The sequence below is a fragment of the Mesoplodon bidens genome (genome assembly GCF_964165515.1).
Source record: "Mesoplodon bidens genome assembly, chromosome: X".
NCBI classification, from domain to species: Eukaryota; Metazoa; Chordata; class Mammalia; order Artiodactyla; family Ziphiidae; genus Mesoplodon; species Mesoplodon bidens.
The window spans coordinates 36,077,118-36,221,296 of record NC_138163.1 but is presented as its reverse complement, the minus strand read 5'-3'; positions in this window follow the sequence as shown (position 1 = coordinate 36,221,296).

The window sequence follows — 144,179 nt, the reverse complement described above, 5'->3', positions numbered from 1 at the left end:
GGGTGGAGGGGAAAAAAAAAACCCAATGAACTATAATTCGATGTCTCAAGTTAAAATCAGGAATCCTCTATAAGGCCTCCCTCCCTTATTCCTTATATCCAATTCATCAGCAAGCTTGTGTGCTGTACTTCTAAAATATATCTAGGATCTCTGTACCCTTCTTCACCTCCATTCTTGCTACCCAATCCAAGCTGCCATTCTCTCTAACCCTGGACTTCTGCAATAGCCTTCTAACTGATTTTCTCATTTTCATTTTTCTTTATAATCTTTTCTCTTCACAGTAGCTAGGGTCATATTGTAACAATCTGAATCAGATAATATCACTGCCCTGCTTTAAATACTCTGATAACTTCCAAATATACATAGAATGAAACCCAGATTCCTTACCATAATCTGGCCCCTGGACACCTCTTCACCTTCATCTCTTACTACTTTCCTCTTACTCCAGCCACATTGACCTTCTTTCAATTTCAAGAACATGCCTAGTTAATTTGCACAGTAAGACCTTCGCATCTGAGGTTGCATCTGCCTGGAATGCTCTTACTGTATATATTTATATGGCAGGCTGTCTCATATGTCACTTTCTCACTGAGGCCATTTGTGACCACACAATCTAAATTAGCCATAACTCCAATTCAATTTCTATCATGCCCCTTTATCATTTTTTCTCATAATATTTATCACTATTTGAAATACTGTTTATTCATTTGTTAATTTGTCCATTACCTGTGTCCCTTCACTAAAATATAGGCTCCATGAGAACAGGAACTTTGTCTTGTACAGTGATCTATCCCCAATACCTAGAAAAAGTCCTTAATGAATATTGATTCAATGAATGTTTAATGAACTAGAATGTACTGGACATTTCTTTCATCATTGCCTGTGTTTTCATGGGTTGGGTTCCCTAGGAAGCAACTCTGAGATGGCATGTAGATCATAGGATATTTATTTAGGAGTCCCCTTGGGATCAACATGTATGGAAAGGGAAAGGAAAGAAGCAGGAATGGTTAGATAGAGAATCTGAGCTACAGGCTTAACAGTAGCCTTAGCTAATCCTTAGCTAGGGAAATCTGGAGCTAAAAAATGTCCTTCAGAGTTTTCCTGAGTTGGGCCAGAATGGCCAGGCCTTTATACCCCTCATCAGTCAGTCACTGGATGTGGGCTGCCCCAAGAAGAATCACGAATTTGGGCAAGATGGCTCTCTCTAGTTGAGGTAATCTCTGAAGGGACTAAATAGCTGAAGGATGTCTGCCAAAGTTGCTCCAGCAGCTGGAACAATAGATACTTCATGGGAGGGGGATTTGAGCAGTGTGTCATAGTGTTTGTCCCTTGCTGGCTTAGATCCAATTTTTCAAATGTATTTTGGGTGCAGATTTTCCAGGATTCTATAGACCTCTCTTCCTGGAGAGAACTTAGAAAAAGAAGGTTAGTGAAGAAAATTACAGCTCCCACAACTGCAGATGATCTCAGGGCTGCAACTGATACTCATCATCTCTCTCTTCCATTGTCAATTCTAGATTTCCCTCAACTGCAGTTAGCACCCCTACTTGTCTTGGTTACTTACCTGGTGACCAGACCCTCTCCCCTGAGGGGGGTCTTTGGTGGTGTCTCAATGTGTTCACCATTGTGTACTCTTTCTGAGTATTCTGCTCCTTTTAAAATTGTGTTGAGATTCCTCAGTGGTTATAACGCTCAGGTCATGCTTGCCCTTTAGCAGGCAGAGGAAACCTCAACATGTTTTCTTCACAATATGGCAGCAGCTGCAGCCTTGGAATTGAAAAGCTAAATGTGTCATTTAAACAAATTAATGGTTGATGAATTTTTTATAGAAATGTTTTCAGGTGCTGAAAGAAAACTGCCCATGGCCCCTTTCCCAGCATAATAAGGCAGGAAGAAAATATCCAAATTTTCAACTAGCACTGTCAAAATCTGCAAAGCTTAATTTAAGGCTGTATATAAACTCTGAACTTAAGGAAGGCAGAATGCCTCAAAAAGGCTATCACTACATGTTTCTAAATTCTTAAAATTTTACTACTCCTGGCCTCTAATAACTTTTTGCTGTTTGAAAATTATGCCTCTCTTCCTTATAGAAATTTCCTCCATTTCTGTTTGGAAATTAAAACATGTGGCTTTTCTTTGGTGATTTATAGGGAGCTAGAGAAAGCCCTTTGCTTGTTTCCTGGGTGTCAGCTCAGCCATAGGAACAGCCAGGGTACTTAATCAACAACTTTTTGCTGCTACAACCTGAAAGGAAAAGTGGGCCCACGGATAGGCTCAGGGCCACTTTAAGGCAGATTGTATCATATCATATCACATGTACTTTCTTTGTGCAAATCTCATACATTTCCTAAAGTCTCAATGAGGACTGAGTTGTACTATGTCCCCCATCCCATCTCACCTCCCCTTATTAGACACTAGGGGCCTTGATTTCAAAGTTCCTGACCCATGTCTTTTCTTCTTCCTTTCCTATTCTCATTTATATTCTCTTAGTGAATCACAGTAATAATAATAGCTACAAATACTGAGTGCTTATTGAGGTGCTTTTCAAGGACCTTACATGTATTTACTCACTTAATCTTCACTGCACCTTTATGAGGTACGTAGCATTGGTCTCCTCATTTTTCAGATGAGTCAGCTATGGCACAGAGAGTTTATATAACTTACCTAAGATCACTTATTTGTTCACCAATTATTCCCTGATCACTTTTTAACTTCCAGGAACAATTCTAGGTGCTGGGGATATGACAGTGAGCAAAGCAGATGATAGTTCATACCCTAATTTAGCTTATATTCTGGTGTGTACATCTGGAGATAGACAATAAACAGAAAAATAAAATTTATAGTATGGTGGAGGAAAATAATTGAGGAAGGTATATCAAAGGCTGGGATGGAGGTGCAGTTACAGTATTAAATAGGGCTAGGTTAGGCCTCACTGATAATTATATTGAATATTTGTGCAAAACCTGCAAGAGCTGAGGGAAGGATCTATGTAAATATGTGGAGTCAGAGTTTTCCAGGTAGAGTGAACAAAAAGTATAAAGCTGAGGTGGAATCTTGCTTGGTTTGTTCAAGGAAGAGCAAGGAGGCCACCATACTTAGGGTGGAGTGAGTTAGGTGGAGAATAGTAGGAGATAAGGTCAGAAGGTAACAGTGAGGGAAGGAGAGCTCTTTGCAGGCCTTGTAAAGATTTAGCTTTTACTCTGAGTGAGAAAGTCATCGGAGGATTTTGAGCTGAGGAGGGATATGATCTGACCTACATTTTAATAGAATCCCTAGCTGCTGTGTTGAAAACAGACTGTGTGGGACAGTAACAAAAGCAGAAAGGTGTTAGGAGGCTATTATAAATAATTCATGTAAGAGATGATGGTGGCTTAGACCAGGGTGGTGTTGTAGAGGACTTGAGAAGTAGTTGAATTTTGGAAATGTTATTATGGTAGGCCAGTGGGATTTGCTAACCAAATGGATTGGGCTATGAGAGAAAAATAGGAGTTAAAAATGACAACAAAGTTTTTGGCCTGAGCAACTGGAGGGGAATTGCCAACAGCTGAGATGGAAGATACAGTGGGTGGAGCAGGTTTGAGAGGGAAGAGCTGGAGTTTGGTTTTGGATGTGTTAGGTTTTAGAGGCTTCTCAGACAGCCAAGTGGGAGGTATTATGGAAATGGTTGCATATATACATCTGGAGTTCAGGGGTGGTGCACTGGCTGGAATTATAAATTTGGGAGATATAAATGATTAGATGCAATGAGAGTGAATGAGATCAGAAAGAGTGAGTATAGAAAAAGAGAAGAAATTTCAGAACCAAGCCCTCAGATATTCAAGCATATAAAGATTGGGAAGAGGAAGAGAGCCAAAATGGGAAACTAAGAAGGAGAAGTCAGTGAGGTAGGAGGAAAACCGGGCAAGTGTGTTGACCTGAAATTCATGCAAAGAATACTTCAAGTTGGAGAGAAATAATGGTAAATACTGCTGAAAGTCAAATAAGGTGAGGACTGAAAATTTACCATTGGATTTAGCAGCATGGAGATCATACTTAACCTTGACAAGAGCAGTTTTGTGAAGCAGTGATGGTGAAAGCTTCACTGGAGCGGATTTCAGGGAATCCTCACAGATAAGAAATGGTAAGGATTCATTGGACTTGTAAACTCAGGCAGCCATATTCCAGAGCTCATGCTCGTCATCACTACCAGATGGATTTTTTTCAGTAGATTTTAGTATCGTGTCCTCTGCTCATACAGATTTAAATACGTCCCTTGCCCTCAAATAAGAGGAGAATCATTGCCTTAAAGTTTTACTAATGTCGGAAATTTCAGGCACCATTAAAAGCCAGTGTGGGAATGTTGCCAGGATTTCACAAAATATACCATATAGCCTTTGAAAGACAATGTGGAAATGTTTAGAAAATTGCGTATGGTATCAAAACATAATTTGTCAAAATAGCCTGTTTCAATCTTTGCTCTTTTGGATTGCTTCCTTAGCTGGTTTTGTGTGTGTGTGTGTGTGTGTGTGTGTGTGTGTGTAGCGGTGGGGAGGTGAGAGGAAGCAGGGGTGGGATGGGGAGGGGAGTGAGGGGAAACGATGAGGTGGGGAGAGGAAGTGGGGAAGATGCGGGGAAGGGGAGAGAGAAGACAGGAGAGAATAACTCAATTGTCCATGCTTAGGCAAGGCACATAATCTGGTAATCTTGTTGGGGACAGTTGAGTATTGTCTGTAGGTCACACTGTTACACTGATTGCTTTCTCTCATGCAATTTCATTTTGTATATTGTGTCTTCCAAAGTAGTTTATAAATAGCTCTAAGCTAGGGGCCCAGACTTTTATTTCTTCATATAGTAAGCCCTCAATAAATACCTCTTTGCCAGCTAGAGGACAATTCACCTTTGAACAGAAGTTACTCCCCCTAAACACATTTGGGGTGTACATTCTTTCCTGGTGATAGACTTTTCCGTGATTTGATACTCATAGTTTACTTTTGTTTCAAATTTCAATCATAACAAAATTTTCTGTTTATATAGTTATGGAGCAAATAGAGGTAGAATTTGTTTCACAGTTATATAACTGATTTACTTAATGTTTTAAATCTTTTGGGTGGTTACAAAACTGTGTTTCTGTAGGTTATTGGAATGTTTCACTGCATTGTTCATATGTTGGGTAGGGGTGGAGACATGCTTCTGAACCTCCTGATTCTTCGCTATGGTCTCTGAACAAAATCTCAAGCACTGCATGTTTTTAATGTATCCAAATGCCACAGCCAGTCCTTGATTCCCAGTTTATGTCAGTGCATGAAGGTTATTCAGATACATGTGCTCCAGCAGGTAATGGAATGTCAATCTCAGCAGATGCCAATTAGAAAGTACTGGGCCAGTAGGCCCCTAAGGCATCCAGTCTTGTATAATATAAAATTATAATCAGCTGGATGGATCAGCTGAGTTCAAGAGCCATAAATCTAGCTAGAAATACCTTCTCAGTATCAGATGGCCACTTCAGGAAAGGTGTAATGGAGAAGGTCCTTCTGAGATGACCAGTGAGCGATTCACAATACTTCTGAAGATGTTAGATATGTGATCCATAGTGTCCCCAGGAGACAATAACAACAAAAATATTGTATTTAAAACTAGCTTTCTTTAAAATTATTGCTAGTCAGGACTGGCTTTACACATAACAGGAATTGAGGGAAACCAAGAAAGATAACTTCCTGCTCCTCAAACCTTTCACCTATGGTTCATTTGACGCCTGCATTTCTGTCATCTTAGAGTCATGACTTAGATGGTTGGGGTATTGCTGCTCTGGGGAATTGAGTTGGTTATGTAAATGGTCCTGAGAAGGGCAGTGCTTTGCAACATTACCAGTCATTGCTGCCTCTGCATGAAGGGTTGTTATTTTTTGGTTTTTTTTTTTTGGTTGTTGTTGTTGCTGCTGTTGTTTTTAATCAGAGATGTGTTTTGGCAAACAGTTACAGGATATTTGAGGAAATGTAATACTGGATAGGGACTTCTTCTGGACCAAGCAGAATGCATCTTGGTGTTCATATTCCTTGGCACTGGCAGCAGTGGCAACACCTGCAGAGGATAGTTGAAATAGCACTAGACTGTGAGTTGGAGACCTAGGTTCAAGTCCCATCTCTGCCACTAATTAGATTTGTGTGTACCTTAAGTAAATCCCTTCTTTTCTCTGAGCCTTAGTCTCCTTATTGAAAAAGGAGGGAATTTAGGTGTTCTCTCAAACTTTAAGGTGCATAAGAACTATGCAAAGGAGTATTTTAAAAATTCAGAATTGGGGTCATCCTCCTGTTTTTATCCTTTGATTCAATAAATTTAGATAAGGCCCAGGAATCTTCATATTAAGAAGCACCTCAAAGGGGTCTATATGGTTTAACGTTCACTCTTGAGAAACTGGATAGGTGATTTCTAAGGTCTTTAACAGCTCTAAAAGTTCTTTATTTCTGGTGGCTTTACTTGTGTTTCAGAATGGGAACAACTCATCTTTGTATGTTCATCTTCTTTTCTCTCTTCATCTTTCTTTGTTCATATTCTTTCCTTCTCCTCCTACCTTCTCCCTTTGTCGCCCTGTCTCATCTACAGGGTAACAGTTGGGTTCAGTGGGGATGAGAATGATTCAGTGAACACTAACTCTGAAAGTACAGGTAAGATCCCTGTTGGCATAGTTTGAGAGACAGGGACACTAAGCCACATTCCCTGGTTTTGGGTGGAGAAATGCTGTGTTCACCTCCTAGTGATACATGACACATGGGATGCATGTTTTAATAAGAGATGCATACTACGGGGAATGGGAAGTGTCACAGGGAGCAGAGAGAGGTTAAGGGACTTCTGATGGGTAAATGTGAAATGCCCTCTTTTTTCTACCCTCTCACTTGTGATCTACTGGATACCACTAGCAATTGGAAGAGCTGAAAGAACACAAGTAGCGAGAGATGGTATTCAAATGAAACTTTGAGGTGACCATTCAAACCAGTTGCAGATACAGTTGTTCTCAACCTGGCTGCATATTAGAATCTCCTGGGCAGTAGCTTAAAAGATTAACAATGCCTAGGTCCTGCCATAGAGTAATTAAATCCAAACCTCTGAGGGTGGGTGTGGGTATTGGTTTCTTTTAAAATATACCAGATTTTAGGGCTTCCCTGGTGGCGCAGTGGTTGAGAGTCCGCCTGCCGATGCAGGGGACACGGGTTCGTGCCCCGGTTCGGGAAGATCCCACATGCTGTGGAGCGGCTGGGCCCGTGAGCCATGGCCGCTGAGCCTGTGCGTCTGGAGCCTGTGCTCCACAATGGGAGAGACCACAACGGTGAGAGGCCCACGTACCGCAAATAAAATGAAGTAAAATAAAATAAAATAAAATAAAATAAAATAAAAAATTAAAAAAAAACAGATTTTAAAGTGCAGCTAAGGTTAGGAACCACTGCTATAGGAGGGTTACTTATAGAAGTGAGAGAAATAAGACTTAAATAACTGGTCTTCTAGCACATTGCTAAGCTGCTGGCCAGTACTGTCCTAGTAAGGGTAGGCCTGGAAGTTTGTTTTTGGTGTTCCCTTTCTCCATTTGGCACCTAGCACTTCTCAACTGTGGGTTCTAACTTATCTTAACAAAGCATGTGCTTATGATGTGAACCTCCATCTATACATCTAGACTCTCTTGTCTGTGCCTCCTCTTACCCAGGCTCAGTTCTCTGCTTCCAGCATGGTAGAGAACACTCAGTTTGAGTGTCTGCATGATAAAAATTGCTTTAAAGAATCAAGAGGGCTTTGGCTTTTATTGTAGTTGGAGGCTTTGAGGCCACTCACTGATATTGTCTCAATTTTAGCTTTTTCATATCTTATCAATTCCAGCAATAAAAACCAAATATGTGAAATGAGAACTTTCTCTGATTTAGCTTGAGTCTCAATTTCTTTCAACTCCCAATTCTAGTTACCCACTCAGAAGAACATTTTGGTCTATATTGACTGGTCTCCTTTTATATGTTGTTATAGAATGTGCCCCTTTACACCTTGTCTTTGGAAACAACAGAATCTCTGGCATGCTCAGTTTTTTTGCTTGCTTTCAGCAGTGAAGTGGTCAGAAGATTTTTCTTCCTCTCTGGTAAAGGTTATGTAAACAATTTGCATTATACAATGAGCTTCCCAATTCTTACTTTCATTTGATCCTTACAGCAAGTCCTTGGAGTAGGCTAGGCATGAGTCATTAGCATTCTTTTACAAATGAGGAGATTAAGGTGCAGAGAAGTCACTTGCCCCAGGTTTTTTCAGTCAGACTCAAAACCTATTTTCTGCATAGCACATATCACTAGAATGTATCTTTCATATTGTTGGCTTATTCGTCTGGTCATTATCTCTGTCTTCTCTGCCATTAGAATGTAAGTTCAATATGAACAGGGCTTTTATCTGTCATGTTCTCCTCTATATTCCCCAGAGACTAGATTAGTGCATGGCATATAGTGAATGCTTTTGTTGAGTGTTGAAAGAAACCTCAGTCTTCTTGTCCCAAATCCTGTGGTCTTTTAAATTCTTTATGGCTCCTCTTCTTTTGCCAGTGTTCAAAGAGATAGATGGAAGAATGCACAAATGGTCATGCAGCTAGTAATTAGTGGAGCTGAGACCAGAACCCAGGTTGTTTAATTCTCAGTAGAGTAGATTTGTGTTACTTTATTTTATTTTTGCATACTGGCAGATCTAATGATATGCTATCTTTTTTGAAAGATCCTTGAATGATGATGTGCATACTGTAAGGCCATGGACAGAACCATGTCTACGCATTCACCTTCCCCTGTATCTGAGCTGAAGCTTTGGCAGTCAGTGTTCTGAGGTTACTTAGTGTTTCCACCATGGGGCCCCACCCTAGCCTGCCCCACAGTGTTCAGGGTCTTTCCAAATTCCTTCTCTCCCATGAAATTTTCACTGTCCTTTGACCTATTCTTAGTGCAGATGTCAGTTGCTAGCTGGATGGAGTCACCTTACCTCTTTGGGTCTCAATTTCCTTACCAAATAACAAGGATAATAATATTTCCTCCTTACCTGTGTCATCTGAGTGGTATGAATATATAAAGTAACAATGTGTAGTTTATAAAGCGTTTTACAGATATGAGGTACTACTAGTTTTTTTCTAGGGAACTGCTTAATATGGCAAACAAATCCCTTTAGGGCCCTAAGGCTTTATATAATGGTTTGAGTTACCTTTTCTGGGTTTCCCAGTTAAATTTTAGCAAAGACATTCAGTACCTTCAACCTAACAGAGTAATTCCTGTGGTGGGAATTTGAAGACTCTTGGCAGAACTGTGAGGAACAGATTTTTATTTGGGGATGGGAGAAGGAGAGGTTTTTAGGGCTTCACTATTCATTCTATTTCTTTGTAATACGGCTCACCTTAACTCTTTGTTCATCCTATGTAGCTGCTCCCTGTGCTGAGTCACAAATTGCTCAGGACTGCCAATACCTTGTGATGGCCAGTTTGGCTTGAAGTGATTCGAACTGATCCCAGCTAGTTATAATTCATTTGGTTCACTTCCCGAAGGTTTCTCAGTATAGTTCTCCTGTGCTGAAGCCCAGTAGGCAGCAGATCTCTACTGTGTAGGTACAGTTGAATTGGGACAGTGTTTGATCGCCTGCTGATGTTGTGTGACTGGGGGACCTATGCAAATGAGGTGAAAGGTGAGGGTTAGATTGTGTACAGAAGCCCTCATTTGAAAAAGCTGAGGCCAAACAGGAAGGTGTCTGATTCATATGGAAACTTGCCCCAGTGTGTACTCAATGGGGCCCTTTTGTCAAAGTCTGTCAACAAGTGCCTTTTGCAGAGTTGTGAGAAACAGAGGTTGGTGTCTTTCCAGGCATTTTCTTGTCAGAGCCATCATTCCAGAAAATTATAGAGTGTGGATTGAAACTAAGATTATAGGTTTAAACAGCCCTCGCCTCTCTCTAACTAGGGACAGCCTAAGCAATGCCCAGAAGCTAAATTTGGTCTTAGTCATTATGAAAATTGAAAGTAATGCTTTACAATTAGGAGTTTGAAAACAGCCTTTAATTTAAATTCCATAAAATATTGATGGGGTGGGAGAATGTAATGCTGAGGGCTCAGGGGGCCTGTATTAAAGATAAGTAAAGGCTTTTAAAGCTTTGTCACTAGTTTAAATGTGGTTCAAGGGCCATGGCAATCTCAAGGCTTTGAGATTGGCTGGTTATCTCAGGTCCTGTGAAATGGAGTCTTCAACATCCTTGTAGCAAGTATCAACTAGAATCACTGCCTAGAAAGGCAAAATGGAGGCTAGGATTCTAGATAGGTAAGGTGGACTTTAAATAAATGAAGCTTAGAAATAAAAGTAGGTTTAAGAAATAGGGATATTCTGGAAGGACTGAGGAAATTTAAAAAAACATATAAAACCTGTCTTATCCTAAAATATAAAAAAGGAAGGAGTAGTCAAGACAGAGTGCAGGTGGGACCAAGAAAACAAACAAGGAAAAACATTGGAAGACATCCTGTAACTCCCCACTCAGCAAGAGAATCCCAGCCTCTCAAGACATTGAAAAAATCCTGGACATCACAGTTTCTCCCTAATTTGGAAGAGCCAGAACTAAAAGGGAAGGTAGCAGGACTCTGATGTAGGGACTATCATATTGTGAAGGAGGTTGATCTGAGTCTGGCCATGGTGGAGAAATTTCACTAAATAGAGGAAGTAGAGAAAAAGTTCCTTTGCCAGCATTGCTTGTGGCTCTGGCTTCCTCTTCTTTACCTTTAGGCTCTTAGATTACTGGAAACTAGCTTATGCTGTGTGTGTTTGGAAGTGTGAGTGTTATATTTATGTTTTCTTTTTTTTTTTAAGTTTGCAATGTGTAGGTGTTTCATTTATTTATTTATTTATTTTTTATACAGCAGGTTCTTATTAGTTATCTATTTTATACATATTAGTGTATATATGTCCATCCCAATCTCCCAATTCATCCCCCCCCATATTTATGTTTCCTAAATGGTGTATATGTGTGTGTTTGGGGATGGAGGAAAATGGAAGAAAGACGCATCTAAAGTCCTACCATCCTAAGATAATCGTTTTAGAATGACCATCCTTTTGTGTGGCTCATTATGTGTATACACATAATACGTATGTTACTTTTTGTAAATGGTATAATAGTCTAATGCTTTCTTTATTGTTTAAGGACATTTTTTTTTTTTTTTTTTTTGGTATGCGGGCCTCTCACTGTTGTGGCCTCTCCTGTTGTGGAGCACAGGCTCCGGACGCACAGGCTCCGGACGCACAGGCTCAGCGGCCATGGCTCACGGGCCCAGCCGCTCCGCAGCATGTGGGATCTTCCCGGACCGGGGCACGAACCCGTGTCCCCTGCATTGGCAGGTGGACTCTCAACCACTGCGCCACCAGGGGGGAAGCCCCCTAAGGACATCTTTTGAGGGACTTGTCCTTACCCTCTTCTCTTCCTTCTCGTTACACTCCCCCAAGATGACCAAAGTTAACAGCCTGACATATATCCTTCTATATATTTCTCTAGATTAATTTCATATCATTCAAACACACACACACAGAAGTTTGTTTGGTCATTATTTTATAAAACTGGTTAGTATGTTATACATTTTCTGTATCTTTTATTTATTAATCAGTACCTAATGGATTTGGTGAATTTTACACAATTCTCAATGACAGCACAGTAGCTCATGATATGAATGTACCACAGTCTATTCGATCATTTCCATATTAATTAATTGTATTTCTCGTTTGTTGCCCTAACCATTGGTGCTGCAATAACTATTCTTGTATTAGTATAAACCATATGAAATTGCTATTTTTGTGTACCAAAAATAGCTGACCATCAATAAAAAATACTAGAATATAACAAAATAAATCAGAAGCAATAGGGATCAGGTTTGAGAATGTGGCAAATAAAATCATCAATTAATGCAGAGAAAAAGAACAAGGAGATAAAAATATGAGAAAATCAATAATGAATATAATGGACTAGAGAATGGAGAACTAACATGTGGCTAATCTGTATATCTGAAGATAAAGAATAAATGCGATAGAAGCAATAATAGAAGAAAACATCTCCAAAATAAAGAAATGACTGAATCTGCAGATCAAAAGGGATCACCAGGTACCAGTCAAACTAATAAGATGTGACTGACATCTAAATAATCCTGGTGAATGTCCTGAATTTCAAGATGAAAGAAGAAAATCTACAGGGACCCACTTAAGAAAAAAAACAAAACAAAAAGAAACAACAAACCCCCCAAATAAACAGGTCACCTCTAAATTAAAAAAATAGGATAACCCTAGATTTCAACATGATATTAAATGTCATAAGACAATGGAGTGACATTTACATTTTTTATAGAAAAATATTTTGACCAAGGAGTTCTCTACCCTGACAGTGCAACATATAGATACCTTCAGAAATGCAAGTGCTCAGGAAATACACCCTCTGTAGAATGCTTGGAAAAGGAAGGGGGCAACTCAAAATAGATTCAAAGCAACTGAAAACAGTGAAAAATAAAGACTTTAAGAATGTGGACTATGTTATAAAAAGATTGATGCGTACATTGACTCCATTTAAACATAGAAGTATTCTAAAAAATTTTGTAGATAAGGTTATAACAAACAGAATACAGAAATCATTAATAACCCTTGAAAGAACAGACAACATTTTAAACATTGAAAATACAAAACTAAGTCTAAAATCTCATACTATGCCACCATTACCTGGAAGAAATGGGGATGGGGAAGGAAAGTGCAGAAGGAATTAGTAGATACTGTTTCAAGGAGAACTATAGATTCAAATTATTTTAGTTTTAAGGGTAACCTCTTGCAGAATTAAAAGCAGAAAGTATACTTTCAAATTGCTAAAGCAGAAAACAATTAAAGAAAATCCACATTAAAAAGAGATAGGAAGAAAGCATAATTCAAATACAAGAGCAGAAGTAAGACCAAGCGATGCCAATAAATGTGTGTGAGTAGGACAGAGATTCTCAGATGGACTTAGGAAACAGTATTCAACTATAGTTTCTGTAGTTTGTGAAAGACACATCTAAAAGTTACTATTAAGGGTGAAAGGTATGTATAATATATATATATCAGCAAATCAAAATAGAAAGCATATAATAAAGTGGAACCTAAAGCAACCACATTCATAAGATGAGGCAGTTAATTTATTATTAATTTAGCATTGCTCTAATAAGGTAGTCACTAGCTACAATGTGGCTATTTGAATTTAAATTTAATATAATTAAAATTAAATTGAAAAAGTTCTGTTCCTCAGTAATACTAGACACATTTCAAATGCTCAGTAGCCACATGTGTTTAAGTGCTCAATAGTCAGAACATTGGACAGCACTGACATAGAAGATTTCATCATCTCGGTTCAGTTAGAAATTACTGGTAAGGAGTACACCATATACTAAGACTGTAACATTTATGAACCGTAATACACAAAATATGATCCATTCAAATGTAATAATTTAATACTGCCAGATACAAGGAGAAACTTACAGAATGCCAGTGGTAAAGGGGGACAGAATGTGTATCTTTTTTTCTATGACAGATAAAAATGCAAAATGTATATAATAATATAGAGGGTATGATTATTTTAATTAATAAAGTTGAAGTAATCAATTCATGAAAAAATTCTTTATCATAAAGAACTATATCTTATTTTGTAGTACCATGTGACATTAAAAATGTAATCACATATTGACCACAATGTAAACCTCAATTTCAAAAATCAAAGATAGTACATCATTCAGTAGTATTTGCAATTAATAATAGATGTACAAATGGAAACCTTCCACATAGAAAATTCAAAACACGATTTCAAAAAACTTCTTGGTTTGAGAAGGAAAACAGAAGCCACAGTATCAAAATACTTAGAAAAATAACAATAATGAGAATACTATGTGTCCAAATCTAAGAGGGATTGACAAGCTTTAATCAGAGGGAAATTCATAGCTCTACAAAATTTCTTTTATTAAATGTTAAAGTTCCAAAGTTAGAACATCATAAATATAAGGGAAAACATGAGGAAGGAATTAATGGGGCTATAAGCAGATATTAATGAACTAGAAAAAAAGAAATCCAGTGAAACCACATGTAAATCCGAATACTTTTTCTTTAAAAAAGTAGGGGGGACAAAATCCTAGCCTAATAAACCTAAGAGGGGAAAAATCCTCAAAAATGAAAAATGGAATATAACTGAAAATGTGGAGGAGAGTTCCAGAATTATATGGAAGTCATGTACAACTTCATGTTTTTAATTTGAAGATCTCAGTGATAGATACTTTTTTCAAAACATAAATTACTAAAATTGTGCAATAAGTAGAAAGCCTTACAGACGGGATAAGCAAGAGGTAGTACCTATGGGTATAACTTTCCAGATGAAGTGCGTCCTAATTCTTTATTTTTATTTTAAGCATTAATTTTTAAACACTAATTTTATTTTTATTTAGCTAAAAAACACAACATAAAATTTACCAATCTAATCATTTCTAAGTTTATTTAGTTCAGTACCATAAGTCTATTCACAGGATTGCACAACCAATCTCTAAAGCATTTTCATTTTGCAAAACTGCAACTCTGTACCCATTAAACAATAGTTTCCCTTCCCCCCCCCAACTGCCCCCTGCCCCAGCCCCTGGTAACCATGATTCTACTCTTTTTTTCTATGAATTAGACTCCTTTAGATACTTCATATAAATGGAATCATACTGATTTGTGTCTTTGTGGCTGGCTTGTTTCACTTAGCATGACATTTCAAGGTTCATCCATGCAACAGGATGTTCTTCCTTTTTAAGGTTGAATAATATTCCATTGTATGTACCACATTTAAAAATATCCGTTTATCCATTGATGGACATCTGGGTTGCTTTTTAAACTTTTACACATATTTCATTTACAAAAATAATATTTTATAATGCACAATGTTCTGCATCTTGCTCATTGATATAAAATATTGAGTACATAGGAAAAGAACTTTTCTTCATCGGACAGTGGATACATTATCAATAACTAAAGACGTATAGAATGTATCCATCAAACCTGTCAATTTAGATGTTTAAAAACAATGGAAATCAAGAAGAGTGTATTTTAACTAAGCAGACAGGTCTGGGGACCCAGAATCCTTGATATGGATTTGTTCAGATTGTGATGAGGGTGGAATTTGTTTAGGTAATAATTAGAATTATGATGGAAAGTACTCTTTTTATCCATTGCTTAATAAAGGCCTACTTAAATTAGGGATCATTGTGAAGTGAATTCAAACCACATCTCAGCCTACTTACTTTATGTGTACACTGGGAAGATAACTTTCTTCCCCAAACCTTAATTTTCTCATATTTTAAAAAATGGGGTAAAACCTACCCATTTTTTCAGCTTTGTGAGGGAAAATGTGACAAATTGATTAGAAAATATGTTTGATACACAGTAAATTTCTTTTACAATTCAGGTTATACGCTAGATTTTCTTTACCCAAAGAGGATCTTGTGTTTCTTTGTTCAATAAAAAAAGTTATTGAGCAGTAATTTACATACGGTGAACTGCATATATTTAAAGTGTACAGTGTGTTGAGTTTTGACATATTTATATATCTATGAAATAAGGATATGGAATGTTTCTATTACCTCAGAGTTTCCTTGTACCTCTTTACAGTTCATCTCTCTCTTTACCCTTTCCCTCAGGTAGCCATTGATCTCCTTTTTATCATTATAGGTTAGTTTGCCTTTTTGAACTTCTAAATTAATCTTATGATCTAGTCTCCTTTTTTGTCAGTCTCTTTTTACTCAGTGAAATGATCTTGAGGTTTATCACTGCTGTGTGTATCGGTACTCATTCCAGTGTATTGCTGAATAGTATTCCATTTATCCATTCACCTGTTGATATACTTTTGGGTTGTTTCTAGTTTTTAGGGATAATGAATAAAGGTAGTATGATCATTTATGCACAAGTTTTGGACATAAGATTTTTTTTTGGGGGGTGGGTAAATATCTAGGAGTGGAATTGCTGGTCATACAGCAGTTCTATTTTTAGTTTTTTGCAAAACCTCCATACTGTTTTCCACAGTGGCTACAGCAATTTACATTCCCACCAACAGTGTATGAAGATTCCCTTTTCTCCACATCCTTGCCAAAATTTGTTATTTGTAGACTTTTTGACAATGGCCATTCTGACTGATGTGAGGTGATATCCCACTGTGGTATTAATTTACATTTCTCTGATGATTAGTAGTGTTGAGCATCTTTCCATGGATCAGTTGGCCATCTGCATTTCCTCCTTGGAAAAATGTCTATTCAGTTCTTCTGCTCATTTTTTTAATTGGGTTGTTTGTTTTTTTTTTGATGTTGAGTTGTATGAGCTGTTTATATATTTTGGATATTAACCCCTTATTGATCATATCATTTGCAAATATTTTCTCCCATTCAGTAGGTTGCCTTTTCATTTTGTTGTCCATAAGTATGTGCATTTATTTCTGGGCTCTCTATTCTGTTCCAGTGGTCTATGTGTCTGTTTTTGTGCCAGTACCACACTGTTTTAATTACTGTAGCTTTGTAGTATAGCCTGAAGTCAGGGAGCATGATTCCTCCAGCTCTGTTGTTTCTCAAGTTGTTTTGGCTATGCAGGGTCTTTTGTGTTTCCATACAAATTTCTGAATTATTTGTTCTAGTTCTGTGAAAAGTGTCATGGCTATTTTGATGGGGATTGCATTGAATCTGCACATTGCCTTAGGTAGTATGGTCATTTTAACAATATTGATTCTTCCAATCCAAGAACACCATACATCTTTCCATCTGTTTGTGTTGTCTTCAGTTTCTTTCATCAGTGTCTTATAGTTTTCTGAGTACAAGTCTTTTACCTCCTTAGGTAGGTTTATTGCTAAGTATTTTATTCTTTCTGAGGTAATGGTAAATGGGATTGTTCCTTTAATTTTTCTTTCTGATAGTTTGTTGTTAGTATATGGAAATACAACAGATTTCTGTATATTAATTTTATATTCTGCAGCTTTACTGAATTCATTGGTGAGCTCTAGTAGTTTTCTGGTGGCATCTTTAGGATTTTTTATGTATAGTAAGTATCATGTCATCTGCAAACAGTGACAGTTTTTGTTTGTTTGTTTGTTTGTTTTGTGGTATGCGGGCCTCTCACTGTTGTGGCCTCTTCTGCTGTGGAGCACAAGCTCTGGACGTGCAGGCCCAGCAGCCATGGCTCACGGGCCCAGCCGCTCGGTGGCATGTGGGATCTTCCTGGACCGGGGCACGAACCCATGTCCCCTGCATCGGCAGGCAGACTCTCAACTGCTGCGCCACCTGGGAAACCCAACAGTGACAGTTTTACTTCTTTGTTTCCAATTTGGTTTCCTTTTATCTCTTTTTCTTGTCTGATTAGGATTTCCAATACTGTGTTGAATAAAAGTGGTGAGAGTGGGCATACTTGTCTTGTTCCTGATCTTGGAGAAAATGATTTCAGCTTTTCACCATTGAGTATGTTGTTAGCTGTGGGTTTGTCGTATATGGCCTTTATTATGTTGAATATGTTCCCTCTATGCCCACTTTCTGGAGAGTTTTTATCATAAAAGGATGTTGAATTTTGTCAAAAGACTCTTCTGTATCTGTTGATGATCATATGGGTTTTATTCTTCAATTTGTTAATGTGGTGTATCACATTAGATATTTAATATTTTAATAAACTTTTAAACTATGTTCCAAAGCAGTTGTACTGTATATATTTCCACTAGAAGTATATGAAAGTTTTAGTTGTTCCACAGCTTCTCCAACTCAGTGTTGCCATTCTTTTTATATTTAGACATTACAACGGGTATTTGGTATTATCTCATCATGGTTTTAATTTACATTTCCATAATGATCAATGAGGTTGAGCATTTGTATTTATTGGGCATTTATATATCTTCTTTATAAAGTGTCTTTTCAAATATATTGCCCATTTTTCTATTGTTTGTCATTCTAGCATTGACTTATAAGAGTTCTTCATATATTCTGGGTAAAAGTCATTTGGCTGATATGTAAATTGCAGATATTTTCTACCAATCTATAACTTGCTTTTTAAAACATTTATTTATTTATTTTATCTATTTGTTTTTGGCTGCATTGGGTCTTTGTTGTTGCATGGGCTTTCTCTAGTTGTGGCAAGTGGGGGATGCTCTTCGTTGTGGTGCACGAGCTTCTCGTTGTAGTGGCTTCTCTTGTTGCAGAGCCTCCGCATTGTGGGCTCTAGGCATGCGGGCTTCAGTAGTTGTGGCACACGGGCTCAGTAGTTGTGGCTCACGGACTCTAGAACACAGGCTCAGTAGTTGTGGCACACGGGCTTAGTTGCTCCACGGCATGTGGGATCTTCCTGGACCAGGGCTCGAACCTGTGTCCCCTGCATTAGCAGGTGGATTCTCAACCACTGCACCACCAAGGAAGCCCCTATGGCTTGCTTTTTAAAATACACTTTATTCATGAATTTAGATAATACATATACTCAGTACAAAAACCAAAGAATGCAGTGTATACAGAGTACAAAATAAATTCCCCCCTTCACCTGTCTCCTGGCTCCCAGATTGGTCTATACTTCCAGAGATTGTCAGAGCAAGCATTGCATAAGTGTTTCTGCAGATGGATGTGGGCCATTAAGAGGGAGAGTTGTCATGGTGTCATCTTGGGTCCTGTACAGTGGAGCTGCACAGAGGGATGTGGAAACCTAAGCAGAAATACGCAGGAGGTCTACTGCCAGATGCCCAAGGGTTGAAGATAGAGTCCCAGTTAGCAATCTAAACTCCTGGTCCTAGAGCGATGAGAGCTGCATCTGCTGGGTCATAGGAACAACAGAAGAGATGGCCCGTTGGAGCAATCCAGGAGATATGGTCCACTTTAATTATCTGCCAGGTTCTAGGCCCAGACTCAAAAGAGCACTGTGTTAGTCAAGTAAGAACTATTCTATCCCTCAACTGCCCCCACCTCTTTGACCTGGAGCTTCCACTATAAGGGTGTAGGAGAGAGAACGATCAGGGAGAAAACATACTAGCAGAAGGAGCTGCTACATTGTAACCTCATACCCTGAGCTAGGAGAGATTTAATTTGGGTAAAGTTGGGATTTTTCATTATTACAGGAAATGATTGAACCGAAAAGTCATAGACCTATTGGAGTTTTTATCCATGAACAAGGAAATAGTCCTCTCATTTAATTAAATTTTATAGGGATGTTGGGAGAAAAAATTGCATTTTGATCAGAAAACACATTTTCAGTCAGTGTACTAATTTCATAAGCACAAATGTGTATATATAATCTCTTCACACACATGCACACACACATTTATACCATACCTACCATTCTGCACTTTGCTTTTATCACTTAAAATATTTAGAGATCATTCTATACCCATATGTAGATATGCCCTACTAGTTATTCTTTCATTATGGCTTCATAATATTCCATTTTATGGATGTACCATAACTTATTTAAGCAGTCCTCTATTATGGACCCCTAGGTTAAAACTCATCTACTTCTATATAGCAGAGGAAATTATCAACAAAATGAAAAAGCAACTTATGTAATAGAAGAAAATATTTGAAAACCACATATGATAAGGGGTTAATATCCGAAATAATTAAGGAATTCATACAGCTCAATAGCAAAAAACCAATCCTATTAAAAATGGACAAAGGACTTAATAGATATTTTTCAAAAGAAGCTATTCAGATGGCCAACAGGTACAGGAAAACATGCTCAATGTCATTAATCACCAGGGAAGTGCAAATGAAAACTTCAGTGAGATATCGCCTCACACCTGTTAGAATGGCTATTATGAAAAAGACAAGAGATAAGTGTTGGTGAAGATATAAAGAAAAGGGAACGCTTGTACACTGTTGGTGGGAATGTAATGGTTCAGCTGTTACGGAAAACAGCATGGAGGTTCCTCAAAAAACTGAAAACAGAACTACCATATGATCCAGCAACTCCACTTTTGGTTAAATACCAAATCTGAAGGAAAAGAAATCACTGTCCTGAAGAGATATCTGCATACCTGTGTTCATTGAAGCATTGTTTACAATAGCCAAGACACAAAAACAACCTAAGTGTCCATCAATGGATGAATGGATAGAGAAAACATGAAGCGCGCACACACACACACGCGCGCACACACACACACAGAGGAATATTATTCAGCCATAAAAAGAAGGAAATCTGCCTTTTGTGACAACCTGGATGGACCTTGAGGGCATTATACTAAGTGAAATAAGTCAAAGACAGATACTGTGTGGTCTCACTTATGAAATGTGGAATCTAGAAAAAACAAACTCATAGAAACAGAGAGGTGGGGAGTCGGGGAAGTTGGGTAAAGATGATCAAAAGTTACAAACTTACAGCTCTAAGTAAATCCTTGGGATGTAATGTACATCATGATGACTATAGTTAACAATATTGTATATTTTGAAAGCTGCTAAGATAGTAGATCTTAAAATTTCTCATCGTAAGAAAGCAAATTTATAACTGTGAAGTGATGAATGTTAACTTATTGTGGTAATCATTTTGTAATACATACATAAATCAGATTGTTATGTTGTATACCTAAAACTTATACAATGTTATATGTCAACTATATCTCAATAAAACTGGAAAAAATAGAACTCATCTTTTTTTTAGTTGTATGTAAATTTGTTAACCATAATAGAATTGTAGAAAAGCCTCAGTGGTTAAGTGTACTTCTTCTAAAAGGAGGAAAAAGCAGTATATATTTTGGTATAGCTAGATGTGATATTAGTGGTGCTAATAGGAAAAATTGTAAGAGTTAATAGCTTGAGGTCTATTTCTATTCTAGTTGTAACCAAAAATTGGTTAAAATTTAGTCTCTGTTCTTTTTTTTAGTTGAGATATAATTGACACATGACTAGCCATAGTGTGGACCCTAAACCAGGTACCAGGTATACATTATAAATCTTCATGTTTACTTTAAACATGCTGACAGCCTAGTTCATCTTGACCCACTGCCTTGGGATTGTAGAATAACATCATAATCAGTAACTGTAAACAGTCCTGTAGTTTAGTTCTCAAGGTTTGAATAAAGGTCATTGTCATGGGTACAGACATCCTCTTAATCCTCCATTTTTTGAAACTGGTCTATTGACTCTGCATGAGTAAAGACAAAATAAATCTACATCATTTTACTCCTGCCTCCTTTTTCTGCCATCCTACTCTTTCTTCTCCCAATTGTAGTTAGTTATATTATTTTCTTGCTTATTTGTTTAGCTTTATACTTTTAAATATGCCTATACATTTGATTTGATTTATCAGTCTTAGATGATATCCTTTGGCCACCAACTTTAAAATATGAAGAAATCAATACACCTATATTAAGTCCTACCTTCTGTCTCCCTCCCTATCTTTATTTTTTTAGTTATATAATTTTTTGCATTTTCATTTATAAGATTTCTATCTTACTCTGTAACCGTAATTTCCAGGGTTATTTTAATCTTAGTCCTGTAGTTAAGTGGTTTCCGTGCTCAATGTTACCCCTCTTGCTAGAGAGTCTCCATCCATCTTTTGAATAGGCTGACATTTGTCCTGCAGCAGTTTTTTCAAGGTGCGCTTACTGGAATGATATTCTATAAATTCTTGTATAATCTAACACATTTGTTGCTTTTGTTCATGAAAGACTATATAGCAGAATATGGCTGACATTTTTCTTTTTCTGAAGATTTTGTGGACAGACATTGCTTCACTTTCTTGTAGTGTTGAATGTTGCACTGGAGACATCTGAGGCCAGCCTAATAATATTCCTTATCAGTGTCTTTCTCTTTTTTTTGTCTAGATACCCAAAGCGTTCTTTGTTCTTGAAATGTAGTTATTTTACTAAGATATATTTTAGTGCTGAGTGTTCTGTGTCAATTTTTCTAGGGTCATGGTATATTTTTTCAATCTATATATTTGGGTTTTTTGTTTCTGGGGAGATTTAAATATTTTCTAGTCCATGTTTCATTTTATTTTTTATGCTCCTCAGTTGTATTTGTTTTGGATCTCCTTTGTCTACCTTTTACATATCTGTTGTGTTATTTTGAATCCTGTTAAACTTTTTGTTCATTTCCAATTTTTTAACCTTTTTTTATCCTGTATACCATATATTTCTTACCAGCTTTTCAACAGTATTAATTCTCTTTTGTGTTGTTTGCAGTGGTTTTATTTTCTTCTTCCATTGTCTTTTTTTTTTTTTAGTTTATCAGTAAAAAGTTTTACTCTTTTTTTTTTTTTTTTTTTTTTTGCAGTACGCGGGCCTCTCACTCTTGTGGCCTCTCCCGTTGCGGAGCACAGGCTCCGGACTCGCAGGCTCAGCGGCCACGGCTTATGGGCCTAGCCGCTCCGCGGCATGTGGGATCCTCCCAGACCGGGGCACAAACCCGCATCCCCTGCATCGGCAGGCGGACTCTCAACCTCTGCGCCACCAGGGAAGCCCTAAAGGTTTTATTCTTATATATCATTTCCTCTAGGAAACTTTCTATGACCCCTCAATTGCAGCTCTTATAGCCTTCGGTGCTTTCCTGATTATAGCACATCACACAGACTTGAAAACTCCTGTTTGTTTGTCTGGAAACTAGACTCTAAGCTTTGGGAAGTCAGGGACTGTGTTTATTGTTCTTGTTCAGTGATGCATCCCCAGCATCTGGCTTGTAATAACCCTGCCATTTATGCCCTGAATTGTCTGGAAGGGCTTCGAGATGAAGCTCATCACCAGAAAGAATACAATCTTGTAAGTCTCTAATTATGAACATGCACTGAATTTTTTAGCATGGTGCAAAAAAGAGTTCTGTACTTTTTCCAGTTGTTCAACTTACAGTTCTGAGTTACATGAATGCTCTAGGAGTCCATTCTTACCCTAATGACCCTCCAGCTTCCATTTTCTATCTTTTGCCTTTCCCCACTGTTCTGGCTCTTTATCTAATAATCAAAGCCATGGACTTTCATTTGAGACTTTTTTCAGGGAATATTGAGGATGATTTTGTAGAATAGTTGATTAAAGTCTTTCTTGGGAGCAGGCTTAAATCTTTCAGTTGCTTCTGAGTGGTACGTGTACGTGACAGATATTTTTCTTATTAATATTGGTGGCTCATTATTTTGCTAAAATTGTCACTCATCACTAAAGATGCTAATAAGAAAGAAGGTAGATAGGGATGAGGGGTGAGAAATTCTGCTCTGCTAATTCTAGGAGGTGCTCAGTAAATACTTCTTGAGTGAAAGAATGAGTAGTGTAACTAGGAGTGATGCTTGCTTTCTTTTTTCTGTGTGTTTGCATGTGTGCACACATGTGTACACATTTTCAAGTATTCTTCAATATGTATATAAAAAGTTTGCAATAAGAAACGTTGTTTTAAACTTTAAAACTTAAACTGTAAAGAAAGGCAATTTAAGTGGGGCTTGTTACCATCCCGTTACCACCTTACATGGTATGAATTGAGAGACTCTGAAAGATGCCTCTTACCAAAATGATCTTCCATACTTGCCTCAGGGCCTGCAACTCCACCATCCTTTGGGCTGGGGTGTTAAGACATTTGAATGATTACCAGTTATATCCTGGCTTCGTGTAGCTACCCCTGCCCATTTAAATAGTTTTAACATGTTATGATTCTTTTTCCTTTTTCATACCCTTCTTGTATCGTCACCCGTTTGCCCCTTTCAGTTAGGCTGTTGCTTTCTTAGTCACTTTATTGTTTTTAAGCTATCCAGCAGGAAGTAGAGAAACAAACAACAACAAAATAAAACAAGTGGGCAGGGACTGGAGGGCCTAACATTTGGAGTGTCAAGCTCTGCTTACTAGCCCCAGACACATGAGCTGAAGCCAAGCAAATAACAGTTCTTAGGTTGATGTTCAAGTCCTATAATCCTAATCTGCAGCTCCCTAAATATTACCTTTGGTCTCTCCTATGTTTGTGCTTCTCTGAAAAACTGTGCATCTTGTTGTGGGTAGCTTTGTGGGGGGCGGGGATAGTGATGGAGATGCATTCAGACTTCTTTACCCTCTCCAGCTCTGCCCTGGAGAGTATGGTAGCTGCTGCTACTGCTGCTGCTCATGCAAGTTGTTTCAAAGGGAATGCCTTCTTCCTAGCTTCTCTAAATCCTACTGTTTTTAAGGGTCTAGCTCAAATCCTACCGTCTCCATGATGTCTTCTGTGATTTCCTCAGTGTTCTTTTGGTCTCTGAACCTGACTATCTGGATTCAAATCCAAGCTTCATCATTATGAGAAGTGTGACCTTGGACAAGTTACTTAAGCTCTCTGTGCCTCGGTTTTCTCACCTATAAAGTGAGAATGGTAATAGTGCCTACTTTATCAAGTTGGCTGTTGTGAGGATTAAGTGGGTTAATATAGGTAAAAGACTGTGGACACTACCTGGCAAAAAGAATAGCTCCTGCTCAGCAATTATTAGATATTATTGTTATTATTCTAATGTGGCTTATAACATACAGTTAATTTTTTGGTTAGGATTTTATGGCTCTACTTTATCTTCTTAAGTGATCTTGGGGTAATGTAATATAATGGAAAAAGTGTGAATTCTGGATCCAGACTGCCTGAGTTTGGGTCCTGGCTGAGGTACTTACTAACTCTCTCTCTCTGATCTTGGACAATTTGTTTAACCTTTGTGAGTCTTGGTTTCATCATTGTATAATGAGGATAATTATACCAACCTACTGCAGAGAATCTTTATGGGGATTAAATGAGATAATGCTTATAGAGTACCAGATACAGTAGATGCTTCCTAAATGGAAATGCTATTATTATAAATTTTAGTATCCATAGTGCCTAGGCCCAGATTAGGCACTCATTATATGTTTTCTAAATGGTCTAAAAGTGAAATATTCTGCTTTTTCAGGCATCTGTCTTTTGTGTTATTCAGGGACAGAGTGAACAGAAAGAGATGTCTGCATCTTTGAGCTCTTAAAGTTAACTCCAAGCTCAGTATCTTTCCTACCTATCAAGCTCTGGCCCTTTTTCTTGTGTTAGGTCCAATGATGATGTTGATGAGGAATAATAATAAGAGCAACTACTGTTCATTGATTTCTAACTATGTGCAGTGTATGTGCTAAATGCTTTACATAAATTATCTGTAGTCTCATTTCCCTGCGTGCTACATTCTCTCCCTAAGTATTCTCATCCATTATCTTGTCTTCAAATACCATCTATGCCATCTATGTGCTGATGACTCCCAAATTCCTATCTTTACTCCTAGACATGAGGAGCTAGACCTGTATAGCTCTTCTGAGCTCTAGACCTGTATATCTAACTGAAAATTTGACATTGGTGTTTGGATATTTCAGAGGCAACTGAAACCACATGTTTCAAAAGTGGACTGTGCCTCCTACAGCGCCTGCCACCTCAATTCCATTCTGCTTTTCCCTCTGTGTATCCTGTCACTACATGGCACCACCAACTATTCAGTTGCATCCCACATTCAAAACCTTGACAAATTCTGTTAGTTTTTCTCCCAAAATGTATAATAAATCTGTCTCTTTCCTTCTTCAATATCACCATCATAGTGGAAGCTACTGTCATTTTCTCTGCGGATTATAATAGCCTTCTAACTGGTCTCACCTCTCACATACTTGTTCCGTTTTAATCTGCATCTATACCTTGGTCAGATTTTTTCTTTTTACTTTTTTAAATGAGGTATGACATACATATAGTGATATGTACAAAGTGCATTAATCTCGAGTGAATAGCTTGATTAATTTTTCCATATGTATATACTCATGTAACTATTCCCTACATCAAAATAGAATGTTTCCAGCACCCCAGAAAGCTTCTTTGAGCTTCCTCTTAGACATAACTGCTATTCTATAGTCAGATTTCTAAAAGTGATCATTTGGGGGAAAGAAAAAATAAACAAATATTCAACTCCAGTTAATGATATGCATGGTGAAGTATTTAGGGTGAAGTGTATTGAAGACTGCAACTTACTTTGAAATGCATATGAAAATAAGGTGGACTGGATGCATAGAAGGATGACTAGATGGACCCACAGGTGATAAAACAAGTCTAATAAATGTAAATTATAGACTCAGTGGGTGGTATGTGGGTGCTTACTGTAAAATTCTTTGAATATTTTGGTAACTTTGAAAATGTTCATTATAAAATATTGGAAAAGGGGGATCTTTTGCAAACACAAAAGCATCTTGTTGTAGTACCTAAAACTCTTCAATGGCTTTCAATTGTACTTGATATAAAATATATAATCTTTAATATATCCTGAAAGGCCCAATATTGCTCCTAACAGACCTGTCCACTTTGTTCTCCCTCCACTCTCCCATCTCCCTCACTGTTCAAGCCACACTTGCCTTTTTCCAGTTCCACCAATATACAATGCTGAATGAGTGAATAAAAACAGCAAAGGCGTCCTAATAAGCAGCACACAACAATGAAAGCAACCTGGAGAGAGGGCAATTTTTCAGAAATACGGTCTCAGGCAGGTAGTATTGTGGTTAAAGGTGGGTAAGAGGCCTAGTTTCTAGTTGTAAAACACATCCAGCCATCAATTGTTACTGCCCTGCTGTAAACATGAAGTCAAGTTATAGCATAGAGGGGACACTGTTGTCTCCCCCTTGTGACTGGAAGTTCCATGAGGACAGATGCCATGTCTAGTTTTTTCTCTGATGTATCTGTAGCACCTAGCACAGTCTCAGCCAGCTATGAAATAGACATTCCCTAAACATTTGTTGAGTGAAATAATCTCATTATATCCTTATAACAGACCTATGGGATAGTTACCAATTTGACCCACATTTTTAGGTGAAGAATCTGAAGCTCATCCAAGCTAAATACCTCTCTCAAGCCCACACAGCTAGTAATAGAAGAGCTAGGATTCATACCCAAGTTAGTGTGACTCCAAAGCCCAGGCTCTTAGGTGCTCTTTGCCTTCCCTAATGTGAATATTCTACTCTTTGTGGAAGTCACCCTGAGAGTGAAAAGGGCAGGGCTTGAGAGGGCATAGGAGAGGAAAGGGTGGCGATTTAGGCGCCACTGGGGTGATTTCCCCTCCCCCATAAACTCCTTTCTATTGGCGCTGGAAGCTGCAGTTTGGAGTGCACACCTGGAAGTGAGCAGTGCCCCTGCTGAGCCAGCACTCCTCCTTAAATTGGTGATTCATTTTGGCTGATCACCTTAGTTATATTCATTAGTTTTCTTTTCATTAAGCCAAATGTAATAACTGCCATTTTGGCTGGGTGTGGGGTTACGGTTGTGTAAAGCACTATGATGGAAAAATTGCTAGCATAAATGAAAAAGAATCTTCCCTAACCAAACCAGCTTGAGAAACTCTTACAAAATGAAGAGATCCATAGGCAGTCTCTGTGGCCTGACTTTCCACTGGCCTTTGGACCAAAGCACTCTGTGGCCCTCTGCCTAGGTGGAATAAATAGCTGCCCTCCGTTGGGAAGTGAGGGGGGCTTAGAAGTCCTTGATTACCATCAAGTCTTCCCCCTTATATGTGCCACAGTATTTGAAACCTTCACTGCTTCAGGTTAAGGGGCCTAAGGCCTTATTAAACTTTAAATGTATCCTCTTGGGCCACCCGAAGTCACTGTCAGCCATTACCATCTTATTAGCAGCTCTTGCCCTATTTCTTTATTATCCCTCTGCCTCAGCTTTTCCCAGCCAAGCCCATATATATCCAAAAGTACAGATTTGGTCATGCCTCCTGAGCCAGTCCTGAATGAGAAAAAAAGTAATAATCACAATTGTTAACATTTATTGAGTGCTTATTGTGTGCTAGGTACCCTATTAAGTACTTTATATGTATTATATCGATTTAATTCTTAGAACAACGCAGTGAGATTTTTATCACACTCATTTTGTGGAGGGTCAAATAGAGGCACAGAAAAGTTAAACAAATTGCCTAAGGTTACATTTGGTTTGGACAAGCTAGGATTTTAATGCAGATGGTTTGATCTCAGAGCTCATTATCTTAACTGTCATGCAATATGGCATTTGTCAGCCTCAGTCTGACCATTTGAAATTGTCTTATTGTTTATCTTCAAATGTGGTATACTTGTGAACTCTGAACTCCTACATGATCTTTAAGTCACAGCAAGAGAAGAACAGAGGCTGAGGAAAACAAATGGGTTTCAGAGTTGGCCTAGTGGAAAGCAAGGGTAACCAAGCAGTTGTGTTAACAGTTTTCTAAGTAATTATTATAAGAACTAACACTTATTGTGGACTTATTCTGTGCCAAGCACTGTGCTATGTTCATTATTTGTATTAACTTATCTGGAGGCAGTAGTTTCAGAGGTCTAGCCTAGGTCTGTTTCCATCTTGTCATTATCACTACCATCTAGGATAGGATCCTATCAGGAACACTGACTCAGTTAACTAGGGCTCTAATACTCTAAAACATCTTGCCAGTACCTTCTTGGGAGGTAAGAAACTGCTCTCTTTTGGTTAGCTGCTGGTTTGGGGACTTGTTATATATGGAAGAATCAGTTAGAACCTGACTACTGACTAAGTGTTTGATTACTTCTTGGATTATTTGCTGACTTAGTCACCGACCTTATTGGATAGTAGACCAATGTTTTCAGGTTTAGGACAGAAACCATCATATCCTATGGGAGACTGAGTTGCCCTCTCGTAAACTGGCCTTTGGGGCCAATTTCCCAGTCTCTATACAGACTAGTCTTATCATCTTTGCAATTCACAAAGGTGCCTTCTTGGCAAGGCCCCAGCCTGCCTTGGACCTAAGCCTCCTTGAGTTATGCCAGTGACCATTCAAACAGAAGACAGCTACTTAGACCTTTTTCTTGATGGGATTTTTAATTTCTTTTATGCTCTTTAGTGGAAATCAGAGAAGAATTCAGAAGCCCAAAGAATCATATGAAAAATATATTTCCCTTTAGACAATAAAACAACAAACTATTGCATTTTGTTTTTATTGAGGTATGATTGACAAATAAAATTGTATATATGCAACTTTTGCATTTTGAAGCTACCTTGGCAGAGTGCTCTCCTCCATTTTACATCCATCCACAAAGCACCACTAACTGCACTTTTCCTCCCTACTTGACTCAGTTAGAAGGATGCTTTAGCGTACTTATCTAAAGATACAAAAGGTGGCACATAAAACCATTATGTTTGAATAGTCTCGGGTAAAAGGTCTGGTTTTACTTTATTTTTAAAAAAGGTAGTCCTACCAATTCTTATTAAAACATATGCTCTACATCTTCATTATATTCACATAGGTGGGATATCTTGCACAGAGCTAGCCACACTCTTATGCCTAGCCTAGTTATATTTGCTCATTGGTGAGCTGGGGGAAGGGTAGAGTCTGTTAAGTGATGGAGAACAGCTATCTAATTCATATGTAGATTAAACTCATAACCTTGGCCTCATGAGCTTTATGCCTTAACATACTGAGTTAACCATCAGGTTTACAAACTTGCTCATATATGCAAATTACATTCCCTTTACCCTGTTCCTCCACTGCCAATTTGCAAGTGCATTTTGAGTCATGTGCAGAAACTACCTTTATGCAGATGGCAAGAGCTCTGAGACCAAAAACCATGAAGTGCCTTCTTAAAATGTGAGGTGTCATAAAATTTGGACACAAGGGTGGTTAGGTATACAAAAGAAGTATCTTCTGTCTTGTGATTTGCAGGACAAAAAAATAATGCTCATTTTATACTTGGAAATTTGGCTTTTATGAAGTTAGAAAGATAGGTAAAGGAAGAACTAGCTCCATCTTAGGCCGGATTTGTTCAGCGTGCCATCACTCAGCAATACCAAGGGATCAGGATTGTATCTCAGTGTGTACATGAGCCAGTTTCTTCAGATGAACCCAAACTATTACCCTTGACCCTCAGTGGGATTTCCCTGAACAGTTCTACAGATGAACAAATTGTATCTGACTTACTAAACCTGTTTCTAGATCAGTGTTTCTTTATGATCTATAAACCACCACTATCAGAACTGTATGGGGCATATGTTGAACATGAAGACTTCTGGACCTTACCCTAGACTTATGAGTCAGAATCTCTGGAGGTAGGGCCCAGAAATCTGCATGTTTAACACATGCTCCTTTTCTAACTACTGCTCAACACTTTATATAGTTTTGCCTCATTTTGGAATGCTTTTTCCTTTATCCTTGCCTGTGGAACTCCTGCTCATCTCCCAAGACCCAGCTCAAAGGTTGTCTCCTCAGGCCATGTTGGTACACTTCCCTCATTTCCACCAGATAAGTTGGCTATGGAATGGGGAACATGGGGCATCAGAACTGGGGTCCAAGGAAGAGTTGAGAGAATTGAAATGGGATAGTATGGGCAGAGTTGGAAGATGGACTTTGAGTTTTACAGGGAGATTTTGCCCTGGGTTTCATGTGTACTGCAAGGGAGAGAAGTTGGATAAACCAGCAGCAAAGTAATAGCAGATATGATTGGTCAGAGCATTGAATTCCAGTCACATAGCAACCATGTTTGAGGGGGAGGCTTGGTGGCCATATCAGGACAAGGAAGTAGGCGGAAAAAAGAGACAAAATGCCCACTTGACAACAGCCTCAGGAGTAGGGAAGGATAAAATTATTTTAAGAACTTCAGAAAATACTTGCATGAAACTGGATAAATATATTACTTGCACATGTATGTAGCCTTATTGAATGTATATATCCTGGGATTCAGTTACTATTTGTCACCATGTTTTCTCAACCATCAGTAGTGAAGTATAGCTGTTGTCATGTGGAGGTCTGAGAAAATGTTTGATGGTAAAGAGGGGTCCCCATATTTTCTGAAAACAACTAGAAGCTGTTAACCTAGTGTCGCAGTCAGTTTGGGCTGCTATAAAAGAATAGCATGACTGGGTGGCTTATGAACAACAGAAACTTGTTTCTCACGGTTCTGGAAGCTGGAAGTCTAAGATCAGGGTGCCAGCATGGTTGGGGTTCTTGGTGAGGGCCTGTTCCCTGGTTCTTCTTGCTGTGCCCTCACAGTGGTGGAAGAGGTGAGAGAGCTCCGTGGTCCTTTTATAAGCATATTAATCCCATTCATGAGAGCTCCATCCTCATGAACTAATCACTTTCCCAAAGCCCCATTTCCTAATACCATCACAGTGGGGGTTTAGGATTTCAGCATAGAATTTTTTGGGGGGACACAAACATTTAGTCCATACACCTAGTTATAAGATACCACAGTGTACAAACAGTTTAAGTCTGCCGAAAAGAAAGGTGGAAGCCAGTCATTGCTGGCCAGTTAGCTCCTCAGGTAAAAGATAAATACCAGCAGGACTGGGCTCGGCTATGGTGAGAGTAGAAGCAGCTTGCTTTCTCCTGCAGGGTCACCATTCTGGGACTCTTTGTCTTATGTCCATGCTTGTCCTCCCACACATGTCATTCCTCTGGTACCCAGCAGTGCCTCTATAGGTGGTGGACTGTGATCTCTTATTGCCATGGGACATGACTCTACCAGAGAAACTTTGATTTGTGCACGAGTCTTTTTACCTTGAGCTTTTACTCCTTTCCTACCAAGCTTCTGTCATGCTAAATGAGGTACCTGACATCCATGAACATTAGGCCTATCTCCCAGCAGTTATAAGGAGACAAAAGAAATGACAAAAGGTCACATATTGGTAAAAATAATGTTGGGTGTCATAGTGCACATTGCTTTGAAATACCAGAGCCTTTACATTTTTCAAAAGCCAGTTAATGATCTGCCTCATTTTAGGAAGAAAGCATCTAGTTGGACTAAAAGGACTTGACAGAGAGAGACTTTCATCTACAGATAAACTGCTTTTTGACATGGAATGATCTAGTTGCCTTGAGCTCTCATTAATCTGTGTTACTCAAACTCACCATGTACGGACACGATAAATAGTTTTAGTTTTTGGGAAGTGCAGCAGCTATGTAACCCCTGAGGCTCTTAGCGACTACCAGGGTTCTCATGCAATAATAGAATGACAGAGCTCATTATTTTCCAAAGCCCTCATTTCATACTTGGGGAGACTGAGGCCCGGAGAGGCCTCGAATCGTAAAATATCAGTGTTTGAGGGCATTCTAATCTAGTCAAGGAGCTGGCTCAAACTCACCCAGTTAGTTAGCAGATAAGGCAGGACCACATTCCTAAGAGAATATACCATCATGGTTATGTTTAAAGTTTGGTACTTACTATGTTCCCAGCACTGTTATAAGCTCTTTATAAATGTTAACACCTATGAGGTGTTCACAACACACCTATGAGGCTGGTAATATTATTTTCAGCTCCATTTCACAGAGAACAAACTGAGTCACAGAGAATAAGTAATTTTCCCATCATCACCCAACTACCAAATGTTTTTTAAACCTAAGTCTCAGAGTTTTGAGATTATTGGAAGGATTAACAGAAATCATACCTGTGAGGTTAGTAGCAAAGGCTTCGGATGAGTGTAAACTCTCATAATTATGGTTATTTTTTACCACATGTTGTAGTGGCAAAAATGTAGATTCTGAAGTTAGACATACCTGAGTTGCAATTCAGGCTCTGCCACTAATTGGTTGAGTGATCCCTGAGAGCCTCACTTTCCTCATCTGTGAAATGAGTATGATAATATTTTACAGGGCTGATGTGGAGATGATATGAGATGATCTGTGCTAAGTATCTGATGCAATATCTGGTATACAGCAGATGCTGTCTTCGTTTCCTATGGCTGTTGTAACAAATCACCACAAAGTTAGTGGCTTAAACAACGCAAATGTATTATTTTACAGTTAGAGAACTCAGAAATCTGAAATGAGTCTTACAGAGCTAAAATCAAAATGTTAGTGTGGCTGGTTCCCTATAGAAGCTTCAGGGAAGAATTCATTCCTTGTTTCTTCCAGCTTCTGGTAGTTGTTGATATCCTTTGGCTTGTGGCCACATTAGTTCAACCTCTGCTTTAGTTGTCACATCGCCTTCTCTATCGTAGTATCTCCCTCTGCATCTCTCTTCTAAGGATATTTGTGATGGCATTTAGGGCCCATCTCAAGATAATCCAGGACAATCTCCTTATCACAAGATCCTTAATTTAATCATACCTGCAAAGTCCCTTTTGTCATATAAGGTAACGTGCAGGTTCCATGGATTAGGACCTGATATCTTTGGAAGACCGTTATTCAGCCTACCAGATGCTTAGTGATTCTTCTTATTATTAGAACCCAGTTCTTCTCAATACAAGGATGTTTCCTTTACATTTCACTTTCTTAGATCAACTTCCCATGGGCACTGTCTGTAGAGCATTTAGAAACAATAATGAAACTAAAAGTTGATCTGCTTTTTATCACCATATAGCAAAAATTCTAAACAACATCAATGATAAAATATTCTTTCCAACTGGGCAGACCTCTCGCTGCATCCCCCACTTTTGGTATATAGCTCCTCAGGACTGACTGTGAAGTCCTTGGAACCAGAGATAAGGAGCGATTTGGGCACAGTACTGTCTCTTGTCCTCTACTTATTTCACCATTTATTCTTGTACCCAAGTTCTCTTCTATAACTGAATGGGGTGTCATCTTACCCCTTATCCAAGAGTCCTGAAGGATGCTTTGAGGATAACTGGCAGGTGAAACTGGATGGTGTCTTTTACAACATTGGACAGCAGTCCCCCCACCCCCGCCATTCTCCTTACAAAGGGCCTCACAAGAAAGGTTTGGGGGATGGATTCAGAGCTTCCCATAGCCCTTAATTTAGAATAAAAGAAATTATTCTTTATTGCCAGGAAATGAGGCAGAGATTGCCTGGTGGGAGGGTACATAAATTACTGTTATGACAAATGGAAAATGAAGATATAATTAGAAGATGAAGGAAAGATACAAGGAAAGGAAGACTTACTCAGTCCCTCTGTGATCTTTGTACCTATAGCTGAAATCTAGATTTTCAAAAGGAGTTATAGAACCAGAGACTATGAGAGCTGCAAGAGACCTCACAGACCATTCATACTGAAGCCATCATTTTCCCTTTGGGGTAGATGAGTCCCCAAAAGGAGAAAAGACTCATCCAAAGTTCCACAATAAGGCAGGGGCAGAAATGTCTTACGTTTTAAGAGGCAGATCACAATTTGCACAAGACCTCTCTCTTTCTCTCTCTCACACACTCACACTTGCAGTCATACACACTTGTTTCCTTCCCCTTGTCCATTAATTGATTTTTAAAAAATTATTCTCCAAGGATGTAGCAACCATATTTTACTTATTTTTATGGCTGTTCTTTGGCATTCTTTTTACTGTGGCTCAGGCTGCCAAATGTAAAGAGTGGCAGTCCTAGTGATAGAATAATCTGCAGCTATTTACCTCAGTTGATTGGAACACACCTTTTTAAACTACATGCAGAAAGCCTATGAGGGCCATAATTGTGGCTTAGCACCTGTCAGGAACCGGGTAGTTTAAGTCTGTACCAGGGTCTCAGACCAAATCCTTATCTTGGGCATCCTTTTGTTGGACTCAGTTAGATAGAGTAAATACACAAGCATATATACTGTACTTCTCTTTATTGTGCTTTGCAGATATTGCACTTTTTACATATTGAAGGTTTGTGGCCACCCTGAGTTGAGCAGGTCTATTGGCACCATTTTAGCACTTGCTCACTTCATGTCTCTGTGTCACATGTTGGTAATTCTCAAAATATTTCAAACTTTTTTATTATTACTATAATTGTTATGGTGACCTTTGATCAGTGATCTTTGTTACTATTGCAAAAAGATTATGACTCGTCGAAGTCTCAGATAATGATCGGCATCTTTAGCAATAAAGTATTTTTTATTTTTTTATTTTTATTTTATTTTATTTTATTTATTTATTTATTTTTTGCGGTACGCGGGCCTCTCACTGTTGTGGCCTCTCTCGTTGTGGAGCACAGGCTCCGGACGCGCAGGCTCAGCGGCCATGGCTCACAGGCCTAGCCACTCCATGGCATATGGGATCTTCCCAGACCGGGGCACGAACCCGTGTCCCCTGCATCGGCAGGCTGACTCTCAACCACTGCGCCACCAGGGAAGCCCAATAAAGTATTTTTTAACTAAGATATGTACATTGCCTTCTTAGACATAATTCTATTGCCCACTTAATAGACTGCAGTATAGCATAAACATAACTTTTATATGCACTGGGAAGCCAAAAAATTCATGTGAGTCACTATGTATTTCGATAATCACTTTATTGTGGTGGGCTAGAGCCTAATCCACAGTGTCTCCTAGGTCTGCCTGGATGGAAATCTCTTCCTGCACCTGGAAGGACAACTTGGTGCTCACATTAGCTTGCCAGTAGCCCTTTAGTGCCAGCTTTAGAGGTGAAGGCAGATTGCCAGTCTCCTGGGGGCATGTTAACTTAAGCATCTGTCACACTGCTGGGTATTTTTAACCACCCAGCCACCCAATCCTTATAGGTAATCCACATTCCTGAGTCCATCACTACACTTATAGCACAATAGTTACCATTGTGCTCAACAAAGCTTGGTCTGAGTGTGCGGTCTGGGAGGTAGCAGTATAGGAAGGCAGCTGGATCTGTACCTTCTCTATTGTTATTCATTCAGCATCCCTCTTACTGGAACCTGTGCATGCCTAAGTCTTAACCCTTATTTCCTAATCTTTTGCCTGATTCCTTGGCCCTTTATTGCTTTGCTCTGCCTCTAGGCCAGGTTCCCTGCTGGCCGAGGCTTGACATCACCAGCTCTTAACCTGGTGGGTGTCCTGGTCTTTCACACGTGGTTCAAGGAGAGCCACTCTGCTTATATGTTTCATGGACCGAGTTGCTATGTAAGATTTTTTTTTGTTTCAGGTTGGGTTGAGGGGAAAGTGCATATTTCACTGCTAGAGAAAAAAGATCAGTTTGAATGTCACTGGACTACTGGATGGGTAAGGGATCTTGTGTGATTCTGTTTTAGGTATGTATTGGAGCCTCAAATATTTCTCAGCATGTTTAATGTTTGATACAGACTTTTTTTGTCAAAACACTCAGACATAGGGGGTGAATTTCCAGGAGGCTTTTGGAATAATAAAGGTCTGGTTCCTTTGAGGGCCCATGGAGAAATATTTTAAGCATTTTCAAATTATTTTGTTGCAAGACTTTTAGAAGTATTCTTATCTAGGATGGGATGGAAGAGTCAGATTAGGCAATAACCAGTAGTAAGATGCGGTGCATTTGTGAAAGCCAAGCCATTCCACTTGCTGGCTGTTTACCTCTGCTTCTGCTGTATTACTTACAAGTCGTAAAATGGCATTAATATAGAGAAAGTTGATAATAGTGGTGTCAGAAATGATCAAAGAACACAATAAACAAATGACAATAAGAACATTAAAGTTTATGAGCTGGTGGAGACTGAACACATGCTTTCAACATTGAAACCTCTTTTTGTTTGAAGAGGATATTAGGGATAATTGTTTTGTTCTTTAAAAACGATACTCTTTAAACACCACAAGTTTCTCAGCCTGTTTGCTTGAGTGAAGTACATGGAAATTGAACACTAATGCTCAGAAATGCTTGGAGTAGGTGATAGGTGGCATAGGAGGGAAGATGGCAGAGGGGGAAAAAGATGTTGTTTAAGGCTTTATGAGCAATTCAGTCTTAAAAGAAATTTGCATTAAATGTCTTCCCTAATACATGGCATGCTATGGTTTATCTACTTTATAGATCAACTGTATATTATTTTGGTCAATGAGCTGGTTGGAATAGCTGAAAACAGAACAAACCAAGGAAATTAAATTCTTTATATGTGTTTGAATTTATATTGGAATTCTAAAAGCGATTCCACCCTTACAGCTTTGTAGAAGACGGAAAATTTCTCTACTAATTTGTAGTGATGATTTCCAAAATGGCAAAGCTTTGGAGTTAAAGTTAATAAGGGGCACTGATTGGAACACCGTGGGGACTATTGCATTAGTTCACAATTTGAATTTGAGTAATAAAATTTCAGTGTTTTAAAAATATTCTATCACTTTCAAATACACTTAGTGATATCATCTATTCTTTTACTTATTTAGCAACTATTTATTAAACATCTCTACATGCCAGATACTGTTCTAAGTGCTGAGAATATAGCAGTGATCAAAATAGATGAAACCCTATTATCATCAAGCTTGATTTCTAGTGGAGGGAGAAAGACAAAAACGTTTAAAATATTATAAGAATTAGAAATATTAAACAATATAGTTTAATAGGGTTTCTTAGAGGAACTTCCTTAGTGAGTAGGTAATTATAATTTTCATATCTGTTATTTGCATATCTGTTATTGGCAAACAATGGACTTCTTATAAAATGCTTGAAATTGTTGGTTAAAAGTATAAATATGTTCCTTGAAATTTTGCCCATGTTATAATTTTGCATACCAAACTGTTTTTTCAAATGATAACAAATTTCACATTATTGTGGTCTAAATTAATAAGGTTCTTTTACAAACCAATCTGTAGATTTATATTTGTCTTTTGTCTCATAGTATCTTAAGGAGAAATCTTAACTATTGACCTTGGCATTAGATGAAATGTCAATAGGTTTAAAGCATATAAAGTACTTTCTTCAATTTGCTAAACAAATACAAAATAAAAGCAAACGTGGTTTAGACAAGGCTTTGGAAGAGGCATATTATAGTTGTGATTAGGAGAGACAAAAATTGATTGCCTGTGGTGCCTTTTTATCATAGGCCAGAATAGAATGACTTTCTCCATGTACAAATAAAACTTTAAAATCTATCTTCTAAAATCTATTATTCCATAGCCATTGACTGCACATGCATTATTTGCAAAGCACTGTGCAGTAGGAGAGAGAGAGACAGAGTGAGAAAGAGTGTGTGGGGTGTGTGTGTGTGTGTGTGTATGTGTGTAAAGGGGGGAAAGAAGAGAAGGAACAAGAGGGAGAAGTAAGAGAGTGCAGGAATTGAGTCAGTTCTCAGTATGTGGGAATACATATGCACAGGTAAGTAGAATGAAAATATTAAAATGGTAAGTTCCCTATAAAAAATTTTAAAAGAAAGTTCTGTGTGAGTTCAAGGCAGGGAGTTGTCATTTCTGCCTGACGACAACTGGAGAAAGTTCCACACAGGAGGATGTCTGAATTTACTTATCTTTCCTTTGATGTTTTATTAAAATGAGACCAGGATCTTGTATATTATAATATGATGGACACTGAAATGTCCACCTGCACAAAAATGTATTCCTCCCTGACCTTGCTATAGGACCCCAAACTCCCATTGTTATTTGGTGTTTTGGAAGTTTATGTTATAGCCCAATTATGATAAGATGGATGGAAGAACATCCAAAACCATTTGGCCTCCATCATTGCCTTAGTTAGGATTTGTTTCTGAAATAAACCATAAAGAGAAAATTCCTGAGGAAATAGGACACAGAATTGGGAGGTTCTACTTGTCAGTGTGGTGAGAAGAAAAAAGGGGTCAGGAATAGTCTAGAATGGTAGGCTAGGAGAAGGGTCTTGGCCTGGCTAAGCAGATGACTGCATAAATTTCCTGCGTACTTGGTGCTGAGGAGTTCTGAAGGACAAAAGGCAAACTTACATCTTTGCCTGAACACCTAGTGGTCTTCCAATGTTACCCATTTCAGCAGATGGCAACTTCACCCATCCATTTGTACCAACTGGGAACCTGCTGGTAGTCACGGACTGGAACCTGACATGCCTCTGTTTTTCTGTTTCTCTCCTCTGTTTGCCATGGAGGAGAGGAAACACAGATTGGAAGCTTAGGGCATGGGTGAAAACAGCTGCAGTCTCTCTTTTAAGATATTGTAATGGGCAGCTAAAAGTCAAATCTTTCATGTGAGAAAATTCTAGAGTGAAGAAGTTAGTTCTTTATGAGGGTTGTCCTACAGCTCCAAATTATTGCAGTAAACCTCACATACACTCAGGAGCTCCAGAAAGCTTTTTTTTTTTTTTTTTTTTTTTTTGTGGTACGCGGGCCTCTCACTGTTGTGGCCTCTCCTGCTGCGGAGCACAGGCTCCGGACGCGCAGGCTCAGCGGCCATGGCTCACGGGCCCAGCCGCTCCGTGGCATGTGAGATCTTCCCAGACCGGGGCATGAACCCGTGTCCCCTGCATCGGCAGGCGGACTCTCAACCTCTGCGCCACCAGGGAAGCCCTCCAGAAAGCTTTTGATTCTATTAAAGAGATTCAGGGTATCTGGAGGATCATTTTTCACGTCTCTCTCATAGGGAGTCAGAAATTATGGATCACAATTGAGAGTTTATGAACCAAATGTTTTTATTTCTTTAAGTCTTACTCTAAGGTAGAAACGTTTTTTGGTAAATCTTGTTACTTTAGTGAAGTTATACTTTTGAAGGAAAAAAGAATGATAGAGAATACATATACTAAATGATCTTTGAATCAGTTTCCCATACCTTAGGTGAGATTAGCTAATTTGTCAAGTCAGTATAAACCAGACACCAATGTAGTTACCCAAATTGTAAGCATAGTGCTAAAGAATAAACGAATAGCTGGTGAACCTGGCAACACATTCACATTGAGCATTAGTGAAAGTCATTACACCTATAGTGACATTTACTTGATTATAAAGGACAATAATTCTAAAATGCAAGTGAATTATCTGTTACTACAATTAAAAAAATAATATTATATCATTGTATTCATATTTACATAGCCATAGATTTATCTGGGATTTTCTTTTTTTTAAATTGGAAGTTGGGTGTAGTATGAGAGATGCTTTAAAAAAATTTTTAATTTTATTTATTATTATTTTATTTTTGGCTGCGTTGGGTCTTGTTGCTGCACGTGGGCTTTCTCTAGTTGCGGTAAGTGGGGGCTACTTTTTGTTGCAGCGCTCAGGCTCCTCATTGTGGTGGCTTCTCTTGTTGTGGAGCACGGGCTCTAGGTGTGCAGGCTTCAGTAGTTGCAGCACGCGGGCTCAGTAGCTGCAGCACGTGGGCTTCAGTTGTTGCGGCTCATGGGGTCAGTAGTTATGGCTCACAGGCTCTAGAGCGCGGGCTCAGTAGTTGTGACACACGGGCTTAGTTGCTCTGCAGCATGTGGGATCTCCCCGGACCAGGGATCGAACTCGTGTCCCCTGCATTGGCAGGTGGATTCTTAACCACTGCACCACCAGGGAAGTCCCTATCTGGGATTTTTGAAGATGAGCTGGAGTTGCTCATTATACCTAAGCCCGTAGAAATCTACATTGGGTAGTACTTAAGACAACAAATTGTGGATATTTTAACATTAAAGATCAGCCTTTTAGTGATTGATTGAATAAATAACAAAAATAAATGTACTGCAGCATGATTTTATAACAGTAAGAACATTAACATAGTGCTTCTTGTGCCAGATATTATTCTAAATGCTTTTTATATTATCCCATTTAACTCTTACAACAATCCTTTGATATAAGAGTATGATTACCTCCATTTTACAGGTGAGGAAACTGAGGAACATTAACAGTACTAAATTTCACAGACCCTTGTTTCTACCTACTTATACAAGACCTCTAGCTCTTTGCAAAGCCCTTCTCCCCTTCTTGCTCTTCCCTATCCTCTGCCTAATATTTCTCAGAGTGTCCAGATACAACTAGTGAACCCACACAACTTATGCTGTGTGCTTCTGCTGGGCACTTCTCCTTCTCTGCTATCTTTTACCTGGCACTAGTTTCCCACTGGATACTGCTGTCACTCTGTTAGGTACTCTAGTCTACTGTTTGTGTGTGGTGGGGTGGTACTTGGTACTTGTACTCTACTGATTCTTAGGGGCCACATCATTGCTCTGTTACCCCTCAGGGGAAATGGCAGTCTCCTGCTGGGTGCTGCCATTCTTCCCTTGGACACTACTGCTGCTCCTCTAGACACAAACGCTCTGATAATTCAAAGCACTGATGGTGGAACAGACAAACAGTTCTCTGTGGAAGAGAGACCTCTCTTTCATTTTGTCCTGTGTGGTTAGAGGAGTTCCAGAATAATATGCTTCTTTCCCAAAGTATTAGAGCTTTTTGTTGAAACAGCATTTTGCAACTTATACACACAATATTCTCTCTTCTTAGAACTCAGACATGTATCCATGGGGGTGGGCCAAGGACAGAGTTGAGCAGTAGTCATTTGCTAAATGTGGAGTCACTTCTCCCCCCCTCAGATCACGAAGACTTTGTTGCAGGGTCAAGGTTTCTGTTTTTTCCCATCTGTGTCTCTCTCTTCCTGTAGGAAGAAACTTCTTTTCCCCTAGGCCCGGCCTACCAGATTTGTTCAAGGGTTTCTTAACCAGAGCAATGGCAACAGTTCAAGCTCACGCTTGGCTCACTTTGACGGAGAAGCAGCTATTTGATTTTGCAGTACCCAGTGTACCCTCTTCAAGGTGTAGTACTCAACAATGGTATAGTTATGAATAGAATCTGATTTTCCTTAAAAAAAAGTGGTTTAAGCTGATGAATTAACCAATAGGAGCTATCAAACTGTGTTTTTAAAATGAATTTTTACATTTTAAGCTTTTTAAGAAAGATTCTTAATAAAAGAATAACCGCTCAGAAGCAGTGGATTAAAGCTCCACAATCAACTTGATGTACCCTGCATCTGTGGATTACATGAATAGACAACAAATCATCCCAAATTGAGGAGCCAGGAGTCAGTGCTGTGCCTCTGAGATGGGAGAGCCAACTGCAGGACACTGGTCCACAAGAGACCTCCCAGCTCCACATAATATCAAAGGGTGAAAATCTTCCAGAGATCTCCATCTCAACACCAGCACCCAGCTTCACTCAACGACCAGCAAGCTACAGTGCTGGACAGCCTATGCCAAACAACTAGCAAGACAGGAGCACAACCCCACCCATTAGCAGAGAGGTGGCCTAAAATCATAAAAAGTCCGCAGACACCCCAAAACACACCACCAGACATGGACCTACCCACCAGAAAGACAAGATCCAGCCTCATCCACCAGAACACAGGCACTAGTCCCCTCCACCAGGAAGCCTACACAACCCACTAAACCAACCTTAGACACTGGGGACAGACACCAAAAACAACGGGAACTACGAACCTGCAGCCTGCAAAAAGGAGACCACAAACACAGTAACATAAGCAAAATGAGAAGACAGAAAAACACACAGCAGGAGAAGGAGCAAGATAAAAACCCACCAGACCTAACAAATGAAGAGGTAATAGGCAGTCTACCTGAAAAAGAATTCAGAATAATGATGGTAAAGATGATCCAAGATTCTATTTCCCAGATCCAAAATCTTGGAAATAGAATAGACAAAATGCAAGAAACAGTTAACAAGGACCTAGAAGAACTAAAGATGAATCAAGCATCGATTAAAAACACAATAAATGAAATGAAAAATACTCTAGATGGGATCAATAGCAGAATAACTGAGGCAGAAGAACGGATAAGTGAGGTGGAAGATAAAATAGTGGAAATAACTGCTGCAGAGCAAAATAAAGAAAAAAGAATGAAAAGAACAGAGGACAGTCTCAGAGACCTCTGGGACAACATAAAACGCACCAACATTCGAATTATAGGGGTTCCAGAAGAAGAAGAGAAAAAGAAAGGGACTGAGAAAATATTTGAAGAGATTATAGTTGAAAACTTCCCTAATATGGGAAAGGAAATAGTTAATCAAGTCCAGGAGGCACAGAGAGTCCCATACAGAATAAATCCAAGGAGAAATACGCCAAGACACATATTAATCAAACTGTCAAAAATTAAACACAAAGAAATCATATTAAAAGCAGCAAGGGAAAAACAACAAATAACACAAAAGGGAATCCCCATCAGGATAACAGCTGATCTCTCAGCAGAAACTCTACAAGCCAGAGGGGAGTGGCAGGACATAATTAAAGTGATGAAGGAGAAAAACCTGCAACCAAGATTACTCTACCCAGCAAGGATCTCATTCAGATTTGATGGAGAAATTAAAACGTTTACAGACAAGCAAAAGCTGAGAGAGTTCACACCACCAAACCAGCTTTACAACAAATGCTAAAGGAACTTCTCTAGGCAAGAAACACAAGAGAAGGAAAAGACCTACAATAACGAACCCAAAACAATTAAGAAAATGGGAATAGGAACATACATATCGATAATTACCTTAAATGTAAATGGACTAAATGCTCCCACCAAAAGACACAGATTGACTGAATGGATACAAAAACAAGACCCATATATATGCTGTCTACAAGAGACCCACTTCAGACCTAGAGACACATACAGACTGAAAGTAAGGGGATGGAAAAAGATATTCCATGCAAATGGAAACCAAAAGAAAGCTGGAGTAGCAATTCTCATATCAGACAAAATAGACTTTAAAATAAAGACTATTACAAGAGACAAAGAAGGACACTACATAATGATCAAGGGATCGATCCAAGAAGAAGATATAACAATTGTAAATATTTATGCACCAAACATAGGAGCACCTCAGTACATAAGGCAAATACTAACAGCCATAAAAGGAGAAATCGACAGTAACACAGTCATAGTAGGGGACTTTAACACCCCACTTTCACCAATGGACAGATCATCCAAAATGAAAATAAATAAGGAAACACAAGCTTTAAATGATACATTAAACAAGATGGACTTAATTGATATTTATAGGACATTCCATCCCAAAACAACAGAATACACATTTTTCTCAAGTGCTCATGGAACATTCTCCAGGATAGATCATATCTTGGGTCACAAATCAAGCCTTGGTAAATTTAAGAAAATTGAAATTGTATCAAGTATCTTTTCCAACCACAATGCTATGAGACTAGATATCAATTACAGGAAAAGATCTCTAAAAAATACAAACACATGGAGGCTAAACAATACACTACTTAATAACGAAGTGATCACTGAAGAAATCAAAGAGGAAATTAAAAAAATACCTAGAAACAAATGACAATGGAGACACGATGACCCAAAACCTATGGGATGCAGCAAAAGCAGTCCTAAGATGGAAGTTTATAGCAATACAATCCCACCTTAAGAAACAGGAAACATCTCGAATAAACAACCTAACCTTGCACCTAAAGCAATTAGAGAAAGAAGAACAAAAACATCCCAAAGTTAGCAGAAGGAAAGGAATCATAAAAATCAGATCAGAAATAAATGAAAAAGAAATGAAGGAAACGATAGCAAAGATCAATAAAACTAAAAGCTGGTTCTTTGAGAAGATAAACAAAATTAATAAACCATTAGCCAGACTCATCAAGAAAAAAAGGGAGAAGACTCAAATCAATAGAATTAGAAATGAAAAAGGAGAAGTAACAACTGACACTGCAGAAATACAAAAGATCATGAGAGATTACTACAAGCAACTCTATGCCAATAAAATGGACAACCTGGAAGAAATGGACAAATTCTTAGAAATGCACAACCTGCCAAGACTGAATCAGGAAGAAATAGAAAATATGAATAGACCAATCACAAGCACTGAAATTGAAACTGTGATAAAAAATCTTCCAACAAACAAAAGCCCAACACCAGATGGCTTCACAGGCGAATTCTATCAAGCATTTAGAGAAGAGCTAACACCTATCCTTCTCAAACTCTTCCAAAATATAGCAGAGGGAGGAACACTCCCAAACTCATTCTACGAGGCCACCATGACCTTGATACCAAAACCAGACAAGGATGTCACAAAGAAAGAAAACTACAGGCCAATATCACTGATGAACATAGATGCTAAAATCCTCAACAAAATACTAGCAAACAGAATCCAACAGCACATTAAAAGGATCATACACCATGATCAAGTGGGTTTTTTTCCAGGAATGCAAGGATTCTTCAATATACGCAAATCAATCAATGTGATACACCATATTAACAAATTGAAGGAGAAAAACCATATGATCACCTCAATAGATGCAGAGAAAGCTTTCGACAAAATTCAACACCCATTTATGATAAAAACCCTGCAGAAAGTAGGCATAGAGGGAACTTTCCTCAACATAATAAAGGCCATATATGACAAACCCACAGCCAGCATCGTCCTCAATGGTGAAAAACTGAAACCATTTCCACTAAGATCAGGAACAAGACAAGGTTGCCCACTCTCACCACTCTTATTCAACATAGTTTTGGAAGTTTTAGCCACAGCAATCAGAGAAGAAAAGGAAATAAAAGGAATCCAAATTGGAAAAGAAGAAGTAAAGCTGTCACTGTTTGCAGATGACATGATACAATACATAGAGAATCCTCAAGATGCTACCAGAAAACTACTAGAGCTAATCAATGAATTTGGTAAAGTAGCAGGATACAAAATTAATGTACAGAAATCTCTGGCATTCCTATGTACTAATGATGAAAAATCTGAAAGTGAAATCAAGGAAACACTCCCATTTACCATTGCACCAAAAAGAATAAAATATCTAGGAATAAACCTACCTAAGGAGACAAAAGACCTGTATGCAGAAAATTATGACACTGAAGAAAGAAATTAAAGATGATACAAATAGATGGTGAGATGTACCATGTTCTTGGATTGGAAGAATCAACATTGTGAAAATGACTCTACTACCCAAAGCAATCTACAGATTCAATGCAATCCCTATCAAACTACCACTGGCATTTTTCACAGAACTAGAACAAAAAATTTCACAATTTGTATGGAAACACAAAAGACCGCGAATAGCCAAAGCAATCTTGAGAACGAAAAATGGAGCTGGAGGAATCAGGCTCCCTGACTTCAGACTATACTACAAAGCTACAGTAATCAAGACAGTATGGTACTGGCACAAAAACAGAAAGATAGATCAATGGAACAGGATAGAAAGCCCAGAGATAAACCCACGGACATATGGTCACCTTATCTTTGATAAAGGAGGCAGGAATGTACAGTGGAGAAAGGACAGTCTCTTCAATAAGTGGTGCTGGGAAAACTGGATAGGGACATGTAAAAGTATGAGATTAGATCACTCCCTAACACCATACACAAAAATAAGCTCAAAATGGATTAAAGACCTAAATGTAAGGCCAGACACTATCAAACTCTTAGAGGAAAACATAGGCAGAACACTCTATGACATAAATCACAGCAAGATCCTTTTTGACCCACCTCCTAGAGAAATGGAAATAAAGACAAAAATAAACACATGGGACCTAATGAAACTTAAAAGCTTTTGCACAGCAAAGGAAACCATAAACAAGACGAAAAGACAACCCTCAGAATGGGAGAAAATATTTGCAAATGAAGCAACTGACAAAGGATTAATCTCCAAAATTTACAAGCAGCTCATGCAGCTCAATAACAAAAAAACAAACAACCCAATCCAAAAATGGGCAGAAGACCTAAATAGACATTTCTCCACAGAAGATATACAGACTGCCAACAAACACATGAAAGGATGCTCAACATCTTTACTCATTAGAGAAATGCAAATCAAAACTACAATGAGATATCATATCACACCAGTCAGAATGGCCATCATCAAAAAATCTAGAAACAATAAATGCTGGAGAGGGTGTGGAAAAAAGGGAACACTCTTGCACTGCTGGTGGGAATGTGAATTGGTACAGCCACTATGGAGAACGGTATGGAGGTTCCTTAAAAAACTACAAATAGAACTACCATATGACCCAGCAATCCCACTACTGGGCATATACCCTGAGAAAACCATAATTCAAAAAGAGACATGTACCAAAATGTTCATAGCAGCCCTATTTACAATAGCCTGGAGATGGAAACAACCTAAGTGTCCATCATCGGATGAATGGGTAAAGAAGATGTGGCACATATATACAATGGAATATTACTCAGCCATAAAAAGAAATGGAATTGAGCTATTTGTAATGAGGTGGCTGGACCTAGAGCCTGTCATACAGAGTGAAGTAAGTCAGAAAGAGAAAGACAAATACTGTATGCTGACACATATATATGGAATTTAAGAAAAAAAATATCATGAAGAACATAAGGGTAAGACAGGAATAAAGACACAGACCTACTAGAGAATGGACTTGAGGATATGGGGAGGGGGAAGGGTAAGCTGTGACAAAGTGAAAGAGCAGCATGGACATATATACACTATCAAACGTAAGGTAGATAGCAAGTGGGAAGCAGCCGCATAGCACAGGGAGATCAACTCAGTGCTTTGTGACCGCCTGGAGGGGTGGGATAGGGAGGGTGGGAGGGAGACGCAAAAGGGAGGGGATATGGGAACATATGTATATGTATAACTGATTAAATTTGTTATAAAGCAAAAAAAAAATTAAAAAAATTAAAAAATATTAAAAAATTAAAAAAGGGGAGGAAAGCAAAAGTTTAAGACTTGAACTAAAGGTATTAAAAAAAAGAAAAAAAGGAAAAAAAAAGAAAAAAAAAAGAATAACCATCAGTACCCAAAGCCCCAACTACTACCTCTTTCGTCTTTTGGATTTATGCTACACATCATTATTATTTCTTTCATGAATTCTATCAGCATATTAGTAAGAGAATGTGGCCAAAAGAAATAGCTCTTGATCAAAATTAAGCAGCTTTGCAAAGTCACACTTCCACCTGGATATATTTTCAAAATGCATGGCTACAAAGAAAACTCACTCTGTTGTTGAGATCAAAATCTTTTAGTCTCCAATACTTGAGTGTTGGTAATGATTGAATTTAAAGAGCATGCATTAGAGAATTTCTGGTGGTTTCAGAGAGGTTATTTCAGTAATATTCCAAGCCTTAACATTTTTTATGGGAGGGTTTGAGAGTTTAGGGTCAGATTTGGGTGATTTAGACTAATGCTTATGTATGGAGCCTCCATCAGTATTGCTAAAACAAAGCTAATGTAATGAAATAGAAGATTCTTTGAAGAATTGCAGCCCAGCCCAATTTCCAAAGCTTACAAATGAGATAAATTTGGAAGAAAGAGCGTTTATCAGGTAATATCCAAAATACAAGCCAAATTCAAAGATTACTAATTTAAAATATAGGCATTTCAACAGTGCAAACAATGCAGATGAAATGCTAAAATCATTCCTTGTGTACAAAGGAAGACACATTTTGGTCTGATTCTATGAACATTCATTATTCACTTTCTATGTGTTAGGCACTGTGTTAGATGCTTACAATACCTTAATAAAATACTATTTACAAATGTCTATGTCTCTAAAAGCCACTTCCTTAAGTACTCCTCAGTACTTGTACACAGATTTTAATTATTTTTATTGAAAATAGCTTAATAATTACAAAATGTGTTTATTGTAGAAAGATTAGAAAATATAATCAAGGGAAAAGTTTCTAAAAATCACTCATAATCCTGTTATCCAGAAATAGCCATCATATCAGCTGGGTGAACGTCTTTCCAGGCCTGTTTCTATGCATATACTTCATTTTATAGGGATGTATTTCTAAAACAACTTACTCTCTTCCCAGCTTTCCTTTTTCTTAAGTGTGGTATGCTAATTATTATTTAATTTAATCATGATTACTCAACGTTAGGATTATAAGCATCAGTTATTGTTCTTTTCTTTTAATCTAAGATTGCTATATGAAGTCTTCATTCTGGAGGTCTGGGAGAGGCAGCTGAGAGGCTACTTTTAATCTAAAGAGAGCTCCAGGACTCAATGAAATCAATACCACAATAGAGCAAGGGTACACATGTTCAGAGATTGTTCTGAATTACACATGGACTGTCACCTGAAGAAATGGTCTTCACACTTCATGCTTGATAGGGTCTTTTGAGAGAATGCTCCAGTCCAAGGGCGGGTATAAACATAGTTGTTTGATGAGGTGATTTGAAAGAAAATTTTGGCTACAAGTTTAGCTTTTGTTACTAGTATGAAGTCTAGTTGATGGCTTACAGGTTATGATTTGAAGAATATTAGAAAATATCTCAGAGATATCTCTCCAGAGATATCTTTCATCATGTATAAATTCACCATTAGAATTACTTCCTAGGTATAGGGTATTCAAGGTCATTGTGAAAATGCAAATGTGTTATCTTGGAGGGGGAGTGTCGTAAACCACCATCATATAAAAACACCCGAGTTTGAAGGAGAAATGGGACTCAGCAAATAGCAGAGTACCTGGCATACAGTACTTGCATGATAACTAAATATGTTACTTGCATGTTGCATGAAAGGGTACAGAGGTTTTGAGATAAGCTTGAACAGAAACAGCCCAGAGAGTAGGACAGAAGAACATCAAATACAAATAATGGTTCCTCTCCTGGTCTCAGTTTATGGAATATTCAGTGTTCACAACTTGTGGAATGGTGAATATCCTAAATAAAATAGATGAGGAAAAATATGTTGTACCTTTTGCTATTCTAAAAAGACATGTAGACAGGAGATTGAATTACCTAATCCAATTTGAGTTGAATATTATTCCCAGGATGACCAAACAAGAACTAGGTATCTTTAAGAGGAAGGAAAGATAACCAGTTTTCTAGATTGAATGGAAATTATTGCCAGGTTCCAGCAAGGCAGTTCTCACCTAAAGGTATGAGACAACCGTTATTTGAATGAGAAAACAAACCTCTTTCATAGTTGACTTCATCTATGGCTGGAGCTTCAGATCAAGAGTTTGCTTATCTCCTTCCAGTGCTCTATTTATAGGAAAATTATTCTAGAGCAAATAGAGTATAATGCTGAACTTGATAGTAAAGTTAGACTGCCTGGCTTGGGAGCCAGAATCTATTGTACCCTATCTGATGAGCCTGTCACCACCCAGAGACACATGGAAGAGTATAGAATTATGAAAAGACAAGAAGTTGAGCAGTTTGGTTAAGAAGGAAATTCAGGTGCCTGTGGTGCCATTTTGGTTAGGCATCAGGAAAGCATCCTGCTTAGGGCTCTGTCCAAAAGGAAAGAAGTTAGGAAAGCTTGAGAGGAAAGAGGTGGAAAGGCATGAAAGGATAAGACTGAATTTGTGTCATTTTACCATGGCTGGCGGAATATTTCTCAGTTCCATGAGGTATAGGAGAGGTAAGAGTGTTTAGATATTACATGGTGTTTGCTCTTGCTTTCTCTTTCCACTCCTTGGGTTTTATACTGTCTTTTCTCTCTGTCCCTCCACATTGGCTAGAACATTTTGTAATAGCTTTGGATGATGAAAATAGGCTGTAAGTGTTAAAAAATGCCAGAAAGTCAAAACTCGGTTCAAAATTTACCTTTCTGCCTTCAAATTTTCTATCTACGAGTGGATATTTTAGTTATGAAAATTCAAATTATAGTAAGGATGTCAGGGAAAACCCAGTAAAGGTAAGCTAATGCACTTTCATATATGCTCAAATTTAATGCTTGCATTTTTAATTTTAGGAACATACTTAAAATATGTGACTGCTGTCTTTGGTGAGAGAGAAGTGGAAAAAAAATCTTTGCATTCCAGGAAGCAGCCCAATTTTAATTAAAAATGCCAGGCTAATTTGTCTCCCTCCCAGAGCCACCAATATTTTGCCTTTGGGCTGTTGTGTAGACTTGTCTGCCATTTGTCTAAATATAAATAACTCTCATTTTCACACTTGTCTTTTCTTGCAGTTTGTCAAAATGGTTGCTTATAGCAATAAATTAATTTCCTATCTGGTGAGCATATATATCTATGTATATCTATATCTATCTATCTATCTATCTATCTATATATATAGAGAGAGAGACAGACAGACAGCAGACATAGGCAGAGAGAGAGACAGCTCAAGCACACAATGGTGCAAGAGCAAGCTAGCACACAACTTATCAACAAAAGACTATTTTATTGGTTGTATGAAAATAAGAAAACATAGTTATGTCAGGGTTCACCAAGACAACTCTCTAGTTGGATGATTTGCCAGAAGGACTCATAGTACTTAGAAAAGCTGTACTTGCCGTTATAGCTCATTATAGTGAAAGGATACAAATTAAAATCAACAAAGGAAACAAGGCACGTAGGGCAGAGTCCAGGAGAAATTGGGCACAGGCTTCCAGTTGTCCTCTCCCAGTGGAGTTGCAGAGGCAGCATTTAATTCTACCATTAACAAAGTGTGATAGCACATGAAAAGTGTTGCCAACCAGTAAGCTCATTGGAGCCTTGGTGGCCAGGGTTTTATTAGGGTTCAGTCGTGTAGGCATGGAGCTCCACATGACTGACCTTAGCTACTCAATCTTCAGCATGGGCCCGCCCCCGCCCCCCCGCCTTCCTCCATGATCAAACTCCAGTGTGGCCCAGGGTAACAAAAAGCAGTGTTCAAGTTAAATCACGTTGTTAGCATATTCTATCTGGTGTGGTCCAAGGCCCCAGATATACAAAGACATTCTGATCAGGCAGGATATTCCAAGGGTTTATAGGTTATTTCCCTGTAGCCTGTTAAGGGTCAGTCCTGAAGACCTTTGGAATAACCAGGCCTTCTGAGTTAACCCTTTACTGCACACAGTGGTGCCAAATACAGAGGTGTTTCACACAATTCTGAATTAACTTCTTTTGGAAAAGTGTGAAGGCAGCATGGTTCCTTTGCCCTCAAAATGTTGAAGGAAGTGGACAATATTGCCTTATGTTGAAGGGGCTTCTTCTGTAGTGTACATGTTCTAATGGGGGATTAATTAGCATTGTGGAAGCCAATACCAGAGACTTGTGGAGTAGTCAGTACCACTAGTCATATGTGTGTTATGCTTGTTTCTAGAGATCCCTTGTAACCATTTAAAAATATTTCCTAGAAGGGGAAATACCACCTAGTTAACTATTCTTGCCTCTACATAAATTTCTTTATCCTTTTATGTAACATGTCAGCTAGCAGAGGAGAAACCATAAGGGAGTGGTGGATGGAAACATTTTTTATTTGGAAAAATAGGAGCAAAGATCTGGGCACAGAGTGCTAAAAATGGTAAGCTCGTGACCTTTCATGGGGATTCCTGAGAATCAAGGGAACATTCTGATGATAGAGGGTACATGGGGAATTTTCAATATGAATTCAATATGAAGATATATTTCTCTAGCTTCCCAAAATTTTTCTGAGGGCAGGCCCTGGGGATATGATGTGTTTTTAGGCTTTGCGTTTACCTGTCAATCTCACTTGGTTTCAAACGTTTAGAAGAATAATAATGGATATGTAGGGTATATGGGTATCCATGGCTTATATCAAAGACCTCTTACCCATGGTAACAAGATTAGTTCCAGACCCCACCTCTGGGTAGAACAAGGATGGAAACAGTGGTGGGAGTTTAAAGGAAAGCCCTGGCAGTTTGCTGAAGGTGAACTGGAGTATAGGGTAACATACCCAATCTCATTCAACATAGATATGGTTTAGTGAAAAGACCAGTATACTTTTATGTTATGAATGTATCATTTTATATCTAAATAATTTGAGTTACCTAGAAAATACAAAATTGTTAATCACATGGTATTTTAGAACCAAACTGAGTCCTCTGTTATTTGGATCCTAAATGTATAATAGGGCACATTTGGTGTAATGTGTAATAGGGGGCGTTTGGTAAACACAGATCTGAATAAACTTGGGCCTCGAGTATTAATTGTGATGCCTGAACATGTTTAATACACAGAAAAGTTAATGAGAATAACTTATCACAACAGTAAATTATACTAAAAAAATTTTGGAGGGGCCTTAACTGGTAGTTCAGTTTTATGTTGGTCTTTGTCCCTTATGGAATATAGAATTTCTTGCACTTCAGATTCTGCCAAGTTGTTTGTATAAAGGACCTCCTGCATTGTTTTTTTGTAATTAAGTTTTGAAAATGTTTTGTTAAAGAGGGATTGATTTGATATTTGTTTTGTTTTCCAAATGTATTTTACTTTCAAACAGTACAGTTTAAACACTGTGTGATTTTTACTTAAATAAGGAGCTGCCTAATTCTAATTTTTCTACCCTCCATTTTCCCCTCCTTTCTTTCCTGTTGCTCTCATTTTTGCCCTCCTCTGCCACCTTTTCTCCCTTCTATTCATCAATCCAGCTATCCCTGGAATATTTACTTAACACTCTCCTATTTACAGGTACAGTGCTGGTTACTAGGGACAAAGAGATGAGTAATCATATCTTTTCCTTAAGAATTCCACAGCCTCACTTATATTTAGTGTTGTCAGTCTTTTTAGTTTTAGCCATTCTTGTGGCTGTGAAGTATTATCTCATTTTGGTTTTAATTTACACTTTTCTGATGATTAATGGTGTTGAGTACTTTTTCATGTACTCATTGGCCATTCATATATTGACACCTTATTTTGTGAAGTGTCTAGCTCTTTGGCTATGGTTTTTTTGGATTTTTGTCTCTATTATTATATTGTGGGAATTCTAAGTTCTGAATACACGTCCTTTTTTCGATATATGCACTGAAAGATATATGCACTGTAGCTTTTCTTGTTACTCTTTTAATGGTATATTTTGATAGAGAAATTAATGAAGAATTCATCAATATTTCCTTTATGTTTAATATTTTTGTGTTACAAGAAAAATCTGCCTGCCCAAAGTGATAAAGATATTCACCTATGTTTACTTCGAGAAGCTTTCCAGTTTTAGCTTTCATGCTAAAACTGGATCTGTTATCCATAAACAGCTAAATTTTGTGTATGCTGGGATGTAGAGGTGAATGTTCATTTTCTTTCTGTTTTAATAGACTATTTTTTAGAGGGGCTTTAGATTCCAAAATCAAGCAGAAAGTATTACTTAACTACTCCTCCATCCCTGCCTCCCCCACTACCGTACATGCCAAATTTTTTGTAGTGTGTGAGGTAGAGGTCAAGGTTATTTTCCCCCCCATTTTAATAGATTTTAGAGCAGTTTTCGATTCAAAACAAAATTGAATGGAAAGTACGCCCTGCCACCACACATGCACCACCTCCCCCACTCTCCACATCCTACGCCACAGTAATACATTTGTTACAGCCTACGAACCTACATCATCATCACCCAAATCCATAGTTTACATTAGGGTTCCCTCTTGGTGTCATACAGTCTATGGGTTTTGACAAATATATAATGACATGTATCCTCCATCATAATATCATACAGAATAGTGTCACTGTGCTAAAAATCCTTTGTGCTCTGCCAGTTCATCTCTCTCTCCTCCCTAACCCCTGGCAACCACTGATCTTTTACTGTCTCCATAGTTTTGCCTTTTCCAGAATGTCATATATTTGGAATCATACTGTATGTAGCCTTTTCAGATTGACTTCTTTCACTTAAATATGTATTTAATAGGTTCTTCCATGTCTTTTCATGGCTTGATAGCTCATTTCTTTTTAGTGCTGAATAATATTCCATAGTCTGGATGTACCATAGTTAATTTATCCATTCACCTGCTGAAGGACGTCTTGGTTGCTTCTAAGTTTTCACAATTAAGGATAAAACTGCTATAAACATCTATGTGCAGGTTTTTTTGTAGACATAAGTTTTTAACTCCTTTGGAAAAACACCAAGGAGTGCAACTGCTGAATCATATATTCAGAGTATGCTTATTTTGGTAAGAAACTGGCAAACTATGTTCCTGTGGGGCTGTACCATTTTGCATTCCTACCAGCAGTGAATGAGAATTCCTGTTGCTCCACATCCTTGTCAGCATTTGGTGTTGTCTGTGTTCCAGAGTTTGGCCATTCTAATAGGTGTGTACTAGAATCTCATTGTTTTAATTTGCATTTCCCTGATGCCATATGATGTTGAGCATATTTTCATATGCTTATTTAACATCTGCGTATCTTCTTTGGTGGAGTATCTTGTTAGGATCTTTGGTCCGGTTTTTAAATTGAATTGTTTGTTTTCTTCTTGTTGAGTTTTAAGAGTCCTTTGTATATTTTGGATAACGGTCCTTTATCAGATGTGCCTTTTGCAAATATTTTCTCCCAGTCTGTGGCTTGTGTTCTCATTCTCTTGGCATCATCTTTTGCAGAGCAGAAGTTTTTAATTTTAATGAAGTCCAGTTCAGCTATTTCTTTCATGGATCATGCCCTTGGTGTTGTATCTAAATAGTCATTGCCATACTCAAGGTCATCTAGATTTTGTCTTACGTTACCTTCTAAGGAGTTTTATAGTTTTGCATTTTACATTTAGGTCTATGATCCACTTTGGGTTAATTTTCATGAAGGGTGTAAGGTCCGTATCTAGATTCACTTTTTTCATGTATAGTTGTCCAGTTGTTCAGCACCATTTATTGAACCATTTGTTCATTTAAAAAATATGATTGTCCTGTAATTCCTACAACATATGTTGAAAAACCTTTTCCCTAACTGAATTGTTTTGGTGCCTTTTTGAAAATCAGTCGACCATATCTATGTGGCTCTACTTTTGGACTTTTTAGTCTGTTAATCTAATTGTCTACTGTACCAATAACCATGTCTTAATAATTATATTTTTACATAGAATAAGTCTTTAAATTAGGTAATGTAAGTCTTCTGACTTTGGAGCTGTAGCTCCAAAGAGAATTGATATTTTGAAGTCTTGTAATCCATGAGCATAATAAATATCATACTCCTTTTACATATCCTTTAATTTCTTTCATCAGTATTTTATAGTTTTCAGTAGATACCTTATACACATATTTTATTAAATTTATTTTATAAAATTATTATTTTGATGTTACTATGAATAATAATGTAGAATTTATTTTCTAATTTGCTTGTACCTAGGGTAAAAAACAATTGATTTGTTTATTGACTTTTCAAATTAATTAATAATTTAAAATATTTCAAGGGTTTTTGTGGCTTCCTTAGAATTTTCTATGTATACAGTTATGTCATCTATGAAAAAAAGTTTGATTTCTCTTCCTTTTTAATATTTAAGCCTTTATTTCTTTTTCCTGCCTCATTTCACTCATTAGGACCTCTAGGTCAGTGTTGAAGTGCTGAGAGTGAAATGCTTGTCTGATTTTAAACTTAAGGGCCAAATGGCCACTATTTCACCATTACATATGATTTTAACTGCATGTTTTTCTTGTGGATGCCATTTATCAAATCAAGAAATTTTACTTCTTTTCCCAATTTGCTAAGAGTTTTTAGCAAAAGGAGGTGTTGGATATCATCAAATACTTTCTCCACATCTACAAAAATGGTTGTTTGATTTTTGACCTTTATTCTGTTAATGTGGTAAATAACATTGTAAAATCAATGTTTAAAAAAACCCTGTTTTATTCTTGGAATAAATTCACCATGGTCCTTTTTATATAATATGGGATACAGTTTGCAATCTTATATTTAGGTTTTTGCACCTATGTTCTTGAATGATTTTGGCACGTAATTATTCTTTCTAATAATGTTTTTTCTTTGGTCAGGTATTGGAGTTAAAATTATGCTGACTTTATTAAATAATTAAGGAAGTGTTCCCTTTTTTTAAACTTAAACTCTGTAAGAGTTTAAGATTGGTGATGTATTATGTTCATGAATCCTGTAATATTTGATCAAATCCAGCAGAAAAGACCTCTGAGCCTGGAGTTTTCTTTGTGGGAAGTTACTTACAAATTTAATTCCTTTAATAGTTGTAAGATTGCTTAGATGTTTCTTGTCAGTTTTGGCAAGTTGTACTTTTCTATGAATTTGTCTATTTCAATTAATTTTCATTTTTCTTTGAGTTTCATTGTTCATTTTGGTTTTCTGCTAACTTTTTGAGAGGAATGCCTAGATCAGACGTCAGCAAACTTTTCTTTAAAGCTCCATTTTAGTAGGTGTTTTAGGCTTATGAACCATATAGTCTTTGTCTCAATTACTTACCTCTTCAGTTATAGCACAAACGCAGCCATGGGCAATACTTAAACAAATGGGTGTGGCTCTATTTTCCTAAAGACTATTTACAAAAGCAGATGACGGCATAGTTTGCAAACTCTTTACTTACATCATTGATTTTCAGCTTGCCTTCTTTTCTCAGTTATGCATTTAAGATTATAAATTTTCTCTAAGCCTCAAGTTTCGATATATCACATTTTCATGATTATTTAATTCAAAATGTTTAAAGAACTCCATTGTCATTTCTTTTTTGACCCATGGTTATTTTAAACTGTATTGCTTAGTTTCAAAACATGTAAGGATTTTTAAAGTGATACTTTGTTGTGCTATATTAATTCCACTGTGGGCAGAGAACATGCTCTGTATAATTTAAAGCTTTATGGTCAATTTTAGTGTAATTTTTTTTGTATACTTGCAAAGGATTGTCTCTTCAGTTTGGTACACTGTTCTCTATGTGTCAATTATGTCTAATTCGTTAATTATTCATAACTTCCATATTTTTGTTTGTTTTCTTATTCTGTCAGTTAGTGAATAATTGTGTTAAAATCTCCCACTGTGGTTGTGGATTTGTCTGTTTCCATTTTCTCTTGTGTGTGTGTGTGTGTGTGGTCTCAGCTTTTTTCCCCAGTTTTATTGAGATATAATAGATATACAGCAGTGTACAGGCATAACTCATTTTATTGCGCTTTGCTTTATTGTGCTTCTCAGATACTATGTTTTTAACAAAATGAAGGTTTGTGGCAATCCTGTGATATTAGATGATGGTTTGCATTTTTTAACAATAAAGTATTTTTAAATTAAGCTATATACGTTATTTTTTTAGACATAATGCTATTGCACACTTAATAGGCTACAGTATTGTGTAAACATAACATTTATATGCACTGGGAAACCAAAAAATTTGTGTGAGTTGCTTTACTGCAACATTTGCTTTATTGCAGTAGTCTGGAACCAAACCTGAAATATCTCTGAGGTATGCCTCTATAAGTGTAAGGTGTACAGCATAATGACTTGTCTTACATATATTGTGAAATGATTACCACAATAAGTTTAGTTAACATCTATCTTCTCATATAGATGCAAGAAAAAAGAAAAAAGATGTTTTTTTCCTTGTGATAAGAACTGTTAGGGTTTGTTCTCTTAACAACTTTCAAACATACGGTACAGCAGTGTTAACTATAGCCATCATGTTGTACATTACATCCCTAGTACTTACTGATCTTACAACTGGAAGTTTGAACCTTTTGACCAGCTTATTTCCATTTTTAATCCTGTATAATTTTTCCTTATATATTTCAAAGACATGTTATTAGGTTCATATAAATTTAGAATTGTTTATCTTCTTAATGGATTGATCCCTTTATCATTACAAAACATCTCAGTCGGGCTTCCCTGGTGGCGCAGTGGTTGAGAGTCCGCCTGCCGATGCAGGGGACACGGGTTCGTGCCCCTATCCCGGAAGATCCCACATGCCGCGCAGCGGCTGGGCCCGCGAGCCATGGCCGTGGAGCCTGTGTGTCCGGAGCCTGTGCTCCGCAACGGGAGAGGCCACAGCAGTGAGAGGCCCGCGTACAGCAAAAAAAAAAAAAAAAAAAAAAAAAAAAAAAAAAAAAAAAAAACATCTCAGTCTGTTTCTAGTAATGCTTTTTGCCTTAAGGTTTACTTTGTCTATTAGTCTAGCTTCATCGGCTTTCTTTCAGTTGGAGTGTGCATGGCATATCCTATCTTTTTAGTTTTAATTTTCCATATTCTTATATTTAAGATGTGTTTCCTGTATGAAGCATATATATTTGTATTTAGTCTGACAATTTAATTGGAGTGTCTTGTTCATTTACATGCACTATAATTAGTACATCTATTTGCATTTAAATCTATATTGCCAAATCCTTCATATGTTTTCCATTCATTCTAAGTTCATGTTATCCTCTCTTATCTTGCCTTCTTTTGGATTGACTAGTTCTTATTTTTCACCTTGTATTAGCATGGTAACTACATACTCTTCTATTATCATTTTAGTGGATATCCTAGATATTATAGCATGAATCCTTGGCTTCTTCCAAGCTTCAAACACAGTAACTCCATTTTAACCCCTTCTCAAATTATATGCTATTCTAATTGTATTTTAAATCTCTATTTTTTTTTTTTTTGTGGTACGTGGGTCTCTTACTGTTGTAGCCTCTCCTGTTGCGGAGCACAGGCTCTGGATGCGCAGGCTCAGCGGCCATGGCTCACGGACCCAGCCGCTCTGTGGCATGTGGGATCTTCACGGACCAGGGCACGAACCCGTGTCCCCTGCATCGGCAGGCGGACTCTCAACCACTGCGGCACCAGGGAAGACCCCTATATTTTAAACCCCACAAGACGTTATTATTATTATTGTTGTTGTTGTTTAGAGTCAATACAGTTGACCCTTGAACAACATGGGGGTTGGGGTGCTGACCTTCTGTGCAGTGGAAAATCCACACATAACTTTATAGTTGGCCTTTGTATCCATGGTTCTGTATTCAGGGATTCTGCCAAGAATGGATTGTGTAGTATTGTAGTACATATTTATTGGGAAAAAACCGTGTATAAGTGGACCCTAGTAGTTCAAACCTGTGTTGTTCAAACCTCAACTGTATTCATCTGGATCTACCCATAATTTTTTTTTCAAGTAAACAAATTCTTCAATTAAAAAGAAAAATCAATGTTTTATGGGAAAAATGTAAATAAAACCACTGATGAAGTAGCCACTTTAACAGGGATTAAAAAAGAAAAGATCCAAGGGTAGGTTATGAAGTGCCTCACATAAAATTCATTCAGTACATTATTTGTAGGCAAGTTAAGTTGAAGAGAGTAGCAAAATAAATGGAAGACAGAAGTGCAAAAGTGCTGCAGGATGTCATCAATATGGTTAATTTTATAAAAAACTCACATTTAATATATACTGGAATCTATAAAACATGTTGCAATGATACAGGGAGTGCAGGGGGCCATTCAGAGCATGTGCTTTGGTGTCCAACTGGCCTCTGTCCTAGACATGCCTGGACCTGCTCTACAAGCTTAGTTATTCACCTAATGTCTCTAAGGCTCAGTTTTCTCATCTGTGAAAAAGATAGTTAAACCTACTGTGAATGACATAATACATAAAGCACTTAATTGTACAGAGATTTTTTAAAACATCTTTATTGTAGTATAATTGCTTTACAATGGTGTGTTACGTTCTGCTTTATACAATGGTGTGCTACGTTCTGCTTTATAACAAAGTGAATCAGCTATACATATACGTATGTCCCCATATCTCCTCCCTTTTGTGTCTCCCTCCCATCCTCCCTAACTCACCCCTTTGTGGTCACAAAGCACAGAGCTGATCACCCTGTGCTATGTGGCTGCTTCCCACTAGCTATCTGTTTTACATTTGGTAGTGTATATATGTCCATGCCACTCTCTTACTTTGTCACAGCTTACCCTTCCCCCTCCCCATATCCTCAAGTCCATGCTCTAGTAGGTCTGTGTCTTTATTCCTGACTTACCCCTAGGTTCTTCATGACTTTTTATTTTTTTTCTTAGATTCCATATATATGTGTTAGCATACGGTATTTGTTTTTCTCTTTCTGGCTTACTTCACTCTGTATGACAGACTCTAGGTCCATCCACCTCACTACAAATAACTCAATTTCATTTCTTTTTAGGGCTGAGTAATATTCCATTGTATATATGTGCCACATCTTTATCCATTCATCTGTTGATGGGCACTTAGGTTGCTTCCATGTCCTGGCTATTGTAAATAGAGCTGCAGTGAACATTTTGATACATGACTCTTTTTGAATTACAGTTTTCTCAGGGTATATGCCCAGTAGTGGGATTGCTGGGTTGTATGGAACTTCTATTTTTAGTTTTTTCAGGAACCTCCATACTGTACTCCAGAGTGGCTGTATCAATTTACGTTCCCACTAACAGTGCAAGAGCGTTCCCTTTTCTCCACACCCTCTCCATCATTTATTGTTTGTAGATGTTTTGATGATGGCCATTCTGACTGGTGTGATATGATATCTCATTGTAGTTTTGATTTGCATTTCTCTAATGGTTAATGATGTTGAGCATTCTTTCATGTGTTTATTGGCAATCTGTATATATTCTTTGGAGAAATGTCTATTTAGGTCTTCTGCCCATTTTTGGACTGGGTTGCTTGTTTTTTTGATATTGAGCTGCATGAGCTGCTTGTAAAATTTTGGAGATTAATCCTTTGTCATTTGCTTCATTTGCAAATATTTTCTCCCATTCTGAGGGTTGTCTTTTGGTCTTGTTTATGGTTTCCTTTGCTGTGCAAAAGCTTTGAAGTTTCATTAGGTCCCATTTGTTTATTTTTGTTTTTATTTCCATTTCTCTAGGAGGTGGGTCAAAAAGGATCTTGCTGTAATTTATGTCATAGAGTGTTCTGCCCATGTTTTCCTCTAAGAGTTTTATGGTGTCTGGCCTTACATTTAGGTCTTTTATCCATTTTGAATTTATTTTTGTGTATGGTGTTAAAGAGTGTTCTAATTTCATTCTTCTACATGTAGGTGTCCAGTTTTCCCAGCACCACTTATTGAAGAGGCTGTCTTTTCTCCACTGTATATTCTTGCCTCTTTTATCAAAAATTAGGTGACCCTATGTGCATGGGTTTATCTCTGGGCTTTCTATTTTGTTCCATTGAGCTATATTTCTGTTATTGTGCCAGACCATACTGTCTTGATTACTGTAGCTTTGTAGTATAGTCTGAAGTCTGGCAGCCTGATTCCTCCAGCCCCATTTTTCTTTCTCAAGATTGCTTTGGCTATTTGGGGTCTTTTGTGTTTCCATACAAATTGTGAAATTTTTTGTTCTTGTTCTCTGAAAAGTGCCCTTGGTAGTTTGATAGGGATTGCATTGAATCTGTAGATTGCTTTGGGTAGTATAGTCATTTTCACAATGTTGATTCTTCCAATCCAAGAACATGGTATGTCTCTCTATCTGTTTGTATCATCTTTAATTTCTTTCATCAGTGTCTTATAGTTTTCTGCATACAGGTCTTTTGTCTCCTTAGGTAAGTTTACTCCTAGGTTTTTTATTCTTTTTGTTGCAATTGGGTTTACCCATAAATTTAAGCTTTGTAGTCTACTGCTTTCTTCACGCATTTCTATGTTTGCATCTGGGATTATTTTCCTTCCTCCTGAAGAACACCCTTTCAGTATCTCTCTCAGTTTGACTCTAGGCAGTGAAAATTTTGTTTTGGTTTTGTTTAGCAGCTACTTTCTTTCAGCACTTTGAGGTTATCATTCAGTTTTTTTTTTCTCCAATTCGTGCTGTCTCGGCGCACGTACATGTCTCCAGCTTTTTTTTTTTTTTTTTTAATTTATGGCTGTGTTGGGTCTTCGTTTCTGTGCGAGGGCTTTCTCTAGTTGTGGCAAGTGGGGGCCACTCCTCATCGCGGTGCGCGGGCCTCTCACTGTCGCGGCCTCTCTTGTTGCGGAGTACAGGCTCCAGACGCGCAGGCTCAGTAATTGTGGCTCACAGGGCCAGCTGCTCCATGGCATATGGGATCTTCCCAGACCAGGGCTCGAACCCGTGTGTCCGGCATTGGCAGGCGGACGCTCAACCACTGCGCCACCAGGGAAGCCCCATCATTCAGTTTTTTTTTTTTTTCCTGGATTCCGTTGTCTCTGTTGAGGTAAGCAGCAAGTTTAATTAATATACTGAACATAATCTATCTTTATTCTCTGTTTTCTTTTTGTTTCTTTTTTGCTTTCTTTTTAACTGAGATAAAATTCACTATTTTAAGCATTTTAAAATATAGAATTCAGTAGTTTTTAGTATTCTGATTTCTTTTAAGACTTTCTCTTTGTTCTTCACCAGTTTTACTATGATGTGCCTATGTATGGTTTTAATGATTTTATTTCCTATTTGGGGTTTATAGAGTACCTTGAATCTTTCCTTTTATGTCTTTCTCCAGTTTTAGAACCTTCTCAGTCATTATCTCCTCAAATATTACCCTTCTACACTCTTTTTCTCTCTTCCCCTTTTGAGACATTTTTCCTCCACCCTTTTTTCTCTCTGTGCTTCTTTCTGTTTTTTTCTGGCCTATTTTCTAGTTCACTAAATTTCTCTTCAGAGTTATTTAATATACTTTTTTCTTCTTTTTTTTGGCTGTGTTGGGTCTTCATTGCTGCACGCAGGCTTTCTCTAGTTGTGGCGAGTGAGGGCTACACTTCATTGTGGTGTGCGGGCTTCTCATTGTGGTGGCTCCTCTTGTTGAGGAGCATGGGCTCCAAGTGCATGGGCTTCAGTAGTTGTGGCACGAGGGCTCAGTAGTTGTGGCTCATGGGCTCTAGAGTGAAGGCTCAGTAGTTGTGGTACATGGGAGTTGCTCTGCAGCATGTGGGATCTTCCTGGATCAGGGCTCGAACCCATGTCCCCTGCACTGGCAGGCAGATTCTTAACCAGTGTGCCACCAGGGAAGTCCCTATTTAATATACTTCTAAGTTCATGAGTTGAATTCCTAACTGTGGTTATTGTATTTTTAATTCTAGAACATTTGTTTCTTTTTTGTAGTTTCTATAGTTTTTTCAAATATTTATAATCTTTTATTTCATTGCATATATTTACCATGGTTATTTTAAAAAACCCATGTATGATATCTCCATTATCTGTATCTTCTGATGTTTCTTTTGGTTTTCTATCATTATTATCTTGTTTGCGTACTCATTTTTGATTTAGTGCTGGATATAATAAAAATATTATAGTAAGAGTTTGAGTCCTCGTATGACAGTAGCTTCCTAAAGAAAGGATCATACCCTTTTTCAACTGACAAATGTCTATGGGAACTCACAGTCCTGGATCACCTTAATGCAGTTTCAGTGACTACTATGCATAGTCCCTGAGTGAGCTGGTCTTTACCAGTCCATCATATTCTTAGGACATAAACCCTTGTGGCCCCAACTTAAAGCATTTACCAGCATGCACCCTCCCCTCCCCAGTAGACTCTGGATTTCAGTTTTTCTCCCCTAACCTCATCACATTTTCAAATTTATTGTTCAGTTTCTTAGTCTCTCATCTGCTTATTCCAGAATGAAAGATCCAGCTTACCTTTCTTGGTTTCCTTCTCCTTTTATATCTTTACAAGTTTTTGCCACCTTTTTAGTTCTCCAGTGCCTTCATAGAGACTAAATTTTGTTATTTTGTAAATAGAATTGTTTTTTTTTCTTTCTTTTTCAGACAATAAACTTTTAAAATATTTATACCAAGTTTTCTAGTTGTTTTGGGGAAAAGTTGGTCTTTATTTCTTATTACCTAGTTCACCTTTATACAAAGTAGAAATCTACTAGTTGGTTTTAAAATGTCCTTATTTGGTCAAATAAAATTTTTGCAACCTTTTATCAGATCCCCAGAGTCTTTTTGTGAAGATTTTACTTACCCATGAAGTCTCTAGGTTTAAGAGCCACTGATTGAGGGGATACAAAAGAAATAAAAGCTCCCATCCTTGTGATTAGGAACTTATATGTAGTTAGTAAATCATATTTACCATGGATGAAGTAATTAGTGACTTGTAGAATACTGTTTTTATACAAGGCTTTGATTGGGTAACATGACCTCCAGTAGCAGTTCAGAATTCACCTAGAAGATAGGGCTAGAGCTAGGGTTTGAAGGATAGAGATTGCCAGAGGGAGGGGGAAGGGTATTTTGGACATGGAATGACATAAACTAAGTCTTAGTCACCATTGAACTGATTTAATTCATAGCATGATGACTGAATAGTTTATCCCTTAATCCTTCTTTCCCTTGGTATGTTGTTAATACTAATCAGGCTGGGCTGAAACCTTGGGAATTCATTGGTGTACACTGTGATACATATGTTAATTTGATTGCCTGTGATTTCTGTAGCAGACCCAGGGCTGCAGCAAACATGCAGGTAATTGTATAATGTCTGCATGGTCCCCCAGCACGGTGTTTTACAATCAGCTCCACCTCAGGAGAATTTCAGCTAATCCAGCTGTTTTCTTCTAATGCTCAGTTTGGGGACTCCCCTGTTCTCACTCCCCTGCCTTGCTACCTGAGTGAGACATGTGTGACTGTAAGCCTAAAGTATAAAAATAAAGATTAAGAAGGACCCACATTGCACCTGCCTATTCAGGGTGCTGATTTCACGTGGCTGAATGACATGTTTTTGGAGCTCAATATTTTTTCCTATGAATCTGCTAAAGATGCATGAAGCATCTTATACAACTCCTGAGGGCACAGGGCCTCTATCTTTTAGGTACTCAGTGGGTCTGAATTGCTGGCAGGGGTCAGGAGAGTTGACAAGGTAGTGTTATGAACATGAATTTAACTTCATAAACTCAGATGCACAAGAAATATTTTATATGTTTTCTCTAAATCAGATTTACTCTGCTCTGAGCCCCCAGTTTATCAGGCTAGTTGGAAGTTCAATCTCAATTATTATTGGTCCTTTTTCCTATCCCCATGCCTCCTACATTGTGCAGCGATCCTGGAAGTCTAGCACAGAATAGGACATGCCGGGAGGGCTCTTTGTTCTTTGGTTAATACTGATCACCACTGACATACTCCTCATCCAAGCCTGCACAGTCCCTTGAAGGTAAGTTCTGCTGTGGCTTCCATGGATTTTTGCTGAGTCTTCGTGTCCCAGGGCCCAAGATGTAGCCTCTTTGGATACCATCATGCACCCATGTTCCTCTGAGGCCCTGCCACCATCACAGGGTGCTATAAGGGGGAGAGCATCCAAACACAGTTCCCTCCTTAGCCTTTTAGAATCTCTTCTTCTTTCACAGAGGCAGAGATGAAAGTGTAATGGCAAGTACTCTGAACTTACCTTGAAACTATGCTACTAGTAGACATCACTCTCTTCCACTGGGTGAAAGGGGGTTGTGGGAACCTGGCAACTATGAGAAGCAAAGGGACTATACAATCATCACTTGATTTACCGATTACCTATTTACCTATTCATTACCTATGCAATGATTAAGATCTAGTCTGTGTCCTCATGTTCTGTTCTAATGGAGGATGAAGATGTAGTAGGAAAAGGGGCCCTTATTGCTACTGACTTCAACTTCTGAGGGGAACATCTTACCTCTTAGGTCTCAAAGTGCCTTTTTCAGTTTCATTGGTAATTATGAGTCAGTCATTCTTTGGGGCTGTTTGGCCTGTAACTGTGGGAATGGATGAGTGTGCCTATTTTTGCACTGAGTGCTCCTGGGCTGTGGCCTCAAAGCCTGGAACTGTGTGGCTCAGGCTCTTTTCTGAAATCTCTGGCTTTACAAGACTTCCTGCTGCAGATAAGGACACTGACTTCTCTTATCTGCTTGTTCCTAGTTGCCTCTCTGGCGAGATACTGACTTTACCTGCAGAGCTATATTGCTTTTATCCCTGAACTATATACTGCAGACACTCGAGATTAGTGCCAGGAGAGGAAAAAGGGTAACCGTTTCTGGGGAAAGGAATTGTGTAGGTGGTAGTTGCTTTAAAAAACTGGGGGCTAGAGTGGTATTTAGTCAAATATGGCTGCCACACAGCAGTGAAAGAGCCTTTTGGCATCTTTTTCAAAGAGCTCTACACTGACATGCTTTGTACTCTGACAGTTATTCTAGGGAAGAGTGTTTAAAATGTTTCAGCCTTTAAAAAAAAATCCCTCACCTGTTTTAGTTGTATATCACGTTTTCGTTGAGGCTTCTGGAATACTAACGATGTCAGGCTTTTATTAATTCAGTGATGCTGCATTGTAAACCAGAAGGTTTATGTTCTTGGCCCATACTGTTTTAATTTTCTAACCATCTGAGCAAACTGCAACTATTACTTGATAAGTATCTGAATGCTCTTCTTGTCAAGTATATATTTATCCCAAAAATCTTGGTCCTGGAGAGAGAGCCTTTTATGTGCAATATTGACTTTACATTTTGTAAACCTCTATTGATTTTTTTTTTCATCTCCACAGAAGTGGGGCTCCTTTTCAGAGTTTTATCCCCTTTAACAAATGTAAGTGAATCTAAGTGGAACTTCTACAGAGAGCCCTTAAAATTGCCCTAATGACTTAGGGGTATCAGGGTTACAGGCATTCTTTTTCATTTAGGCAGAAAGGAGTTAATTGTGAGGAAAAAACATGTTAAACCAAATTCTCCCAGCAGAAGAGAGGTTAGTTCCTTAAAAATCTGTCTTCCTGTCACTTGAGATCTATCTGTATGAGAGAAGGAAGGGCAACAGGCATAACTGGAGAGTATATAAAGCAGATCACCTGGTTCCCTGATTTGTTTTCCCCCCACTGGATGGTCCCTCTCCTTAGCTTGTTTGGAGACCCCCCATGCTTTCTATACCCTGACAAAACTTGGTCTTAGGAAGGAATAGGAAACATATTCACAGTAAAGTCTGAATAACTTAAAGGCTTAACGTGTCACTATCCTAGGACATTTGCATTTGAATAAGCTGGCAAAACTCAAAAGAAGGCCTCTCATAGGAGAGTTTCAGACATCAGTCCTTCAGTGGAAAGGGTATTTTTTTGGCGAGTAGTACCTTTTTGCACCCCACCCCCAGCCATCAGAATATCCGTTTGGGGTCTCCCTAAGCTTTTTTCATAAATCTGATTCTGACTAGTAGTATCCATGCTGAGTGGCAGTTGAACTGTAGCTGACCAAGTCTCTGACTTGATCTTTGACACTGTGTGTGGGGGGTGGTGGAGGTGGTGGAGGATAGAGGTGTCAAGAGGAAGAGCAGTGCTAAGAAGGGAAGCAAGTCTGCCATGCACGTGCATCCTCTGTGGGCTCAATGAGGCTATATGTTGTGGAAAGATGGAAAAGCAAGCATAATTCCTGCTTCTTAGAATAATAAGATAAAGGTGTATAATTTAGTGAACTACATTTGGAGTCATGCCAGTCTGGGATTGTATATATCATCCTAACTTCTTCTTAACTGTATGTTCTTGGATGAATTCTTTTCCCTCTCTAGCCCCAGATTCCTCAAATGTAAAGTGAGACTCATGCCTACCTGCTGTTCAAGGATGCCACGAAGAACAAATGAGATAATAGATATAAAAGTATTTTGCAAACCCAAAGCTGTAAAGTGCAGTTTAAAGCTGAGATGTTTGTAACTGAGGATAATAGTTTAAGAATATTCAGCTGATGTCTTTAACCCCCTTCCCCCTGCTTTTTGCTGCAGTTGCATTGCCTTTCACTTTGTTGGTTGGGAAAGGCCACACCAGTATAAAACTGGTGGCATAGCATGGTTAGACAGAAATACTCTAGTGCTCCTGGGCAGTGATAGAGGGCCCTGTACTCAGAAAGGCCCTGTACTGGGCTTAATGCTCTGTTCTCCTCACCTTGAAATTATTAATTTTTTTTTTTTTTTTTTTTTTTTTTTTGCGGTACGCGGGCCTCTCACTGTCGTGGCCTCTCCCGTTGCGGAGCACAGGCTCCGGACGCACAGCCTCAGTGGCCATGGCTCACAGGCCCAGCTGCTCCACGGCATGTGGGATCTTCCCGGACCGGGGCACGAACCCGTGTCCCCTGCATCGGCAGGCGGATTCTCAACCACTGCGCCACCAGGGAAGCCCGAAATTATTAATTTTTGAACAAGGTGTCACACATTTTCATTTTGCACTTAATGCCGCAAATTATGTAGCTGATCCTGGCCCTGGGCTGCTCTCTGTTCCTTTGTGGAGTTGGAACTAGAAAGAAGTTCCTTTATGACTCTGCTGGGAGGAGCATATGAAAGTTAGTTAGCTGAGATTCTGGCTGGGGAGTTTCCTGGAGGGGTTTCAGTTACAGGAGTTAAGCAGCTCTCTAGATGAGCCTTGTGGGGTGGTTAGCCTGGGCTAAGGACCAAATGTTAATTCCGAGCCAAACATCTGGGTGTCCGTTGTGCTAACAAGTGCCTAATCAGCAGCAAGGACCATCAGGCCATGACCATGCTAAAAGAAAACTTAGAATTTACCAATCCCTGGCTTTAGCAGCAAATGCCAAGAGAGTGAGCAGTGACTAGCCAGACAAGGCGCATTGCCACAGAGCCCCAAGGAATCAGAGTTGGAGGACAGTTACAAGAATCCGTGCATGATTGTGAGCTTGCCTCCCATTTCCTTCTGCTACAAGGTTATGTAATGGTTACAATGAACACGTAGAACTTAGTAAAGTGAATTCATAAAGCGCCTGCACTCTTCCCATCTCCCTCACTGCTTGCTCAAACCTGCTTGGTGATTTGGTTCTTTCTTTGCCACAGGATGAAATCTTGGCAGGTCCTAAAGCTTTTGGATGATTAAAAGTCCCCTGGTCACATTTGCCCCGAGAATTGTCTCTTTTTAGTAATGAAAATTTCAAATCCTATGTAATAATTAATATTCTGAACTTCATTTGAAGTTAAAGCTTCTTCCCTCCCTGAGAATGGTTTGTTTCAGACTTAACTGTAGTATAAAAGGGGGCATATTTTTATCTTCTTTTCTCCTTTCATTGTGCATCTCCTTTTATCCCTTCCCCCAATGTGATAGACACATTTTATGAACTCTTTCGGTCACAGTGGGTAGAAGAATGAGAAGTAAGAAATAAGAAAAGTCTTACCAGAAAGGTCTTATTGTGGTTTGACTTTGATGTATCTGTTTGGCAGGTATTAAACCTTACTCTTGAGGTGTCGTCTTTAGTTATTTGGTGATCTCTTACCTCCACATTCTTTAGCAAAGTTAGCCTCTCTTCTGGATGGCTATTAAGGAACACTCTCCCATTCCTACCCACTCCTAATTTTGATGATGTATCTTCAATATCTTTCTACTGAGGTCCCATTGCTCTAGGCTTAAAGCTCTTTTGAGATGGAGGATTTAAGAAAGCTCACTTCTGGTCTGCTGTAGACTGAATAATGGTCTTTCAAAGATGTCAGTGTCTGAATCTCTGGAACCTGTGAATATGTTACCTTATGTGATAAAAGGGACTTTGTGGGTGTGATTAAGGATTTTGAGATGAGGAAATTATCCTGGGTTATCTGGGAGGGTTTGATATAATCACAAGGGTATTTATAAGAGGGAAGCAGATCAGAGGGGAGAGAAGACAATGTAATAGTGGAAGTAGAGATTTGAGTGATGTGGCCACAAGCCAAGGGATGCCAGCAGTCTCTAGAAGCAGGAAGGGACAAGGAATGGATCGTCCCTTGGAGCCCTCAAAGGAACCAGTCCTGCTAACACCTTGTTTAGACCTGTGAGACTCATTTTGGACTTCTAACCACCAGAACTATAAGATAATAAACTTGTGTTGTTTTAAGCCACTTAGTTTGTGGTAATTTGTTACAGGAGTAATAGGAAAGAAATATATGGCCCAAAAGAGATACTAATGTGTCATTTATGTGGACAAATTCTGGGAGTATAGGCCACTGTCCATGCACCATCCTCTCTTTACTCTCAGAACAGCTAGCCAGCCACAACCTCTTGCCCTTTAGATTTCCAAATAGGCACTAGGCTCCTGTTACCCCTAAATGGCAGGGGACAAAAAGTAAGCCCTCTGAATGTTCTTCTTGAGGGCCCTCTCAGTTGACTTAAGGTAATGGAAAGACATCAACTCCCTTCTCCTATGGGGAGAAGGAAGAATAATATTACTAGAAGTCAACAACTAATTCTTTTTTATTGAAGTATAGTTGCTGTACAATATTATATAAGATACAGGTATATAATATAGTGATTCACAGTTTTTAAAGGTTATACTTCATTTATAGTTACTGTAAAATATTGGCTATAATCTCAATGTTGTACAATATATACTTGTAGTTAATTTGATACCTAGCAATTTGTACCTCTTACTGCCCTACTTCTATATTGCCCCTTCTGCCTCTCCCCACTGGTAATCAGTAGTTTGTTCTTCATATCTTTGAGTCTGCTTCTTTTTTTGTTATATTCACTAGGTTGTTGTATTTTTTTAGATTACACATATAAGTAAGATCATTCAGTATTTGTGTTTCTCTGTCTGACTTATTTCACTTAGGGTAATGCCCTCCAAGACCATCCACATTGCTACAAATGGTAAAATTTCATTCTTTTTTATGGCCAAGTAGTATTCCATTGTATATATATATATATCCCACATCTTCTTTATCCATTAATCTGTTGATGGACACTTGGGTTGCTTCCATATCTTGGCTATTGTAAATAATGCTGCTATGAACATTGGGGCGTGTGAATCTTTTCAAATTAGTGTTTTTGTATTTTTTTTGGATAGATACCCAGGAGTGGAATTGCTGGATCATACTGTAGTTCTATTTTTAGTTTTTTGAGAAACCTCCATACTGTTCTCCACAGTGGCTGCACCAGTTTACATTCCCACCAACAGTGCAAGGTTTCCCTTTTCTCCACATCCCTGCCAACGTTTGTTATTTGTGTTCTTTTTGATGATAGCTATCCTGACAGGTGTGAGGTGATACCTCATTGCGGTTTTGATTTACATTTCCCTGATAATTAGTGATGTTGAGCATATTTTCGTGTGTCTGGAGGCAATCTGCATTTTGTCTTTGGAAAAATGTCTATTCAGTCCTTCTGCCCACTTTTTAATCAGGTTGTTTGTTTTTTTGATTTTGAGTTCTATGAGCTTCAACTATTTCTGGAAGGAATTGTTTCTTTCCATTTTCCAATCCCTCCTCAACTTCAACTCACTTATACCAGAGGTGGATATTGCACTAAGGGTTGTGAAACCTTTAAAGGTTGTTGGACACCACCTTCAAAATTCTTGCATTGGTGGTTCAAGAGCCTGGCTTTGGAATGGAAGCATACTTGTGAATAATTTGTTTATTCTTAATCTTTTGAGGTGTAAGATTAAATAGATTGAAAAGGCTCCATTTTAATATCTTCTTATATTCATAAAAGCCCTTTCAGAATGCCCAAGTGTCATCTTAGGGATGAGCAGGGGGATGGAAAGCACATTTTAAAAACTGAATTTATGTAAAGAGACTGTACCTTAGAGTTTAAATTATTAGATTGGGCTAAAATGAACAAATTGAGCTAGGTAAATTTTTCTCTTCTATCTTTTTTTATCTTCTATCAAGTGGGTGAGGGTTTATGAGGAATATCAGATCAGTTATAGAATAAATGAATAAGCTACACTTTCTTTATGCATCTGAGTGCAGTATGAGTGGATTTTTTCCTGCTACATGCTTGTTTTTTGAGTACCTAATGATTGGCAAAGTCAACAATGCTTCTTCCATGTCACGACTATCTTAGGGACTACCTTAGTGATTGCTACGGAAATTGGTTACATAATTTAATTAAAGGTCTTTATTGAGTCGTAAAATTAGAGAACTCTCCAGGTGTAGTACTTGGCCCCTGGTGGAGGAAAGAAGACCCATCCATCAGTCTTCAATATTTCTAGTATACAGATTACTGTAGTGGGATAAAACATCTCCAAAGAATAGATGTAGAAAGGAAAATTAAGAATTACATCCCTGAACCTTAGCCCAGCTTGGAGGACTCTAGGTTCTAGTCTTCATACCCTGCTGTAAGGAGAGTTATCTGTCAGTACGTGCAGTGCTTGATTACTGCATGTAATATCTCAAGTGAGAAAAAAATTATAAAACTAAACACCCAGAAACATCTGTTGGATCTGAAAAAGCACAATGCTAATTTACATCCAGAACCATCATCTGCTGAGAAACAAATTAACAGGATGGCATGTTTAATGCATTGTATACAGCATCTTAGTTGCAAGTGTCTCATCTTCAAACAGAATATAAACTTGGCTATCACACCTATTGCTCAGACGGTAATTAAGCAAATAAAGCTTATGCTTAGATTGCGAGTGATTGTAGTGAAGCTAACAATATAATTTTAGCTCTATAAAGTGAGTGACCTCATGTGTTTTGTTAGAAGTACATGTGATATCATCCAAAAAGCATGGAGTAGGGGTTAGGAAGCAGAGGTTCTAATTCCACCTTTGACATGTGTTAGCTATTTGATCTTAGACAATTCACAACTTATCTGGGTTTATTATTTTTCATCAATTAAATGTAGGTAATATTCCCTACCCTGTCTATTTCATAAGGTAGTTGTAAGCTCAAATGAAGAAATACACATGAAAGAGCTTCATGTAATATAAAGTGCTATACACATGAAGATTATTATGTTAAGCTTTAGAACGACTCATGTATGTGGTGTCTTTATTGAATTCCCATTACCTCTCACTTTCCCTCTAAGGAATTCCCATCACTGTCTCAAGGATAGTCTATTTTCAGTGGGCCATCTTGAGTGTGGTCTGCTATTTTAGTTTCTCAAGACATTTCCCTTTGTATTTAATGAGTTACCATTACAGGGAGGGATGGTGAGAGTCTGTTCCTGCCACCTGTAATTGTTTCAGAATTTATCTGTTTATTTTTTTATGTTAGAATTACTGTATTTGCTGGCATATATCTCCCTTTTTGCATGTTCTTTTTCTTTGTTCATAGTTCCAATGTTTAAATACAAGATTGCCTTTCTCTATATTATTTCATTCTTGGTGGAATGTTAATTGCTAGCAGCAGTTAGATTCTAAGCTTTGAAGAATGGGTCAGAGCAATTTAAGGCATATAAACTATGTTGATTATAGTAAACCAAGTCGTATTAGTCAGGATAGGCTAGATTATGCTGCAGGAACAAAGAACCAATGAAATCTCAGCGGCTTCAAACATAAAAGGTTTATTTCCTGTCTGTTCAAGCTGTGCATCCATCTCAGGTCTTTGGGGGCTGGGCTCTGCTCTGCATTGCCGTCACCTTCACTCTAACCTTACTCTATGACTCAGGCTGATGGAGAAACAACTATAGGGAGCATTGCTAGTCTTTGTAGCAGAGGGAAAAAAAGAGACCTTTGAAGGTCCTTACAGTAACAATTCTCTGGTTCATAATCAGCATATGTCACTTTCAGTAACAACCCATTGGCCAGAACTAGTCATGTAGAACCTCCGAAACCACACGGAGGCTAGGAAGTGCAATCCTACTACATGCGTGGAAGAGGGAAAATTTAAACATTTTGACAAGTTTAACTAAATTGCTCACACTTTTTTGAGGCCTCTGATCTGCAAGAGAGGAGATTGGAATCATTTGTTGGTTTTGCTGTGGACAGTCTTTCTGGTGTCTGGGCCATTGTTAATTTGCCTCTGAGATCTGATTTAAATCTGAGTTAAATTCCTTGATAAAGTCAACACAAGCATTCTTTCTGAAGTCTTTCTCTGGTTTCAGTAATGCCACTTGTTATGTTGATGGCAGGATTTGGTAATCTCCAGCCCTCCTATGTTTCTTCTTCTAAGTGGTATTAGTGAAAAATGTCATGTCTTAGCAGTGGTAAGAAACAGAAGGATTCTAGTTTGTTTATGTGACTGTTTTTGTTAATGCTTCAAGTTTCCTATCATTCATTCATTCATTCATATCCATCCATCCATTCAACTAACAGACTTTTGCTGAACACCTCCTGTATGCCAGGCTCTGTGGTAGGTGCTGAAGATAAAAAGTTGAACTAAACATGGTCTCTTTTCCAAGGAAATTTCTTGTTTTCTAATCCATGCCCCTCTGATAAACATGAAAATGTCATACTGTTAATGTTTTGAATTTCAAAATGCCGTGACTAAAAACACATCAAAGAAATGACCATTTTAGAATTTCTTTTTAAAAACCACCCACATAACTCTTTCCCCAGAAGATTTTATGCACCATTCCTCACTGCTCCCTGTCTCTGTAGCACTCTTTCACCTCCACTCCCACCCCAGGTTGAGAATGTGTTGTCTAATTATGTCATTTGCACTTATATCCATTGTTAGAATGGATATCGGGGAGCTTTCAGGCCGTGTGTATGAGCCTACAGTGACCTTGAAGGATGAAAAGACTTTGGGTGGTCAGATTCAGGTGAGAAGAGATTTTTAACTGAATTATGACACATTACATTATGATTCTTATTCCCATTCTACTTCTGTTTTTAGTTTCCTTTGTATACCTTCACAGTACTGTGAACATAGTAGATGCTTCTTCTACACTTGCTTGTTCTGTGGATAAAGGAGTTAATCCACCCTAAAACTCTTGTTTGGAAGCTCAGGTATTGACAGGCAGGTAGCTGTAAAATGTATTAACTGCAGCAGAAGCAAATTCTCAAATATTAAAGCCTTTCTAACCTTTCACAAGGTATTCTAAAAGATTGTAATAGCCTGGATATAGACAGAGACTTTGGGGAAAATAAACTCAAATTCACTAATTGGATGATTTAGAGACAGAGATATATAATCTGGGACTGCAGAACCTCCCACTGCTCCCCAGAAACAGCTAGTCCTTGGCCATGGTGTGAGAACTTTGTGTTGTTCTGATTTAGCCTTGATTCTTTAGGTCTTTATTACCTGGTTTGAAATCCCCATCACTGATCTAATTTTGCAAATAAAGACTAGGGCATTGGCTCTGCAAGACCAGCATTAAAAGTCAGAGATATTTCCTGAGTATGCATCCCTCACCATATTTTTTGGGGGGGTGTCATCTTGGATGTCACAAAATGTCTGTCCCAGAAACCCCAAAGGGAAGCAAGAAGGGACAGTGGGAATGAGGGCTTCATGAGAATACCTAGGAAGCTCTGAGTGTCACATTAACTCTGCTGATGCCCTTTACCAATTTGGACCTGGCTCCATCTTTTCCTTCATTCTGTCTTTGCCGTCGCCTTTCCTTGCTCCCAGGCCACCTGACTTTACTGCTAGGTTGGCTTCCTTCCAAACTGTGCAGCCCTGCTGGTTTGCCTAAGGAATGGCCTTCCTCACCTACTTTACAGTTTCACTCTGATTTTTATCAAAAGATAGAAAACTATCATCAGCACTTCTTGTCTTCACCTCCAGATTTTACTTTGTGTAATTGCCCAAGTGAATTCCAGGGGGTAATTCCCATGGAACATTTGGTTTATTGCTTTTTAGAAATTTGTTGTTATCCATGTTGTTGTTGTTGTTATTATTATTGTTATTGTATTTGCAGCAAAGAATGATTTTATAAATCTAATAATTGACTCAGATAATCTCTTATGTAAAGGGAAAAATAAATCACATATCAGGTTTCCTTTAAGCGAGACCTTCCTGTCATCACAGACTTCCTGCTGTTCCTTTTTCTGCAAAGCGGTCCTTCTGTTACTGCTCTGGGAAATTTCAATGGGTTGTCTTTGGGAAATGCAAAAGGACAACAACCTAATATTCTCTTCAAAGGGTAATGCCTTCTTCAGGATATGGCCACTTTTCTTTTGTACTTCAGATAATCAGCAGCTCTGTGTGCTATAGCATGAGACACGTGTAATTTAAAAACCATTTCCTGCATCTTAATATCAGACTTTACCAGGAAACCAAAGTCCTGTTTCTCTCCTTTCTCCATCCCTTTGCTCTTCAGAGCCAGTGTTCCTTGAGGCTAAATGAACCCGGACCGTTTATTTTTGCCCCTTTTCTCCTCTCTCGGTTCTCCTGGAGGATCAGCATTAAAAATATTATATTACTGTTTAAGTTTTTGCAAAGTGTGTTTCCATTCCCTGAATGCAAGGCTCCTCAACCAGATCAGGTACCTGATGCTTTTATTTCCCAGATCACCTTTGGCATTTAATGATTTCTAGCTTTGCCTTGTGTATAAAAACATGAAACTCAGAAAAACTGTGGATCAAGGCCAGGCCCATCTTCTATTTATAAGGTTTTTCTTCCTGGTGTATTTTCTAGCTCTTGGGAAGTTGCATTTATAAAAAGTTATAAGATTCTAATTGGAATTACTAAACTGCCCAGGAAGAGCCCTATGAGGTGAAGTTGAGAAGGGAAAGCAAATTTGATACTGACCATACTGAGAGAGTTCTAGGAACATCAGCTTGGAGAGGCTTTTCATTTTATAGACTATGGTGATCAACATCCAGGACAAACCCCTTTAGATAAATAGTCATCATGGTAAAGATTAATAGTTTAAAGTATCAGAATTTTGTTCCAATTACTTTGTTACTAACCCATGGTTAAAAATCCCAGTTGCGGTTTGCATCCTCTGGGTAGCCTTCCTTGATGACTCTAGACCAAATACATTTTCTTCTTTTCTGAACTCTTAGCACTTATCTGACAATTACATATTACTCTGCACATGAATTGTTGTCTCAAATTGCTAATTTAGTCTGGTATTATGATTTAAATGTTTTAAAATATGTGTTAATATATCTCTTACCCTCCCGCCTCCCAGAACAGACTTTTGTATACTTTATTGTAGCTCCTAAAACACTTATTGTCATCCTTTGAAGAACCCCTGTAGATGCTTTTTGAATAAATGAATATATTAAGTGACAATTCCATTTTAAATTACCAGTGAACCATAAATAATTCCAGGTGGATAAGCATATCTTTTTTTAAGACCATTCCAGCCTTAGCTTGGGCATGCTCTTTTGTGATTAATTTGAATCCTTTTTGTTGCACTCTAGTGTAACTGTTCTTAAAGAGAGGTGCTACTTATTCTCTCTGCACTTCTTAAACACTTCCAGTGCTTTTCCTGATCTTATTCCATCATTATGGTTGTTCTCCCAGCTCTGTTATTCATCCTCTGTTCTCCTGATACATTCATCCTCTTGGCAAGTTTATCTACTATCTGGCTTCAACTATGATTTCCTTGTAGTTACTTCCCAGATCTACCTTTCCAGTCCTGTCCTGTGGACCTTATTAGTACAATGTTGTCAAAATGGGTGGACTATCACTTGGGCATATTTCAATTACCTAAAAATCAATGTTTTATAAAAGAAATGTATTATTTTTTCTACCACCCAACCTCCCTACTCTTTCTAATTTCCTTCTCCAGTCTTGCCGTTTGTGTATACTTCCATCATCCAAGTCTCCTAGGCCTTGGGATCTTCTTTCTCACTCCATTCTTCTTCAGCCTTCATGTGCAGTCTATCCCCAAATCCTGTCGAATGTCTCCTTGGAATGTGTTTGAGAGTCAATTCCTCCTCTGTGTGGCCTCTATCTAGGCCTAAATAATAGATTACTTCTAGATTACTGCCACAGCTTCCTAATTACTTTCCCTGGTATTATTGGTAATGATGATAATAATGATAATTTTAGTATAAATATCTACTATTTATTAATTAGTGTATGCTAGGCTAGGCATTGTAATAATGTACTTTATGAAGATTATCTCATTTGATTCTCACAACAACCAGATGAAGTATATATTACTATTCACATTTTAGAGACAAAAACATCTGTGGCTCAGAGGGGTTATATAATTTGCCTATGGCCTCATAGGTAATGAGTTGAAAAAACTGGGGTTTTAACTTTGAAGGCCATGCATCAGTAACAAATACCCTGCATATCACTGCTGGACTAGTGTACCCTTTTCACTATGCCACTCAGCTGTTTAAGAACACATGGATATTCCCACTGTCTACAAGAAGAGTGAACTCCTTTATCTGATTCTAAGGCCTTCCATGATCTTATACCACCATATCTCTCCAGTCTTATTTCTCATGATTCTCAATATCTACCCATTGCTCCATCCAGGCTGACTTGATCATTGTTTCCCACTCTCTCCCCAATGCTCAGTTCTGCTTAATGATTTCCTCTAGACCTGCGATACCCTTCCCTCAGCTCTTCAAATCCTGCCTATACTTTTAAGGTCCAGTTCATACCCTACTCCTCCATGAAGCCTTCTCAAAATAGTCCAACATACAAAGAGATCTTGTTTCTTTTCTTAACTGTTCTGCCAGTTATTGTGTGTACTGTAACACTTAGCACTCCATGATGTACTCTTGTGATACTCTGTAGTATGAGATGATTCAAGGGAACTTTTCAAGTTTAGTAAAATTTGCCTTTGATACCCATTCTCTTCTTCTTACCTCCTCACCATTCTCCTGCATCTAGTATCTTCAAGTTCTTCTCTGAATTTCTTAAGTCCTTATCCTTACCCAAATGCTGACATACTCTGCCCAGACTGCTTTTAGGTCTTCCCAGCTAGAAATAACCTGTCAGTCATCGACCTCTCATAATGTCTTTTATTTAAACTCAACTAGATAGGTATAAAGAACCTATGTAAATGTATTTGTGATTGTCCATCTTTCTGAAAGGGTTGCATTTGAGTGGTAATTGCTTGTGAAACCATGTCTGCTTTGGTTGTTGGAATTTCAGAAAGTTGAGAGTGTGGAGTGTGGCAGAGGGAAATAAAAGATCTCAGGGGCTGGGGAAGGGAATATATTGGGGCAGGTAAATATTCCTGGAATCCAGTAAAACATATCATGTAGGTCACCTCCAATTCTGCCAGAGTATAAAGTTGGATTTGGCTGCAGTGTCTTCAGGTTTTTCCTCTACAGCAGTAGTTCCTGCCTATGGCCTGCAGCTATGAGGTATTATATAAACGTGCTTACCAAGAACTGTCTTGAGATTTAAATAAATGATTTCTCAAAAATGCATACATATAATTTTTCAGATTTATGTGTAGGCTTTATTTAAATAAAAATGAATTTAAGAGCATAACTGAATTCATAGCAGCTTTTGATCATTATTGATTTTCATAATCAGTGAACACTAAAAGTATAATTGATATGAGCAGATCCACAAAATATTGTGATGTTTTACAAGGATCCTTTTAAAAGGATCTATGGCTAGAGATCCATCAGAAACTCTTGGAGGGCAAAGACTGTATCTTCTACTTTGTTTACATTTCCCAGAACATGCTACAACACCAGTACAACAGGGCTTTGAGACTCTTGAATGAATGATTGAAGGAAGAGGTTAGATGAGGAATTTCTATTTTTATGTCCTAGTCCCTTCGTTTGTCAAATAAGAGTTTTAGACTAGGTGATTGATATCTGAGTTTCTTTCTAGCTGGTAGCACATCCTAGGTTGGTATATACTTGGATATAATCCAAATGCTTAACAGGTTCCTTGGCACTAGGGAAGGTTTGAGAGAAGCTGGCTTTTCCTAGTATGACTCTTGGTATCCACTGGAACTTAGTTTATCCATTCTCCAAAGTGTTATGAATCACAGAAAATTGATGAAAGATTTTAGAAGTTTTCTGAGTTTTCACTACACAGCTCTATTGTTTGGAGTAACCAGTTAAAGGTAAGCCACAGATTAATTTGCTGGCAGTCGGTGACTTGTAAATTATCCTTCTCTGTGGAATAAGGCCTCAACCTTCTCCTTAAGCACAGAGTCTCAAGAGTTCAAAGTATTACTATCTCTCTGATAATGGGAACCATTCAGTTAGAGGGGGAGTAGAAGAAAATGACTTTTCACAGGTGTGGTTTTATCTTGCCTAGCCACAGCACTACATTAAATGGTCACCACTCTCTAATTTTGGTATGGAAAATAACTTCTTGCTCATCTGACAAAGGCAGCAGCTCTGACCAAGTAGTATCTTTCGTTTCTCCCTTACTTTCTAATAGCTAGTTACAATCCAGATTCTGTATCTCATTATCTATATGATCTTCGGCCAGTACTTTTTTTTTTTTTTTTTTGGTACGCAGGCCTCTCACTGCTGTGGCCTCTCCCGTTGTGGAGCACAGGCTCCGGACGCGCAGGCTCAGCGGCCATGGCTCAACAGGTCCAGCCGCTCCGCGGCATGTGGGATCTTCCCAGACCGGGGCACGAACCCGCGTCCCCTGCATCGGCAGGCGGACTCGCAACCACTGTGCCACCAGGGAAGCCCTCGGCCAGTACTTTTACTGTTCAGAATCTGTTTCCTCTTCTGTAAAACTAGTCTAGTATTGAAAGGATTAGAAATAGTGGCATATTAAAATGCCGAGAAGTATCAGGCATATAATATGCATTCACTAAATGGAGTTGTCACTGTTATTCCCTTTTCTTTTTTTTCTCCTTTACTTTTTTTTACTTCCCTTGCCTCTTATCTCTGTCTTGAGAAATGAGCTTTACCTACTTAGAACAGACTTACCTGGCAAGTGGAAATATCAGCCTCTCATCCTGGGTATCTAGTTTTCCCCTGGATTCTTTCCCTTGTAATTTGGGATTTCAGGCTTGAAACTAGGGCACTAACTGTGAGTGCTTGATGGCAAGTAACAGTTTGGGAAGCAATTAATCCCAGGCCCACTGCTGCTTCTCAGTGTGCTCAGTCCAGGGGATCTGGGCTAGGAATTGGATCTCATGTGGGTTGTCGCTGCATAGTTATTTCTGAATCTTCTAGATTTACAAATCATTTGGTACCCAGCTGTTATGCTACGTGATTCACTGTTATGGGTGCCTTGCTTCAAACGCTTGTCAGCAGTTTCTTCCGTGTGATTGCCTTGTGATTCAGTTGTTTTCAGTGTGGTATGCATCTCCTCACATTCATTTGGACTGTGCCTCCCCCACCTTCTGTCATGAAACAGATGACTCAGTGTCTAATGGTGCCGGCTTGCCATCCAATTACTTTGTTTCCTCTGGTGGGTGGGCACCAGAGAAGATGCTGCTGGTTCATAGAGGGGGCTGCCTGTCCTGTTGCCAAACTGCCCTGAGAAGGGGGAAACGAATGGCCACATTTCCCAGAATGAATATTCAGGAAGCATTCAGGATAGACAAGGCCAAGGAAAAGGGCATTCTTGTTCAGTAGGTGGCAGTGTGGTCTGGCTTGAAGAAGCACAACAAATTCTTGCATGTATTTACAGTGCTTTACTCTGATGCCTTTGACAGCTCTGCTTGAGATTTTTATTCTGAGTATTTTAGTACCTTTTGTCAAGTGCTCTTTTCTCAAAAAACAAAAAAAAAAACCACCCCAAAACCACTTCATTTCTTTAGAAACTTCTCTTGGTAGTGGGTGGCATGTGTTTGTGGCAAGTACTGTGATCTGAAGCTTTGGGGAGCTCAGTGGCTAATTGCTTAGTTGGAAATCTAGCCAGGTAGGATGGACTTCTGTTTCCTAGCTGTGGTGGTGGGAGTTCTTTCCTAATGGATGCGATCGTTATTTCACTGACATTAGCAGTGGGGAACACTTTTCTGCAGCCCCTAGAGCTGACTGGTTTCTCTGTTGGGGAGGGAGGGTCCTGAGACCCAGTGTGTCACCTCTCTCAGGGCCCATTCAGCCTTCAGGGAATAGCACACTTGGTCTGGATGAGTTGGGACTGCGATAGCATGATGTCCTCTGTCCAGCTGAGCACGGAGACAAATCCTATACTCTGTTTTTGTACCTTGCCTCCCACTGCAAAGCCCTTTATCAGAATGGCTTATTTCTCAACAAAAGTAGAAGTCTTTGAAAAGCTTTGCTTTTAAGTAAGAAGCCTACTCTCCAGCATGAGGCCTGAGCAGGAAGAAGAAAGTATGTCTAATTAGGCCACAGGCAATGTCATCCTTGGGAAGATTGGTGGCTGTTTGGCTGGGATTGAAAAGCCTGAGCAAGGGTTTGGATTTGCTGGTCTCCCTGTTGCAGAATTATAGATACTCTATCTTGAGGAGGCTGAGGTTGAGACCTTAGAGTCTCTGTTTATGTGCCTCTGTTCCTTCTCTGCCATGCTGCGGCCCATGTGTGTGTAGATGTGTGCACGTGAGCTCCAGGAAGCCAGGGTGGGATCGTAGATGTTGAGCAAGGACCCCTTTCACCTCAGACAGGAATAGGAGATTCTCAAAGTATATACAGTTGATTCTTGTTATTCATGGTAGTTATGTTCTATAAAGTTGCCACAAACACTGAATTAGGTTAGGTTAGGTTCCTGTGAGCTGATTTGTCAACTGATCAATACATAACCTGGTTTTATATGTGTCTGTTTAAAGATACCTTATTTAATATTAATATATATTGTTGATTCATTAACATTGAACTCATAGCCAACAGCACAGTATATAACTCATGCCTGAATGAAGCTTATCTAACGCACGTATTTTCTCCATAAGGCTCATGGAAGCCTCTTGCACTTAGAAACACCAGACAGCACTTCAGCACTGTCCTTGGGAGCCATTTTAAATAGTGAAATCATCAAGAAAAAATACAGAAATGTGGCAGTAAATAAACTGTGAAAAGGACACTTGTTTAAGGCAGAGGATTCCCTTGTTCCGTCTCAACTGGAAATGTGCACACTGTGGAAATTCAAAACTTTCTCCACGCTGCACATTTGCATGCCCGTGAATTACTGTGGAAACACCATCAGTATTGATCTAGGGATTACAAATAAATTTTAGGGAGAGGCAATTTTTCAAATATGGAATTCATGAATATTGAGGATCAAATGTATCTGCCTGATGATAGGTCCACAGCATTTTCTGTATTTTAGCTGTTAGAATTCTTCATCTTATCCACATTCCTCCATTATGGTAAACTAGGCTGATATGAATTAGGTGGTGGTCAGTTAATCATATCATGAGGACTGGATTCTAAGCAACTAACTAGGGTGAGCAGACTTTTTCAAATAGCATTGATCTGTTGGTTTTTCCTATAAGTTAGCAATTCATTGGTTAGCAATTCTATGGACTAGGTAGGTAGGCTTAAAGATAGAGTTGGAGTAAAAAAAATTCAAATCACATTCTGAAACTCAAGCAAACTACCACTTTACATATATATACTTGAGTTTCGGTGTTTAAGGTCAAAGTTGTAATTTAAATTCAAAAGGTAAGGATGATACCCTGAACCTAAGTGGTCAACCTGATGACCTCTAGTAAGTCAGCAAGCCTTCCTGTTCTTCTCCTCTTTGTACAAGGAAAACAAAAGCACAAAACTGGCTAATCTGTTGATGATCAATAAAAGAAAATACTTCCACTAGCAAGACATTTATGACTTCCCAAGATAACCCCATTCTCCTGTTGGACTATAACAACCCTGAGAAAAATCTTTATTATTTTTAGTTAATAGCTGACACCCTACAGCTTCTGCCCCTAGAGCCAAATAGATTCTTAGAATAATATCTCTTCCATATGATTACCCTTTATACATCTTAAGGTAGCACTGAAGTCATTTATTTATCTTTTCCTCCCTTAATTCATTCATCCACTTATTCAACATATATTTATTGAGAACCTACTATATTGGTAGGTGTTGTGGTAGAAATTGGGGATATATGGGTGATTAAAAGACACATAATCTCCGAGTTCATGGATCTTATGCCCACCTAAGTTTTTTTCTTTTCATGCTGAATATCTTTAGTTTCTTGAACTTTTCCACATGTGGCATAGTTTGGAGTCCCCTCACGGCCTTGGTCATCTTCCTCTGTACATGCTATCAGTTTCTCTCTAGGGGTGTGGGTCTTGAATCAGGAGTGATCTGACAAGTGATTGCCATATCTGGGTTCAAATAGCAGCTCTGTGTCTTACTGTGTTATATTGAGTAAGGTACTTAACCTCTCTGGACCCCCATTTCCTCTTCTATAAAATGGGAAGAATAATAATTGCCGGGCTGTTTGTGAGGATTAAACAAGATAATATACAAAAAAATACTTAGCATAGTACCTGGCATGTAAGTGCCTAATGAAGGAGAAAACATTATTCATATTTGTTAAACTGCCTTAGCTGGCATTAGCATGTTTGGCAGACACATTCCACTGTTATTGCCTCCTGAGGTTGCCATCACCCTAAACCCCCAAGTCATTTTTGTCTTCCTGGGAAATTACTTCTGTCTTCTAGAGCTGTGCTCCGATGTCAGTCCTCTATCAACCTTGTTGAGACACATTTTGACCAACTCTGTCTGTTTGACTGGCTTATGTGTCATCTTCCTGAAAGATGGATGTAATTTCAGTGCCAGGATCCATGTCCTTGACTTGACTTTTCTTTATCTCTGGGTTTGCTATGAATATGGAAATGTGGCTTGTGGCCTCCCTCAGCTTTCAAGTCTTTTCTATGTAGATGGACAGATTATAAATATAACACTTCAAGAAATTGGGGGAAAATGTTGCCCATTCTATTTGTGCCTTGCTTTATTACATTTAGTCAGTCTTTGATGAATATACCTTTACAAGATGATTGTTGAACAAAATGAATCCCATTTCTTAATGTGATGCATTTAATGATGGCTTGGCTGCCTTTGCCTGCTCCATCATTTTATTCTTGGACTTTACCTGGACTGCTATTTATGGTTTTATTTCTTGGATGCACACAAAGACACATGTATAACTTTTTCCCTCCCCTCACTGTTCTCCAGAAATCTTTGGCAATAATTCAGAGGAATTATTAAGGAATCATGAGTGGGAATGGGGATGGAGAGAGGATTTGAGTTGTGGCTTATATAGATTACATGAATGAATATAACCCTATGGACAAGGCTTTTTTTCAGTGTTTCTGAGCCAGGCATAAATCAGGAGCATAGGAACCAGGGAACTAGGGTGTTAGAAGCTGTTTGAGCACACTGGTGTGAGAGAAAGCAGTACAGAAGATGAAACAGTGGAGGTTAGAAAGGAGATCCAGAAATAAAGCTCATTTAATTACTTAGGACCTGTCCAATCTTAGACCTGGGCAAGGGGTGCTACTGCCCTGGGCTCCATGCTCTAAAAGGTCCATACTCTGGCCCTCCTTTGGCTGCCCCTCTCCACATGGAGAGGACTTAGTGCTGCCAATGTGTTCCCCTTTAGGCCTGAAGGAAACTGTGGAAGGGAGTATAGTCTAGGGTTTCCAGATAAAATGTATGACACCCTATATTTCTGTTTGCTGAATCTGACAACCCTAGTATAGTCAGAACTTGGATTTGGGGGCTGGAATATCTACATGCATGTGTGCAAGGCCCTGCACTCTTAGAACAGAGCTTGAAGTGGGAAGAGAAGGGAGCAGGCCAGTGACCTGGGGCCACTGACATATTCTGGTGCAGAACTCTGGGGAATCTGAGAATTCAAAATTTGAACCTAGCCTTCAAAGTTATGAATTATATTTTTCAAGGTAGGAGGAGAGAACATATTTTATTTAACTTTTTAAATTTTGATTTATATTTTTAAAATGTGTAGACACCTGGTATGTGGGCCTCCATTTGTGCTCTTGTCTCAGCCTCCACAAATACTAGTGGAGGGCCTTTAATAATGGTAACAGATTACCAAATCAAGCTCTGTGCCATATACTTTAGATCCAAAATTTTATTTAATCCTCATAACAACTCTGTGAATTCAGCACTGTAAGTGTTCCCATTTAATGGATAAGGAAACTGAGGTTCAGTGAATTGAGATAGCTTATCCAAGGTAAAAGAGAGAGTGAATGGCAGAACTGAGATTAGACCTCAAACCTTAGTCTATCTGGATGCATATAATGAGCTTTGGATCTAGACTGCTTGAGTCAGAATCCTGCCTCTGATACTTGCTAGCACTTTGGTCTTGCCTCAGTTTCTTGAGCTGCAAAATGTAGGGATATATGTGATAATAACAGGCCAGGGATCATTGGGGGCTGGGGGGGGTCATCTTTGAAAGCTGCCTACCAAAAGCATGTGGCATTATGCCAGCGTGTATGAGGCTCCATAGGATAAATGTGATGCATCTTCTCGGAGAAGCAGTTTTACTTACGTGGCAAATGCAACTTAATGTCAAAATGCAGCTGCACTATGTAATAGATGGCAAAATTCACACAGATTAAAAATAAATAAAAGCATGAAATTCTAAAGATGTCTTATGTTTGTGGTCACTGCTTTGACTGTACTGCCTTTCCGCCTTCTGTCAATTCTACTGCACTGATTTTCAGATCACAGAAAAAAAGATTCATTTTGAAAAGGCTTGTTGTTAGGGTGTATGCATTTTCTCTATGTGCCCCAGCGTTCTGTTCCTTCTGGAAGAAGCTGAGCTAGTCATCTCTGTTGCCTCACTGCTGTAAGATTTGAGGGAGGTCAGGGAAATACAGTGTCCAGTGCAATGGTCTTCAACCTTGGCTGCATATTAGAATCACCTTGGAAATTTTTGAAAAAAAGAATGATGAGGTTTGAGCCTCATCTCCAGAAATTGTTGTTAACAAATAACGTCTAGGAGAAGTTATATCACATGTTAACTATGTGTTTATTAGAATGATTTGCTTGTGCTCTTGTTGCCTTTCACCATTGATAATAATATTAGTTAATATTTCATGTACTTATGATATGCCTGGCAGGTGCTGTACTAGGAGCTTTGTGTGTCATACCTCCCTCAGTCTTCACAAAAATATTATTATCCCCATTCTGCAGACAAGGAACTTGAAGCTGTGTTAAGTAAACTGTTCAAGGTTACAAAGCTCACAAGCAGTAGATAATTGTAGCAAATACTTATATAATGCTCACTGTGTGACATTCACTCTCCCAAGCATGATTTATAGGATCATTTAATCTTCATAGCAGCCCAATGGGAGTACTATTGTTATTGCTGTTTGACAGATGTGGAAACTAAGGCACAGAGAGATTAAGTGATTTGAGTCCAAGATCACACAGCTAGAATATAACAGAGCCACTATTTAAGCATAGGCTATCACAGGGTGTTTTCAGAATCCACCCTTCTAACCACCTTGCATATTGTTTCTTGTATAATAGTCAAACCCACGTAATTTGAATCAGAGTCTAAACCAACTGCCATGCTACACTGCCTCAGAATACTGGTAGCTAGTATTTACTGAGCTGTCTTGACATGATGGACACAAAGTAAGGCCTTCATTTTGATCATCTTATTTAATCTTTATGATAGCCCTGCTATATTAGTACACAATAGAAGCAGGTAGTAAAGCCTACCAACCATATCTGGCAGGTTCCAAAGGCCAACTTACCTCCTACCCATGGCTCAAAGAATCTGCCTCCAGAGATTGAGTTCCTGGCCTACCTCTCTGCTAGTTAACTATGAAACCTTAAGTAATTAACACAGCGCTTCATATATTTGGAAAGAGTTATTATTCTTTTTCAGCCCCCCTTTTTTTTTCTTCCAGGCTAGATATTCTCAGTCATTTCCACTCTGCCGCTTATGACTTGGTTCCTAGACTCTTCCCAATCCTGGTTTCTCTTGCTAGTTTAATGTTTCTCATTGGGGATGGATGCTATTTATATTTTAGACAAGAAAGTTCTGTATACATGTAGGATCCTTTTGCACATTTGCAAGATTTTTAGCATCTCTGGCCCTTACCCAATGGATGTTTGTGGTTCTCCTGAGTCATTGTGACAACCCCAAATACCGCCAACACATTTTCATATGCTCACTGGGGGCACTACTCCCTCTAGATAAGAATAAGCATAACCAAACACAGAATCCTATGAAGAAGAACAGCTCTATTTTTTGGATCAATTGCTTATTGCAGCCTATTTATTGGCTTTGTAATGACTGATAGTGCATTTCTCTTAATGCAGTTATATTGGCAGTTTTGAGGAGCCACAGCACTCTGTTGACTCAACAGAATTTGTTAACAGAAGCTTCTAAAACATTTTCATGTGTCAGATCTCCCTATCTTGAACCTATACATTTGATATCTGGGATACAAGTGTGGTACTTTATTCCTATTCTGTTTTGACTCCTTATGTTTTGATTCTGTCAACCAATGTATTTGCTCTTCTTTTAAACTACTTGCCACCTGGAATTTTGACCAACAGGCTCTCTGTATCTTCATTCAAGTTACTGATTACCATGTTGTATAGGATTGGGTGAAGCTTGACATTGAGCCTTTTGGCAGCGTCAGTTAAGGTTGCACCTCACTGTAAAGTTATCTAGACATTCTGCATTTCTTTATCTTGCCCATAAGGATATCATGGAATTCCTTTTTAAAAATTTCTTGAAACAATCAAGAATTACTCCGGCAACAGATTTCCTTTGATCTACCACCTCAAAATACTTTGCATGTAACTATCAACTCTAAGGGTCATTATTTTATAGATCAGTTCTATTAGCAGTTAGAAATTACATGGAAATAAGAAATTTGATACATGATTTAGGGTTTAGTGATTTTATTGCTTCCAACATTCATGAGTAATATCAAGATGAACCTTACCTGCCAGGTCTGTACTTGGAATCAGTCCCAGTTTTGGATGGATTCTCTGACTTCAGGGCACAGGAGAAGGGTTGTAATTCCCCTCACCCCAAATTGCTCACTAAATCCAGAAACCCTTTCAATAGGAGATGACAGAGCCTGTCATTTGACAGTGAGAGAGGCCTTGAAATTTACCCACCACTGGGAAAAGAACACAGTGTCCTACCCTAATAGAGGTATTAATGATACTGCAGTTTTTTTAAGTAATAAAAGTAAATATTGTTTATTGTCAAAAATGTGCAGAATATAGGAAAGACAAATGTAAATGTATACCTCATTTATAATCCCACTACTCAGGGATGCCACTGTGAACACTGCCTGGTTTATATATGTATTGCCGCATAATTAGAATCCTGCAGTTTGTTTTATGGGAGCAGAATTTGATAAAAGGAGGGGAGAGAGGATGAAGACACTGATTACCTGTTCAAGATAGATTTTAGAGGGTAGGCAAGCAGGAAGAACAAAGTACAGAAAGGGGAGACTGAGACCATAGAATGTTTCTCTGTTTGGCAGTCAGGCCTTGGATCATTTCTGTCCTCTACCAAATTTCTATGGAGACTGAAATTTCTACCTTTTGGAATTACTTTTTGAAGAGTTTTCAAAACGTGCCTCTTCTCTGGTTAGAGGTCTCTGTTTATCTGATTCTGACCTGCAATCACCTAGCAGAGAGCAGATTTTGAAGCCAGAGGGCTTCCTGAAAAGCCAGGGGACAAGCAGCAGGAGGACAGTGAATACTTGGGGTGGGGGCTGGGAGCCCAAAGGGGTTACAGGGATACAGTAAGAGGAGCAGCTGGGTTGTTGAACACCCACATTTATCTAATTAGCAATTTCAGGCTTTTGCCCAGAGCGTGTCTGTCCATATGGCTAGAACCGGCACCCCCTCATCCCATTTGAATACAGATCTAGGCCTGGAAGCCCCTCTAACCCCCTCAGGTGCTTCTCTGCCTCCAGTTTTTCTCTAGTTTTCACTTTTGCTTTTGCAAGCTTCTGTACAATGCTTTATTGGCGATGTGGTTTTTGCATCCTTCTCTAGAGACTGGACATTGATGAATTTAGCTGTACTTCTTGTGGTACATGCATCTTCCTGTGTGTCTTTTTCCTTTTTTCCTTTCCCTTTGAAGTTTGAAGTTGGTTGGCTGGCTGAGCGGCAGAGAGGGTTCTTCCATTCTTCTTTTTTTTTTGAATTTTATTTTACTTATTTTTTATATAGCAGGTTATTTATCTATTTTATACATATTAGTGTATATATATCAATCCCAATCTCCCAATTCATCCCACCACCACCCCCCGCCCCGCCACATGCCCCCCTTGGTGTCCATATGTTTGTTCTCTACATCTGTGTCTCTATTTCTGCTCTGCAAACTAGTTCATCTGTACCATTTTTCTAGGTTCCACATATATGCATTAATATACGATATTTGTTTTTCTGACTGACTTCACTCTGTATGACACTATGTATAGATCCATCCACGTCTCTACAAATGACCCAATTTCGTTCCTTTTCATGGCTGAGTAATATTCCATTGTATATATGTACCACATCTTCTTTATCCATTCGTCAGTCGATGGGCATTTAGGTTGCTTCCATGACCTGGCTATTGTAAATAGTGCTGCAGTGAACATTGGGGTGCACGTGTCTTTTTTTTTTTTTTTTTTTTTTTGCGGTATGCGGGCCTCTCACTGTTGTGGCCTCTCCCGTTGCGGAGCACAGGCTCCGGACGTGCAGGCTCAGCGGCCATGGCTCACGGGCCCAGTCGCTCCGCGGCATGTGGGATTTCCCCGGACTGGGGCACGAACCCGTGTCCCCTGCATCGGCAGGCGGACTCTCAACCACTGCGCCACCAGGGAAGCCCTCACGTGTCTTTTTGAATTATGGTTTTCTTCGGGTATATGCCCAGTAGTGGCATTGCTGGGTCATAGGGTAATTCTATGTTTAGTTTTTTAAGCAACCTCCATACTGTTCTCCATAGTGGCTGTATCAATTTACATTCCCACCAACAGCGCAAGAGGGTTCCCTTTTCTCCACACCCTCTCCAGCATTTGTTGTTTGTAGATTTTCTGATGATGTGCATTCTAACTGGTGTGAGGTGATACCTCATAGTAGTTTTGATTTGCCTTTCTCTAATAATTAGTGATATTGAGCAGCTTTTCATGTGCTACTTGGCCATCTGTATGTCTTCTTTGGAGAAATGTCTGTTTAGGTCTTCTGCCCATTTTTGGGTTGGGTTGTTTGTTTTTTAATATTGAGCTGCATGAGCTGTTTATATATTTTGGAGATTAATCCTTTGTCTGACGATTCGTTTGCAAATATTTTCTCCCATTCTGAGGGTTGTCTTTTCATCTTGTTTGTGGTTTCCTTTGCTTTGCAAAAGCTTTTAAGTTTCATTAGGTCCCATTTGTTGATTTTTTTTTTTTTTTTTTTTTTTTTTGCGGTACACAGGCCTCTCACTATTGTGGCCTCTCCCGTTGCAGAGCACAGGCTCTGGACACGCAGGCTCAGCGGCCATGGCTCACGGGCCCAGCCACTCTGTAGCATGTGGGATCTTCCTGGACTGGGGCACAAACCCGTGTCCCCTGCATTGGCAGGCAGACTCTCAACCACTGCACCACCAGGGAAGCCCTGATTTTTGTTTTTATTTCCATTACTCTAGGAGGTGGTTCAAAAAAGATCTTTCTGTGATCTATGTCAAAGAGTGTTCTTCCTATGTTTGCCTCTAAGAATTTTATAGTGTCCGTTCTTATACTTAGGTCTCGAATCCATTTTGAGTTTATTTTTGTGTATGGTGTTATGGAGTGTTCTAATTTCATACTTATACATGTACCTGTCCAGTTTTCCCAGCACCACTTATTGAAGAGACTGTCTTTTCCCCATTGTGTATCTTTGCCTCCTTTGTCATAGATTAGTTGACCATAGGTGCACGGGTTTATCTCTGGGCTTTCTATCCTGTTCCATTGATCTATACTTCTGTTTTTGTGCCAGTACCATATTGTCTTGATAACTGTATCTTTGTAGTATAGTCTGAAGTCAGGGAGACTGACTTCTCTTGCTCTGTTTTTTTCCCTCAAGACTGCTTTCGCTATTCAGGGTCTTTTATGTCTCCAGGCAAATTTTAAGACTTTTTGTGCTAGTTCTGTAAAAAAACGCCACTGGTAATTTCATAGGGATTGCATTGAATCTGTAGATTGCTTTGGGTAGTATAGTGATTTTCACAATATTGATTCTTCCAATCCAAGAACATGATATATTTCTCCATCTGTTTGTGTCATCTTTGATTTCTTTCATCAGTGTCTTACAGTTTTCTGAGTATAGGTCTTTTACTGATTTAGGTAGGTTTATTCCTAGGTATTCTTTTTGTTGCAGTGGTGAATGGGATTGTTTCTTTAATTTCTCTTTCTGATCTTTTGTTGTTAGTGTATAGGAATGCAAGATATTTCTGTGCATTAATTTTGTATCCTGCAACTTTACCAAATTCATTGATTAGCTCTAGTAGTTTTCTGGTGGCATCTTTAGGACTCTCTATGTATAGTATCATGTCATCTGCAAACAGTGACAGTTTTACTTCTTCTTTTCCAATTTATATTCCTTGTATTCCTTTTTCTTCTCTGATTGCTGTGGCTAAAACTTCCAAAAGTATGTTGAATAATAGTGGTAAGAGTGGGCATCCTTGTCTTGTTCCTGATCTTAGAGGAAATGCTTTCAGTTTTTCATGATTGAGAATGATGTTTGCTGTGGGTTTGTCCCATATGGCCTTTATTATGTTGAAGTAGGTTCCCTCTATGCCCACTTTCTGGAGAGTTTTTATCATAAATGGATGTTGAATTTTGTCAAAAGCTTTTTCTACATCTATTGAGATGACCATATGGTTTTTATTCTTCAATTTGATAATATGGTGTATCACATTGATTGATTTGCGTGTAGTGAAGAATCCTTGCATCCCTGGGATAAACCCCACTTGATCATGGTGTATGATCCTTTTAATGTGTTGTTGGATTCTGTTTGCTAGTAGTTTATTGAGGATTTTTGCATCTGTATTCATCAGTGATATCGGTCTGTAATTTTCTTTTTTTGTAGTATCTTTGTCTGGTTTTGGTATCAGGGTGATGGTGGCCTCATAGAATGAGTTTGGGAGTGTTCCTTCTTCTGCAATTTTCTGGAAGAGTTTGAGAAGGATGGGTGTTAGCTCGTCTCTAAATCTTTGATAGAATTCCCCTGTGAAGCCACCTGGTCCTGGACTTTTATTTGTTGGAAGATTTTTACTCACAGTTTCAATTTCATTACTTGTGATTGGTCTGTTCATATTTTCTATTCCTTCCTGGTTCAGTCTTAGAAGGTTATAACTTCCTAGGAATTTGTCCATTTCTTCCAGGCTGTCCATTTTATTGGCATAGAGTTGCTTGTAGTAGTCTCTCACGATCCTTTGTATTTCTGCAGTGTCAGTTGTTACTTCTCCTTTTTCATTTCTAATTCTATTGATTTGAGTCTTCTCCCTTTTTTTCTTGTTGAGTCTGGCTAATGGTTTATCAATTTTGCTTATCTTCTCAAAGAACAAGCTTTTAGTTTTATTGATCTTTGCTATCATTTCCTTCATTTCTTTTTCATTTATTTCTGATCTGATCCTTATGGTTTCTTTCCTTCTGCTAACCTTGAGGTGTTTTTGTTCTTCTTTCTCTAATTGCTTTAGGTGCAAAGTTAGGTTGTTTATTTGAGATATTTCTTGTTTCTTAAGGTAAGATTGTATTGCTATAAACTTCCCTCTTAGAACTGCTTTTGCTACATCCCATAGGTTTTGGATTGTCATGTTTTCACTGTAATTTGTCTCTATGTGTTTTTTGATTTCCTCTTTGATTTCTTCAGCGATCTCTTGGTTATTTCGTAGTGTATTCTTTAGCCTCCATGTGTTTGTGTTTTTTATGTTTTCTTCCCTGTGATTCATTTCTAATCTCATAGGGTTGTGCTCAGAAAAGATGCTTGATATGATTTCAGTTTTCTGAAACTTACCAAGGCTTGATTTGTGACCCAAGATGTGATCTATCCTGGAGAATGTTCCATGTGCACTTGAGAAGAAAGTGTAATCTGCTGTTTTTGGATGGAATGTCCTATAAATATCAACTAAATCTGTCTAGTCTATTGTGTCATTTAAAGCTGTGTTTCCTTATTAATTTTCTGTCTGTATGATCTGTCCATTGGTGTACATGAGGTTGAAGTCCCCCACTATTACTGTGTTACTGTCAGTTTCCTCTTTTATAGCTGTTAGCAGTTGCCTTATGTATTGAGGTGCTCTGATGTTGGGTGCATATATATTTTTGGATTGATCCCTTGATCATTATGTAGTGTCCTTCCTTGTCTCTTGTAACGTTCTTTATTTTAAAGTCTATTTTATCTGATATGTATATTGTTACTCCAGCTTTCTTTTGATTTCCATTTGCATGGAATATCTTTTTCTGTCCCTTCACTTTCAGTCTGTGTGTGTCCCTAGGTCTGAAGTGGGTCTCTTGTAGACAACATATATATGGGTCTTGTTTTTGTATACATTCAGCCAGCCTGTGTCTTTTGGTTGGAGCATTTAATCCATTTACATTTAAGGTAATTATTGATATGTATGTTCCTATTACCATTGTCTTAGTTGTTATGGGTTTGTTGGTTTTTTTTTTTAATTAATTTATTTATTTTTGCTGTGTTGGGTCTTCGTTTCTGTGCGAGGGCTTTCTCTAGTTGTGGCAAGTGGGGGCCACTCTTCACCGCGGTGCGCGGGCCTCTCACTATCGCGGCCTCTCTTATTGCGGAGCACAGGCTCCAGACGCACAGGCTCAGCAGTTGTGGCTCATGGGCCTAGTTGCTCCGCGGCATGTGGGATTTTCCCAGACCAGGGCTCGAACCCGTGTCCCCTGCATTGGCAGGCAAATTCTCAACCACTGCGCCACCAGGGAAGCCCTGTTGGGTTTGTTTTTGTAGGTCCTTTTCTTCTCTTGAGTTTCCCACTTAAAGAAGTTCCTCTAGCATTTGTTGTAGATCTGGTTTTGTGGTGCTGAATTCTCTTAGCTTTTTCTTGTCTGTAAAGGTTTTAATTTCTCTGTCGAATCTGATTGAGATCCTTGCCAGGTAGAATAATCCTGGGTGTAGGTTCTTCCCTTTTCGTCACCTTAAACATATCATGCCAGTCCCTTCTGGCTTGTAGAGTTTCTGCTGAGAAATCAGCTGTTAACCTTATGGGATTTCCGTTTTATGTTGTCATTTTTCCTTTTTTGCTTTCAGTAATTTTTCTTTGTCTTTATTTTTTGTCAGTTTGTCAGGTGTTTGTTAAACATTTCTTGCATCTTCTCAATATTTGCCTCCATTCATTTTCTGAGGTCCTGGATCATCTTCACTATCATTATTCTGAATTCCTTTTCTGGAAGGTCGCATATCTCTACTTCATTTAGTTGTTTTTCTGGGGTGTTATCTTGTTCCTTCATTTGGTACATAGTCATTTGCCTTTTCATTTTGTCTGTCTTTCTGTGAATGTGGTTTTCCTTCCACAGGCTGCAGAACTTTAGTTCTTCTTGCTTCTGCTGTCTGCCCCCTGGTGGATGAGTCTATCTAAGAGGTTTGTGCAAGTTTCCTGATGGGAGGGACTGGTGGGGGGTAGAGTTGGGTGTTTCTCTGGTGGGCAGAGCTCAGTAAAACTCTAATTTACTTCTCTGCTGATGGGTGGGGCTGGATTCCCTCCCTGTTGGTTTTTTGGCCTGAGGTGACCCAGCACTGGAGCCTACCTGGCTCTTTGGTGGGGCTGATGGTGGACTCTGGGAGGGCTTACACCAAGGAGTACTTCCCAGAACTTCTTCTGCCAGTGTCTTTGTCCCCACTGTGAGCCACAGTCACCCCCTGCCTCTGAAGGAGGCCCTCCAACACTAGCAGGTAGATCTGGTTCAGTCTCCTATGGGGTCACTGCTCCTTCCCCTGGGTCCCAATGCGCACACTGCTTTGTGTGTGCCCTCCAAGAGTGGAGCCTCTGTTTCCCCCAGTCCTGTCGAAGTCCTGCAATCAAATCCCACTAGCCTTCAAAGTCTGATTCTCTACGAATTCCTCCTCCCGTTGCCGGACCCAGGTTGGGAAGCCTGACATGGGGCTCAGAACCTTTACTCCAGTGGGTGGACTTCTGAGGTATAAGTGTTTTGCAGTTTGTGAGTCACCCACCCAGCAGTTATGGGATTTGATTTTATTGTGATTGTGTCCCTCCTACTGTCTCATTGTGGCTTCCCCTTTGTCTTTGGATGTGGGCTATCTTTTTTGGTGACTTCCAGCGTCTTCCTGTCAGTGATTGTTCAGCTGTTAGTTGTGATTCCAGTGCTCTCACAAGAGGGAGTGAGTGCAGGTCCTTCTACTTTGCCATCTTGAGTCAATCTCCGGTTCTTCCGTTCTTGAGCAATGCTTGAGGGAACATGATTTGGCCCACATCTCCTCAGCCCTCAGCCCTCCTCTTCCTTGCTGCAGCCCTCAGCTTGTTCACCTGCCCTGCCTGCTGGGACTAAATTATGGATTCTAGTCAAGGGAGTGACAAATAAACCTCAAAGAAGTGAAGTGAAATTAGTGGTGAGCCTGGTCTGGAACCCAGGTCTCCTGACCCCAGTCCATGGCTCTTTCTGTGGCACCGTTCTGCTGGGAGCATTCATGGGAATGTTTCTGATGGTGCCGTGTTTGTCTTCTGTATCTTTTGCCTAGTGGTGCTGCTACCATCAGTATAAGCAGGCAACTGAGAGAGAAGACAGCAGAGATGATAGCATGGGGGATTTATTGACTGGATAGCCATACTTCCTGGACACTTATTTTTTCTTGTATGGGGCATGCTTGCTGCAACGAAGTCAAGAAATTTAGTTCTCTACCACTTGCTTCCATTTCTCTTTTAATCTGGCTTCATCATAAATGTCTTCATCTTATGCCCATACACAGCCTCAGGCTACCACTGGGCTAACGTCCCCCTATTGCTGTTCTCCTGCCTCAGCAGTACCTCAAGTTCCAGTCTTCCTCTTCCCTCTATCTCAAGCAAAATCTTACACACGAAATCAACTTATCTCTTAAGGTCACCTTTGTTAAAGAGCCATTAGGGGGTCATGGGTCAATATGTTCATATTATGTGGTTTTTATAATGGGCTACTGGAAGCAATAGCTTACCTGAAGGCATCAGAACCATTCAGAGTACTTGATAACAATATGTACATTACTAGGAGCTACCACAGATTTTCTAACTTAGGAACTTAGGGGGTTAGGACCTGAGTGTCTACATTTTAATAAAATTCTTAGGTGATTCTGAAATATACTAATAGTTGAGAATTAATACACTTTGTTGAGCTTAGAATTAAAGCATTTGCTGCAGGTGCATAAACATGTTAGCAGGTAGCAATGGTCATTGTTGGGCTAGCTCATGATATCTTGCCTTTAAAATTACATTTCATTTGTTGCTCCCCCACCCCCTCCCAAATACATACAGTGGACCAGAATCTTTCTCTGAGTCTGGATTTGTCTTCCCAAGAATCTTGGGCTTCTTCTCTTGTATGCTGAAGGTATATGCATAACCTGTGACCTCTATAATTGTTTTTTTTCTGGAAAAAATTCTAATTTCCATGTCTAGCTACACTGCATGATATATTTGATAAATATCTATTGAAAGTATAACTGTGTGTTCCACATGGAAGAAAGCACTCTATTTCATCATAACAAGGGAACCCAACTCATTCTTCCATGATTTGAAGGCAGCTATGACATTGAAAGAGGGAGATTGGTGGGTAAATGGGAAGTCTTCAAAAGATGACTGTGTTTATTTCCCATCTTGTAGTCTTGTTCTCCTCTCTGGAGAGATTCATGTTTCATGGGTGTCCTGGAAAGTGAGATAGGAAAAAGAAGAAAATAAGAATAGAGTATAAAACTCTTTTTTCCTTGGGCTCCAGTTTAATCTCTTCACATGGGCAGATATTTTAAAACTCTGGTATCTGGATTCACTGAAGAGATACATAGTAAATAAAAATATGACTCAAATGCCACCTTGCAGCCAGGGGGGCTGTTTTCTGCCCGTTCTCAGAATTGGTGCCATAACTTATCTATTGAATTTCATGTTCATGCAATGAATAGATAGTCTCTGATTGCACAGATGCCAGGCTTAGCTAAGTAAGGTATCTCTGCTCTTGATATAAACTGCAGAGATACTCTGTGGCCATGTTGCTCCTTGTGCAAGTGTGATCAGTGACACCAAAGTCACATCCTTGGTCCGTTTCACATCATTTGCAAGATGGGGGCATGCTTTTTGTCATTCCATCCATTACCCATCAAATAAGATGATTGATTTTGAATTTGTGAGAAATATCTAAGTTCCATGTGTTTAGTAGGACCTTCAAAACTCTCTACTGGGAAGATGTATTTCGGTCTTAGATTCACTCACACTGCAATACTGATTTTGACCACAGGGGTGAAACTGGTGATTGCCCTGGTGGATATAGGAAAGGAGGTGGTAATATGTGCTTATCAAAGCTCAATTGAAGACACTGACCCGTTTTCAAATAGGTCTGTCCTTTGGCAAATTCACTCAGTTACTTATACATAGAAAATCTTCCTTTAAGGCTTAAAAATGTCACATTAAAAATCAAGTTAAAATGTTTTTTTCATTGAGTTTAAAAAGCAGGGACTTCCCTGGTGGCACAGTGGTTAAGAATCCACCTGCCAATGCAGGGGACACGGGTTCGATCCCTGGTCCGGGAAGATCCCACATGCTGCGGAGCAGCTAAGCCCGTGCGCCACAACTACTGAGCCTGTGCTCTAGAGCCCGTGAGCCACAACTACTGAAGCCCGCATGCCACAACTACTGAAGCCCGCGTGCCACAACTACTGAAGCCTGCGTGCCACAACTACTGAAGCCTGTGCGCCTAGAGCCCACACTCCACAACGAGAGAAGCCACTGCAATGAGAAGCCCGCACACCACAACAAAGAGCAGCCCCCGCTCACCGCAACTAGAGAAAGCCTGTGCGCAGCAACAAAGACCCAACGCAGCCAAAAATAAATAAATAAATAAATTTATTTTTAAAAAAAGCATAAATTTTCAATTAAGTTAACTTTTACAAATATCTGAAAGCATCATCTTTTGTAACTTTATTGGTTTTTCAGTGGCAAATGGGGACAGGTAAGGTAAATGGATTATAGAGGCTCTCTCTCTCTCTCTTTATTTTAAACCATGAATCATGCAAGCCAGAGAAATAGAAAGGCATTAATAATGTTCAAGTTTTTCCCTTACCACTAGTTATAGGTAAGGAACCAGGCCCATTCTCTCCCTATGATGCAGAGGGATCTCTTTCTCTGTTACAAGTAGACAACCTCATTTGAGCTTTTGGGAAGAGTAATTCTCCTTTTAATGAGACTCTAATGAGGTGACAGGTTGTTTATGTAATTTTATAGTCCTCACACTTCTACACGGAAGTGCCAGCCATTTTCTTTACCATCACTATAATCATCTTAGTGAACTTGATTCATTCACATCTCAGAAGGAGCATTCTGATTGACTCTCACACAGTCCTGTTCTCTTTGCTATGGCTGATATTTATATGGACATCAGATTCTCCAAGAACTGTGGAGTTGAGATTACAAAGACTGAGTCAGTTAGACTGTTGAGTCATGAACATGCACAAGTTGGTTAGCAGGAAAATAATAAGGCAGACATATAGAGAAATGGAGATGGGTGACCACATGGCCTAGAGGTGGGGGTTGGGGAAGACAGGGAGACAGTGAAGCTGCCTTTTGACTTTCTAGTTCCTGTAAGGTCCAGTACTTCTTACAATAGTATTTTATGGAAATGTTCTGCATTCATAAAACAAGTCTCCTTTTCTAAAATAAATCTACTTTCAGCAGGTCTCTGCTCCTTGCAACCTATAATCCATGAGAAGGAATATTTTGAACTTGATACACAAAAGTTGATAGTATATTTCCAAAGGGCTTTCATATCTATTATCTCGCTTATTTCCTCTAACAGTCCCATGTCAGAAATAGGGTAGGAATGATAATTGCTTTGAAAGCTAAAGAAACTGAGGCCTCAAATAGGAAAGGGGTTAAGTCACACAGCTACGTTGAGGCAGAGCCAGGCCTAAAATCCATGTCTTCTGGCTCCCAGGCCTGGTGTTGGGCACTTCCTAGGCGCCCAGGGATTGTTTGTAGGTTGACAGATATATCCAAAGGGTGATTCCAGTCAGAAACAATGATAAAATAGCTGGTCTTTTAATAGACATGAGTAATATTCTGAAGGAACCTAACAAAGGAAAGCCTCTGAAGTCTCCAGCAAATTTTCCTACCTGAACCTCTTCACTTAAGGAAAAACTGTATTTTCCCCTTGTGCCTCTGCAATAGAGTGCAAATCACATCTTGCCTTTGAGAATGCTCACCCTACCTCACCTCTCTGCAGCTGCTGCCAGTGGAGGTGCCAATTATGTGGCTCTATTTGGTGGTTTGCCCCTGGGGTGAAACTTTGAATGCCAACTCAACGAGAAGCAACTTTCCCAGGCAAATTAGAAAGCTCTTGGAGATCATCATTTAGAACCAGAGTCCTGACAGGACCTAGCTACTAATGGAATATTTAGAGTTGCAAATAGATGTATCCCTTTAAGTTTAACTGTTAAGCAGTTGCAACCTTTTCAAGCAAGGCCTGATAGGGCTTGGTTTTAAAGTATTATATATGTTTCAGTGACACTGTTCTATTTTATTTTCCAAGTAATGACTGATGTAATTTGTCCTTCCAAAAATAAATAATGAGATGTGTGTGTCAGAAGGAGTTGTAGGGGATGGTTTACAGTTCTATTTTATGATACCTTAATAGGTGTTAAATAGACCAGAAAATCCATCCTCTCTTAAGAGCATACGGGTTTGACTCAGTATTTCACATGGTCTCTGAAGGTTTATGTTGCCCATTTAAATAAAAGAAAACCAATCAGAGCATGCAACACAAGGTTATTCTGTACTTTTTATTTATAAACAAAGTAGCATTGAAGAGTGATGCTAAGGAAAGAACTGTCTTAGAAGCCTGGCCCAATGAGAAAATCTGGATTATGAAACAGTGGTTGTCAAAGAGGAGGTCATTATAGGTTATAAGAAATCCTTAAGTAAAGAAGCCTCTTTTAACATTTTTTCAATCAGTGTTTCTAAACTGTTTTGACCACAGGACCCTTTTCTTCGGATAACGCCTATTAACATATCATCTCCCATTGAGGAACACTGGGTTAGACTGTGGCTTGCATAAGGAGGTAAGGTGAGAGATAAGACTACAAATATAGATTGACAACATATTATAGATGGTCTTGAATACTATGCTAAGAAGATTTGGCTTCATTGTAAAAGCGATGGCATAATTATTTAGCTTTTTTTTCTTTAATAGCTTCACCACTTGTCTCTGTGCTTTCATTCATACTCCTTTTCAATCCATCCTGAATAGCAGTGCTAGACTCATTTTCCTAAAACTCTTTCCATCAATTGTCTTCCCTACTTGAGAACCTAAATGGTACTTTTAGGACCCTACATTTTGTTATCTTTTCATCTTCAAACAGATTTTTTTTTGCACCAAATTCAAAGGTTTATTTCCTAACTACCATTTTTTTAAACATCTTTATTGGAGTATAATTGCTTTATGATGGTGTCTTAGTTTCTGCTTTATAACAAAGTGAATCAGTTATACATATACATATGTCCCCCTATCTCTTCCGTCTTGCCTCTCCCTCCCTCCGACCCTCGCTATCCCACCCCTCTAAGTGGTCACAAAGCACCGAGCTGATCACTCTGTGCTATGCGGCTGCTTCCTACTAGCTATCTATTTTACGTTTGGTAGTGTATATATGTCCATGCCACTCTCTCACTTTGTCACAGCTTACCCTTCCCCCTCCCCGTATCCTCAAGTCCATTCTCTAGTAGGTCTGCATCTTTATTCCCATCTTGCCCCTATGTTCTTCTGACCTTTTTTCTTTTCTTTTTTTTCTTTTTAGATTCCATATATATGTGTTAGCATATGGTATTTCTTTTTCTCTTTCTGACTTACTTCACTCTGTATGACAGACTCTAGGTCCATCCACCTCACTACAAATAACTCAGTTTCGTTCTTTTTTATGGCAGAGTAATATTCCATTGCATATATGTGCCACATCTTCTTTATCCATTCATCTGTTGATGGACACTTAGGTTGCTTCCATATCCTGGCTATTGTAAATAGAGCTGCAAGGAACATTTTGCTACATGACTCTTTTTGAATTATGGTTTTCTCAGGGTATATGCCCAGTAGTGGGATTGCTGGGTCATATGGTAATTCTATTTGTAGTATTTTAAGGAACCTCCATACTGTTCTCCATAATGGCTGTATCAATTTACATTCCCACCAACAGTGCAAGAGGCTTCCCTTTTCTCCACACCCTCTCCAGCATTTATTGTTTGTAGATTTTTTGATGATGGCCATTCTGACCAGTGTGAGATGATATCTCATTAGAGTTTTGATTAGCATTTCTCTAATGATTAATGATGTTGAGCATTCTTTCTTGTGTTTGTTTGTAATCTGTATATCTTCTTGGGAGAAATGTCTATTTAGGTTTTCTGCCCATTTTTGGATTGGGTTGTTTGTTTCTTTTGATATTGAACTGCATGAGTTGCTTGTATGTTTTGGAGATTAATCCTTTGTCATGAGCAGACAAGCCTCTCGGGCTGGTGAGTGCAGGTCGGCACCGACCTTCTGTGCGGGAATCTCTCCGCTTTGCCCTCCGCACCGCTGTTGCTGCGCTCTCCTCCGTGGCTCCAAAGCTTCCCCCTCCGCCACCCCCATCTCCACCTGCAAAGGGGCTTCCTAGTGTGTGGAAACCTTTCCTCCTTCACAGCTCCCTCCCACTGGTGCAGGTCCCGTCCCTATTCTTTTGTCTCTGTTTTTTCTTTTTCCTTTTGCCCTTCACAGGTACGTGGGGAGTTTCTTGCCTTTTGAGAGGTCTGACGTCTTCTGCCAGTGTTCAGTAGGTGTTCTGTAGGAGTTGTTCCACATGTAGATGTATTTCTGATGTATCTGTGGGGAGGAAGGTGATCTCCACATCTTACTCTTCCGCCATCTTGAAGCTCCTCTCCAAACAGATTTTTGATAAAATATCTTTTATTGCTCTCCGCTGTTACCATATATCTGCCATTTCATCAGATAGGTTCTATTCATTAAAATCTCTTATAAGGTGGTTTTCAGCCTTGGCTGTATGTTAGAATGACCTAGGGATCTTCTATGAATTCCTGTGCCCAGACTCCCACCCTGACTGATTATATCAGAATCTCTAGGGGTGGGGCTCAGGCATCAGTCATGCATAAAACTTCCCAGGTGATTCTGATGTGCAGCCACATTTGAGAACCAGTGCCTTGTAATCTGGCATGAAGCTGAGCCCATAGTATATACTCACTTCAGAGTTGTTGAAGTCACATTGGTTGTTGATATCACATTGATCAATTTCAATGGAACTTACATTTATCAAGAAGAGACTAACTATCCTGTGGGAAAATCAAAGCTGTCAGTTTTGTGCTTGGAAAGAGGAGATGACTTTATTAATAAATATTCTCATTTTTTGAAGCAAATCGTAAGTACAACAGGAACTTCCAAGACCAAAAGACTACTGAAGTTTTTCCTGGTAAACTGATTGCAGATATCTTTGTCAGTCAATTTGATTGATTACAGCATACACACATTGAAGTACTCTTCAAGCAGCCATTTGTCTGAAGCCTTGCTGTTAAATCTCTTGTAAAGTAATTTAAGATTTAACCTCCAGAGAATTCTGAACTGCTGTTTGAAGGCAACAAGTTTTAAATATCTCATCACTGCATAATATTGGAGAAATCAGATGAACATTCAATTTTGTCATTTAACGATAATAACAAAGGTAGTATGTTCAGAAAGATTGCCTTTTCCCATTTTCCAAGCTTGCCTTTTAGCAGAAAGGACACCAGGGGAGCCATACAAGAGCATAGGCTGTTTAGCCATGTGGTACTGAGAGAATGTGGGGAGGGAGGGTTAAGCCCCAGGGTATGTGCAGGACTCCTTAAAGAGGGATGAATCTAAGCTCTCTTTGAACTGGCATTTTTTACCCTGGCTAAGCTACATTATTTGACAGTCCTCTTTTCCAGCTTTGTCCATATGGAGAGCAGGAAGAGCACCCATCCACCTTATAAGCATGGGAAGGGGTTTCAAGTTAATTGGTTCTGGGTAAATTCTACTTTTCTTTAATTCTGATCTTCCATGGGACCCATTTTCCCTTGTTTCTTACCCTGGATAATAATCCCTCCACCCACCAGATGGTTATTCTAAAAGTTGTAAAACCTGGGCATCATCTTGGCCATCCCTGTGTCACTCACTTTCTGTTTCCTCCAATAAATGTACAATTTCTACAATTCCTATAGATCATTGGCTCTCAGCCTTTAGTTTGCACCAGAACCACCTGGAGCTCTCGTTAAAGCACAGACTGCTTGACTCTACTTCCAGAGTTTCTGATTCAGTAGGTCTGAAGTGGGGCCTGCGGATTTGGATTTTTGACCAGTTCCCAGGTAATGCTGATGATCCGGGGGGGCCACACTTTGATTTTGAGCAGACTCTCTGCTCTAGTGCAGTGGCTGTTCTTAGCCTTAGCTACACATTGAAATCACCTGAAAGGTTTTTAGTATATATTGATGCAAGTCCTATTCCCCAGTGGTTCTGATTTATTTGGTGTGGGATGGGACCCAGGCATGGTTGTGATTTTTTTAAATCTCTAATGTGTAGTCAGGGTTGATAATCATTGTAAATTTTATCTCTCAAATACCTTTCGATTTCTTTTTTCCTCTTTTGTGCTTGTCACCTTTAAATGTTTTCCCATTGCCTGCAGAATATAGACCATACTCCCTAGCATGGTTTATAAGGTCCTTTATGATCTCATTATATTCATTCATTCTTTCAAAAAATCTGTTGATAATGATGGTTGTACAACAATGTGAATGTACTTATTGCCACTTAACTTTCCACTTAAACATGGTTAAAATGATGAACGTTATGTTATGTGTATTTTACCACAATAATAAAAAAATTTACTGAGCACCTTCTAAGCATCAGGCATCTCCCAACCTCATGAAGCTTCTTGCTTTTTCCTGAACACACCAGGCTTTTTCATATTCAGTCCCAGCTGTTGAGAATGTCCTTCTCTTCCCTGACTGGTAAACTTCCCTTTGACATTAAAGATCTAGTAAATGTCCCTTTCTATATAAAGCCTTCTTAAATTGCTAGGTACAAAGGAATTTACCACATTAAGATTATATTGGTTATTGAGTGTATATACACTCTATAATTGGGTGTATTTCTTCTTACACTCTTTTCCTATAGAGGGGACTGTTTCCTCTATCTTACTTAAGTTTTTGTTTCTGTCTGATTTCCACCTTGGGGTGAGTGGGTTAGGCAGACTTGACCAGGTGCTGGGGTTGGAATTTGAATTCTGAGTGTCCAGTGCTGGAGCAGGTGCCAGGAAACAATAGGTGTCAGAGGAATGGGCCAAACCAGAGCCTGAAGGGGAAAGCTGGGGCTAAAGAGTCAGAGCCAAGTCACAAGGAACAAGTGGCAGTGAGTTCAGAGTTGGGTGAAGATGTGATCCAAAATCTTTCTTCCACTGACCTGCCACAAACAGCTAAAGTCCCTATTGTTAGAGACTTTCTGTTGTACTCAAGGTATAGTACCTCCTGGAAATAAACTCTTGTGAAAAATATCAATAACCACAGGATATTGTATCACACTGACTCTCCTTTGACACCTCAGCAGAAATGAGTTTTCAGTGATGACTTTGGAAAGTGATGAATAAAAGCCTGAGTGATGTTTCCGGAGGAAAGGGAAGGTTTTTCCATGCTCTAGTAGTTCTAGTAGCAGATTTGGGTGACTCGGGCAGCAGAAAAGCAATGGATTCCTAGGACTGTTGCTGACAGAGAGAATAGAGATACATTTTACCTTTGTCCAGATCCTGTTCCGAACTGAATCTGTATCCAAAGGAAACGTGGTTCAATCTCTGATCCCTGGAAATTTGGTAGCTATGTGCATAAAATGTGGATATTTTAAAGGAAATGAAGGCCAAAGAAAAGTTGGGATATGACTATTTTCTCTCAGCAGCAAACATAGAAGAGAGGAAAGATTGAGATGGATTCAGTGCTTTAGTATAGGTAGTGGGATAAGGAAGGAAGCTGCTTAATTTTCCCCCTAGCTGGCCCTTCTCTTGAGTGTCCTGAGAGCCTAATTCTTTATTTGCTTGTTTGCTGTACGTAGTATGTTCATTGTATTCTTCTTCCTGACTTGCAACTTACTGTTGGCATCACTTTTAGTAATTGCAGGTGTCTGTGGGAGCAGGAAATGCTTCTCTGGCTTGCTGCAATTTTAGATGCTCCCTTGTTTCCTGCTACATGGCCATTCTTAAATTAGACTGTTTATACTTGTGCTCAACGAGTGTGCTATCTGCTGTAAATGACCCAAGAAGTGAGTGTGTGTTGGAATCAAGTCTATACTTGGAATGCACTTAGTTGCTATAATTTGTGTTTTGTGCATGGGTGCGGGGGGGTGGCTTGTGCAAATGTCTCTTTGTACATTTAAATAATCACAACCAAATCTGTAAGTCCTGCTTGCAATGCTCAGTAGGAAGTTCAGGTGCATGTCAAAGCACTTTGAAAAATATAAACCACTTTATAAATTGAAAAGATGCTGACAAATACCTAAACACATTGGATAGCCCCTGAAAGTTCCTTGTTAGCAAGCAGGCTGAGCCTACTGGGCCAAGTGCAGAGATAAAACAGCAAATTTATTATTATGTCTATCCACTGGAGGATAATATTGGCACAGTTAATCCAAGAGCAACAGATAATCTAGGCATCCTTGATACTTGAGTTAGAGGTACATCATATTACAGATTAACTTTTGTGTTTTATTGAAACCAATAGAAATACCAGTTGTCTGTCTCTGAGCTTGAGTACATAGGATATGGAGAATTGATAGTTTAGGAATTAAACACTCCCTTGACTAATCCACAGAATGGCTATTTCTCGTAAAAATACCGATTTTGAGACCTGAAATTATTCCATGTGACAACTGAGTCTATATTGCCTTAAAGTGTTCTCCGTTTATTTCTAAGACATGTGGTTTATTGCTCTAACTAGATTATATGACTTAAAAACAAATCATTTTTCATGAAATGAAACTTTATTGAGAAAAATTCTACGTGGTGATTATTTTGCTAGGGTCTTTCACGTACATCATCTCATCGACTTCTCAGAACATTCACATGAAATGGAACTTTTATCTTTATTTTTATAGATGAAATGCTGAGAGCTTAATTAAACCTGTGCAAGGTCACGCTACCACCCAATGATGAGCTGGAACTCAAAGCCAGGCATTTCTATCACACGTCACTGCTTTTCCATTTTTGGTACCCTCTTAGTCTCTTTTATCTGGCTCTATGATTTCCCTAAATGTTTGGGAGAATATGTCTATTCCCTATATCTCAGTTGATGGAGAAGTGACTCCGAGTCTCTTTGTTAGTTAGCAATGTTAGAAAGGATATGGAATCTGGAAACAAGGGGGGCTTAAACCTCATTTGAGACTTCCTTTAACTGGAAACAAGAGGGGCTTAAACCTCATTTGAGACTTTTCTAATGTAGAAACCTGGAAATTGTCATGATGTTTTTCACTGTTCTTTGGTGTACACTTGAGGAGACTTTTGGGAAGCACACTTTGAATCTCTTACTTCATCTGTGAATTTCAAAATGTGCATGGAAAATGGTATGATTGTCAGGGGAACAGAGAGGTAGTTATTTCTCCATAGGCACTAAGCTGTCTTATCCATTTTTCACCAGTCACTCATTTTCTAAAAATGAATCTGCCATGGTTTTTTTTTGTTTGTCCGTTTTTTTTTTTTTTACAAGATGGAACGGGAACTCATTTATGTCAACTTTTCAGCTATAAAATCCACTTTTAATCTTTCACTGGAGTACTAGTATCTCAGTCAGGAGAAAAAGATCTCATTAAAAAAAATGATATACAGTGTCTATTAATCAATTGGATGGAACTACTTTATGCCCTGAATGCAAAATGTTGAAATGTATCTCTTAAGGATCAATATTGTTTCTAAGTAACTAAAGCTAAATCAATACCAGCTCCACACTTCACTTTGGTAACAGATGATTAGAGTCTTGTGTTTCTGAATCTGTAACTACAAATACAGAGTGCCCAGAAATAGTTTTCAGACTAAATTTTTCCCCATTTGTCTTTTTAGATGTTGATTTATTTGTGTTTTCTGTGTTTAGTGAAATCCTTTTATAATATTACTGTTGAGGTAAACCAAATTCTCTTAGAGGAATTGCATTAGACTTTATTGTATAGGGTTTTTAAGTCTCAAAGGGCTTCCTTTGACCTATGTATGTCCAAAATCATGTAATAACAGTGTTCAGCTGTAGTTTGTATTATTGATTTTTGCTTACTCAGTTTAGCTTTAGTGTACACTGGACTTAGAGGGAATTAATGAGTTCTGTGTTAAATGTTTAAGGACAAAAGGGCAAATTCTAAACCACAGCATTATTGCATTTCAGGATTAAAGAAAACCCTAAAGGTATATGGTTCAACCTCTTAGGTGAGGCTTCGATCAGTACCCTGTACAGGATCCTGGCAAGCTAATTCACTCTTAGGTTGGATTAAATCAAGCATAAAATTTAGAGGGAAGGAGGTTGAACCATTCACATCCCTGGCAGGAAAAAGATTATACCCTCTGAAGGCAAATTTGAAAAGCATTTTATTAAGGGGGTATTTACAGAGGTATGGGAAGGGCTATAGATACTAATAAGAGATAAGTGAAGCACTCAGAGGCTAGCAATAATATGGAACTGTGGGGGAGGAAAAATAATTTTCCCTCTACCCTTTAGGTTCTTGTCTGAGAATGCCCTGTAATAAAAAGATTAACAGAAGAAAAACAAAAGTTTAATAACATGTATACTTCCTGTATACATGGGAGAGACCCAGGAAAACTGAGTAACTCCTTGAAATGGCCCAGGCCCAAGCTGCAAGCTTACATACCATCTCCAGCCAAGGACAAAAGAAGATGTTGGGGGTGGGGTGCTGTTGAGAGGAGGGGAAACCAGTTATGGGAGGTGACCAGGAAGAGCACAGTAAATAACGGTAAGGTTATTATGCAGATTTAAGTGGTCACAATTTCCACTGACAAGATTTTCTAGAAATTCATTCTCCTCTTCCTGGTAGAGGGAGACCCCTTACAAATGAAGATTTCCCTTATAAATGTAAATATCTCTTACAAAAGGGTAACTTCTACTCTGTTTTCCGAGCTTTTCCATTGTCTACTGTTTCTCAAAAATAATCAACCTAAAATATTCCTTATGCCAGAGAGGCATATTTTGAGGTGGTATATGCTACTGCTCTTCAGAACCATTGCCTTTCTTAGACCTGAAGGAGCAAGGAGGGGAGAGCAGTTCCTGGAACTCCAGGAGGGTAGTTCAGAGAGAGCATCTACTGATAGGAACTGTACCTTGGGTAGAGAAACACAACTACAGCCAACCTGAGACCCAGCAGGGGTGAGTGCCAGGGGAATAAAATACCTTCCTCCTCATCTTCATGTTCCTCCTCCATTCTCTCTCCGTTGATTTCCATAGGCCAAAACCAACTGAGAGCCATAGGGCAAGAGAGCCTAGTTAATGCAATACAGAGAGGTCAGCCTTGTAGGACATAGAGCAGAGAGTAAATTGGAAGAGGTAAACAGAAGATATTCAGCACGGAGATGACAGCCCCCTTCTACCCAGACTCCATCAGAGCATATCTAGAGGGCAGTTATTAATTCTGAACAAAAGGACTGTAGTCAAGCAAATGTGTTCAAAGAAAGAATACCAATACAATGAGTGAATTGAAAAGCTGTCCATATAAAAATGTTTAGAGGAAGTAGGATTGTTATTTCTAGAAAAGATTTGAGGGTCAATATAATATGATAGTTAAGAGTACAGACTCTGAAGGCAGCTCTGAATTTACTAGCAGTTTGACTTTGGGCAAGCCACTTCACTTCTGTTTGCTTCAGTTCTCTTATTTGTAAAATTGGGCATAATAATAATATCTACCCCATAGGGTTGTTATGAGAATTAAATGATTTAATACTCAAAGCACTTAAAACAGTGCTTGGTATACAGTAAATGTTATATAAGTTACATAATTGAAGAGGGGCACAGTTGAGAAATTTGTGTGGGTCTTGAAGCAGTTAAATCAAGTCCAGTGGGTGAAAACTCTAAGATGACAGATTTTCATTCAGTACAAATATAACTTGCTTCATAGACATAAAAAATGATCTTATATGGTAGTGAGTTCTCCATCTTACAGGTAGTCAAATTTAGATTAAATAACAAATTATACAGAGAGATTCAAGCATAAATTGGGAGGTTATATTAGAAGACCTTCAGAATCCATTCCTGGCATATCTATGATTCTTCAGCAAAGTCATGTGCATTACCACTGAATGTATAACCATGTTAGGTATACCTCTGCCTTGAAGAGCCAATGATTGCTTTGTAGATGTTGACCTAAAACAAATAGACTGCCAGTTATTTCTCCAGCAAAAATGGGTTTATTCAGGATCAGCAGAGAATTGCAATTCTGGGTTTGCAACCATGGCAAGCCATGTGCAAGCCCCCAGTAAAAATGGAGAAGAAAACTCTTATAGAGGGGAAAGGGAACTTGGGAGGGCTATAGTAATAAAAGAGTCCAGGACTGTTCATTGGCTGAGCTGTTGCCAGTGTCAGGGAAGAAGAAAATTTTCTCTCCCCTTCTAGGTTTTTCTGGCTTGTATAAGAATTAAATTGACATGAAACAGATTAACGGGAAATTCACACAAAATTTTAATAACATGTATACATGGGAGAGACCCAGGAGAACTGAGTAAGTCACCAAAATGGCTGAAACCCTCACCTTGAATACCATCTTTAGCTACAGGCAAAAGAGGATGTTGGGGTAGTGATTTGGGACTTCAGAGGGGAAGAAAGCAATTCACATGGAGATGGAAAAACAAGTGTTTGGTAAATAAATATTCCTGGGCCAGGCAGGCAGAGACAATGGGACACAGAGTAGACTCTGATCTTTAGGCCCTGCCTAGAGTTCTCCCCAGCACACCTAGCCCATATTTTTTGCAGATAGCTCTGGTGATAGCTTTATTCTAGGAACAGATCCTCTATCTAAATTCTTTAGGTAGCTAAGGGGGAGGTAAAAAAGAAAGATTTCCTGAGTCTTCTGTTTTTTAAAAATAATCAGCCTAAACTAATCCCCATGCTGAAGAGACACATTTTGGAGTGGCAAATAGGAGGAGGTCTTTGCTTTTGTCTCAGGGCATGAGAACTCCCCGTTCTGGTCTCCCAACTCTATTTAATTTCGGTTTCTGTTTATTAATTTTTACATAGGGCACACATTGCCCAGATATCATTCTTGACCTTTAGGTAGTGCAGAAAAAGCACATTCTTAAGGCTGTTTGTGATTATATTGTTTTCCACCCTCCATCATCTTGCAACCATCTCTCCCTCCAGTTCTATTTTCTTCAGTGAAAATAAATGAAGCAATGGTCAGTTTGCTGTTTAAGATTGTAGGCTCTACAGTTATATAATTTAGATTTAAGATTTAAGATCAGCCTTCTCCTACATGTGTGATTTTGTACAGATTAGTTAACTTCTTAGAGCCTGGATTTTCTTCACTGTAAAACACAGATAATAATGAAACCGTTGACCGATAGGTATCATTTCCAGGGGTCTCCAAAGAGCCCAGTCCTTCATATCTCATCACAGAAAGAATTCAGCGAGAGGCAAAGTGATAGATAAGAAGTGACTTATTAGAATAGGATGCTTGTGAAGCTTACAAGCGGGTGGGTGAGAGTGCTGCACCCTGAGAACTTAGTGGGCTACAGTTTTATAATCAAAGGAAAAGGGGTGTGTGTGTGAAAGACTACTTTCTTCTTCATTCTTGAGTAGATGTCATGCTTCCATCATCAGCTCCTCCTCCAGGTTGGGCAGGGGAGTATTTTTTGTCCCTACATGGTCAAGCCAGGACTGTAAAAATTATTTGAGGTCTCTGTACAATGAGCACCTTTCCATAAATTATTGTTTTTTATGTGTGCAGAGAGCATGTCCTAGGGATCATCAACTTAGCTCACTGGGTAGGATGTGGGCCTCATGCCACCATTGTTTTATTGTTTTGGGGCATGTTTCATGCTTCTGTCTCATGGTTTTGTGGCTAGGCAAGCCTGCTTGCTTTTGTGGTTAAGTAAACCTGCTTTCTTGAGTAATCATTAACTTACAGGTGTCTCCCATATTTTTCTACTTACAGTTCCCTAGCAGGATTAACTATTTAATCACCTACTTTGTCCCTTTACTCTGTCCCTATCAATAATACCCTTTATCTCACAGGCTCATTGAAAAGATTAAATGAGTTACTGTTTGCCTGCAAAGTTCCTGACATATAGTAAACTTTCAATAAATGTTAGCACTTGTTATAATGCTATATTTTATCATATATTAATGATATATTATGTAATATGTTGTTATTATAAAACTGTTTCCTGAGATGCGTGGTTACATTGTATGCAGAAGATTTTCACACTCCCTTTGAAAGGAGCCTGCACTCTCCAGTTAATTCTGGAGGATTTATGCAGGGATTTGTAAAGCTGCTGGGGAAAAGGAAAAGAGGTAATTTCTCTTTCAATGAGAGACATTTTCCTCCAAGGCCATCCCCATTCCAAAGTCATGAGTCATGAGGAACTGTATTCAGCAGAAAAGCAGTCCGTGCAGTTCCTCCAGCTGTATGGAGGAAACCTTGTCAAAGAAGGGATTCTTGCCTCTCAGCAGCCGAGCATGAAGTTTAAATTTGGATTTTCATATGAATAAAACTTCAGAAGTTAGAAGGGGCCAGATGCAAAAGGCCTAGTTGCTCTTTGATCTGTGGAACAAGAGCTCAAAACAAAGAAAAATAAGAGGGAAATACCACCTTCCCAGTCTTTGTCTATGTAATGAAAGGAGTTTTCAAACTTCCTTTAGCTGCAAATAATTTTAATTAGCATTTTAGAGGGGACTGAATGTAAATACCAATTCTGCTTAGGCTGGAGCCAGTTGATTAACCATTGTATGAAGTGCTAAAAGCTTCTGGTTGGGGGAGGAGGAAAAACAGACACTCTTGTTTGGCATTCTGTTCCTGTCCCCACCAGTGGCTTTGAGTCTTATCCTCCCTCCTTTCTTATTCATCTATCCACCCCCAAATGCAAATCGATTTTTTATGGGTGGCATCTCAAAGCTAGGATGACAAGGAAAGGACATATAAGGGCAGGATGACAGATTCATCCTAGTTTGTTCATCCACTTTTAACCCTGAAAGTCTTGGGTATACCCTCAGTTCTGGGCAAACCAGAATGAACACTCTATCAGGAAATATTATTCAGAAAACCATGGGTTAAGTCCCCTATGAAAAACCTTGACAGGCTGAAGGGTAGTATCTCCATATCAACAGATACCCTAGACCACAGTGAAAGTTCTTGAGACTCAGTGAATAAGCTGAAACACACTAATTGGAGGAGAAGCAATATTAATAATGAGGAGGAAGAAAAACAAGAGGAGGAGGAGAAGGAATCACAGCTAGTATTTATTTAATGCTTTCTACATGCCGGGTTCCATGTTGTTATTTTATAGATACCACCTAATTCAATCCACTATTATTATGCTCATTTTATGGATGAGAAAACTGAGGCTCAGTGATCCTGTGACTTGTGGAGGGTCAAGTGGAGCCAGGATTCAAATCCATGTCTAACTCCAAAGTGTACACTCTTAACCACCATATGATATTGTCTTATTTACTGAGAACTTGCTATATTTCAGGCACTGTGCTAGGCCTCTGGGATAGAGCAGTGAGCAAAGCACACATGACCCCTACCCTCATGGAGTTTCAATCCATGTTAGACTGACCCATATGAAAACTGGATTCTTTTGTTTTGATATCATTGCAGTTACATGAGTGCCAGTTCTATCTTACCAGAATTCCAGAGAGAGAGAGGTGTGCTGTTTATTGATGTTCATGCCTAAGCAATTATAGAAAATGACTAGACTAGCTGTTGACTAGCCTTAGAAGGATGAGGCCTTTGTTTTAGGAAGCTAAATTAAGTATGCTAACATGAGCAGCTACTGATGAAATAGGAAAGTGAAGGTGATTGTTCTTTATCAGTTTCCTACTATATATCAAACAAAAAGGAAATGATTGAAAACATTTATTCATGGTGTTTCTTTGGAACCAAAGAATACCTGTTAATATGGATCTCCTGCCAGTTGTAAGATTCCTTCTTTTTTTTTTCCTGCTGTCAATAACTGTCAAAATTAAGATCTCATATTTAGAGCTGCTATTGTGGGGGTTTGTGACTCTCCAAATCTGAACCTTACAATATTATGAGACATGACACCTCAGGTGACCTTGATAATTGGTGTAGCCTATTAAGTTCTGCCATTATCCATTTCTGACTCTACAGGATCAATATCAAAGTCAAAATATATATCACCTCCTTTTAGGATCTGCTTGATCCATACCTAGGTTAGGAATTGGCAACTATGGTGTCAAGGCCAAATCCAGTCTGTTGCCTGTTTTTGTATAGCCTATGAGCTAAGAATAGTTTTTACATTTTTAAATGGTTTCAAAATTCAAATGAAAAATAATATTTTGTGACATGTGAAAATTATATAAAATTCCAATTTCAGTGCCTATAAATAAATTCTTATTTGATCACAACCACCCACATTCCTTTATATATATGGTCCGTGGCTGATTTCCTGCTACAGTGGCAGAGCTGAGTAGTTACTACAGAGAATATGCGGCCCACAAAGCCTAAATATTTACTATTTGATCCTTTATGAAAGAGGTATGCTGACCCCTGGCCTAGAGGAAGGGGCTGATCCTGTTTATAGAACATGTACATGAGAAAGCTCATAATTACAGGTAAAGTGAACCATCGTTGCTTTGTTTTAGAAGAAACAACAATAACAGCAAACATAAGTTGACCCAGTAGTCGCAAGTCATGTGGAATCTATAAAAGTTAAGAAAAAACTTACATTATATCTCTAATCATAGTCTTCCTAGATATTTCTAAAAACATCTCTTTATCTTGGCTATGATCAATAGCTATTGGTCAATGATAAATAGAAGCTGCAAGCATTTACCTTAAGATTCATATTTTAGCTGACATTTACCTATGTAGTACATGTATAATAGGTATATACAGTGTAAATACTTTATATGTCTCTGTTCATTTGAGTTTGCCTTCTGGCTTCATTATGACTGGTGTTAACCCTGGAGTTGCCACTGAGTCAAATGATGTAAAGACATGATTTACTTTTTGTTACCTGTTTCTCAGAGTTTCTTTTCTTTTTTTTATTAGTTTCTGCTTTATAACAAAGTGAATCAGTCATACATATACATCTGTTCCCACATCCCCTCCCTCATGCATCTCCCTCCCTCCCACCCTCCCCATCCCACCCCTCCAGGCGGTCACAAAGCACCGAGCTGATCTCCCTGTGCTCTGCGGCTGCTTCCGACTATCTATCTACCTTACGTTTGGTACTGTTTATATGTCCATGCCTCTCTTTCGCTTTGTCACAGCTTACCCTTCCCCCTCCCCATATCCTCAAGTCCATTCTCAAGTAGGTCTGTGTCTTTATTCCCGTTTTACCCCCAGGTTCTTCATGACATTTTTTTTAATTCCATATATATGTGTTAGCATACGGTATTTGTCTTTCTCTTTCTGACTTACTTCACTCTGTATGACAGACTCTAGGTCTATCCACCTCATTACCAATAGCTCAGTTTCGTTTCTTTGTATGGCTGAGTAATATTCCATTGTATATATGTGCCACATCTTCTTTATCCATTCATCCGATGATGGACACTTAGGTTGTTTCCAGCTTCGGGCTATTGTGAATAGAGCTGCAGTGAACATTTTGATACATGTCTCTTTTTGAATTATGGTTTTCTCAGGGTATATGCCTAGTAGTGGGATTGCTGGGTCATATGGTAGTTCTATTTGTAGTTTTTTAAGGAACCTCCATACTGTTCTCCATAGTGGCTGTACCAATTCACATTCCCACCAGCAGTGCAAGAGTGTTCCCTTTTCTCCACACCCTCTCCAGCATTTATTGTTTCTAGATTTCTTGATGATGGCCATTCTGACTGGTGTGAGATGATATCTCATTGTAGTTTTGATTTGCATTTCTCTAATGATTAATGATGTTGCGCATTCTTTCGTGTGTTTGTTGGCAGTCTGTATATCTTCTTTGGAGAAATGCCTATTTAAGTCTTCTGCCCATTTTTGGATTGGGTTGTTTGTTTTTTTGCTATTGAGCTGCATGAGCTGTTTATAAATTTTGGAGATTAATCCTTTGTCAGTTGCTTCATTTGCAAATATTTTCTCCCATTCTGAGGGTTGTCTTTTGGTCTTGTTTATGGTTTCCTTTGCTGTGCAAAAGCTTTGAAGTTTCATTAGGTCCCATTTGTTTATCTTTGTTTTTATTTCCATTTCTCTAGGAGGTGGGTCCAAAAGGATCTTGCTGTGATTTATGTCATAGAGTGTTCTACCTATGTTTTCCTCTAAGAGTTTGATAGTTTCTGGCCTTACATTTAGGTCTTTAATCCATTTTGAGCTTATCTTTGTGTATGGTGTTAGGGAATGATCTAATCTCAAACTTTTACATGTCCCTGTCCAGTTTTCCCAGCACCACTTATTGAAGAGGCTGTCCTTTCTCCACTGTACATTCCTGCCTCCTTTATCAAAGATAAGTTGGCCATATGTGCGTGGGTTTATCTCTGGGCTTTCTATCCTGATCCACTGATCTATCTTTCTGTTTTTATGCCAGTACCACACTGTCTTAATTACTGTAGCTTTGTAGTATAGTCTGAAGTCAGGGAGCCTGATTCCTCCAGCTCTGTTTTTGGTTCTCAAGATTGCTTTGGCTATTCGGGGTCTTTTGTGTTTCCATACAAATTGTGAAATTTTTTGTTCTAGTTCTGTGAAAAATGCCACTGGTAGTTTGATAGGGATTGCATTGAATCTGTAGATTGCTTTGGGTAGTAGAGTCATTTTCACAATATTGATTCTTCCAATCCAGGAGCATGGTATATCTCTCCATCTATTTGTATCGTCTTTAATTTCTTTCATCAGTGTCTTATAATTTTCTGCATACAGGTCTTTTGTCTCCTTAGGTAGGTTTATACCTAGATATTTTATTCTTTTTGTTGCAGTGGTAAATGGGAGTGTTTTCTTGATTTCATTTTCAGATTTTTCATCATGAGTGTACAGGAATGCCAGAGATTTCTGTACATTAATTTTGTATCCTGCTACTTTACCAAATTCATTGATTAGCTCTAGTAGTTTTCTGGTAGCATCTTTAGGATTCTCTATGTATAGTATCATGTCATCTGCAAACAGTGACAGCTTTACTTCTTCTTTTCCGATTTGGATTCCTTTTATTTCCTTTTCTTCTCTGATTGCTGTGGCTAAAACTTCCAAAACTATGTTGAATAAGAGTGCTGAGAGTGGGCATCCTTGTCTTGTTCCTGATCTTAGTGGAAATGGTTTCAGTTTTTCACCATTGAGGACAATGTTGGCTGTGGGTTTGTCATATATGGCCTTTATTATGTTGAGGAAAGTTCCTCTATGCCTACTTTCTGCAGGGTTTTTATCATAAATGGGTGTTGAATTTTGTCAAAAGCTTTTTCTGCATCTATTGAGATGATCATATGGTTTTTCTCCTTCAACTTGTTAATATGGTGTATCACATTGATTGATTTGCGTATATTGAAGAATCCTTGCATTCCTGGAATAAACCCCACTTGATCATGGTGTATGATCCTTTTAATGTGCTGTTGGATTCTGTTTGCTAGTATTTTGTTGAGGATTTTTGCATCTATGTTCATCAGTGATATTGGCCTGTAGTTTTCTTTCTTTGTGACATCCTTGCCTGGTTTTGGTATCAAGGTGATGGTGGCCTCGTAGAATGAGTTTGGGAGTGTTCCTTCCTCTGATATTGTTTGGAAGAGTTTGAGAAGGATGGGTGTTAGCTCTTCTCTAAATGTTTGATAGAATTCGCCTGTGAAGCCATCTGGTCCTGCGCTTTTGTTTGATGGAAGATTTTTAATCACAATTTCAATTTCAGTGCTTGTGATTGGTCTATTCATATTTTCTATTTCTTCCTGATTCAGTCTTGGCAGGTTGTGCATTTCTAAGAATTTGTCCATTTCTTCCAGGTTGTCCATTTTATGGGCATAGAGTTGCTTATAGTAATCTCTCATGATCTTTTGTATTTCTGCAGTGTCAGTTGTTACTTCTCCTTTTTCATTTCTAATTCTATTGATTTGAGTCTTCTCCCTTCTTTTCTTGATGAATCTGGCTAATGGTTTGTCAATTTTGTTTATCTTCTCAAAGAACCAGCTTTTAGTTTGGTTGATCTTTGCTATCGTTTCCTTCATTTCTTTTTCATTTATTTCTGATCTGATCTTTATGATTTCTTTCCTTCTGCTAACTTTGTGAGTTTTTTGTTCTTCTTTCTCTAATTGCTTTAGATGCAGGGTCAGGTTGTTTACTCGAAATGTTTCCTGTTTCTTAAGGTGGGATTGTATTGCTATAAACTTCCCCCTTAGAACTGCTTTTGCTGCGTCCCATAGGTTTTGGGTCGTCGTGTCTCCATTGTCATTTGTTTCTAGGTATTTTTTAATTTCCTGTTTGATTTCTTCAGTGATCACTTCGTTATTGAGTAGTGTATTGTTTAGCCTCCATGTGTTTGTATTTTTTACAGACATTTTCCTGTAATTGATGTCTAGTCTCATAGCATTGTGGTCGGAAAAGATACTTGATACAATTTCAATTTTCTTAAATTTACCAAGGCTTGATTTGTGACCCAAGATATGATCTATCCTGGGGAATGTTCCATGAGCACTTGAGAAAAATGTGTATTCTGTTGTTTTTGGATGGAATGTCCTATAAATATCAACTAAGTCCATCTTGTTTAATGTATCATTTAAAGCTTGTGTTTCCTTATTTATTTTCATTTTGGATGATCTGTCCATTGGTGAAAGTGGGGTGTTAAAGTCCTCTACTATGATTGTGTTACTGTCGATTTCCCCTTTTATGGCTGTTAGTATTTGCCTTATGTATTGAGGTGCTCCTATGTTGGGTGCATAAATATTTACAATTGTTATATCTTTCTTCTTGGATCGATCCCTTGATCATTATGTAGTGTCCTTCTTTGTCTCTTCTAATAGTCTTTATTTTAAAGTCTATTTTGTCTGATATGAGAATTGCTACTCCAGCTTTCTTTTGATTTCCATTTGCATGGAATATCTTTTTCCATCCCCTTACTTTCAATCTGTATGTGTCTCTAGGTCTGAAGTGGGTCTCTTGTAGACAGCATATATATGGGTCTTGTTTTTGTATCCATTCAGCCACTCTGTGTCTTTTGGTGGGCGCATTTAGTCTATTTACATTTAAGGTAATTATTGATATGTATGTTCCTATTCCCATTTCCTTAATTGCTTTGGGTTCGTTATTGTAGGTATATTCCTTCTGTTGTGTTTCTTGCCTAGAGAAGTTCCTTTAGCATTTGTTGTAAAGCTTGTTTGGTGGTGCTGAGCTCTCTCAGCTTTTGCTTGTCTGTAAAGGTTTTAATTTCTCCATCAAATCTGAATGAGATCCTTGATGGTTAGAGTAATCTTGGTTGCAGGTTTCTCTCCTTCATCACTTTAATTATGTCCTGCCACTCCCTTCTGGCTTGCAGAGTTTCTGCTGAGAGATCAGCTGTTAACCTGATGGGGATTCCCTTGTGTGTTATTTGTTGTTTTTCCCTTGCTGCTTTTAATATGATTTCTTTGTGTTTAATTTTTGACAGTTTGATTAATATGTGTCTTGGTGTATTTCTCCTTGGATTTATCCTGTATGGGACTCTCTGTGCCTCCTTGACTTGATTAACTATTTCCTTTCCCATATTGGGGAAGTTTTCAACTATAATCTCTTCAAATATTTTTTCAGTCCCTTTCTTTTTCTCTTCTTCTTCTGGAACCCCTATAATTCGAATGTTGGTGCGTTTAATGTTGTCCCAGAGGTCTCTGAGACTGTCCTCTGTTCTTTTCATTCTTTTTTCTTTATTTTGCTCTGCAGCAGTTATTTCCACTATTTTATCTTCCACCTCACTTATCCGTTCCTCTGCCTCAGTTATTCTGCTATTGATCCCATCTAGAGTATTTTTCATTTCATTTATTGTGTTTTTAATCGATGCTTGATTCATCTTTAGTTCTTCTAGGTCCTTGTTAACTGTTTCTTGCATTTTGTCTATTCTATTTCCAAGATTATGGATCTTGGAAATAGAATCTTGGATCATCTTTACTATCATTATTCTGAATTCTTTTTCAGGTAGACTGCCTATTAGCTCTTCATTTATTAGGTCTGGTAGGTTTTTATCTTGCTCCTTCACCTGCTGTGTGTTTTTCTGTCTTCTCATTTTGCTTATGTTACTGTGTTTGGGGTCTCCTTTTTGCAGGCTGCAGATTCATAGTTCCCGTTGTTTTTGGTGTCTGTCCCCAGTGGCTAAGGTTGTTTCAGTAGGTTGTGTAGGCTTCCTGGTGGGGGGGACTAGTGCCTGTGTTCTGGTGTTTGAGGCTCGATCTTGTCTTTCTGGTGGACAGGTCCACGTCTGGTGGTGTGTTTTGGGGTGCCTATGGCCTTATTATGTTTTTAGGTAGCCACTCTGCTAATGGGCGGGGTTGTGTTCCTGCCTTGCTAGTTGCTTGGCATAGGGTGACCAGCACTGTAGCTTGCTGGTCGTTGACTGAAGCTGGGTGCTGGTGTTGAGATGGAGATCTCTGGGAGATTTTCGCTGCTTGATAATATGTGGAGCTGGGAGGTCTCTTGTGGACCCATGTCCTAAAGTTGGCTCTCCCACTTCAGAGGCACAGCCCTGACTCCTGGCTCCAGCACCAAGAGCCTTTCATCCACCCGGCTCAGAACAACCGGGAGAAAAAGTAGAAAGAAAGAATTAGTTGAAGAAAGAAAGAGAGAGGGATAGAAAGGAGGAAGGGAAGAAAGGAAGGAAGGAAGGAAGAAAGAAAGAATGGAGGGAGGGAGGGAGGAAGGATGGAAAGAAAGAAGGAAAGAAAGGAGGGAGGGAGGGAGGAATGAAAGCAAAAGGAAGAGTGAATGGAAGAAGGGAGGGAGGGAGGAAGGAAAGAAAGAAAGAAAGACAGGAGGGAGGGAGGGAGGAAGGAAAGAAAAAGAAAGTGGAAAGAAGAAGGGTGGGAGGGAGGGAGGGAAGAAAGAAAAAGAAAGAAGGAAAGGAGGAGCGGAGGGAGGGAGGGAGGAAGGGAAGGTAGGAAAAAAAGAAAGAGCAGGTAAAGTAAAATAGAATAAAGTATGAAATATAGTAGCGTTATTAAAATTAAAAAGTAATTATTGAAAGAAAAAACGGACTGATAGAACCCTGGGACATATGGTGGAAGCAAAGCTATACAGAGAGAATCTTACACAGAAGATTACACATACACATTCACAAAAAGAGAGCAGGGGAAAAAATCAAAAATCTTGCTCTCCAAGTCCACCTCCTCAATTTGAGTTAATTCGTTGTAAAAAGAGGAAAAGGGCGAGAAGTCTGAAATCTTGCTCTCTAAGTCCACCTCCTTAATTTGGGAAAATTCGTTGTAAAAAGAGGAAAAGGGGGGAAAGTCTTAAATCTTGTCCCCAAAGTCCACTTCCTCAATTTGGGATGATTCGCTGTCCATTCATGCACTCCACAGACGCAGGGCGCATCAAATGGACCGTGGAGCTTTAATCCGCTGCCTCCGAGGCTGCACAGAGAGATTTCCCTGTCTCTGCTCTCACAGCTCCAGGGTCTCAGCCTTGGACCTGGCCCCGCCTCTGCGCGTAGGTCGCCGGTGGGCGTCCGTTCTTCGCTCAGACAGGACGGGTTTAAAGGAGCCGCTGATTCGGGGGCTCTGGCTCACTCAGGCAGAGGGGTGGGAGGGGCGCGCAGTGTGGAGTGGGCCTGCGGCGGCAGAGGCCGGCGTGACGTTGCAGCAGCCCGTGGCGCTCCGTGCGCTTTCCCGGGAAAGCCGTCCCCGGGTCCCGGGACCCCGGCAGTGGCGGGGTGCACAGGCCCCCCGGAAGGCGGGGCGGACAGTGACCCGCGCTTGCATACAGGCCCCGCGGCGGCGGCGGTGGCGGTGGCGGCGACGGCGGCCGCAGCAGCAGCAGCAGCAGCCCCAGCGTCCCACGCCCGTCTCCGGGGTCCGCGCCTTACCCGCGGCTCGCGCCTGTCTCCGGCACTTCCCCAAGCAGCCCTCTTAATGCCCTCTCCTCGCGCACCAGGAAACAAAAGGGAAAAAAATTTTTTGCCTCTTCGGCAGCTCCAGACCCTTTTCCCGGACTCCCTCCGGGCTAGCCGTGGTGCACTAACCCCTTCAGGCTCTCTTCCAGCCACCAGCCCCAGTCCTCTCCCTCCGTTGCGACTGAAAGCTGATACCCGAGCCTCAGCTCCCAGCCCTGCCCGCCCCGGCGGCTGAGCAGACAAGCCTCTCGGGCTGGTGTGTGCCTGAGGGCACTGATCCTCTGTGCCGGAATCTCTCTGCTTTGCCCTCCGCACCCCTGTTGCTGTGCTCTTCTCCGCTACTCCGAAGCTTCCCCCTCTGCCACCTGCAGTCTCCGCCCGCGAAGGGGCTTGTAGTGTGTAGAAACCTTCCCTCCTTCACGGCTCCCTCCCACTGGTGCAGGTCCCGTCCCTATCCTATTGTCTCTGTTTATTCTTTTTTTTCTTTTGCCCTACCCAGGTATGTGGGGAGTTTCTTGCCTTTTGGGGGGTCTGAGGTCTTCTGTCAGCGTTCAGTAGGTGTTCTGTAGGAGTTGTTCCACGTGTAGATGAATTTCTGATGTATCTGTGGGGAGGAAGGTGATCTCCGCGTCTTACTCTTCTGCCATCTTCCTCCGGGGTCCCAGAGTTTCTTAGTAATACTTCTGACTCAGAATTGTGGTGCTACTATTTCCTTCAAAGCGAAGAGAGGGAAGATTTTCTCCCTTGCTCTCTTCTCCCTGGTTTTTTTTCCTGCAGCAGTACCATTACCTGCTATGCAGAGATGATGAGCTCAAACATATTCAGTTAAGATATCACTGTCAGTGTCGGTTTAATAAATCAACACTTGAAATTAAACGATTAATTTTTCAGAACATTAAACAGCAAAGGAGCACCAGAAGAAAGATGAAGGGAATAGGAAATTAGCACCTAAGAAATATTTACCCTTCATGGTAGCCCTTGTGTAACATTGCAGATTGAGATTCTGACATTTGTAATTGAATAACATAGCAAAGGAAACAGGTTGCTGTACATCTTTTTCAGAGCTGGCCTGGGTTCTGGGTGAGTGAGCAAATGAGCAGAGGTCTAGGGACTGAGTAGGCCAGGTCAAAGGCCACTGTAGTGAAATATGAAACAGACTCAGATGTTTTCATCATACTGAGAGAAGCTGATGGGGTTCAGGGTAGGCCGCCCCAGAATGTGCCACTTTGGCATGTGGATTATAGCGAGCTGAAAATAATCAAGGCCCAACAGACTCAAGAGGAGCTTTTTACCTCCCCCTTAACTGCCTAAAAGAATTGAGATAGAGGGCCTGGTCCAGGAAGAGGACTATCACCAGAGATAACTACAAAGAGTATGGGCTCAATGTGGTAAGCTGGGGGTAGCTCAGCAGGACTTGTTTGTTCAAATTTCTCTCTATGCCCCATCATCTCTGCATGGCATGGCAAACATTTATTTACCCAAAATTTGCTCTTCCCATCTTCCTGTGAATTGTCTGCCTCCCCTTTGAAGTTCCAGACTCCATCCCCGTCTCCTTAGCTTAGGATGCATGTAAGCCTTAATTGCCTGACTGTCTTTGAGCCTTTCATATCTATGTGAGACTCTCGGACCCACAAAGTTAAATTTGTTTTTCTCCTGTTAATCTGTCTTATGCAAGTTTAATTATTACAACAGCTAACAGAACCTAGAAGGGTAGAGGAAAAATTTTCCTCCCCTACAAAGCACAGTGATGGGGAGCATGGACTCTGGGACCAAATGGACTTGGGTTTGAATTCTGGTGCTGCCATTTACTGGCTGAAGGGTCTTAGTCAGGTTATTAATCTTAATGAACTTTGATTTCCTCATTTGTAAAATGGAGATAATAAGACTACTTCCTTTTTGGGGTTGTTGTGAGAATTGAATGAGATGTATATAAATGTGCTTAGCAATGGGCCTGGCAAAAGTACTCAATGTATGTTTGTTATTTTTATTGTTAGTATGGATTCTAAGTGAAATCGTACCAGAAATCATTGCAGTAACTAGTCAATACTTTGTTAAATGGAAAATCTCTGCCTACTCATATAAAGGAAGGTAGTGAAAGGAATAATGAGTGGAAATTAGGAGAGCTATGCTTTAGACTGAAAAAATAATGACAGCAACAATAAAAGGTTAGGATTTATTAGGCCTTTGCTAAGTGTTTAATACAACAACCCTAAGTATGTAATGTCATTATCCCCATTTTAAATATGGGGGAACTGAGGTTTAAAACGACTTGGCTATTGTATAAGGTAACACAGCTAGCACTTAGCAGAAGTGGGATTTGAACTCAGACAGGTTGACTCCACATCCTCCATACTTAACCATGAACCTTCTTGGTTCTACAGTTAGCTAGCTCTATGACCAAGGGCCTACAGGATACACATATGGTTGTGCAGACTGTGCACTGCACAACTCAAGGGAGGGTATTCTACTCATATTGGGTACATGCAGTGAATAACCTGCACACTTATATGGGTGACTGTGGCTTAGTTCCTTAGCATATCTGAGTTTTAGTTTCCTTGTAACTAAAATAAAAGGTTTGAACTAATGGTCACTGGGCCTTTTCTAGCTGAGGGTCTAGTATGAATGTGTGGATAATTTAAAAATAATTTCTAATTTGTTTTGGAGAGTTTTATACATATATTTGAATTTGTCAGTATCTGATGAAATTAATTCCTAGAATAAACCAAATAAAGCCACGGCACTGGGAAGACCTGGAGCTGGCGGATTAGGGGAGCTGCCTAGTCTTCCTGTCAGGTTCCCCTGCTCAGGTTCTCCATGCCATGTAGAGACAGTTCATATCCGCAGCTGATGCAATGAACAGCAGAAACCAAATGTCCCTTTCGTAGATATCCCCAGGATTGGGATATGGTTAAGTGAATGGATTTGCAAGGCTTTCTTTACTATGAGGTGAACTGCGTGAAAATTAAGTGTAGATAGCATCATAGATTTGAAAGCAGATATTCAAGTAAATTAGGTGTTGTCTACAAAAACCCATTTTAATGAAGCAATTAATTAAGCAAGAATTTTATGTGCTATTTATCAATAAAGGCACAACTTGGTTGATAATATTGTGAATCTATACATATGTACAGATAAATTAGCTTTAGGTATTGGGATATCACTATCACTATAGTAAGACTTTCTTTCAGTTAAATGATGCTGGAAGGGTAAGCTGTGACAAAGCGAGAGAGAGGCATGGACATATATACCCTACCAAACATAAGGTAGATAGCTAGTGGGAAGCAGTCGCATAGCACAGGGAGATCAGCTTGGTGCTTTGTGACTGCCTGGAGGGGTGGGATAGGGAGGGTGGGAGGGAGGGAGACACAAGAGGGAAGGGATATGGGAACGGATGTATATGTATAACTGTTTCACTTTGTTATAAAGCAGAAACTAATACACCAATGTGAAGCAGTTATACTCCAATAAAGTTGTAAAAACAAAAAAAGAAAAAAATGATGCTTTCTGTAGGCATGCTTAACTGAAAAATAGATTAGAATGTTCTTCTACTTAATTGTATTCCACTCCTAAATAGAATTCTTTTTTAGTAGTTTACACATCACCATTAAAGATATATAGTTGGGCTTCCCTGGTGGCACAGTGGTTGGGAGTCTGCCTGCCGATGCAGGGGACACGGGTTCGTGCCCCAGTCCAGGAAGATCCCACATGCCGCGGAGTGGCTGGGCCCATGAGCAATGGCCGCTGAGCCTGCGCGTCTGGAGCCTGTGCCCCGAAACGGGAGAGGCCACAACAGTGAGAGGCCTGCGTACTGCAGAAAAAAAAAAAAAAAGATATATAGTTAAGGTAAATAAAAAAAGGTAAGTATAGCAGTCTTTTTTTTTACATGTTTATTGGAGTATAATTGCTTAACAGTGGTGTGTTAGTTTCTGCTTTATAACAAAATGAATCAGTTATACATATACATATGTTCCCATATCCCCTCCCTCTTGCGTCTGCCTCCCACCCTCCCTTTCCCACCCCTCCAGGCAGTCACAAAGCACCGAGCTGATCTCCCTGTGCTATGCGGCTGCTTCCCACTAGCTATCTACCTTACGTTTGGTAGTGTATATATGTCCATGCCTCTCTTTCGCTTTGTCACAGCTTACCCTTCCCCCTCCACATATCCTCAAGTCCATTCTCTAGTAGGTCTGTGTCTTTATTCCTGTCTTACCCCTAGGTTCTTCATGACATTTTTTTTCTTCTTAAATTCCATATATATACGTGTTAGCATAAGGTATATGTCTTTCTCTTTCTGACTTACTTCACTCTGTATGACAGACTCTAGGTCTATGCACCTCATTACAAATAGCTCAATTTCGTTTCTTTTTATGGCTGAGTAATATTCCGTTGTATATATGTGCCACATCTTCTTTATCCATTCATCTGATGATGGACACTTAGGTTGTTTCCATCTCTGGGCTATTGTAAATAGGGCTGCTATGAACACTTTGGTACATGACTCTTTTTGAATTATGGTTTTCTCAGGGTATATGCCGAGTAGTGGGATTGCTGGGTCATATGGTAATTCTATTTGTAGTATTTTAAGGAACCTCCATACTCTTCTCCATAGTGGCTGTACCAATTCACATTCCCACCAGCAGTGCAAGAGTGTTCCCTTTTCTCCACACCCTCTCCAGCATTTATTGTTTCTAGATTTTTTGATGATGGCCATTCTGGCTGGTGTGAGATGATATCTCATTGTAGTTTTGTTTTGCATTTCTCTAATGATTAAAGATGTTGAGCATTCTTTCATGTGTTTGTTGGCAGTCTGTATATCTTCTTTGGAGAAATGTCTATTTAGGTCTTCTGCCCATTTTTGGATTGGGTTGTTTGTTTTTTTTGATATTGAGCTGCATGAGCTGCTTGTAAATTTTGGGGATTAATCCTTTGTCAGTTGCTTCATTTGCAAATATTTTCTCCCATTCTGAGGGTTGTCTTTTGGTCTTGTTTATGGTTTCCTTTGCTGTGCAGAAGATTTTAAGTTTCATTAGGTCCCATGTATTTATTTTTGTCTTTATCTCCATTCCTCTAGGAGGTGGGTCAAAAAGGATCTTGCTGTGATTTATGTCATAGAGTGTTCTGCCGATGTTTTCCTCTAGAGTTTCTGGCCTTACATTTAGGTCTTTAATCCATTTTGAGCTTATTTTTGTGTATGGTATTAGGGAGTGATCTAATCTCATACTTTTACATGTCCCTGTCCAGTTTTCCCAGCACCACTTATTGAAGAGGCTGTCCTTTCTCCACTGTACATTCCTGCCTCCTTTATCAAAGATAAGGTGACCATATGTGCGTGGGTTTATCTCTGGGCTTTCTATCCTGTTCCATTGATCTATCTTTCTGTTATTGTGCCAGTACCATACTGTCTTGATTACTGTAGCTTTGTAGTATAGTCTGAAGTCAGGGAGCCTGATTGCTCCAGCTCCATTTTTCTTTCTCAAGATTGCTTTGGCTATTCGCGGTCTTTTGTGTTTCCATACAAATTGTGAAATTTTTTGTTCTAGTTCTGTGAAAAATGCCAGTGGTAGTTTGATAGGGATTGCATTGAGTCTGTAGATTGCTTCGGGTAGTAGAGTCATTTTCACAATGTTGATTCTTCCAATCCAAGAACATGGTATATCTCTCGATCCGTTTGTATCATCTTTAATTTCTTTCATCAGTGTCTTATAATTTTCTGCATACAGGTCTTTTGTCTCCTTAGGTAGGTTTATTCCTAGATATTTTATTCTTTTTGTTGCAATGGTAAATGGGAGTGTTTTCTTGATTTCACTTTCAGATTTTTCATCATTAGTGTACAGGAATGCCAGAGATTTCTGTGCATTAATTTTGTATCCTGCTACTTTACCAAATTCATTGATTAGCTCTAGTAGTTTTCTGGTAGCATCTTTAGGATTCTCTATGTATAGTATCATGTCATCTGCAAACAGTGACAGCTTTACTTCTTCTTTTCCAATTTGGATTCCTTTTATTTCCTTTTCTTCTCTGATTGCTGTGGCTAAAACTTCCAAAACTATGTTGAATAAGAGTGGTGAGAGTGGGCAACCTTGTCTTGTTCCTGATCTTAGTAGAAATGGTTTCAGTTTTTCACCATTGAGGACGATGTTGGCTGTGGGTTTGTCATATATGGCCTTTATTATGTTGAGGAAAGTTCCCTCTATGCCTACTTTCTGCAGGGTTTTTATCATAAATGGGTGTTGAATTTTGTCGAAAGCTTTCTCTGCATCTACTGAGATGATCATATGGTTTTTCTCCTTCAATTTGTGAATATGGTGTATTACATTGATTGATTTGCGTATATTGAAGAATCCTTGCATTCCTGGAATAAACCCCACTTGATCATGGTGTATGATCCTTTTAATGTGCTGTTGGATTCTGTTTGCTAGTATTTTGTTGAGGATTTTTGCATCTATGTTCATCAGTGATATTGGCCTGTAGTTTTCTTTCTTTGTGACATCCTTGTCTGGTTTTGGTATCAAGGTCATGGTGGCCTCGTAGAATGAGTTTGGGGGTCTTCCTCCCTCTGCCATATTTTGGAAGAGTTTGAGAAGGATAGGTGTTAGCTCTTCTCTAAATGTTTGATAGAAGTAGCCTGTGAAGCCATCTGGTCCTGGGCTTTTTTTGTTGGAAGATTTTTTTATCACAGTTTCAATTTTAGTGCTTGTGATTGGTCTATTCATGTTTTCTATTTCTTCCTGATTCAGTCTTGGCAGGTTGTGCATTTCTAAGAATTTGTCCATTTCTTCCGGGTTGTCCATTTTATTGGCATAGAGTTTCTTGTAGTAATCTCTCATGATCTTTTGTATTTCTGCAGTGTCAGATATTACTTCTCCTTTTTCATTTCTAATGCTATTGATTTGAGTCTTCTCCCTTTTTTTCTTGATGAGTCTGGCTAATGGTTTATCAATTTTGTTTACCTTCTCAAAGAACCAGCTTTTAGTTTTATTGATCTTTGCTATCGTTTCCTCCATTTCTTTTTCATTTATTTCTGATCTGATTTTTATGATTTCCTTACTTCTGCTAACTTTGGGGTTTTTTGGTTCTTCTTTCTCTAATTGCTTTAGGTGCAAGGTTAGGTTGTTAATTTGAGATGTTTCCTATTTCTTAAGGTGGGATTGTATTGCTATAAACTTCCCTGTTAGGACTGCTTTTGCTGCATCCCATAGGTTTTGGGTCGTCGTGTCTCTGTTGTCATTTGTTTGTAGGTATTTTTTTATTTCCTCTTTGATTTCTTCAGTGATCACTTGATTATTAAGTAGTGTATTGTGTAGCCTCCATGTGTTTGTATTTTTTACAGATCTTTTCCTGTAATTGATATCTAGTCTCATAGCATTGTGGTTGGAAAAGATACTTGATACAATTTCAATTTTCTTAAATTTACCAAGGCTTGATTTGTGACCCAAGATATGATCTATCCTGGAGAATGTTCCATGAGCACTTGAGAAAAATGTGTATTCTGTTGTTTTTGGATGGAATGTCCTATAAATATCAATTAAGTCCATCTTGTTTAATGTATCATTTAAAGCTTGTGTTTCCTTATTTATTTTCATTTTGGATGATCTGTCCATTGGTGAAAGTGGGGTGTTAAAGTCTCCTACTATGAATGTATTATTGTCGATTTCCCCTTTTATGGCTGTTACTATTTGCCTTATGTATTGAGGTGGTCCTATGTTGGGTGCATAAATATTTACAATTGTTATATCTTCTTCTTGGATTGATCCCTTGATCATTATGTTGTGTCCTTCTTTGTCTCTTCTAGTAGTCTTTATTTTAAAGTCTATTTTGTCTGATATGAGAATTGCTACTCCAGCTTTCTTTTGGTTTCCATTTGCATGGAATATCTTTTTCCTCCGCCTTACTTTCATTCTGTATGTGTCTCTAGGTATGAAGTTTGTCTCTTGTAGACAGCATATATATGGGTCTTGTTTTTGTATCCATTCAGCCACTCTGTTTTTTTTGGTGGGAGCATTTAGTCCATTTACATTTAAGGTAATTATGGATATGTATGTTCCTATTCCCATTTCCTTAATTGTTTTGGGTTCGTTATTGTAGGTCTTTTCCTTCTATTGTGTTTCTTGCCTAAAGAAGTTCCTTTAGCACTTGTTGTGAAGCTGGTTTGGTGGTGCTGAGCTCTCTCAGCCTTTGCTTGTCTGTAAACGTTTTAATTTCTCCATCAAATCTGAATGAGATCCGTGCTGGGTAGAGTAATCTTGGTTGCAGGTTTTTCTCCTTCATCACTTTAAATATGTCCTCCCTGTCACTTCTGGCTTGCAGAGTTTCTGCTGAAAGATCAGTTGTTAACCTTATGCAGATTCCCTTGTGTGTTATTTGTTGTGTTTCCCTTGCTGCTTTGAATATGTTTTCTTTGTATTTAATTTTTGACAGTTTGATTAATATGTGTTTTAGTGTGTTTCTCCTTGGATTTATCCTGTATGGGACTCTCTGTGCCTCCTGGACTTGATTAACTATTTCCTTTCCCGTATTAGGGAAGTTTTCAACTATAATCTCTTCAAATATTTTCTCAGTCCCTTTCTTTTTCTCTTCTTCTTCTGGAACCCCTATAATTCAAATGTTGGTGCGTTTAATGTTGTCTCAGAGGTCTCTGAGACTGTCTTCAGTTCTTTTCATTCTTTTTTCTTTCTTCTGCTCTGCAGTAGTTATTTCCACTATTTTATCTTCCACGTCACTTACCCCTTCTTCTGCCTCAGTTATTCTGCTATTGATCCCATCTAGAGTTTTTTTAATTTCATTTATTTTGTTTCTAATCGTTGCTTGATTCATCTTTAGTTCTTCTAGGTCCTTGTTAACTGTTTCATGCATTTTGTCTATTCTATTTCCAAGATTTTGGATCATCTTTACTATCATTATTCTGAATTTTTTTTCATGTAGACTGCCTATTTCCTCTTCATTTGTTAGGTCTGGTAGGTTTTTACCTTGCTCCTTCATCTGCTGTGTGTTTCTCTGTCTTCTCATTTTGCTTATCTTACTGTGTTTGGGGTCTGCTTTTTGCAGGCTGCAGGTTCGTAGTTCCCCTTGTTCTTGGTGTCTGTCCCCAGTGGCTAAGGTAGGTTCAGTGGGTTGTGTAGGCTTCCTGGTGGAGGGGACTAGTGCCTGTGTTCTGGTGGATGGGGCTGGATCTTGTATTTCTGGTGGGCAGGTCCACATCTGGTGGTGTGTTTTGGGGTGTCTATGGACTTTTTATGATTTTAGGCAGCCTCTCTGCTAATGGGTGGCATTGTGTTCCTGTCTTGCTAGTTGTTTGGCATAGGCTGTCCAGCACTGTAGCTTGCTGGTCGGTGAGTGAAGCTGGGTGCTGGTGTTGAGATGGAGATCTCTGGAAGATTTTCGCCGTTTGACATTATGTGGAGCTGGGAGGTTTCTTGTGGACTAGTGTCCTGAAGTTGGCTGTCCCACCTCAGAGGCACAGCACTGACTTCTGGCTGCAGCACCAAGAACCTTTCATCCACACGGCTCCTCAATTTGGGATGATTCGTTTTTTATTCATGTATTCCACAGATGCAGGGTACATACATCAGGTTGATTGTGGAGCTTTAATCCGCTGCTTCTGAGGCGGCTTGGAGAAATTTCCCTTTCTCTGCTTTGTTCTCACAGCCCCCGGGTCTCAGCTTTGGATTTGGTCCCTCCTCTGCGTGTAGGTCACCGGAGGGTGTCTGTTCTTCGCTGAGACAGGACAGGGTTAAAGGAGCAGCCGCTTCGGGACTCTGGCTCACTCAGGGCGGGGGGGGGAGGGGCACGGAGGCGGGGCGAGCCTGTGGCATCAGACGCCGGCGTGACGTTGCACCAGCCCGAGGCGCGCCCGTGCGCTCTCCTCGGGAAGTCGTCCCTGGATCCCGGGACCCCAGCAGTGACGGTCTGCACAGGCTCCCCGGAAGGGGGGCGTGGACAGTGACCTGCGCTCGCACACAGGCTTCTTGGCGGCAGCAGCAGCCCCAGCGTCCCATGCCCATCTGTGGGGTTCGTGCTTTCAGCCGCGGCTCGCCTCGGTCTCTGGCGCTCCTTTAAGCAGCGCTCTTAATCCCCTCTCCTCACGCACCAGGAAACAAAGAGGGAGTAAAAAGTCTCTTGCCTCTTCGGCATGTCCAGACTTTTTCCCGGACTCCCTCCCGGCTAGCTGTGGTGCACTAGCCGCCTGCAGGCTGTGTTCGCGCCGCCAACCCCAGTCCTCTCCCTGTCTTCTGACCGAAGCCCGAGCCTCAGCTCCCAGCCCCCACCCGCCCTGGCGGGTGAGCAGAGAAGCCTCTCGGACTGGTAAGTGCCGGTCGGCACCGATCCTCTGTGCGGGAATCTCTCCGCTTTTCCCTCCACACCCCTGTTGCTGTGCTCTCCTCCGCAGCTCCGAAGCTTCCCCGTCCGCCACCCGCAGTCTCCACCCGTGAAGGGGCTTCCTAGTGTGTGGAAACCTTTCCTCCTTCACGGCTCCCTCCCACTGGTGCAGGTCCCGTCCCTATCCTTTTGTCTCTGTTTATTCTTTTTTCTTTTGCCCTACCCAGGTACGTGGGGAGTTTCTTGCCTTTTGGGAGGTCTGAGGTCTTCTGTCAGCGTTCAGTAGGTGTTCTGTAGGAGTTGTTCCACATGTAGATGTATTTCTGATGTATCTGTGGGGAGGTCTTTTATTCTCCTTTCTTCATCCTTCAGTTCATAAAGGAGAGTCAGTGGTGGGTGGGAAGGACCTTGCTCTTTGATGGCAGCATGCCTCACAATCTACCGCTCTGGCAGAGGCTAGTACATGTGCTAGTGTTGGAGGGTCTCCTGCAGAGGCAGGGGGTGGCAGTGGCTCACCATGAGGACAAGGACACTTGTAGCAGAAGTTCTGGGAAGTCAAGTATAACAGTCTTGTTCTTCTCATCCTTCCACCTACCCCATCCCCTACACACCGCCCCCCCCACCCCCAAGCAAGGCTTCTTTCTAACTCTTCTTAGAGTTACAATTTCTCCCCATTCCTAAGAAGCTTTCACGGCTCTGGCACCTCACCAAGTGTCACAGCCTCTGCAGCCTGTCTTCCTGTGTAAACAGTCAACTTAGCTCCCCTATGAGAAAGATATCTGCTTACAGCTAACCAAAGGTCAGGAATTCCTTTGCCATTTCTAATGTTCCTTAAGCTTTAAGGTGACTTATTGTTCCCTATTCCTGTCATACTGGTTTATTCATCATTCCTTGGCTCCATCCTTCTTCTTCCTCCCTCAGAGCTTTTGCTTAGGCTGATTTCCTTTGCCTGAAATTTCTCTCCCCTTTACTCATTTCTGCCTGTCTCTCGCCCTGTTCAAAGCCCAATTTAAATTGCAGTTCCTCTAATAAGTCTTCCCATCTTCTGTATCCCACAGCAGTTTGCTTACACTTTAGTTATAACTACAGTGACTGCATTTGCTGAACTCTAAAATCAGGACACATGCTTTGACAACTATAAGTATACTTATAGGAACAATGTGATAGATTATTTGAAATCAAGATGTTTCCAGAAAATTCAGAGTGCATGTTTTCCTTAATTATAGCATTCATTACAGTCTGCCTTGTGTTGGCGTTAATTATGTATTTGTTTGCATCCTTTCTGATGTTGTGAGCAAGAATTGTGTCATATGCATCCCTGTATCACCCCACACCTGTCAGATTCCTTTGTCTACAGTAGGCAATGTTTTTTTTACGCAGTCATCAACTACTTATTAAGCTCATATGATGTGGCAGGCATGGTGCTAGGTGCTGGGGATGAGATGAGGTATTTTCCACTATGAAATAAACTACCATGAGATGAGTGCCATGTTAGGGTAGACCTGAAACACATAGAGGTCCCCCTCACCCAGACTTGGAGAGTTAGGGAGGTCTTGAAGGAAGTGGTTTATACGCAGAGAACTGAAGGATGAGAAAGATTTTGTCAGGGAATGATAGGGCTTAGGGGCTGCGGATTACAGAGATGACAAAGATATGGTCCTTTGCTCTCAGAAATCTTGTAGAGAGCACAGTCTGTGTAATAAGTCCAAAGATGAGAGAGAGAGTGGCCTATTGCAGAAATTCAATTTTTTTTTTCTTCAGTCCCATTTGGAGTGTGGAGTGTGAAGCGGGGAATAAGAGAAGAGGCTGAAAATAGAAGCGAGTCAGGTGCTAGGGATATAGGCATGAGTAAGACATGGCCCCTTGTCTCCCAGAATTTACATTAGAGGAGAGGTTCCCCTGTACTGTAGGAACACGTATTAAGGCACCTTACCCTCCTGAGGGTAGGGGAGGTTTACCCAAAAATGCGAGCTCTAAGTTGAAATCTAGATCACTTCGTGCAGAAGGAATTAAATTGCTAGTATTTAGCTACTTTGCCTTTTCTGCTTTTCTGAATCTTAGCATGAGATGGAAACTGTCAGGGAGTAAGAGAAGGACAGCATCTCCTCTCTGCTTCCGTACTACTACTAGCTTTCCTCTCTACATACATGCTGAAATAGAGAGATTGATTATATAAAACATAATGTTTTTTTTTCCCTTCCAATCAGAAAGCAGTTTCTCCAGTCACTTTGTTACTTGGCTTGAAGCTTCTTCCCTTTTTTTCTGATCAATATTTTAATCGAGTCTTATGTAAAATGAAATTTACATTTAGGTGTTCCCTTAGCAACCATAACATAAAATCAAATACATCTGCTTTCAGAATCAGTTCATCTTTTGAAAAAGCTTGTAGTTACCCAATTTTCTATTATTAGCAAAATTGCTTTCTAAATGGGCTAACAAAGCATTTTAAGAACCACATTGAAGTAGAATTTATGAGGTTTTATAATAGAAATAAGAAGTGGCTTTACCATTTATTTAATCAATCTGTCAATCAATAAATATTTATTATTACCTATAGGTGCTGTGTTAGGTGCTGTGGATTACAAAGATGACAAAGGTATGGTCCTTTGCTCTCAGAAATCTTGTAATAGGACAGACATCTACAGCAATAACTGTAATACAAGGTTTAAAGATGAGGATGCAGATTAAATGTGGGAGCATGCACATATGAGTTTGTTTTAATAGGATTTGTTAAAATGATCTTTAACTTCTTTTGAACTGAATTTGAGAGATATCAGCTGTCAGCTCCCAAAGCTCTAGTCCCAGAAGTAAATTCTAAAGATCTAAAAAGTCCTTGCATCTCGGAGTTCTCACATTGTCATAGGAATCTGGGAAAAAATATCCTAAAGTGCCATGAGAAACTGTCAGAAACCGTTTGCTACATTAAGTTGATGTAATGTTCACAGAGGGATTTCTGGACTCTAATTTTGCAGTGAATGCGGTGTTCTTGCCAAGGAAGAACATGGAAAACTGAAAGGATGTAAAATGTTCAAATATTACTATGCTTAAAATAATATTTAAAATAACCTGATAACCTGAGCTAGGCTCACCAGCAATTTAGACTTGCAGTTGTCCAACAAAGCAGGATTCTGACCAGGATTACAAAAGACTGAAGAGCCAATGAACATGGATTCTAACAGTGGTTTAAAACTCCATAATGTGGAATTAAGCACAGTCTCTCCCTTCATCCTTTTTCCCCCAGTTTTCTTGGGAAATAATTGACATACGTTACTGTATAAGTTTAAAGTGTACAGCATAATGGTTTGATATACATAATATTGTGAAATGATTACCACAACAGGTTCAGGTAGCACCCATCTTCTCACTTAGATACAGTAAAAAGAAAAGAAAGAAAAAAAGGAAAAGAATTCTCCTTCTGATGAGAACTTTCAGGGATTACCCTCTTAACTTTCCTATGTATTATCAGCAGTGTTAGCAATAGTCATTATCTTCTACAGCACTGTTTCATCTTGCTAGCCCCCCTCCTCATGCTCACCTGTGTTCCAAAGCCTGCCCTCCAAACGTGATCTTCTGGGCATCATTTTAGCTCTCTGGAAAATGTAGGATAATCACTCTCCATCCAACCTACTCGCTACCCTGAATGTTTCTTTTGTGAAGAGTAGTCTCTTAGGGCCCATCTGCTTTTCCCAATTCCTCCAGAAATTAGGGAAATATTTTTTCTTTATCTTTTTATGCCTTCATCATATAGCTCTTAAGGTTATATTCAAATGGTTTGCTTACTTGTTTCTCTCTTCCACTGTAAGGGTGGAAGAGACCACACTTGTGATATTCATTACTGTGTCTCTAGGGTTTAGCACAATGCTTGACACATAATAGATCCTTAATGTATGTATGGTAAACTGTCTTTTGAACACATTTGGAAAGCTTTGAGTTAGTGCTCATGCTAATGTGTTCAAGGTTTGTAGGTTTGGTCTCTGGGTAGCGCATTTTCTTTTGTTTAGTTCCATAGTCAAATTTATACCACAAAGTCATGTTAAGTGGTACTTTGTAAACAGACACTGTATCCATACTGTGTACTAAAAATAGGTTAAAAGAACGAATAAAAGCTACCTAATGAAAACTGGCACTGTTCTAAGCACTTTATGCATAAATTACATTTCACAACAATCTCTATGAAGTAGATGTTATCATCTCCATTTTCCAAATGGAAATTGAAGCACAGTGAGGTTAAGTAACTTGTCCAAGGTCACGCATCTAATAAGCAGAATAGCTGGTATTTTTGCCTAGGTAGTCTAAGAACCTGCTCTCTTAGTCACTGTATAATACTGCCTTGAGAGCACAAGGATAAGATTGTCATGTACAGATTGTAAAGTCTGTAAGCATTAGAGAATAAAATCTTCTCAAGGGATGGAATAATCACAGAAGTCTGCATGAGAGAGGTGCACATTGCAAGGCAAATGGATATCTATTTTTTATTCAACTCTAATTGGCTAGAATTGTTTTTGCCACAACCAAATTAATATAAAGACTATAACCTTTGGATTGATGGTCAGCAAAAGCCAAAGCTATTGGCACTGGATGGGCCACTTGACCTTTCTTCCCCTGTGTGAGTTATTTCAAATGGCCAGTATATTTTGGGGATTGGCTTACTGGTAGTAGGTCACCTGGTTTGTTTGAATTGTACAGGAATTAGAAATGCCTTGGTGTTGACAACTTAAAAACATAATTCACACCAATGGTCTGCTACCTTTTTTGTGAATATAATTATCTGGGTTCAGATTTTAGTGCCCAGAAATTTAGAAGTCATGTGTCCTCAGAGTTTTTTGCAATTCCTATGCAAAGATGCCCATATTCAAAAAGTCCTTTTTTTCTTAAATATTCAGCAAAATACTTTAAATTATAACAAGTATTTTGTAATTATCTCTTAAAAGCTGTAATGAAACTCATGGATAATATAATCTTTATCTAGGAATATGTATATATTCATAAATGTACTATAAATGCTAAAGGAGAAGAAATAATTTTTAATAGAATATGTATTTGAATATGTATATGCTCAGGTACTACTATTGATATATATGTTATAATAAATATTTCCATTCACACGTTGAACTACTATGAATACAACTTCTATAAATGTAGGGTGGTGTGTTGATGACTTAAATGCAGTGATATTTATTGCCATTGGTGATATAATTATCTTAAATGGTGAACAATTCTTGCTTAAGTTGTGAACTTATGTAAGCAGAACAATCTTCTGCTTATATAAGTAGATGCTTTCCTGGAAAATTCAGTGTATATTAAAACCATGCAAAAGCATTTTATATGAAATGAAGTTGAGATCTTGGCTCAGATAGTAATAAACAGATTTTTCACCTGAATAAATATCTGGTGGGGCATCAAAGATTGGGAAAAACATGGTCACATTAAGTCTTGGTTTTATGGTTACATTTAGGAAGTCTGGCAACCCTAGACCTTTCCTGGTCAGTATCTCCTCCCTTGCCAATAATGTAGACTTTAAGGCAAAAAGAATTACTAGGGTGTAAACCAGATTGTATATAATAAAAGTTTCAACCACTCAGGAAGAAAACAATTATAAATTTGTATGCACCTAATAACATAGCCTCTAAATGTATAAAGCAAAAATTGACTGAAATACCAGGGAAATTTGGCAAATCCACAATCAAAGAGATTTTACACACCTGTCTTGCTAAATAATAGGAGATAAATATCTTTGTTCAGGCTGCTATAGCAAAATACCATAAACTAGGTGACTTATAAAGAACAAAAGTTTATTTCTCACACTTCTGGAGGCTGAGAAGTCCACGATCAAGGCATTGGCAGATTTGGTGTTGGCTGAGGGCCCACTTCCTTATATATGGCCATCTTCTAGCTGCAATCTCACATGGCAGAGGGGGACTAGAGAGCTCTGTGGGCTCTCTTTTTTAAGACCACTACTCCTATTTATGAGAGCTCCACCCTCATGACCTAAACCCCTCCCAAAACTCACACCTTCTAGAATTCAGCATGTGAATTTGGGGACACAAATATTCAGTCCATAGCAATCAATCAGTCAGGATATCAAATATTGAACTATTCAACTGATAACTTGATCTAATAAGACATATATACAGTGATAAAGTAGCCCATACTGACTTGTGAGAGTCACATGTGTGCATCAGTGATCTCATGTTGATTGCTTGCAATTGGATGGTGAGAGTATTCACACTGTGAAAATTGTCCAGCAGTGCACATCTGGGTATCTGAGAGTCAGTTGTTAAACATTTACCAACATACCACTGCATGTACAGAGAACTGCATCTAACACTTGCAGATTATACATTTTTTCAATTACATACAGAAATGTTTCCCAAATTGACCATATGCTGGGCCATAAAGCAAGTCTCAATACATTTTTATGGATTTAAGTTACACAAAGTGTATCATTTGGCCATAATGGAATCAAGCTAGAAATCAATAGCAAAATCATAACCAGTAAATTATGAAATATTTGCAGAATTAGCAGTATACCTCTATATAATCCGTTAAATCAAAGAAAAAATTATAATGGGCATTAGGAAATATTTTGAATTGAATGATAAAAATATATATCAACACTATGGGATGTAGCTATTATTAGAGGGATATTTGTAGCCTTAAATACATTAGAAAGAAGACAGTCTGAAAAGCGATGATACAAACATCCATTGCATGAAGTTAGAAAAAGCAGCAAATAAAATTAAAGAAATATAGATTGGGAGTTTGGGATTGACATGTACACATTGCTATATTTAAAATAGATAACCAACAAGGACCTACTGTATGGCACAGGGAACTCTGCTCAATATTCTGTAATAACCTAAATGGGAAAAGAATTTGCAAAAGAATAGATACATGTATATGTATAACTGAATCACTTTGCTGTACACCTGAAACTAACAACAGTGTTAATCAACTATGCCCCAATATAAAATAAAAATTAAAAAAGAGAAAGTCAATTATCTTCTGATAACCAAAAAAAAAAGAAAGTAAAGACAAGAGCAGATATGAAATAGAAAACAAACCTACAGTAGAGAAATTCAGCAGTGCCAAAAGGTGGTTGTTTGAAAAGATTAATAAAATATATAAACTTATAACAACATTGTCCAACTAAAACCCAGGGAAGGCACACATAACCAGTATCAGGGATGAAAAGGGGAATGTTCCAGTAGATTTTTAAATGTAAAAAAGACATGAACAACTTTACGCTGGTAAATTTAAAAATTTAGTTGGTATGGACAAATTCCTAGGAAAATACATCTTACCAAAGCTGGCAGAAGAAATAGAAAATTATAAATGGTTTTATACCTTTTGACATGGTTGTGTTGTTGTGTACTTACTATTTTGTGCCCTAATTTTTTTTCACATAACAGTTTTACATATTACATATAACAAATTCCTCTCATTTGTCACTTTTAATTTCTATAAAAGATCTCTTTGTTACATTATCAGTAATAAAGAGCATTTGGACTCTTTCCTAGTCTTTATATTGGTTTGGCCAAAAAGTTCGTTCGGGTTTTTCATAGCATCTTACAAAAACCTGAATGAACTTTCTGGCCAACCCAATAGTTGCACAGAGCACTGCCATGAGAATCATAGTACAAATCATGTTTTCCTTTTGGTTATTTCCTTAGGGATGTACTCCTTACAATGGAATTACTAGGAGAAAAATTATGAGTGGTTTCTTTATTCTTTTTTTATAGCCAAATTATCATCCTGCAAAACTGAATCAATTTACAGAGTCAATAGCAATGTATAAGTGCATCCATTTCCCCAAATTCCTGCTAGCAATTGACTTTATAAATTGTATGTGTTTATGTTAGTTTAATAGATAAGCAATGGAACTTTTAAGTTGTTTTACTTTGTATTCATTTAATTGCTATTGAGGCTTTATCTTTTTTCACATGATGATATCCTATTTCAGTTCTTTTTATATAAACTGCCTGTTCATTTTCGTTAACTTATCAAGTAGAATCTGAATATTAGCCTGATGTATGTGCATTAATTTTTTATTTAAGTTGGATAGTGAGCCTTTATCAGTTACATTTTTCTCATGAATTTTTCCCATTATGATACTTTCTTTTGATATTCATTTTATTACATTTCATAGCTTAACGGCCTTTTTATTTTTAAGGCATTTGAATACATTTATCTTGTATGAGATGGCATACTCTATTTCTTTAAAAGTCAGAAATATATCTCCCTTCCACAGCTGCAATAAAATTCCATTTCATAGTGAGCTATCTGGTTCACTATCCCCAAGCTCTTTAAATCCTCACAGTTAGAACCACTTAACCTCTGCTTGTATACTAAGCCTGAACTGGATCAATCCGTTTTCTACTAAATTGGTTTCTGCCTCATTCCTTGTAATTGTGTTTATACTTGTACAGCAGTTCTGTGACAGGGCCTCTGCTTTGATAATCTACCTAGTTTCTGGTTCTTGTAAGACTGGGACTTCGGGGACTTCCCTGGTGGTCCAGTGGTTAAGAGTCTGCTTCCAGTGCAGGGGACGTGGGTTCGATTCCTGGTCAGGGAACTAAGATCCCACATGCTGCGGGGCAGCTAAACCCACACACTCTAGAGCCCACACCCCACAACGAGAGAGAAGCCTGCAAGGAAGAGCCCATACACCGCAACGAAGACCCAGCGCAGCCAAAAAAGAAAAGACTAGGACTTTGCCTTTTCCTCCCCTGTTCTTTCAGGAACTTGAATTCTGATTCTAAGTCCCAGACTAGCAACTGGGACTGCAGAACTTGCTGCCACAACTAGGGACATTTACTGCCTAGCCAAATAATGCCTATCTTCATTGCCACGCACATTGTTCTTTACCTGTCTGCCACATCACCAACAGCTGCCCCTTCTCTTGGCCTTCCCTAATGCTGACTGCTTACCTGGACTGCCATATCTTATCCCCAGATTCTCCAGACATTGGCCTGCTGGGCTGGACTTCTTCCCCATTGCCTTTAGCTGAATCTATCTTGTCCCAATGTAGTGAATGTGTTTTTATTCTCACATACTAGATTTGTTTGACTACTCCTGACACTGAATTTCAATTCTTAAAACATAATTTAACTTTATAACTTAACAAAATACTTTGTCATTAAAGCTTTGACTGTTATCTGGAATTCACTGCAAATGTACAGTGTAAGGCATGGGTCTCAGTGAGTTATTTATTTATTTATTTATTTATTTTTACTTCTTTTTTGGAGTATAATTGCCTTACAGTGGTGTGTCAGTTTCTGCTTTATAACAAAGTGAATCAGTTATACATATACATATGTTCCCATATCTCTTCCCTCTTGTGCCTCCCACCCTCCCTATCACACCCCTCTAAGTGGTCACAAAGCACCGAGCTGCTCTCCCTATGCTGTGCGGCTGCCTCCCACTAGCTATCCATTTTACGTTTGGTAGTGTATATATGTCCATGCCACTCTCTTACTTTGTCACAGCTTACCATTCCCCCTCCCCATATTGTCAAGTCCATTCTCTAGTAGGTCTGCATCTTTATTCCCGTCTTACCCCTAGGTTCTTCATGACATTTTTTTTCTTAGATTCCATATACATGTGTTAGCATACGGTATTTGTCTTTCTCTTTCTGACTTACTTCACTCTGTATGACAGACTCTAGGTCCATCCACCTCACTACAAATAACTCAACTTTGTTTCTTTTTATGGCTGAGTAATATTCCATTGTATATATGTGCCACATCTTCTATACCCATTCATCCAATGATGGACACTTAGTTGGCATCCATGTCCTGGCTATTGTAAATAGAGCTGCAATGAATATTTTAGTAATGACTCTTTTTGAATTATGGTTTTCTCAGGGTATATGCCCAGGAGTGAGATTGCTGGGTCATATGGTAGTTCTATTTGTAGTATTTTAAGGAACCTCCATACTGTTCTCCATAGTGGCTGTACCAATTCACATTCCCACCAGCAGTGCAAGAGTGTTCCCTTTTCTCCACACCCTCTCCAGCATTTATTGTTTCTAGATTTTTTGATGATGGCCGTTCTGACTGGTGTGAGATGATATCTCATTGTAGTTTTGTTTTGCATTTCTCTAATGATTAAAGATGTTGAGCAATCTTTCATGTGTTTGTTGGCAATCTGTATATCTTCTTTGGAGAAATGTCTATTTAGGTCTTCTGCCCATTTTTGGATTGGGTTGTTTTTTTTGTTATTGAGCTGCATGAGCTGCTTGTAAATTTTGGGGATTAATCCTTTGTCAGTTGCTTCATTTGCAAATATTTTCTCCCATTCTGAGGGTTGTCTTTTGGTCTTGTTTATGGTTTCCTTTGCTCTGCAAAAGCTTTGAAGTTTCATTAGGTCCCATTTGTTTATTTTTCTTTTTGTTTCAGTTTCTCTAGGAGATGGGTGAAAAAGGATCTTGCTGTGATGTATGTCATAGAGAGTTCTGCCTATGTTTTCCTCTAAGAGTTTGGTAGTTTCTGGCCTTACATTTAGGTTTTTAATCCATTTTCAGCTTGGTTTTGTGTATGGTGTTTGGGAGTGATCTAACCTCATACTTTTACACGTACCTGTCCAGTTTTCCCAGCACCACTTATTGAAGAGGCTGTCCTTTCTCCACTGTACATTCCTGCCTCCTTTATCAAAGATAAGGTGACCATATGTCCGTGGGTTTACCTCTGGGCTTTCTATCCTGTTCCATTGATCTATCTTTCTGTTATTGTGCCAGTACCATACTGTCTTGATTACTGTAGCTTTGTAGTATAGTCTGAGGTCAGAAAGCCTGATTCCTCCACCTCTGTTTTTCATTCTCAAGATTGCATTGGCTATTCGAGGTCTTTTGTGTTTCCATACAAATTGTGAAATTTTTTGTTCTAGTTCTGTGAAAAATGCCAGTGGTAGTTTGATAGGGATTGCATTGAATCTGTAGATTGCTTTGGGTAGTAGAGTCATTTTCACAATGTTGATTCTTCCAATCCAAGAACATGGTACATCTCTCCATCTATTTGTATCATCTTTAATTTCTTTCATCAGTGTCTTATAATTTTCTGCATACAAGTCTTTTGTCTCCTTAGGTAGGTTTATTCCTAGATATTTTATTCTTTTTGTTGCAATGGTAAATGGGAGTGTTTTCTTAATTTCACTTTCAGATTTTTCATCATTAGTGTATAAGAATGCCAGAGATTTCTGTATATTAGTTTTGTATCCTGCTACTTTACCAAATTCATTGATTAGCCCTAGTAGTTTTCTGGTAGCATCTTTAGGATTCTCTATGTATAGTATTATGTCATCTGCAAACAGTGACAGCTTTACTTTTTCTTTTCCAATTTGGATTCCTTTTATTTCCTTTTCCGATTTGGATTCCTTTTATTTCCTTTTCTTCTCTGATTGTTGTGGCTAAAACTTCCAAAACTATGTTGAATAAGAGTGGTGAGAGTGGGCAACCTTGTCTTGTTCCTGATCTTAGTTTGGAAATGGTTTCAGTTTTTCACTATTAAGGACAATGTTGGCTGTGGGTTTGTCATATATGGCCTTTATTATGTTGAGGAAAGTTCCCTCTATGCCTACTTTCTGCAGGGTTTTTATCATAAATGGGTGTTGAATTTTGTCGAAAGCTTTCTCTGCATCTATTGAGATGATCATATGGTTTTTCTTCTTCAATTTGTTAATATGGTGTATCACGTTGATTGATTGGCATATATTAAAGAATTCTTGCATTCCTGGAATAAACCCCAGTTGATCATGGTGTATGATCCTTTTAATGTGCTGTTGGATTCTGTTTGCTAGAATTTTATTGAGGATTTTTGCATCTATGTTCATCAGTGATATTGGCCTGTAGTTTTCTTTCTTTGTGACATCCTTGTCTGGTTTTGGTATCAGTGTGATGGTGGCCTCATAGAATGAGTTTGGGAGTGTTCCTCCCTCTGCTATATTTAAGAAGAGTTTGAGAAGGATAGGTATTAGGTCTTCTCTAAATGTTTGATAGAATACGCCTGTGAAGTCATCTGGTCCTGGGCTTTTGTTTGTTGGAAGATTTTTAATCACAGTTTCAATTTCAGTGCTTGTGATTGGTCTGTTCATATTTTCTATTTCTTCCTGATTCAGTCTTGGCAGGTTGTGCATTTCTAAGAATTTGTCCATTTCTTCCAGGTTGTCCATTTTATTGGCAGAGAGTTGCTTGTAATAATCTCTCGTGATCTTTTGTAT